At 44.6% G+C, this 112,500-nt stretch overlaps 5 protein-coding genes across 5 annotated transcripts in view; all 5 read left to right on the forward strand.

The window, feature by feature from the left end:
* Positions 1-14,467: 14,467 nt before the first annotated feature.
* LOC117447384 (odorant receptor 131-2-like) lies at positions 14,468-23,069 on the forward strand. The gene is made up of 5 exons (XM_071203252.1): positions 14,468-14,502; positions 15,577-15,735; positions 16,844-16,984; positions 19,896-20,160; positions 22,665-23,069. Exons 1-5 carry the CDS (start codon positions 14,468-14,470, stop codon positions 23,067-23,069), a joined length of 1,005 nt encoding a protein of 334 aa, XP_071059353.1.
* A 533-nt stretch (positions 23,070-23,602) lies between these two features.
* LOC117447388 (odorant receptor 131-2-like) lies at positions 23,603-34,710 on the forward strand. Its single transcript, XM_071203253.1, has 5 exons — positions 23,603-23,703; positions 28,264-28,422; positions 29,858-29,998; positions 32,817-33,081; positions 34,183-34,710. The coding sequence occupies exons 1-5, from the start codon at positions 23,603-23,605 to the stop codon at positions 34,585-34,587; spliced, it is 1,071 nt and encodes a 356-aa protein (XP_071059354.1). The 3' UTR covers positions 34,588-34,710.
* A 12,975-nt stretch (positions 34,711-47,685) lies between these two features.
* Positions 47,686-56,825, forward strand: LOC117447395 (odorant receptor 131-2-like). Its single transcript, XM_071203254.1, has 6 exons — positions 47,686-47,734; positions 48,441-48,575; positions 48,645-48,732; positions 51,965-52,105; positions 54,936-55,200; positions 56,298-56,825. Exons 1-6 carry the CDS (start codon positions 47,686-47,688, stop codon positions 56,700-56,702), a joined length of 1,083 nt encoding a protein of 360 aa, XP_071059355.1. The 3' UTR covers positions 56,703-56,825.
* Positions 56,826-73,017: 16,192 nt separating this feature from the next.
* On the forward strand, positions 73,018-74,942 carry LOC139433833 (odorant receptor 131-2-like; the record flags this gene model as incomplete). Its single annotated transcript, XM_071203255.1, has 3 exons — positions 73,018-73,092; positions 73,204-73,272; positions 74,541-74,942. Coding segments are annotated over 3 exons (546 nt in total), but the record flags the coding sequence as incomplete, so codon positions are not given.
* A 19,107-nt stretch (positions 74,943-94,049) lies between these two features.
* LOC117447233 (delayed-rectifier potassium channel regulatory subunit KCNS2) overlaps positions 94,050-112,500 on the forward strand; it is a 22,884-nt gene continuing 4,433 nt past the window's right edge. The window contains exons 1-7 of the mRNA XM_071203269.1: positions 94,050-94,220; positions 94,637-94,770; positions 96,512-96,676; positions 96,987-97,151; positions 99,498-99,588; positions 102,424-102,585; positions 107,661-107,744. Of these exons, the coding sequence (XP_071059370.1) occupies positions 94,050-94,220; positions 94,637-94,770; positions 96,512-96,676; positions 96,987-97,151; positions 99,498-99,588; positions 102,424-102,585; positions 107,661-107,744 (972 nt within the window). The remainder of the gene's footprint in view (positions 94,221-94,636; positions 94,771-96,511; positions 96,677-96,986; positions 97,152-99,497; positions 99,589-102,423; positions 102,586-107,660; positions 107,745-112,500) is intronic.

Below are 112,500 nucleotides of genomic sequence, written 5' to 3' on the forward strand. Positions count from 1 at the left end.
AACAAAGTTTAATTTAAGGCTTTTTTGAAAAGAAAGGTTTTTAGGCCTTTCTCCACAGTGGAATTCCACAGGTGAGGAGCAGCTGCACAGAAAGCCCAATCCCCCATTGTGCAGAGTTTGGTCCTCGGGGGGGCGAAGCAGATGCTTTGTTGTGGAGCGGAGGTTGCGTGTGGAGGTTTGCAATGTGAGAAGTTCCTTCAAGTGTGGAGGAGCATTCCCGTGGATGCATTGATGGGTCAGTGATGCGATCTTGTATTCTATCCTGAATGAGACAGGAAGCCAGTGGAGGGAATGAAGAACGGGTGTGATGTGTTTGTATTTTCTCACCCTCATCAGGGTCTTAGCGGCACTGTTCTGTACGTATTGGAGCTTCTGAAGGCTCCTGCTAGGAGAAGGAGGTTTTACACAGATGTTTGATGTGGGTGTCAAAGGTCAGATGTCTGTCAAATCGTACATCCAGGTTGGTAACTGCTGTGGAGAGGGGTATGTTTTGGCCAGAAAAGGTCATGTGGGTTATGTTACCTGGTTTGGTGTGCCAACTAAAATAGCTTCTGTTTTGGAGCTATTAAGCTGCAGGAAGTGTTGTTGCATCCACGCCTTTATCTCCTCAATGCAGGTGTTAAGGGATGTTGATGGGAACGGTGATGAGGCCACCAGAGAGTACTACAGCTTCTTAGCTGCGGCTCCACAGCTGCTTGCATGTCCCCTAAACACAGTTTTATGGGGAATGGAAGCTCAGCTGTGTACTGACAAAGTGGATGGACAGGACACTGAGACTGGGCTACTCACGCCAGTTGTGCAGCATCCCTCCTCCATTCAGGGGCATAAGAGAGGCAAATCTATCATCCCAGGAGGAGATAGGTTTCCTTTCAACAGAAATGCAGGCCCTGTTGCAAAAACAGGCTGTGTCTGTTGTGCACTCTCAGGACAGAGATGGGCTTTACTATGTACTTCCTGGTTTCCAAGAAGAGTCGTGCGTCCAGAGTTCAGACCCATTCTGGATCTTCGCAGCCTAAATCAGCACATTGCCTGCAAAAAGTTCCATATGTAAAACAATTACTGGAACTAGTGCAGCCGGGAGATTGGTTCACAACCATCGACCTGAAGGACGCTTACTTTCGAAATTACGCACAGAAAGTATTTGTGTATTGCCTTCCAGGGGTGAGCCTACGAGTACAACAGACTACCGTTTGGCTACTCCCTATCCCCACGCGCGTTCAGCAAATGTGTGGCCACAGCGCTTCAGCCGCTTCGCGACCATGGCATGAGGGTTTTCTTTTACGACCTCATAGTCATGGCCAGGTCCAGGGAAGGGGCAAACACAGCCCAATTGATCCAAGTGGGGATTGCGGTCAATTGGAAGAAGAGCAGTCCCACCAGCAGGGGGAGTATCTGGGGATTCTGCTCGATGCAGGCAGACTACGTGCCACCCTGTCTGAGAGAAGACAGGTATCCCTGCTTCAGGCAGTTTGCAGACTGCGACAGGGGACAACAGTGACAGCTTTGACCATCATGCAGACTCTGGGTCTCATGGCGGCTGCTCTCCTCGTGGTACCGCTGGGGTTACTGCACAAATACCTGTACTTTCTACTTCTTACATGTTGAACCCAAATACCTGTACTTTCTACTTCTTACATGTTGAACACAAATACCTGTACTGTCTACTTCTCACATTTTCCAAACAGCTGGTTCCTTTAGTTTGAATGTGTGTCTGGTGGCGTGATCATTATTATTTAGAGTTATCGCGTGCCTATTGATTTGAACACGATACGTGTATCCATCATTTCCTGGTCTTCTCTAAAGAAGAAGGACCAATGAAAATGTTGTCATGTTGCCGTTGTTCAGCTTGGAAACATTCATTAGCTAACAATGACATTATTGTTCTATTAATATAAAAGGGAGGTCAGGTACTATTTAAAGGTCACATATCATGCTTTTGCGGTTAGTACCCGTCCCCTTGTGTGTTATGAAGGTTTTTATGCATGTAAACAGTCTGCAGAGTCAAAACCCTCAAAGTACACCCTGTAGCACAGAAAATTCCTCCCCAAAACGCCTCGTTGGAGATACGTCATTGTCCATTTGATTCTTCCGGGTACGCATGATGCCATCTAACCCGGGACGAAATGGACCAATCCGTGGAGCCGTTACGTTACGTCCGCGGAGCCGTTACGTTAAGCCCCCCCTTGATTGGTCCAAATTGACCAATCCACAGACTTCCTCACACACTCAGTGCATGCAGCTCTGCTGATCTCTCCTCCCTGGCTGCAGGCTGATAACAGACAGTTGGGATCGCGCCGAAATCCTCTCTGCAGACCCATTCTCACAGCGTTTCTCAACCTTTTTCTTTCTCAATATCAAGCCACACTTATTGTTTTTACTTCGGCTGTGACTTTGTGTGTGCTCAGGATGAGTTTTGATGTGTTTCGATATGTATCGCTAAACAAGGAAATCACACCTCCACGGAGCTCAGCGCGATTCACAACGTCCCGACTGGTCCCGACCAATCGGAGCACACTGGGCTCACAGGGAGGGGGGGGCAAGAGCTGCAACGAGCCGTTTAGTGGAGAGAGTGAATACACATACTTTACAGAGATGCTGTATGCGAAACAAATGTGAGTTTGGAAAATTGCACGGTATAAATCTATTCTAGTAGACCTCAACAATGGAATTATGATCAGTGGAAATGGCCATGACATGGGACCTTTAAAACAGCTGCTAGTTATGGTTACTTTTTACTGAAGTACATTTCAAAGCCCATACTTCTTTACTTTTAATTGAGTAAATAAGTTTAGTCAGTACTTCTACTTTTACCAGAGTATTTTTAAACATGAGTATCTGTACTTCTACTTGAGTAAAGGATATGTGTACTTTTGCCATCTCTGTTAATAAGTATTCCCCTCTTCCTCCTCAGGTACTCCTGTTCTCCTTCGTCTTCCTCACGGTGGTCCTCACCTATCTGAACGTGCTCCTCGCAGCTCGTGGGGTTTCAGGTGTGAGTCGAGCCTCGATGAGAAACGCCCGAAACACCATCCTGCTCCACGGGGTCCAGCTGCTCCTCTGCCTGCTGTCCTTCATCGCGCCCTTCATCAACCTCTTCCTCGTCACCAATTGGCCCCACAAGAGAACAGACATCTTCTTCAGCACCTTCGTCTTCACCAACATCCTTCCTCGTCTTCTCAGCCCTCTCATCTACGGCCTCAGAGACAAGAAGTTCCGCGCAAACATCCGGATGCATTTCTGCTTTAAAGGATGCAGGACAGTGGAGGAGAGGATGAAAGTACGACGAGGAGAATGAACCAAACAGGCGATACACTGAGAGAGACTGCACATTCAAAGATTCAAAGCTTTATTGTCAGATGCACAGCTACAGTGGAGATGTGGCAATGAAAAACTCATGTCCCAAGCTCCTCCAACAATGCAGCATAATATATAATCAGACATAAAACAATAAAACAAATGTAAAAGTACAAATAGTGCAAGAAGTCAATCAAGACCTGGGATTTGCATGTTTAACCTGTTAAGCCAGGGAGACCCCGGTACCGGGGCCCTCCCGCAACATCTTGCAGGAAACAGTGTCTGAGGGAATGTTCATTTAATAAACTATGAATGTTTTATATCCATGTAACGGGAAGAAACTCATCTAACTGATAATTTTAATGTTTTTTCCAACAAAAAAAAACACAATGCTAACGCTGAGCCTCTGAATTAGCAACAAGCGAAAAATGCTAACAGATTACTGCACCGACATTCACTCACAAAACCTTAATATTTATCTTTTCTGCACATCCAACCCATCGTTTCACATCGTGAGATGACACAGAATCGATAGGTACATACATTATCCCTCAATGATACGAACTTGCGACTTTATAAACAAAAATAGATATCAAAACATGTAGCGCTAGGTAGCTAAAAACGCTAACATGGCTCACCTGTGTCATAGTCTAGTGAAAAGTGGTCTTCAATGGCATTAAAACGATAAAAACGATGCTGAAGTTAATCCATAGGTTAATCCAATGTGTCACTTTGAAATTATTTCTGATAATCCATAAGCAATAAACCTGCTTTTCCGTTTCTAGATGTCAGAGCTAGAGACAGCTTCACTCTGATGCAAAACTGGGTGCGCGAAGCCCCCACCTTTTGTTTTTACCATGTGTGTAAGTGGGGAGATTCCCCATCAAAAAGTGTAATGTCATCCACGTTTTTAAGTCCTTAAGGAAGTCTTGAATTTTATTTAGATGATTGATTTCATCAAGCTTGATTGATAAATATAGTTGAGTATCATCCACATAACAATGAAAGTTTACAGAATTATTCCTTATAATATTGCCTAACGGAAGCATATATAATGTGAACAAAATAGGTCCGAGCACTGAGCCCTGTGGCACTCCATGGCTAACTTTGGTTTGCGTGGAAGATTCATCATTGACACATACAAACTGAGAGCGTTCAGATAGATAGGACCTAAACCAGCCTAAAGCAGTTCCCTGTATGCCAACTAAGTGCTCTAGTCTTTGCAATAGGATGTCATGATCAATAGTATCAAATGCAGCACTGAGATCGAGAAAAACAAGAATAGAGACAAGTCCCTGGTCAGAGGTTATTAGAATGTCATTTGTGAATTTAACCAGAGCTGTCTCTGTGCTATGATGTGTTCTAAAGCCAGACTGAAAATCTTCAAATAAATCATTGTTTTTTAAGTAATCACACAACTGTTTTGCGACCGCTTTCTCAATAATCTTTGAGAGGAACGGAAGATTAGAAATAGGTCTATCGTTGGCTAAAACCTCTGGATCGAGGTTGTGCTTTTTAAGAAGCGGTTTTATCACTGCTACTTTGAATGATTGTGGAACATAGCCTGATAATAAAGACATATTCATAATATTTAATAAAGAAGTGCTAATTCATGGAAAATGTTCCTTCAACAGCTTAGTTGGAATTGGGTCTAACATGCACGTTGATGGTTTAGAAGAGAGAATCACTGAATTTAATTGTTCAAGGTTTATGGCTGAAAAGCATTCTAGTTTACTATCTAGTGTAATATTCGAACTTACGTTTCCGGGAGCTGTACTGGTCAAAGGCAAGAGGTCATTAATTTTGTTTCTAAGAGTAACAATTTTATCGTTAAAAAAGTACATACAATCATTACTACTGAGTGCTATGGGAATAGAAGGCTCAATCGAGCTAGGGCTCTCTGTCAGCCTTGCATTATTCTTATTCTCATCTATTAATGAAGAGTAGTAAGCTGCTCTCGTTTTACGCAGTGCTTTCTTATATTCATTGAGAGTAATATGCCAAATTAAACGAGATTCTTCAAGTTTAGTGGAACGCCATATCCTTTCAAGTTGTCTCAACTTTTGCTTTATTTTGCGGGTTTTGGCATTATGCCATGGAGCTAATCTATGTTGTTTTATTTTCTTCTTTTTCAAAGTTGCAACAGAGTCTAATTGTATTCGCAGCGCATCTATAGCACTATCAACAACATGATCAATTTGGGGTGGTGTACAGTTTGTATAAGTTTCCTCTCCTACATGCAGACATGCTATCGAGTTAAGTATTGGTGGAATCTCTTCCTTAAATTTGGCTTTAGCACTAACAGATAGGTTTCTGCTGCAGGAGCTTTTGACTAATGCTTTGTAGTCTAGTAACAGTACTTCAAAAGTTACTAAGAAATGGTCGGATAAAGCAGGATTATGCGGTTCGACTAATAGTTGCTCAATTTCAATACCATAAGTCAGAACAAGGTCGAGAGTGTGATTATAGCAGTGGGTTGGTTTATTTACACTCTGAAAAAAACCAACAGAATCTAATATAGAGTTAAATGCAACAGTAAGGCTATTTTTATCATCGTCAACATGAATATTAAAGTCACCTACGATAATTACTTTATCTGTTTTAAGTACCAAAGTTGATAAAAACTCAGAGAATTCTGATAAGAATTCTGAATAAGGACCTGGTGCACGGTACACTGTAACAAATAAGATTGGCTGCAAAGTTTTCCAGGTCGGATGCGTAAGACTAAAAACGAGACTTTCAAAGGAGGTATAATTTAATTTTGTTTAGTATTGATAAGTAAACTTGAGTCAAAGATTGCTGCAACTCCATCTCCTCGGCCCGTTTCTCGGGCAATATGAGTGTTGATATGGCTGGGTGGAGTGGCCTCATTTATGCTGACATATTCATCATGTCTCAACCAAGTTTCAGTGAGACAGCATATATCAATATTATAATCTGATATTAAATCATTTACCAATATTGCTTTAGATGCTAGAGATCTTATGTTTAAGAGACCGAAATTCATATTCCTGTTTTGTTGCATTGTAGTAGTTGTTACATTTACTTTTATTAGGTTATTATGTATGACAACTCTATTAGGTTCTACCTTAAATTGTCCTTGGGCAGACACCAGGGTGGGAATTTCACGACGGCCACGACGGCCATGGCCGTCGTTGCCCCGCACTTTGGCCGTGATGCCCTGTTAAAAAAAATGCAATTCACGGCCAAAGTGGCCTTTGTGCCCCTGTCAAAAGTAAAAAGAAATGTCCTGTGGTATTGGTATTTTGACTAGCAATTTAGTTAAATTGTTTCGTTTATCAACGCTACAACATAGCGTTTCGTGAGTCGGTTGTCGTTGTTGGGGGGAAAAGCAAACAGCTGTTTGCTGCTCGATGTGCTCAGCACAGCGCGAGCAGGCTCCGGTGAGCGGGGGGGGGGGGGGGGGGGGGGGCTCCTTCTTCACTACAGACTATCGCGCCACCTAACCATTCGCCAAAAATGTTTTTAATACGAGCGGTAACCGGCCAAGCGCCGTGCAAAAAACAATCTTCAAATAAAAGAAAGTCACCGGAGGAGTTAAAGGAGTGACAGGGAATTGGCTGCAGTGCCGCGTCCTAAAACCCTTTTATAATCTATCGATTAGATTTATGATTAGAAAATTATAAAAGTAGGGTTGACATGTGGAGATTATCCGGCTGAACAAAACGTGCATTTATCAAACAGGTTTGTTTTCCACAGACCTTATTTCCAGCTATTTTCCAAAACCCTGTGGAGATATCCCATTGCTTTTTGTCGAGGGAACCAGCAGCTTACTTCCTGGTTTCAGGACGCGTCACTGCACCTCTCAATATGATGCCAGTATAAACAAGGTCTTCTGTCGGCTCTGTACATCAATGCCGACCTATGCTGACAAGTAAGTGAAAAGTAGACAATATAAAGGTATTGGCGAAATGTCCCACCAGTTTAGGATAATGAAGGTTCTAATCAAATCAATTACATATAGGTATTACATGTCTAACTCCTAATGACAGGAAGGCAGAAAGTGCATTATACAAATAATAATACTCATAATAGCAGACATTTTTTAACAATGACCACAATATCATTATTTTAATAAACCAAATATGAACAATTGAGGAAAATGAGGAAGAACTGATGATTAAAATGTTGTAGTAATGTAGTTAGTGCATAAATTATTGCAACAAATGTGTTAATTTTCTTCATTATTAGTCGATTTTTTTTTTGGTGGACGAATGCTCCGGGCCAGTGGTTACAATGGTGGGGCCAGTGACAATACAATGTTACCCTTACTGTCTATCCCTCACTGACTTATGTGGTTTATGGCTGAACTTAACGTATACGTTTAAGAAACACTATTGCTATTCAGCCGTTTGTAAAACGACTGGTGTTGACCAAACAAACCAAAACAGCCTTTGTGCCCTGTCATGTGGCCTTTGTGCCCTGTCATGTGGCCTTTGTGCCCTTAAAAAAAATGTGAACGGGAAGGCCAAATGGCCTTGCCCCTAAAATGACGAAATTCCAAGCCTGGCAGACACACACACCGCTAATATTGGGTATTTTATTGGGTTTGGGATTCCTATGGATGACTGCCTAGGAGAGAGCGCAGAGAAGCGTGTAAGACTGTGACTCCGCCTCCTGGTGTCAACTCCAGTTAGTCATGGATTAAGTCCACAAAGCCCTGAAATGTTTGCCGAAATGAGATTTGCACCTTCCAAAGTAGGATGAATGCCGTCTTTCTTAATCAGATCAGGTTTTCTCCAGAAGGCTGTCCAATTATTTACGAAGCCCACATTGTTTGCTGGGCACCACCAAGACAACCAGCGCTGAAATGATGACATGCGGCTATACATGTCATCATTGATCAGATTGGGGAGGGGACCAGAGAAGATTACGGTGTCCGACATTGTTTTAGCATAACTACACACCGACTCCACATTAAGTTTGGTGCATTCTGATTGGCGTAAACGAACATCATTACCACCGACGTGAATAACAATCCTACTGTATTTACGTTTATTTTTAGCCAGCAGTTTAAGATGCGCCTCAACGTCTCCCGCTCTGGCCCCCGGAATGCATGTGACTGTGGAGGCTTCGGTCTCTAAATTCACGTGTCTCATAATAGAGCTACCAATAACCAGAGTTGGCTTCTCAGCGGGTGTCTCGCTGAGTGGGGAATATCTGTTAGATACGTGAACGGGTTGGTGGGGACCTGCGGGTTTCGCGTTATGCCCCTTCTGAACAATCACCCAGTCTCCCTGCTGCTCGGGAGTTGCCGGGGGACGGCTAATAGGAGCTACCTTTTGCCGGTCCGCGAAAGAGTTACTTTCTAAGATGCGGAGCCGGGTTTCTATGGCTATGATTCCTGCCTCCAACCTAACAACTATACTAAATGTAATACATGTATCAGTACCAGTAAAGGAGGTAGGGAAGTAACCAAACATGAGACAGGAAGAGCAGGAAATAACACCCGAGGGTGGGGAAAGAGACATGGCTAGCTATCCAGATAAAGTAGCTACCGTTAGCAAACCCGAAAAGAGTGTAGGCAACTGTGGAGTTACAGTCGCTAAGAGAAGGAGAGTTGTGAGTGCTTAAGCTGTAGTAAAGTGTGATTACAACGTCAGGCAGTTGCCGTGATCAAGCGTTTTAAAACGATCGATTAAAGGGGACCTAGATAATAAGCTATCAGCAAGAGAACAGGCACACAGGATACCCGGAGATGACAATGACAACAACAACCGGAAGTTACAACATGCTTACCGCAATAGTGGTCCGTGTATAAACCGGTGAAAGACCGACTTGGCTGGGCAGATAGCCGCACTGCCTCATGGGTCCACGCACAGTCCTCCATTGATGGCTCAGTTAGTTCAGAGTGTCCACTATCTCCCTCTCTGGCAATTTCCCTTGCTTTGGATGTTCCTGCCCCAATCCCAATGTTTTTGGTTAACTCTGCTGCTGTATGTCACACTGTCTTTTGTGTATCCACATGGTTTGGCCGTATGTGTGATGTATAAAGCATCTCACTTTGTCTAGAGGGTGTCATGTGTTATTGCTAGGCGCCGGGTAATGCTCTGATTCTCTTATCCTTTCAGTAGGAAGTTTATATAGCTGATTCCATACACTTTGTTTGTGTATTTCATGGCCGATGTTTTATATGTGTGGATTGTTTTGGTGCTCAGAATTATGTGTAATTCTAGGGGGGAGAGTGTTACAGATGTTAATGTTTTATGCAGTGGGGTTTATTTTATTTTATTTTGTATAATCACACAAATTCTGTGTTTAATATTTATATTATTTTGTGTTCTTCATTTTATTGAATGTTAAATACCTGGCAAGGTCGGAGATCCAACCTGATCTCACCAGAATGCGTGACTCCACCACGACTCCTTAACACCGCATTGCGTGGTGGACTCACGAACTTTGTTACATTTACGTGTCGGCACCACGCAAACAACCTCAATGTAAAGTGAATGAGGCTCCTTTGTCGTGGTGTACACACGCATTTCTACAACGTCCTGCAGTGAGCTTGTATTCTATAAAACGCTTTTAAAATCTACTTTATAGCTTTTAATAACTCACGGGAGGCTTCTTTTATTTTATTTGTATTCATAATCATTTGCATTTTTCGTCAGAATGTATTATGGTGCATTAGTTACGAATTTTTGTTCTCAAAAAACAGTGCATTGTGTGTAATACAACTGTGATTTTTATTAAATTAGTTAGTTTTTAAGGAAGGCGAGAGCTTCAGCTGTGTCAAATAGATTGTTCCCTTTAGTTAACGTTTTTAAAAGAACATTATATTCCGATTTGATCATGTCCCCTTTATTGTATTACGGAGAGTAATGTGAGCATCCATTCCCATTGGATAACGGAGGATTTTATCCCGGAAGTAAGTATTCTCCTTACTGTCGATTGATGTCACAGTGCTATCTGCACTACTCATCAACTCAAAAACACCAGATTATCCTTGTTGATTACACAACATTGATTGGTTTAAGTTGTGTGCAATGCTTTGATTCGGAGAAACAAATATTTGTTCAGTTTAGGATGGCCGAAGACACTACACTACCCAGAATCCTCAGCTATTGTTCCGCGTTGCCTCCAGCTCTGTGATTGGTTGACCTCCAACTGCATTCCATATGAAAAAAACGTTTCGTAAAAGATAAATCATACTTTATTCAGCAGTGCTTGCTTTACTCTTTGAAAGTCATCACATGAATGCATTGTAAATAGTACACATCTGTCGTAGTTCTTTATTTATCTACAGAGATCTGGCTCAAAATAGACCGGAAACTATTCTTTTACCGTTCTGTTTTAATTTCACAATAAAGTTAGTAGTAATAATTTGTTTTGATATTATTGTTTTTTATTAACTACTAGACCGCTGGGTCATGTTAAGACCATCTTTTCTGTGTTGCTGTGGGGTTTTTCCATCGCTTTTGTGTTACAAATATCAAAACAATAACAGAATATATCCGTCGTAAACTAAACCAGAAACAGCAGTATATTTTATTTTGTTAACACTGTAAACTTGACAGCTTTTTAACCTATGTTTTTAACCCATACCTAATAATAATAATTCCTTACATTTATTATAGCGCTTTTTCAATTACTCAAAGCGCATATACACACATTACACATATATCATACATGCAATGGTCAGATACTGTGGACAATACCCACGGGAGCAAGTTCAGGTGAAGTGTCTTTACAGACGCAGCAGCGGCGGGTTTCACCCCTTGATCTGATGATCATTGCACAGCGCACTGCGCCACACCGTCCATCTTCACGCCTCGAGGTCATCGAGGCGCTTTTACAAGTACACATTGGTATTATACATGTACTGTGGACAATACCCACAGGAGCAAATCCGGGTGAAGTGTCTTGCCCAAGGACACAACGGCCTGACGCAGTGGCGGCAGGAGCGGGTTTCGAACTGGAGTTCCCCAGCACTCCCCCTTGATCTGATGCACAGACCACTGCGCCACCCGTCCCAGCACCTGGTTAAAGCACGTTATTATACGTTTAGAGTAATATTGAAATGTTGAAAAGGGATGTCCAAAATAGCAATTAAATACAGTTTTTAATTAACTATTTGTAGAGAATTACGAGTAATGTATATATATATATATATATATATATATAGGGATCAGCAGATACATATTTAGTCTTCTCAAGCACCAACAATCATTACATTACATTACATTGCATTTAGCTGACGCTTTTATCCAAAGCGACTAAGTGCGTTCGACCAACAAAATACAAGCTTGAAGAAAACAGAATCATATAAGCACATCAGGTTTCATAGAGCCAACACATTTCAAGTGCTACTTAACTGGCTTTAGATAAGCCAGTCCTCCAATCAAATATCTCTCCTGATTGTTGGCACTTGACAATCACCTTCCCTGAATTGTACTGAGTCTGCTTTAAGGGTTGTTTATATTTCACATCATTAATCAGAATCTGTAAAGTAACTAAAATAAATGTAGTGGAGTAAAAATACCTGGTTAACCTTAAAGAAAGCCCTCAGGATTATAAAAGACCCCCATCACCCCAGCCACAAACTGTTCTGTCTGCTGCCGTCTGGCACAACAGCCGCATTCTAGGAGAGGATGTGGCTGTTGTGGAGTACTACAAGTACCTGGGAGTGCACTTATGGGCTGAACTGGAGGATCAACACTGACGCTGTGTACAAGAAGGGGATGAGCAGACTCTATTTTCTGAGGAAGCTGAGATCCTTCCACGTGTGCAGCAAGATGCTGGAGATCTTCTAGTCTGTTGTGGCCAGTGCACTCTTCTTTGCTGCGGTCTGCTGGGGGGGCAGCATCAGAGCCGGTGACACCAGCAGGATGAACAAACTGATCAGGAAAGCTGGGTCTGTCATCGGCATCAAGCTGGACCCCTTTGAAGCTGTGGTGGAGAGGAGGACACTGAACAGGCTGTTGTCCATGATGGATAACCCACCCATCCTCTCCACCTGCAGCTGGACAGACAACGGAGCTCCTTCTCCAACAGACTGCTGCAGCTCCGCTGTCACAAGGACCGATATAGGAACACATTCCTGCCCACTGCAATAACTCTGTACAGTAAATCACCTCTGGCTGGAAGATAACTCTCTGCTCCATAGTTTCTCTTGTAATACAACCTTGCTGTACATTTTACACATATATAATCTGTTCAATATTTGATATTCCATTGTCATATATTTTTGAATATGTATATTTGCATATATAATATCTACATGTATATTTTCTATTTCAACACGTATATTTTCTACTTTCTTTTTTCTATTCTTGTTTATTTGTAGTTCTGTTTTATTGTAAAATGCCTTGTCTTTTATGCTGCTGCAACAAAAACTATTTCCCAAATTGGCATCAATAAAGTACCATCTTATCTTATCTTATCTTATCTTACATCCGGACCAAAACCACCAGACTCAGGGACAGTTTCATCCCACAGGCCATAAGACTATTAAACACCTGAACTTTGAAATAACATCCATAGCATTAATCTGGCTGCTAATTAGGAATGATTTGTCTAATATATCATATTCCAATCACCAAGACTCTTATTGCACTATTTCACTTTTTACTATTTTACTATTTTTCTTTTTGTATTGACTTGCACTATTTTTTCTGTGTATCTGTTTTATTGTGTTGCACTGTTGGAGGAGCCTGTGACCTAAGGAGGGGGGGCGGGGGTAGGAGACGTTCGATTCCTGTTTTGAATAGTGTGGCGTCGATGGGTTTCATTCCATTCCAAAATGCTGTTTGTCACTCAGCGTAAACTTCGCACACTGCCACTCCAACATCCAATCACAGAGCTTGAGGACAAATCACGAGGGTTTGTCAAGAAAAGCACATGGTGTAGTCCCAAACGATAGCTGAGGATTCTGGGTAGTGTAGTGTCTTCGGCCATCCTAAACTGAACACATAGTTGTTTCTCCGAATCGAAGAGAAAAATTACAAAAGCATTGTACACAATTTAAACCAATCAATGTTGTGTAATCAACAAGGATAATCTGGTGTTTTTGAGTTGATGAGTAGTGCAGATAGCACTGTAAAATCAATCGACAGTAAAGAGAATACTTACTTCCGGGTGTAAAATCCTCCGTTATCCAATGGGAATGGACGCTCACATTGCTCTCCATAATACAATAAAGGGGACAGGATCAAATCAGAATATAATGTTCTCTTAAAAAAACGTTAACTAAAGGGAACAATCTATTTTACACAGCTGAAGCTCTGGCCTTCCTTAAAAACTAACTAATTTAATAAAAATCACAGTTGTATTACACACAATGCACTGTTTTTTGAGAACAAAAATTCGTAACTAATGCACCATAATACATTCTGACGAAAAATAAAAATGATTATGAATACAAATAAAATAAAAGAAGCGTCCCGCGAGTTACTACAAGCTATAAAGTAGATTTTAAAAGCGTTTTATAGAATAAAAGCTCACTGCAGGACGTTGTAGAAATGCGTGTGTGCACCACGACAAAGGAGCCTCATTCACTTTACATTGGGGTTGTTTGCGTGGTGCAGACACGTAAATGTAACAAAGTTTGTGAGTCCACCACGCAATGCGGTGTTAAGGAGTCGTGGTGGAGTCAAGCATTCTGGTGAGATCAGGTTGCGGAGATGAGTGGGCGGAACCTCTGAAGTGTGGTCGCTGTGCTCAGGAGTTTTTTGTTGTGAGGACTTTCCCCCCTATATACTGTGTCACTCACGTTTCCTCTGCCCTTTTCATAAAATGTTCCATGTGAGAGGAGTCATTGTGAGGAATTTATGTAAAACTGATCGTTTTATCTGTTGTCAGTTCTGCTAGCTGCTCCGCCCTTTGAGACTCGAGGATCCGACAGTGTGAGCTGTATTACTGGTGTCGTTTCCTGGTTGCTGCATGGGGTCTGCGAGACACCACAAAACTCAGCCTGAGCAGACACACGTGATTGGTCAACGCAGCTGCGGCTGAGAAAAGCTCTATGCAAGTCAATGGGACTCCCTGATACTTGAAAATCGACGCTAAAGGTCCCCTCACTGCGTTTGATAGTGACGCCAAGGGATCCTGGTTTGTGTGAGGAGCTCCACGGATTGGTCCATTTGGACCAGTTGGTCCATTTGGTCGTCGTTACGTCACTTGGTTCCCGGAAGAAAAAATTTGAAAAAGAACAATGTCCAACGAGGCGTTCTGGGGCAGCATAGACAGGTATTGTCTGTGTTAGAGTTGTACTCGCTACAGGGTGTACTTTGAGGGTTTGTGACTCTGTAGACCGTTTACAAAGCTACATAACACACAGGGGGTGGTTTATCATACTTACACTTTTTTGTTCAGCAGGATCATCCCTACATTATATTGTGGAAGAAATAAAAGGAAATGTTATTCAGGTTCTTTGCAAGTCTGGAAGTGGAAGAAGTGCTCTGTTTAATTCAATGTTAAGTGCAATACAAATATTGTGTTGCCAAAACCTTAACAACAGCCCAAGCCCAGACACACACGCGCACACACACACACACACACACACACACACACACTTTAAATCAAATGTAAATATAATCCTGAATGCATCAAAACATTTTAATTTCAAAGTCGGTAAATTAATGCAAATTAATACAGGGGAACATCCTCACTAAATTTAATGATCAAAAGTTCACAATGCTCCTCACACACACACTCACTCACACACACACACACACACACGCACGCACGCACACACACACACACACACACACGCACACATTATAAAGGAGTTGACTGGCAGCTGGAGGATTCAGAGAGTCAGCAGGTGAGAATCTGTCACTGCAGCTGATAGTAAGTGGTTCTTGTGAAACGATTTAATATTGCAATGTTTAAAAAACGTTCTTACTGTATTTATATTGTGGATAGTTTAAATGTAATGTGTATGACTCTAGGTGAACAAATAGTGAAATTAATTCATTTTAAAATGTCATTTAAAGCAATATTCTGAATTTATGCATTTATCATTTTAATTACAGACTACAGTGAACATTTATAAACTGCTGATTGATGTAAATTGGTATAAAATGTATAAATATAATGTTATTTTTATAATACTATAGTGTAAAAATAAATCCCAGAAAACCACTAAATTAACATTCATTAGTTTACATATTGTTATATTTGTATTATTGTTATATAATGAACTGCTGCTCTTCCTGTTCCTCGTACAGCAGGCATGTTTAGAGCTAAGCTAAGGAGTTTGATTCACTAAAGAACAACGAAGGCTCTTATTCTCATTTAATCTGTGTTTTGTGTCTCCAGCTCTGAGGACAATATGAACTCCAGCAGACGTTTCGACAGCTATAACGAAGCTTTCACAAAGAACTTCATCACCTTTGTCCTGGTATTCACCATCATCTGCATCAATGGAGCTTTTGTCTACACATACTTCAAGAGCAAGGACTTCCAGCAAGACCCCAGGTGATAAACAGAGATGTGAACATACTCACAGTAAAACAGATTGTACTTGATATTCAGATCTGCTTACATGTGGAGGTAAAGGTTGGAATAAGCTGTTGTATTAATGCTTTGCTCTAAAACAAGTATATTAAAATAGATTGAAACTTTGTTTAGGTGACAGCAAATGTCCTTTTAACATATGGAAAGGTTGTCGCCCTAAAATAAGAAATACTAAATGATTGAAATGAGGGCTGCACAATTTGGAAAAAATAAGTATCTAAGATGAGTTGACTGATATCGCAACTGCGACATTATTCACAGTAATTGGAGGGATTTATTATTTTTGCAGGATATGAATGGCTCTGATATCTCTGCAGCTCCAAGGTTCTTCGTTAAACTTTGTATTTGTATGTTGCATGTAAAGCACTTTGAGCACCAGGAAAAGCGCTTTGTAAATAACATGTATTATTATTATTGAGACATGAAGCTGCTCCGGTTTAAATCTGCACTAATTTTGATTTGTAGCTTTGCCTTCTCTTACCAGTGACTGCTGACTTATTTTACTCTCACTCTTTAACTGTGACTCTCTGCGCTCAACAGTGTCAGTAAAGCATTGCACATAATGTTGCTCCATGTAAAATACAAACATGTTGTATAAAATAACACCTAATTGTACAGAGGACTTTCTTAGGACTAGACTGTAGTTCAAAGCTGTTGTTTTACTTATGTTTTGCTTGATTGTTGATCCTGTTTTAACCTGCTATTTCATCACAATTATAGATATAGATTAGACCTTAGACCTTACTAATGTGTTAGTATTTGTATTTGATTGTAGACTATTTGAGGAATTGGGTGGTACATAGGAGTGTTTCAAATGTCCCAATAACTCCAGTAGTGTGCTAGAAGTACAAAAGTCAAATCTGATGGAAAAAACAAAAAGATAGGTATTATTGCTTCCGAAACATCGCTATATTCATGTTTTTATTATTATGACCGAATCAGTGATTTTAACCAGGTTTTGAGGACATCTTCAACATGACGCTCCCATCTCTTTCCTGTTTACATATGTTTCTTGTTTTTCTTGTTGTCTTCCTCATGTTCTCCTCCTCTTCCTCTTCCTCTCCTGCAGGTATGTGCTGTACATCCACCTGGTGATTAATGACATGATCATGCTGACACTTTCTCTGGGGCTAGTGATCGCCACCTACACCGGCAACCCAGGATTCATCCCCTGCTGGATCATGCTGGTCGTCTTAATGACCACCAACAGGTAGGGTTTCATCCTGGAATAATCACATGGGAGGGAGTCAGATCTTGTACTTGAGTAAAAGTAGAAGTACTCAGATATTGTACTTGAGTAAAAGTAGTAGTCAGATCTTGTACTTGAGTAAAAGTAGAAGTACTCAGTGTCACGATCTGTCTGTGTTGTGTTTTGTCTTGTCTTTTTCTGTCTTTGGTTTCCTGTGTTATTTTTTAAAAGTCTTCACCTCCTCCCTCCTCACCTGTCTCTTGTTTGTTTGATTAGTCATGTGTGCATTTAGGTTCTGTGTTTTCTGTTAGTCTTTGTTAGTTCCTTGTTGTAGTTTGACGTTGTTCACGGGGAAGAGTTCTGTTTTGCTCTGTCTTTAAGCCTTGAAATAAAGGTATTTTCTGTTTATCTGCATTTGGGTCCTGCCTGCTTCGCTCTCAACCCTGACAGAAGGAACTAACCAAGGATGGGCCCAGCAGATCCTTTTGAGTTGGAATTACTTCGTTTTTACTTTTCTTTGGCTGGCTGTTCTGATAAGTGGATGGGAGCGTCTGGAGTTCAGCAGCGAGAGGCTGCTCTGGCTAAGGAACAACAGATGGCTATGGAGAAGCCAGAGTTAGTGAAATTGTTACCTGGCTGGATTTTGGATTTCCTCTCGGTGTGTTATCCCCTGCCTGCTAGCCCCAGCCATGCTGGCTCCCTGCCTCCCAATTCCCATTATGACACCACACGCATCGGTGTGTTCCGTCTGGAGTCAACCCTTGCTTCTGCTCCAGTTCCTGCTCCTCTCCAAGAGTCGTTCTCTGGAACTCGTCTGGCTTTTGGAGGTCCACAGAGCCTCCAAACGGCTCCTAAGAGAAGGAGTTGCAGGTTCAGGCTAGCAGCCCTAGCCACAGAAGCCATGCTTTGGGCTCCAGTACAGGCCCCAGCAGCCATGGTTCCAGCCCCAGTCCTGGCCCCAGCAGCCATGGTTCCGGCCCCAGCAGCCATGGTTCCAGCCCCAGTTCTGGTCCCAGCAGCCATGGTTCCGGCTCCAGTACAGGCCCCAACAGCCATGGTTCCGGCCCCAGTCCTGGCCCCAGCAGCCATGGTTTCAGCCCCAGTTCTGGCCCCTGCAGCCATGGTTACAGCCCCGTTCTGGCCCCAGCAGCCATGGTTCCGGCCCCAGTTCTGGCCCCAGCAGCCATGGTTCCAGCCTCAGTCCTTGCCCCAGCAGCCATGGTTTCGACTCCAGCCCCTCGTCTCCGGCCGACGCAAGCTCCCCGTGTCCTGTCGGCTTACCGGCCGACGCCAGCTCCCCGTGCCCTGTTGGCATTCCGGCCGACTCCAGCCCCCCGTGTTCTGTTGGCGAACCGACCGTCTCAAGTCTCCTCTCAAGTTCCTTCTCAAGTCCCCTCTCAAGTCCCCCCTCAAGTCCCCTCTCAAGTCCCCCCTCGAGTCCCCTCTCAAGTCACCCCTCGAGTTCCCTCTCAAGTCTCCTCTCGAGTTCCCTCTCAAGCCTCCTTTCAAGTCACCTCTCAAGTCACCTCTCGAGTTCCCTCTCGAGTCCACTCTCAAGTAACCTCTCGAGTCCACTCTCAAGTCACCTCTCGAGTCCCCTCTCAAGCCTCCTTTCAAGTCACCTCTCGAGTTCCCTCTCAAGTTACCTCTCGAGTTCCCTCTCAAGTCTCCTCTCGAGTGTCCTCCTCTAGTCACTTCTCCAGTCCCCTCTCTGGTCCCTTCCCGAGAGCCCCCTCTAGTACCTTTCCAAGTCCCTTCCCAAGTCCCTTCTCTAGTCCCTTCTCTAGTCCCATCTCTAGTCCCTGTCTCAAGTCTCTCCTCTAGTCAATTCCCTAGTCCCATCTCTGGTCCCAACTCTAGTCATTTCTCTAGTCCCATCTCAAGTTCCCTCTCGAGTCCCCTCTCCAGTTCCCTCTCCAGTTCCCTCTCCAGTTCCCTCTCAAGTAACTTCTCGAGTTCCCTCCTCTAGTCCCCTCTCTAGTCCCTCCTCGAGTCCCCTCTCTAGTTCCCCTTGATTCCCCTCTCAAGTCTCCTCTCAAGTCCCCTCTCGAGTCACGTCTCAAGTCCCTACCCAATGTCCTGGTCCGTTGGAGGTTCCGCTGGGGGTCCTGCCAACTCCATGTCCTGTGCCGTTGGAGGCCCCGCCGACTACTTCTCTGCCGGGGGTCCTGCCAATCCTATGTCCGTGCCGTTGGAGTTTCCGTTGGAGGTTCGGCTGGGGGTCCTGCCAACTCTATGTCCTGTCCCGTTGGGGGTCCCGCCGACTACTCTTCTGCCGGGGGTCCTGCCAAACCTATGTCCTGTGCCGTTGGAGGTCCCGCCGACTACTCTCCTGCCGGGGGTCCTGCCAACCCTGTGTCCTGTCCCGTTGGGGGTCCCGCCGACTACTCTTCTGCCGGGGGTCCTGCCAATCCCATGTCTTGTTCCGTTGGAGGTCCCGCCGTCACCTGTCTCGCCGGGGGTCCTGCCAACTCCTGGTCCTCTTCCATGGGGGATCCTGCCGAAGCCTGTCCCACCGGCTCCGGTTCCTGTCCGGCCGACACCGGGTCCTGCCCGGCCTCCGGAGCTGTCCCGTCAGCGCTTTCCTGCCCGACCTCCGGAGCTGTCCGGTCTTCGCCCTCGAGCCCGGCCCCCAGAGAGCCCGGCCCCCAGAGAGCCGCGGTCTTCGCCCTCGGGCCCGGCCCCCTGACTCTTCCTTGGATTCTGCCTTGCCCCCGGGCCGTCCGCCCGAGGTCCCCTTTTTGAACTCTGCCTTGCCCCCGGGCCGTCCGCCCGAGTCCCCATCCTTGAACTCTGCCTTGCCCCCGTGCCATCCGCCCGAGACCCCTTCCGGGTCATCCGCTGTGCCCCTGGGCTGTCAGCCCAAACCCGTCCTCCAGACCCCCTCCACCCACCCTGTTGACCTTAGTTTTGTGTTTCTCTCTCCCTCCAGGAACAGCCCTCTGAATCTGGCTGGCATGGCGTTGGAGCGTTACATCGCCGTGTGTCTTCCTCTTCATCACGTCCAGATCTGCACGGTGCAGAGAGCCCACCTCCTCATTGCTCTCATCTGGCTCGTGTCCTTCATCCCTGCCTTCAGTGACATCATCATCATCCTCATCACTCAGCCTCTGTCTGTCTTCTCAAAGACGGTCTTCTGTAACGCCTCCTTGGTCTACAACACACCGTACCACGAGACCCTCAGTCTAGTGGTGGAGGTATTTGTTATCTCGTTGAATTTCTCTCTGATATTTGTGTTTGTCACGCCTTTCCCTGGGGCAGTGGTGTAAAGTAACTGAGTACATTCAGTCAAGTATTTAATCACACTTTTGAGGTACTTCACTTGAGTATTTGTTCTACTTTGTACTTCTACTCAACTACATGTAGGAGGTATATGGTGTACTTTTACTCCACTACATTTATTGAATAGCTTTAGTTACTTTGTAGACTTTTTACTTTTACTTCTTAAATTTTTTATACAAATACCTGTACTTTCTTCTTCTTACATTTCCAAAACAGGCTGGTTACTTTAGTTTTAATCTGTGTTTGGTGGCGTGATCATTATTATTTAGAGTCATTGCGTGCCTATTGTGTCACAAACTTGGAAACACAAGGTAAAGGACTCAAATGCACGACCCGGGAGACAGAGGTAAAGTATGAGTAAAATACTTTATTCCAAATAGGTTTACAAAAAAGATCGACACTCTTAATGAGATGAAAAAAGGGCTCAAAAAAGGCACAAAGAAAATCGCTCACTAAGGTAGGAAAAAAAATTGGTACCGCTACTTCTCCTTCGTTGACTAAAAACAGCGGAGGCTGGTAGCCAACTGATCCTACCAGGATCAGTTGGTGCATTAACAGCTCGTGAATGTTTACATCTATTAATACAATCCTCCCCCCACTCCTTAATTTTCCCGGAGCGCCAGTCAATGTGTGGGTTGTGGATCTTTAGCCATGGGAAACCAAAAGTAATCGGGTGCTGAGCAGATTCGAAAATGTGAAACTGCATAGTTTCTGTATGGTCCTTATTTACAGTGATCTGAATAGGCTCTGTGCAGTGGGTAACTGTGAACAAAAGATGACCGTCGTAAGGCCCTGACACACCAAGCAGTCACCAGAGAACTCGCCGATGCCGACGCCGACTGTTGCGTCGGCATGTTCTCCTGCGTCTTGGCCATGTGTCGCACTGGAACACACCGCAAAGACTTCAGCCGAGTATGTACGAACTGCGCATGCGTGAGTGGCAATAACTCTCCTTACCAACAGGCGGCGGTAGTGTGTATTTGTCATTCAAAAGAGGCAACAACTGGAAGACAGAGAAGAAGAACAGACGTGATATAAACAAACAACAAATACCGTGTGCGTTCCATTTTCACTCTCGTCAACATGTTTAATCGGCCGTGCGTCGGCCATGAAAGGCCAAATAAGGCGTGTCACGGCCAACGGTGACGGGACACACCACATTTGAGTTTGGGCGACAGGACACGCTTCGTCGTCCGACTAACGAAAATGGCCGATTTCGGCCTGGTGTGTGAGGGCCTTAAGGCACTGGCGTTAATAGGGCGGGATAGCGGAACAGTTTTTATCTTTAGCTGTTTGACTATGCCCCGGTCCATAAGACCTTCGTCAGCCCCTGAGTCTATTAGCACCCCTTAGTCAATGGCCTGATTGTTTATGAAAATGTTTACCTGGGTAACGGGATGAGGAGAAAAGTCTGTGGAAAGCTTGCTCACCAGCTCCCTCCTCTTGGCTTGTAAGCTCGGTCTTTTCCCGGACATGAGGCGAGTTGGTGATCCAGCTGGCCACAGTAGAAACAGAAGCCCTCCCGCAGACAGCGCTGACTCTCATCCAGAGAAAGCCTGGTCCTGACCAGCTGCATGGGTTCGTCTGAGTCAAGCAGAGGCGCTCTCCTCCGGTGGTCCGAAGTCGTGGGCTGGAAAGTCCTTCCTGGTGGAAGGTTTCTCTGAGGGAAGCCCTAGAAACTGGGATATCTGTCACCGGTGCGCAGGCGCTCTCTCTCCCTTTACCGAAGTTGGTTGTCGATGCAGATTGACACAGCGATGAGAGACTCCAGGTCCCGTTGCACCTCCAGAGGAGCCAGCTGGTCCTTTATCGGATCTGAAAGTCCAGTCATAAAAGCGTCACGAAGAGCCGGAATATTCCACCCGCTGTCCGCTGCCACTGTGCGAAACTCGATGGCATAATCAACCACCTGACGGTTGTGCTGGCGCATCTGAAGAAGTCTTCTGCTGTCCTCTGTAGCAGGCGACGAGTGGTCAAATATGCAACTCATAGTGTCTATGAAGTCGGGTAAAGAATAGCAAAGCTCTGAGTCTCTGGACCATTCTGCAGTAGCCCAGGCTGCAGCTCTTCCCGTTAAATGGGACACGATAAACGCCACTTTAGCATGGTCTGATGAAAAAGCCCCTGGGTTGTGTTGGAAATGCAGATTGCATTGCATGAGGAAGGCTCTGCAGTTCATGAAGTCTCCGGAGAATCTCTCCGGAAGAGTCGGCCGTAATGAGGAAGAAACAGCCTGGATCGGGTTGACAGCGTCAACAGGATCCTCATGGGTACTTTTTACTTAAGTACATTTCAAAGCCCATAGTTCTTTACTTTTACTTGAGTATTTTTAAACATGAGTATCTGTACTTCTACTTGAGTAAAGGCCATGTGTACTTTTGCCATCTCTGTTAATAAGTACTCCCCTCTTTCTCCTCAGGTGCTCATGTTCTCCTTCGTCTTCCTCACGGTGGTCCTCACCTATCTGAACGTGCTCCTCGCAGCTCGGGGGGTTTCAGGTGTGAATCGAGCCTCGATGAGAAATGCCCGAAACACCATCCTGCTCCATGGGGTCCAGCTGCTCCTCTGCCTGCTGTCCTTCATCGCGCCCTTCATCAACCTCTTCCTCGTCACCAATTGGCCCCACAAGAGAACAGACATCTTCTTCAGCACCTTCGTCTTCACCAACGTTCTTCCTCGTCTTCTCAGCCCTCTCATCTACGGCCTCAGAGATAAGAAGTTCCGCGGAAACATCCGGAAGCAATTCTGCTTTAAAGGATGCAGGACAGTGGAGGAGAGGATGAAAGTACGACCGAGAAGAACGTCCAAACCGGCGATACAATGAGAGAGACTGTACATTCAAATATTCAAAGCTTTATTGTCAGAGGCACAGCTACAGTGGAGATGTGGCAATGAAAAAGTCCCAAGCTCCTCCAACAATGCAAAATAATATATAATAAGACATAAAACAATAAAACAAATGTAAAAAAAAAAAGAGTGCAAGAAGTCAATCAAGACCTGGGATTTGCATGTTTAAATCAAGGCTGCAATTAACCATTAAAGGTCCCATGTCATGGCCATTTCTACTGATCATAATTCCATTGTTGAGGTTTACTAGAATAGATTTACATTGTTACATTTTCCAAACTCACATTGGTTTCTCAAACAGCATCTCTGTATAGTATGTGTATTCACTCTCTGTCCTAAACGGCTTGTTGGAGCTCCTACCCCCCCCCCCCCCCCCTCCCTATGAGCCCACTGTGCTCTGATTGGTCAGCTCGCCCACTCTGTTCTGATGAGTCCACCACCGTTACAGTGGAACATCAGTGATTATGTTTTACAATGGCGTTTGTTAGCAACCAGAAAATGACACCAGTAATGACAAACAGATGGGAATTCTGCGTGGGGTCTGGGGGCCGTGTTGGTGGGACGTTGCGGGGCTCGCTGCTCCGCCCTTTGAGGCTCGAGGAGCGGACAGTGTGAGCTGTATTACTGGTGTCCTTTCCTGGTTGCTGCGTGGGGTCTGCGAGACAGCGAGACACCGCGAAACTCAGCCTGAGCACACACACGTGAGTGTGTGGCAAACTGTGAGTGGAGATCCACGCAGTTGCGGCTGAGAAAAGCTCTATGCAAGTCAATGGGACTCCCTGATAGTTGAAGATCGACGCTAAAGGTCCCCTCACTGCGTTTGATAGTGACGCCAAGGGATCCTGGTTTGTGTGAGGAGCTCCACGGATTGGTCAATTTGGACCAACTGGTCCATTTGGTCGTCGTTACGTCACTTGGTTCCCGGAAGAAAAAAATGGAAAAAGAACAATCTCCAACGAGGCGTTCTGGGGCAGCATAAACAGGTATTGTCTGTGTTAGAGTTGTACTCGCTATAGGGTGTACTTTGAGGGTTTGTGACTCTGCGGACCGTTTACAAAGCTACATAACACACAGGGGGTGGTTTATCATACTTACACTTTTTGTTCAGCAGGATCAGCTCTACATTATATTGTGGAAGAAATAAAAGGAAATGTTATTCAGGTTCTTTGCAAGTCTGGAAGTGGAAGAAGTTCTCTGTTTAATTCAATGTTAAGTGCAATACAAATATTGTGTTGCCAAAACCTTAACAACAGCCCAAGCCCAGACACACACACACACACACACACACGCACACACACACACACAGCCACTGTCACGATTCTCATGTTATGTCACGTTTGTAGTTTTGTCTGTGTTGGTGTTTTTCTTGTCTTTGGGTTTCCTGTTTTATTGTGTAAAGTGTTCACCCCCGTTTCCTGCCTGTCTGCTTTCTGTCTGTTTCCCTCCCTGATTACCCGATTGTGTTCACCTGTTGTCCTTGTGTTTCTCCTCCCCTGCCCAGCTGTGTCTTGTTCTGTGATTACCCTTCTGTGTATTTAGTCTAGTCTTCCCCTGTGCTCCATGTCGGTTCATTGTTTCCCCTCCATGTCATTCCAAGGTCTGTGTTCCTTGTGCTGCTCGTTGGTGTTGGATATTTTGGATTCTGCCTTGTTTTGCCACAGCTTTAATTTATTTAATAAAGCTCGCTTTTCGTTATTCTGCATTTGAGTCCTACCTGCTTCACCCATTCGTAACAGAATGAACCGACCAAAAATGGACCCAGCGGATATGGAAGATTTTGAGTTAGATCTGTTCGATCTAGACTTTTCCCTTCAATGTTATCATGCCGAGTGGAAAGGAACTTCTTCTAGAAGGGACAAAGAGGCTATTCTCGAGAGGGCACGAATGGAGGTGGCCGAAATGCCTTGGTTGAGGAGTTCGTTGCCGGAGTGGTTACAGCTTTTCACAAGTTGTCCTGAGGACTGGTCCGACGCATCTAACCCTTTCCTCGGATCCGACTACGGTCCTGTTGGAGGTCCACGGAGTCTCCAAAGAGCCTCTAGGAGACGCAGGGCCAGGATTCCAGCCCGTGCTCCAACAGCCATGATCTCGGCTTCAGTTCCGGTTTCCACAGCCATGGATCCATGCACCAGTACCGGCCCGCAGAGCTATCTTTCCTTGCTCGATTACCTGGCCCACACAGCCATGGTCCAGGCCTCGGTTCCGGTTCCAGCGGCTCCAGTTCCAACCTCAGACCTTTTCTCAGGAACCCGTCTGGCGTTTGGAGGTCCACGGAGCCTCCAAAAGATCTCTGGAAGATGCAAGGCCAGGATTCCAGCCCGTACTCCAGCGGCTCCGGCTCCAGTGCCGGTCCCAGCAGCCATGGTTCTGGCCCCAGCGGCCATGGTTCCGGCCATGGTTCCGGCCCTGGTTCCGGCCTCAGCAACCATGGTTACAGCCCCAGTTCTGGCCCCAGCAGCCATGGTTCCGGCCCCAGTCCTGGTCCCAGCTTCCCTAGTCCCTCCTCAGGTCACTTTCCTAGTCCCTTCTCTAGTCCCTTCTCTAGTCCCTTCCCTAGTCCCTCCTCAGGTCACTTTCCTAGTCCCTTCTCCAGTCCCACCTCTAGTCACTTCTCTAGTCCCTACTCAAGTCCCTTCCCAAGTCCCTTCCCGAGTCCCTTCTCTAGTCCCTTCTCTCGTCCCTTCTCTAGTCCCATCTCCAGTTCCCTCTCGAGTCCCCTCTCCAGTCCCCTCTCGAGTTCCATCTCTAGTCCCTACTCAAGTCCCGCCTCTAGTCAATTCCCTAGTCCCATCTCTAGTCCCTCCTCTAGTCACTTCTCGAGTTCCCTCTCGAGGTCCCTCCTCTAGTCCCTCCTCGAGTTCCCTCTCTAGTTCCCCTCTCGAGTTCCTCCTCTAGTCCCTCCTCTTGTTGCTCCTCTAGTCCCCTCTGGAGTTCCGTCTCTAGTTCCCCTCTCGAGTCACGTCTCAAGTCCCTACCCAATGTCCTGGTCTGTTGGAGGTTCCACTGGGGGTCCTGCCAACTCCATGTCCTGTCCCGTTGGAGGCCCCGTCGACTACTCCTCTGCCGGGGGTCCTACCAATCGTATGTCTGTCCCGTTGGAGGTCCCGCCGTCTACTCTCCTGCCGCGGGTCCTGCCAACCCTTTGTCCTGTGCCGTTGGAGGCCCCGCCGACTGCTCTTCTGCCGGGGGTCCTGCCAGCTCCTTGTCCTGTCCCGTTGGAGGTCCCGCCGACTACTCTCCTGCCGGGGGTCCCGCAGACAACTCTTCTGCCGGGGGTCCTGCCAACCCCTTGTCCTGTTCCGTTGGAGGCCCCACCATCACCTGTCTCACCGGGGGTCCTGCCAACTCCTGGTCCTCTTCCGTGGGGGATCCTGCCGAAGCCTGTCCCACTGGCTCCGGTTCCTGTTCGGCCGACACCGGGTCCTGCCCGGCCTCCGGAGCTGTCTGGTCTTCGCCCTCGAGCCCGGCCCCCTGAGAGCCTCGTTCTTCGCCCTCGAGCCCGGCCCCCTGAGAGTCGCGGTCTTAGCCCTCGAGCCCGGCCCCCTGAGTGCCGCGGTCTTCGTCCTCGGGCCCGGCCCCCTGACTCTTCCTGCCGCTGCTTTCGCCCTTATGCTCGGCCCCCTGAGTGCTGTGGCCTTCGCCCCTTTTTGAACTTTGCCTTGCCCCCAGGCCGTCCACCCGAGACCCCCTCCTTGGTCTCTGCCTTGCCCCCGGGCCTTCCGCCCGAGACCCCGTCCTTGGTCTCTGCCTTGCCCCTGGGCCTTCCGCCCGAGACCCCCTCCTTGGTCTCTGCCTTTCCCCCGGGCCGTCCGCCCGAGACCCATCCTCCAGACCCCCTCCACCCACCCTTTCTTGGCCCTAGTTATGTGTCCTCCCTCCGGTCCCCCTCCACCCACCCTGCTGGACTTTTTTTTTTTTTTGGGACGTCTGGGATCCGTCCCTTGAGGGGGGGGTTCTGTCACAATTCTCATGTTATGTCACGTTTGTAGTTTTGTCGGTGTTGGTGTTTTTCTTGTCTTTGGGTTTTATTGTGTAAAGTGTTCACCCCCGTTTCCTGCCTGTCTGCTTTCTGTCTGTTTCCCTCCCTGATTACCCGATTGTGTTCACCTGTTGTCCTTGTGTTTCTCCTCCCCTGCCCAGCTGTGTCTTGTTCTGTGATTACCCTTCTGTGTATTTAGTCTAGTCTTCCCCTGTGCTCCATGTCGGTTCATTGTTTCCCCTCCATGTCATTCCACGGTCTGTGTTCCTTGTGCTGCTCGTTGGTGTTGGATATTTTGGATTCTGCCTTGTTTTGCCACAGCTTTAATTTATTTAATAAAGCTCGCGTTTCGTTATTCTGCATTTGAGTCCTACCTGCTTCACCCATTCGTAACAATTGTGTTGCCAAAACCTTAACAACAGCCCAAGCCCAGACACACACACACACACACTCTCACACACACACACACACACACACTTTAAATCAAATGTAAATATAATCCTGAATGCATCAAAACATTTTAATTTCAAAGTCGGTAAATTAATGCAAATTAATACAGGGGAACATCCTCACTAACTTTAATGATCAAAAGTTCACAATGCTCCTCACACACGCACTCACGCACGCACACACACACACACACACACACATTATAAAGGCGCTGACTGGCTGCTGGAGGATTCTGAGAGTCAGCAGGTGAGAATCTGTCGCTGCAGCTGATAGTAAGTGGTTCTTGTGAAACGATTTAATATTGCAATGTTTTAAAAAACGTTCTTACTGTATTTATATTGGGGATAGTTTAAATGTAATGTGTTTGACTCTAGGTGCACAAATAGTGAAATTAATTCATTTTAAAATGTCATTTAAAGCAATATTCTGAATGTATGCATTTATCATTTTAATTACAGACTACAGTGAACATTTATAAACTGCTGATTGATGTAAATTGGTATAAAATGTATAAATATAATGTTATTTTTATAATACTATAGTGTACAAATAAATCCAAGAAAACCACTATGTTAACATTCATTAGTTTACATTTTTTTATATTTGTATGTATTGTTATATAATGAACTGCTGCTCTTCCTGTTCCTCGTACAGCAGGCATGTTTAGAGCTAAGCTAAGGAGTTTGATTCACTAAAGAACAACGAAGGCTCTTCTCATTTAATCTGTGTTTTGTGTCTCCAGCTCTGAGGACAATATGAACTCCAGCAGACGTTTCGACAGCTATAACGAAGCTTTCACAAAGAACTTCATCACCTTTGTCCTGGTATTCACCATCATCTGCATCAATGGAGCTTTTGTCTACACATACTTCAAGAGCAAGGACTTCCAGCGAGACCCCAGGTGATAAACAGAGATGTGAACATAGTCACAGTAAAACAGATTGTACTTGATATCCAGATCTGCTTAAATGTCTAAATGCAGAGTGTGGTACTTACACGTTTGTAAACAAGATTGGAATCAGCTGTTGTATTAATGCTTTGCTCTAAAACAAGTATATTAAAATAGATTGAAACTTTGTTTAGGTGACAGCAAAAATTCCTTTAACATATCTTGCTTGTCGCCCTAAAACAAGAAATATGAAATGATTAATACGTGTGGTGCACAGTTTGGAAAAAATGACTATCTGCGATTATTTGACTGATATTTCAACTTATTATTATTCACAATAATTGGATAGATTTATCATTTCTGCAGGATACGATAGGCTCTGATATCTCTGCAGCTCCTTTGTTAAACATCGATATATTATAAAACATATTTAGCCTTTCACAAATATGTTGCATCCTGAGATTTGAGTATTGCACTTGTCCATATAGTGCATAACATATATATTAATTGTGCAGCCCTTATCACATGTCTTTTTAGTCACAGTGATCCATGAGAGTAGATCATTCAGATTTAATTTGGATTTAATTTCCAGAAAAGTGTTTTTTGGGCACTCTGTAATCTCAGCAGGGGTTCAAATGAAGAGGTTTAAATTGTGAATTATCAGTCCATGGTATGTTCAGCTAATATTCTAACAGTGATAACCTTAGACTACAGTATTTATATTGTGAAATCTCTAAAGCTTTACTAAATCAACACATTGCATGTTGATTACAATTTATCGGAGGCATTATAGACACTGAGACATGAAGCTGCTCCGGTTTAAATCTGCTCTCATTTTGATTTGTAGCTTTGCCTTCTCTTACCAGTGACTGCTGACTTATTTTACTCTCACTCTTTAACTGTGACTCTCTGCGCTCAACAGTGTCAGTAAAGCATTGCACATAATGTTGCTCCATGTAAAATACAAACCTGTTGTATAAAATAACATCTAATTGTACAGAGGACTTTCTTAGGACTAGACTGTAGTTCAAAGCTGTTGTTTTACTTATGTTTTGCTTGATTGTTGATCCTGCTTTAACCTGCTATTTCATCACAATTATAGATATAGATTAGACCTTAGACCTTACCAATGTGTTAGTATTTGTATTTGATTGTATAGACTATTTGAGGAATTGGGTGGTACATAGGAGTGTTTCAAATGTCCCAATAACTCCAGTAGTGTGCTAGAAGTACAAAAGTAAAATCTGATGGAAAAAACAAAAAGATAGGTATTATTGTTTCCGAAACATCGCTATATTCATGTTTTTGTTATTATGACCGAATCAGTGATTTTAACCAGGTTTTGAGGACATCTTCAACATGACGCTCCCATCTCTTTCCTGTTTACATATGTTTCTTGTTTTTCTTGTTGTCTTCCTCATGTTCTCCTCCTCTTCCTCTCCTGCAGGTATGTGCTGTACATCCACCTGGTGATTAATGACATGATCATGCTGACACTTTCTCTGGGGCTAGTGATCGCCACCTACACCGGCAACCCAGGATTCATCCCCTGCTGGATCATGCTGGTCGTCTTAATCACCACCAACAGGTAGGGTTTCATCCTGGAATAATCACATGGGAGGGAGTCAGATCTTGTACTTGAGCAAAAGTAGAAGTACTCAGATATTGTACTTGAGTAAAAGTAGAAGTACTCAGATATTGTACTTGAGTAAAAGTAGAAGTAGTTAGATATTGTACTTGTGTAAAAATAGAAGTACTTAGATATTGTACTTGAGTAGAAGTAGTTAGATATTTCACTTGTGTAAAAGTAGTAGTCAGATCTTGTACTTGAGTAAAAGTAGAAGTACTCAGATATTGCACTTGAGTAAAAGTAGTAGTCAGATCTTGTACTTGAGTAAAAGTAGAAGTACTCAGTGTCAAGATCTGTCTGTGTTGTGTTTTGTCTTGTCTTTTTCTGTCTTTGGTTTCCTGTGTTATTTTTTAAAAGTCTTCACCTCCTCCCGCCTCACCTGTCTCTTGTTTGTTTGATTAGTCATGTGTGCATGTAGGTTCTGTGTTTTCTGTTAGTCTTTGTTAGTTCCTTGTTGTAGTTTGACGTTGTTCACGTGGAAGAGTTCTGTTTTGCTCTGTCTTTAAGCCTCGAAATAAAGGTATTTTCTGTTTATCTGCATTTGGGTCCTGCCTGCTTCGCTCTCAACCCTGACAGAAGGAACTAACCAATGATGGGCCCAGCAGATCCTTTTGAGTTGGAATTACTTCGTTTTTACTTTTCTTTGGCTGGCTGTTCTGATAAGTGGAGGGGAGCGTCTGGAGTTCAGCAGCGAGAGGCTGCTCTGGCTAAGGCACACCAGATGGCTATGGAGAAGCCAGATTTAGTGAAATTCTTACCTGGTTGGATTTTGGATTTCCTCTCGGTGTGTTATCCCCTGCCTGCTAGCCCCAGCCATGCTGGCTCCCTGCCTCCCAATTCCCAATATGACACCACACGCATCGGTGTGTTCCGTCTGGAGTCAACCCTTGCTTCTGCCCCAGTTCCTGCTCCTGTCCGTTCTCTGGAACTCTTCTGGCTTTTGGAGGTCCACGGAGCCTCCAAAAGGCTCCTAAGAGAAGGAGTTGCAGGTCCAGACTAGCAGCCCTAGCCACAGAAGCCATACTTTGGGCTCCAGTACAGGCCCCAGCAGCCATGGTTCCAGCCCCAGTTCTGGCCCCATCAGCCATGGTTCCGGCCCCAGCAGCCATGGTTCCAGCCACAGTTCTGGCCCCATCAGCAATGGTTCCGGCGCCAGCAGCCATGGTTCCAGCCCCAGTTCTGGCCCCAGCAGCCATGGTTCCGGCTCCAGTACAGGCCCCAGCAGCCATGGTTCCGGCCCCAGAAGCCATGGTTCCAGCCCCTGTACAGGCCCCAGCAGCCATGGTTTCAGCCCCAGTTCTGGCCCCAGCAGCCATGGTTCCGGCCCCAGTTCTGGCCCCAGCAGCCATGGTTCCGGCCCCAGTTCTGGCCCCAGGTGCCATGGTTCCAGCCTCAGTCCTGGCCCCAGCAGCCATGGTTTCGACTCCAGCCCCTCGTCTCCGGCCGACGCCAGCTCCCTGTGTCCTGTCGGCGAACCGACCGTCTCAAGTCTCCTCTCAAGTTCCTTCTCAAGTCCCCTCTCAAGCCACATCTCGAGCTCCCTCTCGAGTCCCCTCTCAAGTTCCCTCTCGAGTCTCCTTTCAAGTCCCCCCTCAAGTCCCCTCTCAAGTCCCCCCTCGAGTCCCCTCTCAAGTCACCCCTCGAGTTCCCTCTCAAGTCTCCTCTCGAGTTCCCTCTCAAGCCTCCTTTCAAGTCACCTCTCAAGTCACCCCTCGAGTTCTCTCTTAGGTCCACTCTCAAGTCACTTCTCGAGTCCCCTCTCAAGCCTCCATTCAAGTCACCTCTCGAGTTCCCTCTCAAGTCTCCTCTCGAGTGTCCTCTCGAGTTCCCTCTCGAGTCCCCTCTCAAGTCACCCCTCCAGCTCCCTCTCGAGTCCCCTCTCGAGTCCCCTCTCGAGTCACCTCTCTAGTTCCCTCTCGAGTCACCTCTCGAATTCCATCTCTAGTCCCTTTTCAAGTCCCTCCTCTAGTCACTTCTCTAGTCCCCTCTCTGGTCCCTTCCTGAGTACCCCCCTAGTCCCTTCCCAAGTCCCTTCCCAAGTTCCTTCTCTAGTCCCATCTCTAGTCCCTACTCAAGTCCCTCCTCTAGTCAATTCCCTAGTCCCATCTCTAGTCCCACCTCTAGTCACTTCTCTAGTCCCATCTCAAGTTCCCTTTCAAGTCCCCTCTCCAGTTCCCTCTCGAGTCCCCTCTCGAGTTCCCTCTCCAGTTCCCTCTCAAGTCACCTCTCGAGTTCCCTTCTCGAGTCCCTCCTTTAGTCCCTCCTCTAGTCCCCTCTCTAGTCCCTCCTCGAGTCCCCTCTCTAGTTCCCCCTTGGTTCCCCTCTCGAGTCTCCTCTCAAGTCTCCTCTCGAGTCACGTCTCAAGTCCCTACCCAATGTCCTGGTCCGTTGGAGGTTCCGCTGGGGGTCCTGCCAACTCCATGTCCTGTCCCGTTGGAGGCCCCGCCGACTACTCCTCTCCCGGTTCTTGTCCGGCCGACACCGGGTCCTGCCTGGCCTCCGGAGCTGTCCCGTCAGCGCTTTCCTGCCCGGCCTCCGGAGCTGTCCGGTCTTCGCCCTCGAGCCCGGCCCCCTGAGAGCCGCGGTCTTCGCCCTCGGGCCCGGCCCCCTGACTCTTCCTTTGATTCTGCCTGAACTCTGCCTTGCCCCCGGGCCGTCCGCCCAAGACCCCTTCCGGGTCCTCCGCTGTGCCCCTGGGCTGTCAGCCAAAACCCGTCCTCCAGACCCCCTCCACCCACCCTGTTGACCCTAGTTTTGTGTTTCTCTCTCCCTCCAGGAACAGCCCTCTGAATCTGGCTGGCATGGCGTTGGAGCGTTACATCGCCGTGTGTCTTCCTCTTCATCACGTCCAGATCTGCACGGTGCAGAGAGCCCACCTCCTTATTGCTCTCATCTGGCTCGTGTCCTTCATCCCTGCCTTCACTGACATCATTATCATCCTCATCACTCAGACTCTGTCTGTCTTCTCAAAGATGGTCTTCTGTAACCCCGCCTTCGTCTACAACACACCGTACCACGTGACCCTCAGTCTAGTGGTGGAGGTATTTGTTATCTCGTTGAATCTCTCTCTGATATTTGTGTTTGTCACGCCTTTCCCTCCGGCAGTGGTGTAAAGTAACTAAGTACATTCAATCAAGTATTTAAGCACACTTTTGAGGTACTTCACTTGAGTATTTGTTCTACTTTGTACTTCTACTCGACTTCAGTCAGGAGGTATATGTTATACTTTTACTCCATTACATTTATTGAATAGCGTTAGTTACTTGGTAGACTTTTTACTTTGACTTCTTACATTTTGAACACAAATACTTGTACTTTCTACTTCTTACATGTTGAACACAATTACCTGTACTTTCTACTTCTTACATTTTGAATACAAATACCTGTACTTTCTACTTCTTACATTTTGAACACAAATACCTGTACTTTCTACTTCTTACATTTTGAACACAAATACCTGTACTTTCTACTTCTTAAATGTTGAACACAAATACCTGTACTTTCTACTTCTCACATGTTGAACACAAATACCTGTACTTTCTACTTCTTACATTTTGAACACAAATGCCTGTACTTTATACTTCTCACATGTTGAACTCAAATACCTGTACTTTCTACTTCTTACATGTTGAACACAAATACCTGTACTTTCTACTTCTTACATGTTGAACACAAATACCTGTACTTTCTTCTTCTCACATTTCCCAAACAGCTGGTTCCTTTAGTCTGAATGTACGTTTGGTGCGTGATCATTATTCTTTAGAGTCATTGCGTGCCTATTGATTTGAACACGATCCGTGTATCCATCATTTCCTGGTCTTCTCTAAAGAAGAGGGACCAATGAAAACGTTGTCATGTTGCCGTTGTTCAGCATGGAAACATTCATTAGCTAACAATGACAATATTGTTCTATTAATATAAAGGGAGGTCAGGTACTCTTTAAAGCAGCTGCTAGCTATGGGTACTGTTTACTGAAGTCCATTTAGAAGCCCTCTTTACTTTTACTTGAGTAAAGAACTTTAGTCAGTACTTCTACTTTTACCTGAGTATTTTTAAACACGAGTGTCTGTACTTCTACTTGAGTAAAGGATATTTGTACTTTTGCCATCTCTGTTAATAAGTACTCCCCTCTTCCTCCTCAGGTACTCCTGTTCTCCTTCGTCTTCCTCACGGTGGTCCTCACCTATCTGAACGTGCTCCTCGCAGCTCGGGGGGTTTCAGGTGTGAGTCGAGCCTCGATGAGAAACGCCCGAAACACCATCCTCCTCCATGGGGTCCAGCTGCTCCTCTGCCTGCTGTCCTTCATCGCGCCCTTCATCAACCTCTTCCTCATCACCAATTGGCCCCACAAGACAACAGACATCTTCTTCAGTACCTTCGTCTTCACCAACATTCTTCCTCGTCTTCTCAGCCCTCTCATCTACGGCCTCAGAGATAAGAAGTTCCGCGCAAACATCTGGATGCATTTCTGCTTTAAAGGATGCAGGACAGTGGAGGAGAGGATGAAAGTACGACCGAGGAGAACGTCCAAACATGCGATACACTGAGAGAGACTGTACATTCAAAGATTCAAAGCTTTATTGTCAGAGGCACAGCTACAGTGGAGATGTGGCAATGAAAAACTCAAGTCCCAAGCTCCTCCAACAATGCAACATAATATATAATAAGACATAAAACAAATGTAAAACAACAAATAGTGCAAGAAGTCAATCAAGACCTGGGATTTGACCCTGTTTAAATCAAGTCAAAATCAAAGTCAACTTTATTGTCAATCTTTCAGTTTGTGTGTACAGACAGAGAGATTGAAATACAGTTTCCCACAATCCTGAATACAAAAAACCAATATATATAAAAATATGTATAAAAATATGTACATACCTGTATACACACAATCAACAGACACAGGCTGCTATTAACCATTAATGTCATTATGGATTAATATTCCGATTATTTTTGTCTACTGAATGTGAGAAAAGGTTTGTATAATCCCTTGCATCAAGACACCTATTTTTTGTATTACAAGTTGTCTGAAATGGTATGTTTAAATATGCAAATGTATGTTTTGATATGAAAAGAAACATATATAAAACGTATTTTCCATTTTCTGCTCGTTTACTTTCCAGTCAACACAGAGACATATTTTAATTCTGCATTTATTCAATAAAAAAAGATGCAAGCTACTTTTCAGGTTCAAATAATGATACTAAAATCAACTTGTAAACAATGCTGCCTTTTGAATAGATTAAACTTGCCAGCAGTGAATTAACAAGTTAATATTAACTGCATCAGCTGTATAATATATACTTATATATTGTTTTATATAATAGGGTCATTTAAAGTTGTTATACATGTACAATGAGAGAAAGAAATGCGTCTCCCTTTCAAACGGTGCCATCAAAACAAAAAACATCACAACATAAGACAACAAATATACGCAGCATACATACTTAGGAATAAGGAATACAATGCAGTAATTATTTCCAGGGGTATAACAAATTAAATCTAAAAAGTAATAAATAATAATAGTATGTATTTATAATAATAATAATTACATATATATAGAGTCACATTTATTTCACATGCAGGATGATTAAGAGGTATGACTTTCAGGTGTTAAGAGCAATGATGGCTCTTGGGAAAAAACTGTCTTTGAGTCTGTTTGAGAGCAGCAGCAGGCTGTGACCCAGAGAGCTCCTTCCAGCACCTCGCTCTCCCACCCAGAGGACAGGCTGCTTCACAGCACTATGTAACCCAGGAAAGAAGCTTGAAACCTGTCCATTTCATCCACATTTGACTCATGAAATGTACAAGAACATAAGTACAGCAGAGTCACTGCTGTAAGCAGGGTCCCACACTCACAGGCAGAGATCCAGGGTGATGCACATGGCTTTCTTACCCAGGAATAAGTGTGTGAAAGCTGGGTAAACGTTATGTGAATACAGGGTGAGAGCAGCAGCAACAGCAGCAGGCTGTGATCCAGAAGAGCTCCTTACAGCAACCTCGCTCTCCCACCCAGAGGACAGGCTGCTTCACAGCACTATGTAACCCAGGTAAGAAGCTTGAAACCTGTCCATTTCATCCACATTTGACTCATGAAATGTACAAGAACATAAGTACAGCAGGGTCACTGCTGTAAGCAGGGTCCCACACTCACAGGCAGAGATCCAGGGTGATGCACATGGCTTTCTTACCCAGGAATAAGTGTGTGTGTGTTACGTGCAGTAGTGTGTGTGTGGTCGTGTGTGTGTGTCAGAGATGGGGACTCGAGTCTGCGACTCGGACTCGAGTCGCACTTAAGTCGCACACACAGAGACTTGAGACTTGACTTGGACTCGTGACCAAAAGACTTCAGACTCGACTTGGACTCTTGTGTTGGGACTCGTGAACAATCATTGTGTTTTCTATTGTTGGCGTATTAAAGGTGGGGTAGGTAAATTTGAGAGAAACCGGCTCGAGATCGCTAGAATTTGAAAATACACAACCGGAGATAATCTGCTAGAGGCTGCTACTTCCTTATAGAGCCCGCCTCCTCCAACACACACGAACCGCACGAACGTGCACATGACCAATGAGGGCACGAGATAAGTTTGTGCCCAGATGGAAGGCTGACAGGCAGGTAGGCCATCCAGTTATTTTAGCTGGGCTCATTACGCAGACGTGCGCGCCTCTGTTACTACCTCGTAGTAACACCATGGCCACCGGCGGCACACCTGCGGCTGTACCGCTTGTAATTAGGTTCAACTACAACAACTTCGAACAAAACGCTGGCGGCACCAACAAAAGGAGCGCACACTGCAAAGTCTGCAATATCAAAATCAAGGATGCTGGCGCAACAACGTCGGATTTCATCAGGCACTTGAAAACTCACCCGGAGAGGTCAGTCACATTAACGCATATGGACGGTTAGCAAACATGTTTAGCTCAGCATCAGCTATGTAATGTTAGCTTAGCTTGCTGCTAGCTTTGTAACTGCATATTTGAAAAGATGAGTGAATGTTTGCTTGTTACACTTGTTTGAGTTGAGTGGCGTTGACATCCAACTCTTGACATGACATAAAAAAGGTCGGTAACGTTAATCATTACGTTCCGCTGCCACCATCTACTGGCTAACGTTAAACGTAGAAAAATACATAGTTACATACATAAATACATCTGTGGGTTTATAGGCAGGTTACAGGTTTATTGTTGACCACGTAACGTTAATGTTACAGGTTTATCAGGTTACCATGACACTGGCTTTGAGTGAGAGGATAGAGAAATATGTTTATTAATAGTAGACGTCATTAGAGACCCAGTGTATAATAACACAGTAAATGCTTTGAATTTCTTAGATATAGCTGTGCAGTATTCTTAACAGACTGGATAGCAGCAGACAATAGAAGGCTTATTACAACCAGAAGAGACATGAGACTTTTATTTTTTTAGAGACTTGAGACTTGACTTGGACTCGTGACCAAAGACTTGAGACTTGATCAAGTCTCAACCCACAAAGACTTGAGACTTGACTTGGACTCGTGACCAAAGACTTGAGACTTGACTTGGACTTGCAAAAAAAGACTTGTGAACATCTCTGGTGTGTGTTTTCCTCTCTCTCCCTCTGATTGTCCCCAGGTGCAGCCTCTCCCCAGGTGCTCCTAATCGACAATCAAGGCTTCCATATAGGACCGGAGGAGGACGGCAGTGAGGCCCCTTCTTTCTCTCCTTCTCGTCTGGCTGCATGTGTGCAGCATGTCTCTGTGTGCGACACAGCCTAGTTGTGTGCTGTCTATTGTAAACTTGTGTTGTAATTTGGCTGGTGAGCCGCCTCACTTATGTTCTTATTAAAACCTCACTTAAACTCCTTCAGCATTGAGTTTCCTCTCCTTTTTCTCTCTTCCAGCTATCTTTTGTGTCGCTACTTCCCTTGGTACCCCTAGATCTACAAGGGAACGTAACATGGGGGCTCGTCCAATCTTTGAGACAAAGAGTGAGTATTTGGTTGTTGGTTAGTGTTGATATTGTGTTTGGTGGTGAGCAGTAGGGTGTATATAGGTGTAGGATTGGCTGTGAAATTATTTACTGTTGAACAGCTTCCTCAGTTTAGACAAGGGAGTGTCTAGCTGGACTGAATCAGTCCTTCCTTCAGGCACTCATTTTTTATTTTGCCTTTTTTATTTTCGGGGTAATCCTGGGTGGGGATTCATTCCCTGTTGGGGGCAGGCGATTCAGGGTTTCGGCCGCTGATGTTTGCCTTTAAAATCGCCTCGAGCCCGGCACGCTCCAGAAGATAGTTAGGTACAGTTTGGTAGGCAGGATCTGGGGAAGTTTGTAAATAAATAAATAATAATATTTGTAAGTAGCCGTTGCTATGGGGTCTAAATTAGATGCCAGGGTAAAAGTGCGTATGGCTCGTCTCCAGTGTGAGAGGGAGGAGCGTGAGCGAGAGTTTCAGCTCAGGAGGGAGCTGGAGATCAGGAAGCAGGAGCTGGAGATCAGGAAGCATGAGCTGGAGATCAGGAAGTTGGAGGCAGACACTGCTGTCCGGATGCGTCAGCTAGAGCTCCAAGCAGCTGTGGTGGGTGATTCTGCCGTTACACCTTCAGGTTCTGCTGCTGCTTTTGATGTTGGTAGCAACATTCAGCTGGTCCCTGTCTTTCTTGAGTCGGAAGTGGAGATGTTCTTTGGTGCATTTGAGCGCATTGCTGCTGCTCTGCACTGGCCAGACGACGTGTGGGCCATACTTGTACAGTGCAAGCTAGTCGGCAAGGCTCAAGCGGCTTGCTCTTCTCTTTCTGTCGAGGATAGTTTGGAGTATGACAAGGTGAAAGGTGCTATTCTCAGGGCATACGAGCTTGTGCCTGAGGCCTACAGGCAGCGTTTTCGCGGCATGAAGAAAGCTGCTGGCCAAACATACGTGGACTTCGCGAGGGAGAAGAAAGTCCTCTTTGACAGGTGGTGTAGAGCATGTAAAGCGGATGACATCGCTTCAGTATGTGAGCTGATGCTGTTGGAGGAGTTCAAAAACTGTGTACCGGAGCGTACGGTAGTCTACCTGAATGAGCAGAGAGTGACTACCCTTCAGCAGGCTACCACTCTGGCAGACGAGTCTGCGCTGATACACAGTAGCGTTTTTTTCCAGCGGGATCCTCCTCAGCGGGACACTTATCGAAGAGCTCCTGATAATGATGTTCCCTGTGCCAGTGTTCCATTGTTAGGTCCCAGGATAGACAGAGCTTGTTTTTTTTGTCTTGACCCAGGTCATATGATAGCAGACTGTGCAGCTTGGAAGCGAAAGCAGGCCACCACTATGGCGGATGAGGAAGGGCTTGAGCTATCATACAGTGGTGTTTTGGCTCAGAGCGATTCTCCTCATCGTTTTGGTTTCCGGAAAGCTCGTAACAGGCGTGCCACACATGCTCATTCTGCTTCTCTTCCAGGACCCAAGAAAAAGAGATTGTGTTTCTTTTGTCTTGATCCTGGTCATGTAGAGGCAGAGTGTGTAGCTCGGAAGGAGCAGGTGGCAGCTGCTCTGGAAAAGCCAAAAGACCGGCACCCGGTTGCGATGCGACAGAGTGGTGAGTTGCAGTTAAGTTCTAATAATAATTCCTTACATTTTATTATAGCGCATTATCAATGACTCAAAGCGCTTTACATATACACACATTGCACATCATACATGCAATGGTCAGAAACTGTGGACAATACCCACAGGAGCAAGTTCAGGTGAAGGGTCTTGCCCAAGGACCCACCGGCTTTACAGACGCAGCAGCGGCGGGTTTCACCCCTTGATCTGATGATCATTGCACAGCGCACTGCGCCACACCGTCCATCTTCACGCCTCGAGGTCATCGAGGCGCTTTTACAAGTATACATTGGTGTGATACATGTACTGTGGACAATACCCACAGGAGCAAATCCAGGTGAAGTGTCTTGCCCAAGGACACAACGGCCTGACGCAGTGACGGCGGGAGCGGGTTTCGAACTGGAGTTCCCCAGCACTCCCCCTTGATCTGATGATCGGATGCACAGACCACTGCGCCACCCGTCCCTCCAAGTTCTGCATCCGTCTGTGACAGTACTGTGGGTGTGGGTGTTTCCGTCTCTGAAGCGGTGGGTGTGGACCTAGCTCAGAGCGATGTGGATCTGTGTTCAGTGAGTGGTGTGTGTGTTGTGTGTGTTCCATGTGTTGCTCCGGTGTTGGCTGCTGGTGAGCAGTATAAGGTGTGTTTTATGGGGGGAAGTGTTACGTGCTGTAGTGTGTGTGTGGTCGTGTGTGTGTGTTTTCCTCTCTCTCCCTCTGATTGTCCCCAGGTGCAGCCTCTCCCCAGGTGCTCCTAATCGACAATCAAGGCTTCCATATAGGACCGGAGGAGGACGGCAGTGAGGCCCCTTCTTTCTGTCCTTCTCGTCTGGCTGCATGTGTGCAGCATGTCTCTGTGTGAGACCCAGCCTAGTTGTGTGCTGTCTATTGTAAACTTGTGTTGTAATTTGGCTGGTGAGCCGCCTCACTTATGTTCTTATTAAAACCTCACTTAAACTCCTTCAGCATTGAGTTTCCTCTCCTTTTTCTCTCTTCCAGCTATCTTTTGTGTCGCTACTTCCCTTGGTACCCCTAGATCTACAAGGGAACGTAACAGGGCTGAGAATAGCACCTTTCACCTTGTCATACTCCAAACTATCCTCGACAGAAAGAGAAGAGCAAGCCGCTTGAGCCTTGCCGACTAGCTTGCACTGTACAAGTATGGCCCACACATCGTCTGGCCAGTGCAGAGCAGCAGCAATGCGCTCAAATGCACCAAAGAACATCTCCACTTCCGACTCAAGAAAGACAGGGACCAGCTGAATGTTGTTACCAACATCAAAAGCAGCAGCAGAACCTGAAGGTGTAACGGCAGAATCACCCACCACAGCTGCTTGGAGCTCTAGCTGACGCATCCGGACAGCAGTGTCTGCCTCCAACTTCCTGATCTCCAGCTCATGCTTCCTGATCTCCAGCTCCTGCTTCCTGATCTCCAGCTCCCTCCTGAGCTGAAACTCTCGCTCACGCTCCTCCCTCTCACACTGGAGACGAGCCATACGCACTTTTACCCTGGCATCTAATTTAGACCCCATAGCAACGGCTACTTACAAATATTATTATTCATCCGCCATCCCTTGTAGATCTAGGGGTACCAAGGGAAGTAGCGACACAAAAGATAGCTGGAAGAGAGAAAAAGGAGAGGAAACTCAATGCTGAAGGAGTTTAAGTGAGGTTTTAATAAGAACATAAGTGAGGCGGCTCACCAGCCAAATTACAACACAAGTTTACAATAGACAGCACACAACTAGGCTGGGTCTCACACAGAGACATGCTGCACACATGTAGCTAGACGAGAAGGAGAGAAAGAAGGGGCCACACTGCCGTCCTCCTCCGGTCCTATATGGAAGCCTTGATTGTCGATTAGGAGCATCTGGGGAGAGGCTGCACCTGGGGACAATCAGAGGGAGAGAGAGGAAAACACACACACACACACACACACACTACGGCACGTAACAGTGTGAAAGCTGGGTAAAAGTTATGTGAATACAGGGTGAGAGCAGCAGCAGCAGCAGGCTGTGACCCAGAGAGCTCCTTACAGCACCTCGCTCTCCCACCCAGAGGACAGGCTGCTTCACAGCACTATGTAACCCAGGAAAGAAGCTTGAAACCTGTCCATTTCATCCACAGTTGACTCATGAAATGTACAAGAACATAAGTACAGCAGAGTCACTGCTGTAAGCAGGGTCCCACACTCACAGGCAGAGATCCAGGGTGATGCACATGGGTCAGAAAAAGTCTAAGTTAACTTTTGGAAGAACCAGAGAAAAGGGTGAAAATGGATCAAATGTATCCAAATATAGTGCCTCATATGCGGGTAGACTCCCAAGACAACTCCCCTCACATTCCTCCAAAATCAGAAAAAGTCCAAGTTAACTTTTGGAAGAACCATAGAAAAGGGGTGAAAATGAATAGAAATGTATCCGAAAATAGTGCCTCATATGCGGGTAGAGTCCCCTGACAACTCCCCTTACATTCCTCCAGAGTCAGAAAAAGTCTAAGTTTACTTTTGGAAGAACCAGAGAAAAGGGTGAAAATGGATAAAAATGTATCCGAAAATAGTGTCTCTTAAGGCGGATAGAGTCCCCTGACTGTTACGGTTATCTGAGAGAACCCAAACGCAGGACACGGCAGTGTGTTATAAAGGTTTTATTTGGAGGAGATAATCTGGCTGGAGAGTATCCACTGGAGCGTAATCCATTGAAGAGTATCCTCCGGAGTTTTAATCCACTGGAACGTAATCCACTGAAGCGTAATCCACTGGGGTTTAACAACGATCTGGCGCTGACAGGTTGTGGAGCCTCCGCTGATATACCATCCGTAATGGCTGATGGGAATCAGGTGTGTTGCAGAGGAGAGTGCTCAACTGTTTGCAACTGGTGGAGATTTGAGCCGGGAGCCAGGAGTGACAGGCACCACGCCCACACAGACAGGGAAAGGGAAAACACACACACAAGGAAGGTGGCTGGAGAATGCAACCACCACACTGACAAATCCCCTTATATTCCTCCAGAGTCAGAAAAAGTCTAAGTTAACTTTTGGAAGAACCAGAGAAAAGGGTGAAAATGGTTAAAATGTATCCGAAAATAGTGTCTCATAATTCCCTGACAACTCCCCTTGAATTCCTCCAGAGACCAGTTCAAAAACATAAAGTTTGGTAAGAACCATGATTGGGGTCCTCCAGGCAACAATTGTATCCGAGCCAAAGCACTCATGTAGCGGACACATTCCTCCATGATGTGAAACAGCCGGTTTTGTTCTAAGTGCTCTCAAAAAGTGGGTTTCCGAGCCAGGAGTGACAGGCACCACGCCCACACAGACAGGGAAAGGGAAAACACAAACACAAGGAAGGTGGCTGGAGAATGCAACCACCACAGTACCCCCCCCTTAAGGGACGCCTCCAGGCGGTCTACCAGGTTTACCAGGTCTTCCAGGGTTATCCCGGTGGAAGTCCCGTATCAGAGATGCGCCCACGATGTCTCGCCGGGGAACCCAACACCTCTCCTCTAGACCATAGCCCTCCCAATCCACCAGATATTGGAATCCCCTTCCACGGCGACGAACGTCCAACAATCGCCTGACGGTGTACGTTGGATGATTATTGATGATGCGGGGGGGTGGGGGAACACTCACTGGAGGAGACAAAGGACTGCTGGCAACAGGTTTCAACAGAGATACATGAAATGTTGGATGAACCTTCATGTGTGAGGGAAGTTTGAGTTTGACTGCAGATGGATTAATAATGGAATCGATGATGAAGGGGCCGACATACCGTGGGGTAAGTTTCTTTGACTCTGTCTTGAGTGGGAGATCTTTGGACGAAAGCCAAACACTCTGACCTGGTAATTAGTTGGGGGCCTGTGTCCTGTGGCGGTCTGCGATGAGGCGGTTGCGGGCAGCGGAGCGGAGCAGGGCTGCTCGGGTGTCCCTCCACACCTTACGACAGCGACGAAGGTGGGTCTGAACGGAGGGAACAGCAACTTCCTCTTCATGGGCTGGAAACAGAGGTGGTTGGAAACCCATGGCACAATGAAAAGGTGAAATACCTGTGGCTGCACTTGGCAGGGAGTTGTGGGCATACTCGATCCATGGCAGATGTGGGACCCATGACGAAGGGTTCTTGAAAGCCACACAACGAAGGGCCGACCCCAGATCCTGGTTGGTCCGTTCTGTTTGCCCGTTCGTCTGAGGATGATAGCCAGATGACAGGCTCACCGATGCTCCCAGAGCCTGACAGAAGGCCTTCCAAACGTGGGAAATGAACTGGGGGTCCCGGTCAGAGACGATGTCGGTGGGGATCCCATGAAGTCGAACTACATGGTTGACCAGAAGATCTGCAGTCTCTCGGGCAGTGGGAAGTTTGGAAAGAGCCACAAAGTGTACCATCTTTAAGAATCTGTCCACAATAGTTAGGATGATGGTATTTCCTTGTGAAAGTGGAAGTCCAGTAACAAAATCCAATGCCACATGCGACCAAGGGCGACTAGGTACTGGCAGTGGGCGAAGCAGGCCAGCGGGAGGCTGGTGGGAGGACTTGGCGCGGGTACACACACTGTACAGGCAGCAACAAAGGCCCTGGTGTCTTGAGCCATGTAAGGCCACCAGAAGCGTTGTTTGAGAACGAACAGTGTGCGATGGACACCAGGATGACATGAGAAACGAGAGGTGTGTGCCCACTGCAGGACCTTGGAGCGAACAGGGGTAGGCACAAAAAGACAATTAGCTGGGCAGTTACCTGGGCTAGGCTGCGCTCGCTGGGCCTCCCTGACCAATGACTCAATCTCCAAGGTAACAGCCCCCACCACGCAGGAGGCAGGCAGGATAGTGTCTGGACTGGCAGCTGGTCCATCGGAAGCAAACTGGCGAGAGAGGGCGTCAGGCTTGAGGTTCCGTGACCCTGGACGGTAGGTGAGGGTGAATGAGAAGCGGCCGAAATACAGGGCCCATCGAGCCTGACGGGAGTTAAGGCGCTTGGCAGATTGGATGTACGCCAGGTTCTTGTGGTCCGTCCATACAATAAAAGGGAGTTCAGCTCCCTCCAGCCAGTGCCTCCACTTCTCTAGGGCAAGTTTGACAGCCAGCAGCTCTCTGTTACCCACGTCATAGTTCTTCTCAGCTGGGGTGAGGCGGCGAGAGAAAAATGCACAAGGATGCAATTTTTGGTCTCGTTCCGAGCGCTGGGAAAGAACTGCTCCTACCCCGGTGTTGGAGGCATCGACCTCCACAACGAACTGGCGAGAGGAATCAGGGTGGATGAGCACAGGGGCAGTGGTGAAGAGTCTCTTTAGCTCTGAAAAGGCTGCATCGCACTCTGGGGTCCAGGAAAAGCCAGTTGTGGGGGAAGTGAGTCTGGTTAAAGGACCCGCCACTCTGCTGTAGTCCCTGATGAAGCGCCGATAGAAATTGGCGAAACCAAGAAACTGTTGAAGCAGTTTGACTGAGGTTGGTTTGGGCCACCCCACCACCGCTTGGATCTTCTCAGGGTCGGACCTAAGCTTTCCTTCCTCAACAATATAGCCCAGGAATGAGACTGTGTTGACATGGAATTCGCATTTCTCCGCCTTTACAAAGAGTCTGTTCTCCCGGAGTCTCTGCAGCACCTGCCTGACATGGATAATGTGCTCCTCCTTGTTACGAGAGAATATGAGGATGTCATCCAGGTAGACAAAGACTGATCGGTTGAGGAGGTCACGGAGCACATCGTTCACCATTGACTGAAAGACTGCAGGGGCATTCGTCAGTCCAAAAGGCATCACCAGATACTCGAAGTGACCGAGTGGTGTGTTAAAGGCCGTCTTCCACTCGTCCCCTTCTCGGATTCTGACGAGGTGGTAGGCATTGCGGAGGTCCAGTTTGGAAAAAAATGTGGCTTCCTGGAGGGGTTCAAAGGCGGAGTTAATGAGGGGTAGTGGGTATTTGTTTTTTACAGTAATGGCATTGAGAGCCCTGTAATCAATGCAGGGCCGCAGTGAGCGGTCCTTCTTGGAGACGAAGAAAAACCCAGCACCGACCGGGGAGGAGGATGGCCGAATGACACCAGCAGCCAGGGAGTCATGGATGTAATTCTCCATGGATTTTCTCTCAGGGCGAGATAGGTTGAACAGACGTGAGGAAGGCAGAGGGGCCCCGGGAAGGAGGTCAATGGGACAGTCGTAGGGTCGATGAGGAGGAAGAGAAAGAGCTCGCTGTTTACTGAACACCTCTCCTAGGTTATGATATTCAGTGGGAACAGATGACAGGTCAGGCGGCTCGATCTTGAGTGGTGGAGAGGCGGCCTCTGCTGGTGGTAGGGCAGACTGCAGGCATGAGGATAAGCAAAAAGAACTCCAACTAATGATCTTGCCAGTTACCCAATCAATCTGGGGGTTGTGAGTTCTTAACCAGGGATGGCCCAACACTATGGGGGCCTGAGGTGAGGAAATTAGGTGAAACTGAATAAACTCACGATGGTTTCCAGACAGAATGAGGTTTACTGGCTTGGTGCGGTGAGTGACTTGGGCCAGGAATTTTCCATTTAGAGCATTAGCACTAAGAGGTGAATCTAACACTTCACAGGAAATTCCTGCCTGAGCTGCAATGTCAATGTCCAAAAAATTCTCATTCGCCCCCGAGTCCACTAAGGTGAGCAGGGGTAGGGACTGTTGGTTGCAGCAAAGCATGGCTTCTAGCTGCGTTCTGGGTCGGGGGTTGAGAGAGGAGGAAGGGCTCGCCAGAATCCCCACAGCTACTGATGAGCCTGACCTTTTGGCAGACTAGGACAGGAGGAAACGAGATGACTGGTTTGGCTGCAATAAACACATTCCCCAGCATGGATCCTTCTAGCACGCTCAGATGGTGAGAGGCGGGCCCTTCCCACTTGCATGGGCTCATCTCCATGGGATGAGGCTGAGTAAGGAGTAGGGAAAGATCGGGGAATAGGGGTAGTGGCGGTTCCAATTTGGGGATCAAGTGAGAAGTCGGTGGGATTGGAGTGACGGCTAGTCCTATCCCTACGTCTCTCTCTGAGGCGATTATCAATCTTAATGGCTGTGGCTATTACATTATCCAAGCTACCTGGATCATCCCTAGCCGCTAGCTCGTCTTTAATTGCTTCGTTCAGCCCCTGAAGAAAAGCATCCTGTAGTGACTCGTTATTCCAGCGTGAGTCGGAAGCCACTGTTCTAAACGTACACTGGAACAAAAAGGCTCTACAATTACCCAAATCTCCAGCGTATCATTCAGGTGTGGGAATGACAGCCTCTCGTAGCTGATGGAGGAGTGCGGCAGGAGGGGGGGGGAGGGGCTGTCGGCTGTGCAGTGTGCTGCGGAGGAAAAGCCTGTGAAGTGAGCAGTTCTACCTGCGTGCCGATTCTTTGCACATTAACGGAGAGGTTCCGGAGAGTCTCCAATGCCTCACGGAGAACTGTATCATGATGCCCCACGAGAGCGCCTTGACTGGCCAGGGCTTGGCAGAGTTCGTCCGTAGTTTTGGCCTGGTAGCCGGTGTCCGCTGGGTCCATACTGGCCAGATCGTTCTGTTACGGTTATCTGAGAGAACCCAAACGCAGGACACGGCAGTGTGTTATAAAGGTTTTATTTGGAGGAGATAATCTGGCTGGAGAGTATCCACTGGAGCGTAATCCATTGAAGAGTATCCTCCGGAGTTTTAATCCACTGGAACGTAATCCACTGAAGCGTAATCCACTGGGGTTTAACAACGATCTGGCGCTGACAGGTTGTGGAGCCTCCGCTGATATACCATCCGTAATGGCTGATGGGAATCAGGTGTGTCGCAGAGGAGAGTGCTCAACTGTTTGCAGCTGGTGGAGATTTGAGCCGGGAGCCAGGAGTGACAGGCACCACGCCCACACAGACAGGGAAAGGGAAAACACACACACAAGGAAGGTGGCTGGAGAATGCAACCACCACACTGACAAATCCCCTTATATTCCTCCAGAGTCAGAAAAAGTCTAAGTTAACTTTTGGAAGAACCAGAGAAAAGGGTGAAAATGGTTAAAATGTATCCGAAAATAGTGTCTCATAATTCCCTGACAACTCCCCTTGAATTCCTCCAGAGACCAGTTCAAAAACTTAAAGTTTGGTAAGAACCATGATTGGGGTCCTCCAGGCAACAATTGTATCCGAGCCAAAGCACTCATGTAACGGACACATTCCTCCATGATGTGAAACAACCGGTTTTGTTCTAAGTGCTCTCAAAAAGTGCGTTTCTGATTTCGTGCGGATGGTAGCTTGGAAAAGATGAAGGGAGGTCTCGATTCCCCTCTCCGTTGTATAATGCAACGGGGGAGTGGAAATGTGTCCGGGGCTTCCGCCCGAAGCGCCGAAGACTTGCGCTTTTTTGAGCCCCTCCTCCGTTGGCACTTAGCCGTTTTTTCGAGAATTGTTTTAAACTTCATTTTTGATTATTTTAAAATATAATTGACCGTTTTCTTTACTTTTTTTTGCTTTCCACAGGTGGGAGCTGGCAGGCCGCCTATGAACTCCCAAATTCGGCCTGGAACCTCCGGAAATTGTGGGCTAAGCTCCATAAACTGACAAAGTCATCCAGAAATGTCATTTTAATAGCCCAAAAATATATAATACAAATACATTTAAATAGTAAAAGGTACAATTGTGCTCCTAATTACCCGGAATTTGATTTATATAGCCCCATGATAGTGAATAAAAATCATTTTCATGGGGAAAAGTGTTAAAATGCCTGATTAATATGTTTATACTGCTGGCAGCAGGTTCACTGCTGTAAGCAGGGTCCCACACTCACAGGCAGAGTTCCAGGGTGATGCACATGGCTTTCTTACCCAGGAATAAGTGTGTGAAAACTGGGTAAAAGTTATGTGAATACAGGGAGAGAGCAGCAGCAGCAGGCTGTGACCCAGAGAGCCCCTTCCAGCACCTCACTCTCCCACCCAGAGGACAGGCTGCTTCACAGCAGAGTCACTTCTGTAAGCAGGGTCCCACACTCACAGGCACAGATCCAGGGTGATGCACATGGCTTTCTTACCCAGGAATAAGTGTGTGAAAGCTGAGTGAACAGTGCTGTGAATACAGGGAGAGAGCAGCAGCAGGCTGTGACCCAGAGAGCTCCTTACAGCACCTCCGTCTCCCACCCAGAGGACAAGCTGCTTCACAGCACTATGTAACCCAGGAAAGAAGCTTGAAACCTGTCCATTTCATCCATATTTGACTCATGAAATGTACAAGAACATAAGTACAGCAGAGTCACTGCTGTACGCAGGGTCCCACACTCACAGGCAGAGATCCAGGGTGATGCACATGGCTTTCTTACCCAGGAATAAGTGTGTGAAAGCTGGGTAAAAGTTATGTGAATACAGGGTGAGAGCAGCAGCAGCAGCAGGCTGTGACCCAGCGAGCTCCTTACAGCACCTCGCTCTCCCACCCAGAGGACAAGCTGCTTCACAGCACTATGTAACCCAGGAAAGAAGCTTGAAACCTGTCCATTTCATCCACATTTGACTCATGAAATGTACAAGAACATAAGTACAGCAGAGTCACTGCTGTAAGCAGGGTCCCACACTCACAGGCAGAGATCCAGGTGATGCACATGGCTTTCGTACCCAGGAATAAGTGTGTGAAAGCTGGGTGAATAGTGCTGTGAATACAGGTAGAGAGCAGCAGCAGGCTGTGACCCAGAGAGCTCCTTACAGCACCTCGCTCTCCCACCCAGAGGACAGGCTGCTTCACAGCACTATGTAACCCAGGAAAGAAGCTTGAAACCTGTCCATTTCATCCACATTTGACTCATGAAATGTACAAAAACATAAGTACAGCAGAGTCACTGCTGTAAGCAGGGTCCCACACTCACAGGCAGAGATCCAGGGTGATGCACATGGGTCAGAAAATGTCTAACTTATCTTTTGGAAGAACCAGAGAAAAGGGTGAAAATGGAGAAATTGTATCCCAAAATAGTGTCTCTTAAGGCGGGTAGAGTCCCCTGACAACTCTCCTTACATTCCTCCAGAGTCAGAAAAAGTCTAAGTTAACTTTTGGAAGAACCAGAGAAAAGGGTGAAAATGGAAAAATTGTATCCCAAAATAGTGTCTCTTAAGGCAGGTAGAGTATGGGGTGACGTATATGCACACTTGAGCACCAGCAAGACCCCCACCTCCATAACCTTGTGCACCAGGTGAACCTGTGTACCCACACTTAAGCACTCCCCCACAGACTAAACCAAGAGGGAACACCGGTCAGAAGTTTGTGCCCCTGGTAACACTGAATAAAAAAAATAAAAATGTTTCAAGTTAACCAGGGGCATGCCATTAAAACTGCTATGCATTGAGGATTTTAGTCCGAGATGAGTGCTTGTCTGCGGGTATCTTGTGTCAGCTTCGTGGACCCCCAATTTAAAAGGAAATGTCCATTATATTGACAAACATATTTATATACAGAATGATGATTATTTTACCCTCAGACACATGCATAGAGCACCCCGAAGTGTTGAATGTGTGTAGGCACAGTTGGTCAAATTTGGACTTTGCATTTGAAGTTGACGTCACATTTCCATTGTGCGGACATGTGTACATTTTGAAGGACAAGTCCCATGTTAACTCTGTCCATAAGGCAGACCTTTTCCTTTTCCAGCATTTTTGAATCAGCTTGAAGCGACTTGATTGACTTCTTGGTACACCCTGATAATAAAGAGTTACAATAATACAGCCTAGAAGTAACACATGCATGGACTAGTTTCTCTGCATCGTTTTGAGGCAAGACTATGCCTGATTTTTGCAATGTTACGTAGATGCAGTAGGCGGTCCTTGAAATTGATTTTATGTGGCCGTTAAGGATAGATCCTGATCAAATATAACACCAAGATTCCTTACAGTCTCACTGGAGGCCAAATTAATGCCATCCATAGTTAATATATATTTAGATAATTTGTTTCGTAGATTTTCGGGCCAAGTACAATAAGTTTTGGTCGTGTTTAACATCAAAAGTTTAAGGTTATCCAGTAAAAGTCCTGTATTCAAAATGTTATCCAAATCTGTAAGGTAATTAAAGGTATCACAAAATGTACTGGAGTTTGTTTGTTCAGCTGGGGGTTAAAACTCTGCAGATTCTAGTTTGGATTTAACAGATCAAAGTGTGTGTGTGTGTGTGTGTGTGTGTGTGTGTGTGGGTGTGTGTGTGTGTGTGTGTGGTGTGTGTGTGTGTGTGGGTGTGGTGTGTGTGTGTGTGTGTGTGTGTGTGTGTGTGTGTGATTATTATATTATTTGACTGATATTTCAACTTATTATTATTCACAATAATTGGATAGATTTATCATTTCTGCAGGATACGATAGGCTCTGATATCTCTGCAGCTCCTTTGTTAAACATCGATATATTATAAAACATATTTAGCCTTTCACAAATATGTTGCATCCTGAGATTTGAGTATTGCACTTGTCCATATAGTGCATAACATATATATTAATTGTGCAGCCCTTATCACATGTCTTTTTAGTCACAGTGATCCATGAGAGTAGATCATTCAGATTTAATTTGGATTTAATTTCCAGAAAAGTGTTTTTTGGGCACTCTGTAATCTCAGCAGGGGTTCAAATGAAGAGGTTTAAATTGTGAATTATCAGTCCATGGTATGTTCAGCTAATATTCTAACAGTGATAACCTTAGACTACAGTATTTATATTGTGAAATCTCTAAAGCTTTACTAAATCAACACATTGCATGTTGATTACAATTTATCGGAGGCATTATAGACACTGAGACATGAAGCTGCTCCGGTTTAAATCTGCTCTCATTTTGATTTGTAGCTTTGCCTTCTCTTACCAGTGACTGCTGACTTATTTTACTCTCACTCTTTAACTGTGACTCTCTGCGCTCAACAGTGTCAGTAAAGCATTGCACATAATGTTGCTCCATGTAAAATACAAACCTGTTGTATAAAATAACATCTAATTGTACAGAGGACTTTCTTAGGACTAGACTGTAGTTCAAAGCTGTTGTTTTACTTATGTTTTGCTTGATTGTTGATCCTGCTTTAACCTGCTATTTCATCACAATTATAGATATAGATTAGACCTTAGACCTTACCAATGTGTTAGTATTTGTATTTGATTGTATAGACTATTTGAGGAATTGGGTGGTACATAGGAGTGTTTCAAATGTCCCAATAACTCCAGTAGTGTGCTAGAAGTACAAAAGTAAAATCTGATGGAAAAAACAAAAAGATAGGTATTATTGTTTCCGAAACATCGCTATATTCATGTTTTTGTTATTATGACCGAATCAGTGATTTTAACCAGGTTTTGAGGACATCTTCAACATGACGCTCCCATCTCTTTCCTGTTTACATAGTTTCTTGTTTTCTTGTTGTCTTCCTCATGTTCTCCTCCTCTTCCTCTCCTGCAGGTATGTGCTGTACATCCACCTGGTGATTAATGACATGATCATGCTGACACTTTCTCTGGGGCTAGTGATCGCCACCTACACCGGCAACCCAGGATTCATCCCCTGCTGGATCATGCTGGTCGTCTTAATCACCACCAACAGGTAGGGTTTCATCCTGGAATAATCACATGGGAGGGAGTCAGATCTTGTACTTGAGCAAAAGTAGAAGTACTCAGATATTGTACTTGAGTAAAAGTAGAAGTACTCAGATATTGTACTTGAGTAAAAGTAGAAGTAGTTAGATATTGTACTTGTGTAAAAATAGAAGTACTTAGATATTGTACTTGAGTAGAAGTAGTTAGATATTTCACTTGTGTAAAAGTAGTAGTCAGATCTTGTACTTGAGTAAAAGTAGAAGTACTCAGATATTGCACTTGAGTAAAAGTAGTAGTCAGATCTTGTACTTGAGTAAAAGTAGAAGTACTCAGTGTCAAGATCTGTCTGTGTTGTGTTTTGTCTTGTCTTTTTCTGTCTTTGGTTTCCTGTGTTATTTTTTAAAAGTCTTCACCTCCTCCCGCCTCACCTGTCTCTTGTTTGTTTGATTAGTCATGTGTGCATGTAGGTTCTGTGTTTTCTGTTAGTCTTTGTTAGTTCCTTGTTGTAGTTTGACGTTGTTCACGTGGAAGAGTTCTGTTTTGCTCTGTCTTTAAGCCTCGAAATAAAGGTATTTTCTGTTTATCTGCATTTGGGTCCTGCCTGCTTCGCTCTCAACCCTGACAGAAGGAACTAACCAATGATGGGCCCAGCAGATCCTTTTGAGTTGGAATTACTTCGTTTTTACTTTTCTTTGGCTGGCTGTTCTGATAAGTGGAGGGGAGCGTCTGGAGTTCAGCAGCGAGAGGCTGCTCTGGCTAAGGCACACCAGATGGCTATGGAGAAGCCAGATTTAGTGAAATTCTTACCTGGTTGGATTTTGGATTTCCTCTCGGTGTGTTATCCCCTGCCTGCTAGCCCCAGCCATGCTGGCTCCCTGCCTCCCAATTCCCAATATGACACCACACGCATCGGTGTGTTCCGTCTGGAGTCAACCCTTGCTTCTGCCCCAGTTCCTGCTCCTGTCCGTTCTCTGGAACTCTTCTGGCTTTTGGAGGTCCACGGAGCCTCCAAAAGGCTCCTAAGAGAAGGAGTTGCAGGTCCAGACTAGCAGCCCTAGCCACAGAAGCCATACTTTGGGCTCCAGTACAGGCCCCAGCAGCCATGGTTCCAGCCCCAGTTCTGGCCCCATCAGCCATGGTTCCGGCCCCAGCAGCCATGGTTCCAGCCACAGTTCTGGCCCCATCAGCAATGGTTCCGGCGCCAGCAGCCATGGTTCCAGCCCCAGTTCTGGCCCCAGCAGCCATGGTTCCGGCTCCAGTACAGGCCCCAGCAGTCATGGTTCCGGCCCCAGTTCTGGCCCCAGCAGCCATGGTTCCAGCCCCAGTACAGGCCCCAGCAGCCATGGTTTCAGCCCCAGTTCTGGCCCCAGCAGCCATGGTTCCAGCCCCCGTTCTGGCCCCAGCAGCCATGGTTCCGGCCCCAGTTCTGGCCCCAGGTGCCATGGTTCCAGCCTCAGTCCTGGCCCCAGCAGCCATGGTTTCGACTCCAGCCCCTCGTCTCCGGCCGACGCCAGCTCCCTGTGTCCTGTCGGCGAACCGACCGTCTCAAGTCTCCTCTCAAGTTCCTTCTCAAGTCCCCTCTCAAGCCACATCTCGAGCTCCCTCTCGAGTCCCCTCTCAAGTTCCCTCTCGAGTCTCCTTTCAAGTCCCCCCTCAAGTCCCCTCTCAAGTCCCCCCTCGAGTCCCCTCTCAAGTCACCCCTCGAGTTCCCTCTCAAGTCTCCTCTCGAGTTCCCTCTCAAGCCTCCTTTCAAGTCACCTCTCAAGTCACCCCTCGAGTTCTCTCTTAGGTCCACTCTCAAGTCACTTCTCGAGTCCCCTCTCAAGCCTCCATTCAAGTCACCTCTCGAGTTCCCTCTCAAGTCTCCTCTCGAGTGTCCTCTCGAGTTCCCTCTCGAGTCCCCTCTCAAGTCACCCCTCCAGCTCCCTCTCGAGTCCCCTCTCGAGTCCCCTCTCGAGTCACCTCTCTAGTTCCCTCTCGAGTCACCTCTCGAATTCCATCTCTAGTCCCTTTTCAAGTCCCTCCTCTAGTCACTTCTCTAGTCCCCTCTCTGGTCCCTTCCTGAGTACCCCCCTAGTCCCTTCCCAAGTCCCTTCCCAAGTTCCTTCTCTAGTCCCATCTCTAGTCCCTACTCAAGTCCCTCCTCTAGTCAATTCCCTAGTCCCATCTCTAGTCCCACCTCTAGTCACTTCTCTAGTCCCATCTCAAGTTCCCTTTCAAGTCCCCTCTCCAGTTCCCTCTCGAGTCCCCTCTCGAGTTCCCTCTCCAGTTCCCTCTCAAGTCACCTCTCGAGTTCCCTTCTCGAGTCCCTCCTCTAGTCCCTCCTCTAGTCCCCTCTCTAGTCCCTCCTCGAGTCCCCTCTCTAGTTCCCCCTTGGTTCCCCTCTCGAGTCTCCTCTCAAGTCTCCTCTCGAGTCACGTCTCAAGTCCCTACCCAATGTCCTGGTCCGTTGGAGGTTCCGCTGGGGATCCTTCCAACTCCATGTCCTGTCCCGTTGGAGGCCCCGCCGACTACTCCTCTCCCGGTTCTTGTCCGGCCGACACCGGGTCCTGCCTGGCCTCCGGAGCTGTCCCGTCAGCGCTTTCCTGCCCGGCCTCCGGAGCTGTCCGGTCTTCGCCCTCGAGCCCGGCCCCCTGAGAGCCGCGGTCTTCGCCCTCGGGCCCGGCCCCCTGACTCTTCCTTTGATTCTGCCTGAACTCTGCCTTGCCCCCGGGCCGTCCGCCCAAGACCCCTTCCGGGTCCTCCGCTGTGCCCCTGGGCTGTCAGCCAAAACCCGTCCTCCAGACCCCCTCCACCCACCCTGTTGACCCTAGTTTTGTGTTTCTCTCTCCCTCCAGGAACAGCCCTCTGAATCTGGCTGGCATGGCGTTGGAGCGTTACATCGCCGTGTGTCTTCCTCTTCATCACGTCCAGATCTGCACGGTGCAGAGAGCCCACCTCCTTATTGCTCTCATCTGGCTCGTGTCCTTCATCCCTGCCTTCACTGACATCATTATCATCCTCATCACTCAGACTCTGTCTGTCTTCTCAAAGATGGTCTTCTGTAACCCCGCCTTCGTCTACAACACACCGTACCACGTGACCCTCAGTCTAGTGGTGGAGGTATTTGTTATCTCGTTGAATCTCTCTCTGATATTTGTGTTTGTCACGCCTTTCCCTCCGGCAGTGGTGTAAAGTAACTAAGTACATTCAATCAAGTATTTAAGCACACTTTTGAGGTACTTCACTTGAGTATTTGTTCTACTTTGTACTTCTACTCGACTTCAGTCAGGAGGTATATGTTATACTTTTACTCCATTACATTTATTGAATAGCGTTAGTTACTTGGTAGACTTTTTACTTTGACTTCTTACATTTTGAACACAAATACTTGTACTTTCTACTTCTTACATGTTGAAACAATTACCTGTACTTTCTACTTCTTACATTTTGAATACAAATACCTGTACTTTCTACTTCTTACATTTTGAACACAAATACCTGTACTTTCTACTTCTTACATTTGAACAAAATACCTGTACTTTCTACTTCTTAAATGTTGAACACAAATACCTGTACTTTCTACTTCTCACATGTTGAACACAAATACCTGTACTTTCTACTTTTACATTTTGAACACAAATGCCTGTACTTTATACTTCTCACATGTTGAACTCAAATACCTGTACTTTCTACTTCTTACATGTTGAACACAAATACCTGTACTTTCTACTTCTTACATGTTGAACACAAATACCTGTACTTTCTTCTTCTCACATTTCCCAAACAGCTGGTTCCTTTAGTCTGAATGTACGTTTGGTGCGTGATCATTATTCTTTAGAGTCATTGCGTGCCTATTGATTTGAACACGATCCGTGTATCCATCATTTCCTGGTCTTCTCTAAAGAAGAGGGACCAATGAAAACGTTGTCATGTTGCCGTTGTTCAGCATGGAAACATTCATTAGCTAACAATGACAATATTGTTCTATTAATATAAAGGGAGGTCAGGTACTCTTTAAAGCAGCTGCTAGCTATGGGTACTGTTTACTGAAGTCCATTTAGAAGCCCTCTTTACTTTTACTTGAGTAAAGAACTTTAGTCAGTACTTCTACTTTTACCTGAGTATTTTTAAACACGAGTGTCTGTACTTCTACTTGAGTAAAGGATATTTGTACTTTTGCCATCTCTGTTAATAAGTACTCCCCTCTTCCTCCTCAGGTACTCCTGTTCTCCTTCGTCTTCCTCACGGTGGTCCTCACCTATCTGAACGTGCTCCTCGCAGCTCGGGGGGTTTCAGGTGTGAGTCGAGCCTCGATGAGAAACGCCCGAAACACCATCCTCCTCCATGGGGTCCAGCTGCTCCTCTGCCTGCTGTCCTTCATCGCGCCCTTCATCAACCTCTTCCTCATCACCAATTGGCCCCACAAGACAACAGACATCTTCTTCAGTACCTTCGTCTTCACCAACATTCTTCCTCGTCTTCTCAGCCCTCTCATCTACGGCCTCAGAGATAAGAAGTTCCGCGCAAACATCTGGATGCATTTCTGCTTTAAAGGATGCAGGACAGTGGAGGAGAGGATGAAAGTACGACCGAGGAGAACGTCCAAACATGCGATACACTGAGAGAGACTGTACATTCAAAGATTCAAAGCTTTATTGTCAGAGGCACAGCTACAGTGGAGATGTGGCAATGAAAAACTCAAGTCCCAAGCTCCTCCAACAATGCAACATAATATATAATAAGACATAAAACAAATGTAAAACAACAAATAGTGCAAGAAGTCAATCAAGACCTGGGATTTGACCCTGTTTAAATCAAGTCAAAATCAAAGTCAACTTTATTGTCAATCTTTCAGTTTGTGTGTACAGACAGAGAGATTGAAATACAGTTTCCCACAATCCTGAATACAAAAAACCAATATATATAAAAATATGTATAAAAATATGTACATACCTGTATACACACAATCAACAGACACGGCTGCTATTAACCATTAATGTCATTATGGATTAATATTCCGATTATTTTTGTCTACTGAATGTGAGAAAAGGTTTGTATAATCCCTTGCATCAAGACACCTATTTTTTGTATTACAAGTTGTCTGAAATGGTATGTTTAAATATGCAAATGTATGTTTTGATATGAAAAGAAACATATATAAAACGTATTTTCCATTTTCTGCTCGTTTACTTTCCAGTCAACACAGAGACATATTTTAATTCTGCATTTATTCAATAAAAAAAGATGCAAGCTACTTTTCAGGTTCAAATAATGATACTAAAATCAACTTGTAAACAATGCTGCCTTTTGAATAGATTAAACTTGCCAGCAGTGAATTAACAAGTTAATATTAACTGCATCAGCTGTATAATATACTTATATATGTTTTATATAATAGGGTCATTTAAAGTTGTTATACATGTACAATGAGAGAAAGAAATGCGTCTCCCTTTCAAAGGTGCCATCAAACAAAAAACATCACAACATAAGACAACAAATATACGCAGCATACATACTTAGGAATAAGGAATACAATGCAGTAATTATTTCCAGGGGTATAACAAATTAAATCTAAAAAGTAATAAATAATAATAGTATGTATTTATAATAATAATAATTACATATATAGAGTCACATTTATTTCACATGCAGGATGATTAAGAGGTATGACTTTCAGGTGTTAAGAGCAATGATGGCTCTTGGGAAAAAACTGTCTTTGAGTCTGTTTGAGAGCAGCAGCAGGCTGTGACCCAGAGAGCTCCTTCCAGCACCTCGCTCTCCCACCCAGAGGACAGGCTGCTTCACAGCACTATGTAACCCAGGAAAGAAGCTTGAAACCTGTCCATTTCATCCACATTTGACTCATGAAATGTACAAGAACATAAGTACAGCAGAGTCACTGCTGTAAGCAGGGTCCCACACTCACAGGCAGAGATCCAGGGTGATGCACATGGCTTTCTTACCCAGGAATAAGTGTGTGAAAGCTGGGTAAACGTTATGTGAATACAGGGTGAGAGCAGCAGCAACAGCAGCAGGCTGTGATCCAGAAAGCTCCTTACAGCACCTCGCTCTCCCACCCAGAGGACAGGCTGCTTCACAGCACTATGTAACCCAGGTAAGAAGCTTGAAACCTGTCCATTTCATCCACATTTGACTCATGAAATGTACAAGAACATAAGTACAGCAGGGTCACTGCTGTAAGCAGGGTCCCACACTCACAGGCAGAGATCCAGGGTGATGCACATGGCTTTCTTACCCAGGAATAAGTGTGTGTGTGTTACGTGCAGTAGTGTGTGTGTGGTCGTGTGTGTGTGTCAGAGATGGGGACTCGAGTCTGCGACTCGGACTCGAGTCGCACTTAAGTCGCACACACAGAGACTTGAGACTTGACTTGGACTCGTGACCAAAAGACTTCAGACTCGACTTGGACTCTTGTGTTGGGACTCGTGAACAATCATTGTGTTTTCTATTGTTGGCGTATTAAAGGTGGGGTAGGTAAATTTGAGAGAAACCGGCTCGAGATCGCTAGAATTTGAAAATACACAACCGGAGATAATCTGCTAGAGGCTGCTACTTCCTTATAGAGCCCGCCTCCTCCAACACACACGAACCGCACGAACGCGCACATGACCAATGAGGGCACGAGATAAGTTTGTGCCCAGATGGAAGGCTGACAGGCAGGTAGGCCATCCAGTTATTTTAGCTGGGCTCATTACGCAGACGTGCGCGCCTCTGTTACTACCTCGTAGTAACACCATGGCCACCGGCGGCACACCTGCGGCTGTACCGCTTGTAATTAGGTTCAACTACAACAACTTCGAACAAAACGCTGGCGGCACCAACAAAAGGAGCGCACACTGCAAAGTCTGCAATATCAAAATCAAGGATGCTGGCGCAACAACGTCGGATTTCATCAGGCACTTGAAAACTCACCCGGAGAGGTCAGTCACATTAACGCATATGGACGGTTAGCAAACATGTTTAGCTCAGCATCAGCTATGTAATGTTAGCTTAGCTTGCTGCTAGCTTTGTAACTGCATATTTGAAAAGATGAGTGAATGTTTGCTTGTTACACTTGTTTGAGTTGAGTGGCGTTGACATCCAACTCTTGACATGACATAAAAAAGGTCGGTAACGTTAATCATTACGTTCCGCTGCCACCATCTACTGGCTAACGTTAAACGTAGAAAAATACATAGTTACATACATAAATACATCTGTGGGTTTATAGGCAGGTTACAGGTTTATTGTTGACCACGTAACGTTAATGTTACAGGTTTATCAGGTTACCATGACACTGGCTTTGAGTGAGAGGATAGAGAAATATGTTTATTAATAGTAGACGTCATTAGAGACCCAGTGTATAATAAACACAGTAAATGCTTTGAATTTCTTAGATATAGCTGTGCAGTATTCTTAACAGACTGGATAGCAGCAGACAATAGAAGGCTTATTACAACCAGAAGAGACATGAGACTTTTATTTTTTTAGAGACTTGAGACTTGACTTGGACTCGTGACCAAAGACTTGAGACTTGATCAAGTCTCAAGCACAAAGACTTGAGACTTGACTTGGACTCGTGACCAAAGACTTGAGACTTGACTTGGACTTGCAAAAAAAGACTTGTGAACATCTCTGGTGTGTGTTTCCTCTCTCTCTCCCTCTGATTGTCCCCAGGTGCAGCCTCTTCCCAGGTGCTCCTAATTAGCAATCACGACTTCCATATAGGACCGGAGGAGGACGGCAGTGAGGGCCTTCTTTCTCTCCTTCTCGTCTGGCTGCATGTGTGCAGCATGTCTCTGTGTGAGACCCAGCCATAGTTGTGTGCTGTTATTGTAAGCTTGTGTTGTAATTTGGCTGGTGAGCCGCCTCACTTATGTTCTTATTAAAACCTCACTTAAACTTTCAGCATTGAGTTTCCTCTCCTTTTTCTCTCGTCCAGCTATCTTTTGTGTCGCTACTTCCCTTGGTACCCCTAGATCTACCAGGGAACGTAACATGGGGGCTCGTCCAATCTTTGAGACAAAGAGTGAGTATTTGGTTGTTGGTTAGTGTTGATATTGTGTGTGGTGGTGAGCAGTAGTGTATATAAGTGTAGCATTGGCTGTGAAATTATTTACTGTTGAACAGCTTCCTCAGTTTAGACAGGGGAGTGTCTAGCTGGACTGAATCAGTCCTTCCTTCAGGCACTCATTTTTTATTTTGCCTTTTTTATTTTCGGGGTAATCCTGGGTGGGGATTCATTCCCTGTTGGGGGCAGGCGATTCAGGGTTTCGGCCGCTGATGTTTGCCTTTAAAGTCGCCTCGAGCCCGGCACGCTCCAGAAGATAGTTAGGTAAAGTTTGGTAGGCAGGATCTGGGGAAGTTTGTAAATAAATAAATAATAATATTTGTAAGTAGCCGTTGCTATGGGGTCTAAATTAGATGCCAGGGTAAAAGTGCGTATGGCTCGTCTCCAGTGTGAGAGGGAGGAGCGTGAGTGTGAGCGAGAGTTTCAGCTCAGGCAGGAGCTGGAGATCAGGAAGTTGGAGGCAGACACTGCTGTCCGGATGCGTCAGCTAGAGCTCCAAGCAGCTGTGGTGGGTGATTCTGCCGTTACACCTTCAGGTTCTGCTGCTGCTTTGATGCTTGGTAGCAACATTCAGCTGGTCCCTGTCTTTCTTGAGTCGGAAGTGGAGATGTTCTTTAGTGCATTTGAGCGCATTGCTGCTGCTCTGCGCTGGCCAGAAGACGTGTGGGCCATACTTGTACAGTGCAAGCTAGTCGGCAAGGCTCAGGAGGCTTGCTCTTCTCTTTCTGTTGAGGATAGTTTGGAGTATGACAAGGTGAAAGGTGCTATTCTCAGGCGCATACAAGCTTGTGCCTGAGGCCTACAGGCAGCGTTTTCGCGGCATGAAGAAAGCTGCTGGCCAAACATACGTGGACTTCGCAAGGGAGAAGAAAGTCCTCTTTGACAGGTGGTGTAGAGCATGTAAAGCGGATGACATCGCTTCAGTATGTGAGCTGATGCTGTTAGAGGAGTTCAAAAACTGTGTACCGGAGCGTACGGTAGTCTACCTGAATGAGCAGAGAGTGACTACCCTTCAGCAGGCTGCCACTCTGGCAGACGAGTCTGCGCTGATACACAAGAGCGGTTTTTTTCAGCGGGACCCTCCTCAGCGGGACACTTATCGGAGAGCTCCTGATAATGATGTTCCCTGTGCCAGTGTTCCAGTGTTAGGTCCCAGGCTAGACAGAGCGTGTTTTTTTTGTCTTGACCCAGGTCATATGATAGCAGACTGTGCAGCTTGGAAGAGGAAGCAGGCCACCACTATGGCGGATGAGGAAGGGCTTGAGCTATCACACAGTGGTGTTTTGGCTCAGAGCGATTCTCCTCATCGTTTTGGTTTCCGGAAAGCTCGTAACAGGCGTGCCACACATGCTCATTCTGCTTCTCTTCCAGGACCCAAGAAAAAGAGATTGTGTTTCTTTTGTCTTGATCCTGGTCATCTAGAGGCAGAGTGTGTAGCTCGGAAGGAGCAGGTGGCAGCTGCTCTGGAAAAGCCAAAAGACCGGCACCCGGTTGCGATGCGACAGAGTGGTGAGTTGCAGTTAAGTTCTAATAATAATTCCTTACATTTTATTATAGCGCATTATCAATGACTCAAAGCGCTTTACATATACACACATTGCACATCATACATGCAATGGTCAGAAACTGTGGACAATACCCACAGGAGCAAGTTCAGGTGAAGGGTCTTGCCCAAGGACCCACCGGCTTTACAGACGCAGCAGCGGCGGGTTTCACCCCTTGATCTGATGATCATTGCACAGCGCACTGCGCCACACCGTCCATCTTCACGCCTCGAGGTCATCGAGGCGCTTTTACAAGTATACATTGGTGTGATACATGTACTGTGGACAATACCCACAGGAGCAAATCCAGGTGAAGTGTCTTGCCCAAGGACACAACGGCCTGACGCAGTGACGGGGGAGCGGGTTTCGAACTGGAGTTCCCCAGCACTCCCCCTTGATCTGATGATCGGATGCACAGACCACTGCGCCACCCGTCCCTCCAAGTTCTGCATCCGTCTGTGACAGTACTGTGGGTGTGGGTGTTTCCGTCTCTGAAGCGGTGGGTGTGGACCTAGCTCAGAGCGATGTGGATCTGTGTTCAGTGAGTGGTGTGTGTGTGTGTGTGTTCCATGTGTTGCTCCGGTGTTGGCTGCTGGTGAGCAGTATAAGGTGTGTTTTATGGGGGGAAGTGTTACGTGCTGTAGTGTGTGTGTGGTCGTGTGTGTGTGTTTTCCTCTCTCTCCCTCTGATTGTCCCCAGGTGCAGCCTCTCCCCAGGTGCTCCTAATCGACAATCAAGGCTTCCATATAGGACCGGAGGAGGACGGCAGTGAGGCCCCTTCTTTCTGTCCTTCTCGTCTGGCTGCATGTGTGCAGCATGTCTCTGTGTGAGACCCAGCCTAGTTGTGTGGTCTATTGTAAACTTGTGTTGTAATTTGGCTGGTGAGCCGCCTCACTTATGTTCTTATTAAAACCTCACTTAAACTCCTTCAGCATTGAGTTTCCTCTCCTTTTTCTCTCTTCCAGCTATCTTTTGTGTCGCTACTTCCCTTGGTACCCCTAGATCTACAAGGGAACGTAACAGGGCTGAGAATAGCACCTTTCACCTTGTCATACTCCAAACTATCCTCGACAGAAAGAGAAGAGCAAGCCGCTTGAGCCTTGCCGACTAGCTTGCACTGTACAAGTATGGCCCACACGTCGTCTGGCCAGTGCAGAGCAGCAGCAATGCGCTCAAATGCACCAAAGAACATCTCCACTTCCGACTCAAGAAAGACAGGGACCAGCTGAATGTTGTTACCAACATCAAAAGCAGCAGCAGAACCTGAAGGTGTAACGGCAGAATCACCCACCACAGCTGCTTGGAGCTCTAGCTGACGCATCCGGACAGCAGTGTCTGCCTCCAACTTCCTGATCTCCAGCTCATGCTTCCTGATCTCCAGCTCCTGCTTCCTGATCTCCAGCTCCCTCCTGAGCTGAAACTCTCGCTCACGCTCCTCCCTCTCACACTGGAGACGAGCCATACGCACTTTTACCCTGGCATCTAATTTAGACCCCATAGCAACGGCTACTTACAAATATTATTATTCATCCGCCATCCCTTGTAGATCTAGGGGTACCAAGGGGAAGTAGCGACACAAAAGATAGCTGGAAGAGAGAAAAAGGAAGAGGAAACTCAATGCTGAAGGAGTTTAGTGAGGTTTTAATAGAACATATAAGTGAGGCGGCTCACCAGCCAAATTACAACAGCAATGTTTACAATAGACAGCACACAACTAGGCTGGGTCTCACACAGAGACATGCTGCACACATGTAGCTAGACGAGAAGAGAGAAAGAAGGGGGCCACACTGCCGTCCTCCTCCGGTCCTATATGAAGCCTTGATGTGTCGATTAGGAGCATCTGGGGAGAGGCTGCACCTGGGGCACAATCAGAGGGAGAGAGAGGAAAACACACACACACACACACACTACCGGCACGTAACCAGTGTGAAAGCTGGGTAAAAGTTATTGTGAATACAGGGTGAGAGCAGCAGCAGCAGCAGGCTGTGACCCAGACGAGCTCCTTACAGCACCTCGCTCTCCCACAGAGGACAGGCTGCTTCACAGCACTATGTAACCCAGGAAAGAAGCTTGAAACCTGTCCATTTCAATCCCAGTTGACTCATGAAATGTACAAGAACATAAGTACAGCAGAGTCACTGCTGTAAGCAGGGTCCCACACTCACAGCAGAGATCCAGGGTGATGCACATGGGTCAGAAAAAAGTCTAAGTTAACTTTTGAAGAACCAGAGAAAAGGGTGAAAAGTGGATCAAATGTATCCAAATATAGTGCCTCATATGCGGGTAGACTCCCAAGACAACTCCCCTCACTATTCCTCCAAAATCAGAAAAAGTCCAAGTTAACTTTTGGAAGAACCATAGAAAAGGGGTGAAAATGAATAGAAATGTATCCGAAAATAGTGCCTCATATGCGGGTAGAGTCCCCCTGACAACTCCCCTTACATTCCTCCAGAGTCAGAAAAGTCTAAGTTTACTTTTGGAAGAACCAGAGAAAAGGGTGAAAATGGATAAAAATGTATCCGAAAATAGTGTCTCTTAAGGCGGATAGAGTCCCCTGACTGTTACGGTTATCTGAGAGAACCCAAACGCAGGACACGGCAGTGTGTTATAAAGGTTTATTTGGAGGAGATAATCTGGCTGGAGAGTATCCACTGGAGCGTAATCCATTGAAGAGTATCCTCCGGAGTTTTAATCCACTGGAACTTACTCCACTGAAGCGTAATCCACTGGGGTTTAACAACGATCTGGCGCTGACAGGTTGTGGAGCCTCCGCTGATATACCATCCGTAATGGCTGATGGGAAATCAGGTGTGTTGCAGAGGAGAGGGCTCAACTGTTTGCAACTGGTGGAGATTTGAGCCGGGAGCCAGGAGTGACAGGCACCACGCCCACACAGACAGGGAAAGGGAAAACACACACACAAGGAAGGTGGCTGGAGAATGCAACCACCACACTGACAAATCCCCTTATATTCCTCCAGAGTCAGAAAAAGTCTAAGTTAACTTTTGGAAGAACCAGAGAAAAAGGGTGGAAAATGGTTAAAATGTATCCGAAAATAGGTGTCTCATAATTCCCTGACAACTCCCCTTGAATTCCTCCAGAGACCAGTTCAAAACATAAAGTTTGGTAAGAACCATGATTGGGGTCCTCCAGGCAACAATTGTATCCGAGCCAAAGCACTCATGTAGCGGACCACATTCCTCCATTATGTGAAACAGCCGGTTTTGTTCTAAGTGCTCTCAAAAAGTGGGTTTCCGAGCCAGGAGTGACAGGCACCACGCCCACACAGACAGGGAAAGGGAAACACAAACACAAGGAAGGTGGCTGGAGAATGCAACCACCACAGTACCCCCCCCTTAAGGGACGCCTCCAGGCGGTCTACCAGGTTTACCAGGTCTTCCAGGGTTATCACCGGTGGAAGTCCCGTATCAGAGATGCGCCCACGATGTCTAGCCGGGGAACCCAACACCTCTCCTCTAGACCATAGCCCTCCCAATCCACCAGATATTGGAATCCCCTTCCACGGCGACGAACGTCCAACAATCGCCTGACGGTGTACGTTGGATGATTATTGATGATGCGGGGGGGGTGGGGGAACACTCACTGGAGGAGACAAAGGACTGCTGGCAACAGGTTTCAACAGAGATACATGAAATGTTGGATGAACCTTCATGTGTGAGGGAAGTTGAGTTTGACTGCAGATGGATTAATAATGGAATCGATGATGAAGGGGCCGACATACCGTGGGGTAAAGTTTCTTTGACTCTGTCTTGAGTGGGAGATCTTTGGACGAAAGCCAAACACTCTGACCCTGGTAATTAGTTGGGGGCCTGTGTCCTGTGGCGGTCTGCGATGAGGCGGGTTGCGGGCAGCGGAGCGGAGCAGGGCTGCTCGGGTGTCCCCTCCACACCTTACGACAGCGACGAAGGTGGGTCTGAACGGAGGGAACAGCAGACTTTCCCTTCCTGGGCTGGAAACAGAGGTGGTTGGAAACCCATGGCACAATGAAACGGTGAATACCTGTGGCTGCACTTGGCAGGGAGTTGTGGGCATACTCGATCCATGGCAGATGTGGGACCCATGACGAAGGGTTCTTGAAAGCCACACAACGAAGGGGGCCGACCCCAGATCCTGGTTGGTCCGTTCTGTTGCCCGTTCGTCTGAGGATGATAGCCAGATGACAGGCTCACCGATGCTCCCAGAGCCTGACAGAAGGCCTTCCAAACGTGGGAAATGAACTGGGGGTCCCGGTCAGAGACGATGTCGGTGGGGATCCCATGAAGTCGAACTACATGGTTGACCAGAAGATCTGCAGTCTCTCGGGCAGTGGGAAGTTTGGAAAGAGCCACAAAGTGTACCATCTTTAAGAATCTGTCCACAATAGTTAGGATGATGGTATTTCCTTGTGAAAGTGGAAGTCCAGTAACAAAATCCAATGCCACATGCGACCAAGGGCGACTAGGTACTGGCAGTGGGCGAAGCAGGCCAGCGGGAGGCTGGTGGGGAGGACTTGGCGCGGGTACACACACTGTACAGGCAGCAACAAAGGCCCTGGTGTCTTGAGCCATGTAAGGCCACCAGAAGCGTTGTTTGAGAACGAACAGTGTGCGATGGACACCAGGATGACATGAGAAACGAGAGGTGTGTGCCCACTGCAGGACCTTGGAGCGAACAGGGGTAGGCACAAAAAGACAATTAGCTGGGCAGTTACCTGGGCTAGGCCTGCGCTCGCTGGGCCTCCCTGACCAATGACTCAATCTCCAAGGGTAACAGCCCCCACCACGCAGGAGGCAGCAGGATAGTGTCTGGACTGGCAGCTGGTCCATCGGAAGCAAACTGGCGAGAGAGGGCGTCAGGCTTGAGGTTCCGTGACCCTGGACGGTAGGTGAGGGTGAATGAGAAGCGGCCGAAATACAGGGCCCATCGAGCCTGACGGGAGTTAAGGCGCTTGGCAGATTGGATGTACGCCAGGTTTCTTGTGGTCCGTCCATACAATAAAAGGGAGTTCAGCTCCCTCCAGCCAGTGCCTCCACTTCTCTAGGGCAAGTTTGACAGCCAGCAGCTCTCTGTTACCCACGTCATAGTTCTTCTCAGCTGGGGTGAGGCGGCGAGAGAAAAATGCACAAGGATGCAATTTTTGGTCTCGTTCCGAGCGCTGGGAAAGAACTGCTCCTACCCCCGGTGTTGGAGGCATCGACCTCCACAACGAACTGGCGAGAGGAATCAGGGTGGATGAGCACAGGGGCAGTGGTGAAGAGTCTCTTTAGCTCTGAAAAGGCTGCATCGCACTCTGGGGTCCAGGAAAAGCCAGTTGTGGGGGAAGTGAGTCTGGTTAAAGGACCCGCCACTCTGCTGTAGTCCCTGATGAAGCGCCGATAGAAATTGGCGAAACCAAGAAACTGTTGAAGCAGTTTGACTGAGGTTGGTTTGGGCCACCCCACCACCGCTTGGATCTTCTCAGGGTCGGACCTAAGCTTTCCTTCCTCAACAATATAGCCCAGGAATGAGACTGTGTTGACATGGAATTCGCATTTCTCCGCCTTTACAAAGAGTCTGTTCTCCCGGAGTCTCTGCAGCACCTGCCTGACATGGATAATGTGCTCCTCCTTGTTACGAGAGAATATGAGGATGTCATCCAGGTAGACAAAGACTGATCGGTTGAGGAGGTCACGGAGCACATCGTTCACCATTGACTGAAAGACTGCAGGGGCATTCGTCAGTCCAAAAGGCATCACCAGATACTCGAAGTGACCGAGTGGTGTGTAAAGGCCGTCTTCCACTCGTCCCCTTCTCGGATTCTGACGAGGTGGTAGGCATTGCGGAGGTCCAGTTTGGAAAAAAATGTGGCTTCCTGGAGGGGTTCAAAGGCGGAGTTAATGAGGGGGTAGTGGGGTATTTGTTTTTTACAGTAATGGCATTGAGAGCCCTGTAATCAATGCAGGGCCGCAGTGAGCGGTCCTTCTTGGAGACGAAGAAAAACCCAGCACCGACCGGGGAGGAGGATGGCCGAATGACACCAGCAGCCAGGGAGTCATGGATGTAATTCTCCATGGATTTTCTCTCAGGGCGAGATAGGTTGAACAGACGTGAGGAAGGCAGAGGGGCCCCGGGAAGGAGGTCAATGGGACAGTCGTAGGGTCGATGAGGAGGAAGAGAAAGAGCTCGCTGTTTACTGAACACCTCTCCTAGGTTATGATATTCAGTGGGAACAGATGACAGGTCAGGCGGCTCGATCTTGAGTGGTGGAGAGGCGGCCTCTGCTGGTGGTAGGGCAGACTGCAGGCATGAGGATAAGCAAAAAGAACTCCAACTAATGATCTTGCCAGTTACCCAATCAATCTGGGGGTTGTGAGTTCTTAACCAGGGATGGCCCAACACTATGGGGGCCTGAGGTGAGGAAATTAGGTGAAACTGAATAAACTCACGATGGTTTCCAGACAGAATGAGGTTTACTGGCTTGGTGCGGTGAGTGACTTGGGCCAGGAATTTTCCATTTAGAGCATTAGCACTAAGAGGTGAATCTAACACTTCACAGGAAATTCCTGCCTGAGCTGCAATGTCAATGTCCAAAAAATTCTCATTCGCCCCCCGAGTCCACTAAGGTGAGCAGGGGTAGGGGCTGTTGGTTGCAGCAAAGCATGGCTTCTAGCTGCGTTCTGGGTCGGGGGTTGAGAGAGGAGGAAGGGCTCGCCAGAATCCCCACAGCTACTGATGAGCCTGACCTTTTGGCAGACTAGGACAGGAGGAAACGAGATGACTGGTTTGGCTGCAATAAACACATTCCCCAGCATGGATCCTTCTAGCACGCTCAGATGGTGAGAGGCGGGCCCTTCCCACTTGCATGGGCTCATCTCCATGGGATGAGGCTGAGTAAGGAGTAGGGAAAGATCGGGGAATAGGGGTAGTGGCGGTTCCAATTTGGGGATCAAGTGAGAAGTCGGTGGGATTGGAGTGACGGCTAGTCCTATCCCTACGTCTCTCTCTGAGGCGATTATCAATCTTAATGGCTGTGGCTATTACATTATCCAAGCTACCTGGATCATCCCTAGCCGCTAGCTCGTCTTTAATTGCTTCGTTCAGCCCCTGAAGAAAAGCATCCTGTAGTGACTCGTTATTCCAGCGTGAGTCGGAAGCCACTGTTCTAAACGTACACTGGAACAAAAAGGCTCTACAATTACCCAAATCTCCAGCGTATCATTCAGGTGTGGGAATGACAGCCTCTCGTAGCTGATGGAGGAGTGCGGCAGGAGGGGGGGGAGGGGCTGTCGGCTGTGCAGTGTGCTGCGGAGGAAAAGCCTGTGAAGTGAGCAGTTCTACCTGCGTGCCGATTCTTTGCACATTAACGGAGAGGTTCCGGAGAGTCTCCAATGCCTCACGGAGAACTGTATCATGATGCCCCACGAGAGCGCCTTGACTGGCCAGGGCTTGGCAGAGTTCGTCCGTAGTTTTGGCCTGGTAGCCGGTGTCCGCTGGGTCCATACTGGCCAGATCGTTCTGTTACGGTTATCTGAGAGAACCCAAACGCAGGACACGGCAGTGTGTTATAAAGGTTTTATTTGGAGGAGATAATCTGGCTGGAGAGTATCCACTGGAGCGTAATCCATTGAAGAGTATCCTCCGGAGTTTTAATCCACTGGAACGTAATCCACTGAAGCGTAATCCACTGGGGTTTAACAACGATCTGGCGCTGACAGGTTGTGGAGCCTCCGCTGATATACCATCCGTAATGGCTGATGGGAATCAGGTGTGTCGCAGAGGAGAGTGCTCAACTGTTTGCAGCTGGTGGAGATTTGAGCCGGGAGCCAGGAGTGACAGGCACCACGCCCACACAGACAGGGAAAGGGAAAACACACACACAAGGAAGGTGGCTGGAGAATGCAACCACCACACTGACAAATCCCCTTATATTCCTCCAGAGTCAGAAAAAGTCTAAGTTAACTTTTGGAAGAACCAGAGAAAAGGGTGAAAATGGTTAAATGTATCCGAAAATAGTGTCTCATAATTCCCTGACAACTCCCCTTGAATTCCTCCAGAGACCAGTTCAAAAACTTAAAGTTTGGTAAGAACCATGATTGGGGTCCTCCAGGCAACAATTGTATCCGAGCCAAAGCACTCATGTAACGGACACATTCCTCCATGATGTGAAACAACCGGTTTTGTTCTAAGTGCTCTCAAAAAGTGCGTTTCTGATTTCGTGCGGATGGTAGCTTGGAAAAGATGAAGGGAGGTCTCGATTCCCCTCTCCGTTGTATAATGCAACGGGGGAGTGGAAATGTGTCCGGGGCTTCCGCCCGAAGCGCCGAAGACTTGCGCTTTTTTGAGCCCCTCCTCCGTTGGCACTTAGCCGTTTTTTCGAGAATTGTTTTAAACTTCATTTTTGATTATTTTAAAATATAATTGACCGTTTTCTTTACTTTTTTTTGCTTTCCACAGGTGGGAGCTGGCAGGCCGCCTATGAACTCCCAAATTCGGCCTGGAACCTCCGGAAATTGTGGGCTAAGCTCCATAAACTGACAAAGTCATCCAGAAATGTCATTTTAATAGCCCAAAAATATATAATACAAATACATTTAAATAGTAAAAGGTACAATTGTGCTCCTAATTACCCGGAATTTGATTTATATAGCCCCATGATAGTGAATAAAAATCATTTTCATGGGGAAAAGTGTTAAAATGCCTGATTAATATGTTTATACTGCTGGCAGCAGGTTCACTGCTGTAAGCAGGGTCCCACACTCACAGGCAGAGTTCCAGGGTGATGCACATGGCTTTCTTACCCAGGAATAAGTGTGTGAAAACTGGGTAAAAGTTATGTGAATACAGGGAGAGAGCAGCAGCAGCAGGCTGTGACCCAGAGAGCCCCTTCCAGCACCTCACTCTCCCACCCAGAGGACAGGCTGCTTCACAGCAGAGTCACTTCTGTAAGCAGGGTCCCACACTCACAGGCACAGATCCAGGGTGATGCACATGGCTTTCTTACCCAGGAATAAGTGTGTGAAAGCTGAGTGAACAGTGCTGTGAATACAGGGAGAGAGCAGCAGCAGGCTGTGACCCAGAGAGCTCCTTACAGCACCTCCGTCTCCCACCCAGAGGACAAGCTGCTTCACAGCACTATGTAACCCAGGAAAGAAGCTTGAAACCTGTCCATTTCATCCATATTTGACTCATGAAATGTACAAGAACATAAGTACAGCAGAGTCACTGCTGTACGCAGGGTCCCACACTCACAGGCAGAGATCCAGGGTGATGCACATGGCTTTCTTACCCAGGAATAAGTGTGTGAAAGCTGGGTAAAAGTTATGTGAATACAGGGTGAGAGCAGCAGCAGCAGCAGGCTGTGACCCAGCGAGCTCCTTACAGCACCTCGCTCTCCCACCCAGAGGACAAGCTGCTTCACAGCACTATGTAACCCAGGAAAGAAGCTTGAAACCTGTCCATTTCATCCACATTTGACTCATGAAATGTACAAGAACATAAGTACAGCAGAGTCACTGCTGTAAGCAGGGTCCCACACTCACAGGCAGAGATCCAGGGTGATGCACATGGCTTTCGTACCCAGGAATAAGTGTGTGAAAGCTGGGTGAATAGTGCTGTGAATACAGGTAGAGAGCAGCAGCAGGCTGTGACCCAGAGAGCTCCTTACAGCACCTCGCTCTCCCACCCAGAGGACAGGCTGCTTCACAGCACTATGTAACCCAGGAAAGAAGCTTGAAACCTGTCCATTTCATCCACATTTGACTCATGAAATGTACAAAAACATAAGTACAGCAGAGTCACTGCTGTAAGCAGGGTCCCACACTCACAGGCAGAGATCCAGGGTGATGCACATGGGTCAGAAAATGTCTAACTTATCTTTTGGAAGAACCAGAGAAAAGGGTGAAAATGGAGAAATTGTATCCCAAAATAGTGTCTCTTAAGGCGGGTAGAGTCCCCTGACAACTCTCCTTACATTCCTCCAGAGTCAGAAAAAGTCTAAGTTAACTTTTGGAAGAACCAGAGAAAAGGGGTGAAAATGGAAAAATTGTATCCCAAAATAGTGTCTCTTAAGGCAGGTAGAGTATGGGGTGACGTATATGCACACTTGAGCACCAGCAAGACCCCCACCTCCATAACCTTGTGCACCAGGTGAACCTGTGTACCCACACTTAAGCACTCCCCCACAGACTAAACCAAGAGGGAACACCGGTCAGAAGTTTGTGCCCCTGGTAACACTGAATAAAAAAAATAAAAATGTTTCAAGTTAACCAGGGGCATGCCATTAAAACTGCTATGCATTGAGGATTTTAGTCCGAGATGAGTGCTTGTCTGCGGGTATCTTGTGTCAGCTTCGTGGACCCCAATTTAAAAGGAAATGTCCATTATATTGACAAACATATTTATATACAGAATGATGATTATTTTACCCTCAGACACATGCATAGAGCACCCCGAAGTGTTGAATGTGTGTAGGCACAGTTGGTCAAATTTGGACTTTGCATTTGAAGTTGACGTCACATTTCCATTGTGCGGACATGTGTACATTTGAAGGACAAGTCCCATGTTAACTCTGTCCATAAGGCAGACCTTTTCCTTTTCCAGCATTTTGAATCAGCTGAAGCGACTTGATTGACTTCTTGGTACACCCTGATAATAAAGAGTTACAATAATACAGCCTAGAAGTAACACATGCATGGACTAGTTTCTCTGCATCGTTTTGAGGCAAGATATGCCTGATTTTTGCAATGTTACGTAGATGGAAGTAGGCGGTCCTTGAAATTGATTTTATGTGGCCGTTAAAGGATAGATCCTGATCAAATATAACACCAAGATTCCTTACAGTCTCACTGGAGGCCAAATTAATGCCATCCATAGTTAATATATATTTAGATAATTTGTTTCGTAGATTCTTCGGGCCAAGTACAATAAGTTTTGGTCGTGTTTAACATCAAAAAGTTTAAGGTTATCCAGTAAAAGTCCTGTATTCAAAATGTTATCCAAATCTGTAAGGTAATTAAAGGTATCACAAAATGTACTGGAGTTCTTTGTTTGTTCAGCTGGGGGTTATAAACTCTGCAGATTCTAGTTTGGATTTAACAGATCAAAGTGTGTGTGTGTGTGTGTGTGTGTGTGTGTGTGTGTGTGTGTGTGTGTGTGTGTGTGTGTGTGTGTGTGTGTGTGTGTGTGTGTGTGTGTGTGTGTGTGTGTGTGTGTGTGTGTGTGTGTGTGTGTGTGTGTGTGTGTGTGTGTGTGTTGTGTGTGTGTGTGTGTGTGTGTGTGTGTGTGTGTGTGTGTGTGTGTGTGTGTGTGTGTGTGTGTGTGTGTGTGTGTGTGTGTGTTTCTCTCTCCAGGAACAGCCCTCTGAATCTGACTGGCATGGCGTTGGAGCGTTACATCGCCGTGTGTCTTCCTCTTCATCACGTGCAGAGAGCCCACCTCCTCATCGCTCTCATCTGACTCGTGTCCTTCATCCCTGCCTTCACTGACATCATCATCATCCTCATCACTCAGCCTCTGTCTGTCTTCTCAAAGACGGTCTTCTGTAACCCCTCCTTAGTCTACAACACACCGTACCGCGTGACCCTCAGTCTAGTGGTGGAGGTATTTGTTATCTCTTTGAATTTCTCTCTGATATTTGTGTTTGTCACGCCTTTCCCTCCGGCAGTGGTGTAAAGTAACTAAGTACATTCAGTCAAGTATTTAGGTACACTTTTGAGGTACTTCACTTGAGTATTTGTTCTACTTTGTACTTCTACTCGACTACAGTCAGGAGGTATATGTTGTACTTTTACTCCATTACATTTATTGAATAGCTTTAGTTACTTTGTAGACTTTTTACTTTGACTTCTTACATGTTGAACCCAAACACCTGTACTTTCTACTTCTTACATGTTGAACCCAAACACCTGTACTTTCTACTTCTTACATGTTGAACCCAAACACCTGTACTTTCTACTTCTTACATGTTGAACCCAAATACCTGTACTTTCTACTTCTTACATGTTGAACACAAATACCTGTACTTTCTACTTCTTACATGTTGAACACAAATACCTGTACTTTCTACTTCTTACATGTTGAACACAAATACCTGTACTTTCTACTTCTCACATGTTGAACCCAAATATCTGTACTTTCTACTTCTTACATGTTGAACTCAAATACCTGTACTTTCTACTTCTCACATGTTGAACTCAAATACCTGTACTTTCTACTTCTTACATGTTGAACTCAAATACCTGTACTTTCTACTTCTCACACGTTGAACTCAAATACCTGTACTTTCTACTTCTCACATGTTGAACTCAAATACCTGTACTTTCTACTTCTTACATGTTGAACTCAAATACCTGTACTTTCTACTTCTTACATGTTGAACTCAAATACCTGTACTTTCTACTTCTCACACGTTGAACTCAAATACCTGTACTTTCTACTTCTCACATTTCCCAAACAGCTGGTTCCTTTAGTCTGAATGTGTGTTTGGTGCGTGGTCATTATTCTTTAGAGTCATTGTGTGCCTATTGATTGGAACACGATCCGTGTATCCATCACTTCCTGCTCTTCTCTAAAGAAGAGGGACCAATGGAAACGTTGTCATGTTGCCGTTGTTCAGCATGGAAACATTCATTAGCTAACAATGATATTATTGTTCTATTAATATAAAGGGAGGTCAGGTACTCTTTAAAGCAGCTGCTAGTTATGGGTACTTTTTTACTGAAGTACATTTCAAAGCTTCTTTACTTTTACTTGAGTAAAGAACTTTAGTCAGTACTTGTACTTTTACCAGAGTATTTACTTCTACTTGAGTAAAGGATGTGTGTACTTTTGCCATCTCTGTTAATAAGTACTCCCCTCTTCCTCCTCAGGTACTCCTGTTCTCCTTCGTCTTCCTCACGGTGGTCCTCACCTATCTGAACGTGCTCCTCGCAGCTCGGGGGGTTTCAGGTGTGAGTCGAGCCTCGATGAGAAACGCCCGAAACACCATCCTGCTCCATGGGGTCCAGCTGCTCCTCTGCCTGCTGTCCTTCATCGCGCCCTTCATCAACCTCTTCCTCGTCACCAATTGGCCCCACAAGACAACAGACATCTTCTTCAGTACCTTCGTCTTCACCAACATTCTTCCTCGTCTTCTCAGCCCTCTCATCTACGGCCTCAGAGATAAGAAGTTCCGCGGAAACATCCGGATGCATTTCTGCTTTAAAGGATTCACAGTGGAGGAGAGGATGAAAGTACAACCGAGGAGAACGTCCAAACCGGCGATACACTGAGAGAGACTGTACATTCAAAGATGCAAAGCTTTATTGTCTGAGGCACAGCTGGAGATGTGGCAATGAAAAAGTCCCAAGCTCCTCCAACAATGCAACATAATATATAATAAGACATAAAACAAATGTAAAAGTACAAATAGTGCAATAAGTCAATCAAGACCTGGGATTTTAAATCAAGTCAAAATTAAAGTCAACTTTATTGTCAATCTTTCAGTTTGTGTGTACAGACAGAGAGATCGAAATACAGTTTCCCACAATCCCGAATACAAAATACCAATATATATAAAAATATGTATAAAAATATGTACATACCTGTATACACACAATCAACGGGCTGCTATTAACCATTAATGTCATTATGGATTAATATTCCGATTATTTTTGTCTACTGAATGTGAGAAAGGGTTTGTATAATCCCTTGCATCAAGACACTTATTTTTTGTATTACAAGTTGTCTGAAATTGTATGTTTAAATATGCAAATGTAGTTTTGATATGAAAATAAACATATATAAAACGTATTTTCCATTTTCTGCTCGTTTACTTTCCAGTCAACACAGAGACATATTTTAATTCTGCATTTATTCAATAACAAAAGATGCAAGCTACTTTTCAGGTTCAAATAATGATACTAAAGATTCATCAACTTGTAAACAATGCTGCCTTTTGAATAGATTAAACTTGCCAGCAGTGAATTAACAAGTTAATATTAACTGCATCATCTGTATAATATATACTTATATATATTGTATTATAGAATAGAATATAATAGGGTCATTTAAAGTTGTTATACATGTACAATGAGAGAAAGAAATGCATCTCCCTTTCAAAAGGTGCCATCAAAACAAAAAACATCACAACATAAGACAACAAATACACGCAGCATACACACTTAGGAATAAGGAATACAATGCAGTAATTATTTCCAGGGGTATAACAAATTAAATCTAAAATGTAATAAATAATAATAGTATGTATTTATAATAGTGCTGTCAAAATTATCGCGTTAACGGCGGTAATTAATTTTTTGAATTAATTGCGTTAAAATATTTAACGCATTTAACGCATGTGCAGAATGGCCCGCCCCATACGTGCCACCAGTGGCAGCGCCAGGGTATGGCTGGGGTAGGCTACACCCATACCAAGAAATGGCTTAGCCCCACCATGAACAATGATGTTAAAGTAAGCAAAATAAAGTCTGCCAACTCGCGCGGAGTAAATTGCACAGACAGCAGTTAGTAAGATTGATTTCAGTAGCCACGGTTTTGAAAACTTTTGTCACGTAGTGATCGTCTTCTCAATAGAACATCTTTGATAACGGCGTGGTGTTGTTGCAGGAAGTCCCGACGCAGAATACTCTTGCTGTAGTACAGGGCAGAGCCATATAATAGTAATAATATGGCTCTGGTACAGGGGTGCACATAACTGGTTATGTAATCTGAAATGCGTACCGTCACTTGTGTCACAAAGCGCATTTGCGTACCGACGTACTTGTGAAGCTTTTCCAGAAGGCGGTTAGATCACCGGACGACAGAGTCGGTCTCCGTGGAGGCCAAATTAATGCCATCCATAGTTAATATATATTTAGATAATTTGTTTCGTAGATTCTTCGGGCCAAGTACAATAAGTTTTGGTCGTGTTTAACATCAAAAAGTTTAAGGTTATCCAGTAAAAGTCCTGTATTCAAAATGTTATCCAAATCTGTAAGGTAATTAAAGGTATCACAAAATGTACTGGAGTTCTTTGTTTGTTCAGCTGGGGGTTATAAACTCTGCAGATTCTAGTTTGGATTTAACAGATCAAAGTGTGTGTGTGTGTGTGTGTGTGTGTGTGTGTGTGTGTGTGTGTGTGTGTGTGTGTGTGTGTGTGTGTGTGTGTGTGTGTGTGTGTGTGTGTGTGTGTGTGTGTGTGTGTGTGTGTGTGTGTGTGTGTGTGTGTGTGTGTGGTGTGTGTGTGTGTGTGTGTGTGTGTGTGTGTGTGTGTGTGTGTGTGTGTGTGTGTGTGTGTGTGTGTGTGTGTGTGTGTGTGTGTGTGTGTGTGTGTGTGTGTGTGTGTGTGTGTGTGTGTGTGTGTGTGTGTGTGTGTGTGTGTGTGTGTGTGTTTCTCTCTCCAGGAACAGCCCTCTGAATCTGACTGGCATGGCGTTGGAGCGTTACATCGCCGTGTGTCTTCCTCTTCATCACGTGCAGAGAGCCCACCTCCTCATCGCTCTCATCTGACTCGTGTCCTTCATCCCTGCCTTCACTGACATCATCATCATCCTCATCACTCAGCCTCTGTCTGTCTTCTCAAAGACGGTCTTCTGTAACCCCTCCTTAGTCTACAACACACCGTACCGCGTGACCCTCAGTCTAGTGGTGGAGGTATTTGTTATCTCTTTGAATTTCTCTCTGATATTTGTGTTTGTCACGCCTTTCCCTCCGGCAGTGGTGTAAAGTAACTAAGTACATTCAGTCAAGTATTTAGGTACACTTTTGAGGTACTTCACTTGAGTATTTGTTCTACTTTGTACTTCTACTCGACTACAGTCAGGAGGTATATGTTGTACTTTTACTCCATTACATTTATTGAATAGCTTTAGTTACTTTGTAGACTTTTTACTTTGACTTCTTACATGTTGAACCCAAACACCTGTACTTTCTACTTCTTACATGTTGAACCCAAACACCTGTACTTTCTACTTCTTACATGTTGAACCCAAACACCTGTACTTTCTACTTCTTACATGTTGAACCCAAATACCTGTACTTTCTACTTCTTACATGTTGAACACAAATACCTGTACTTTCTACTTCTTACATGTTGAACACAAATACCTGTACTTTCTACTTCTTACATGTTGAACACAAATACCTGTACTTTCTACTTCTCACATGTTGAACCCAAATATCTGTACTTTCTACTTCTTACATGTTGAACTCAAATACCTGTACTTTCTACTTCTCACATGTTGAACTCAAATACCTGTACTTTCTACTTCTTACATGTTGAACTCAAATACCTGTACTTTCTACTTCTCACACGTTGAACTCAAATACCTGTACTTTCTACTTCTCACATGTTGAACTCAAATACCTGTACTTTCTACTTCTTACATGTTGAACTCAAATACCTGTACTTTCTACTTCTTACATGTTGAACTCAAATACCTGTACTTTCTACTTCTCACACGTTGAACTCAAATACCTGTACTTTCTACTTCTCACATTTCCCAAACAGCTGGTTCCTTTAGTCTGAATGTGTGTTTGGTGCGTGGTCATTATTCTTTAGAGTCATTGTGTGCCTATTGATTGGAACACGATCCGTGTATCCATCACTTCCTGCTCTTCTCTAAAGAAGAGGGACCAATGGAAACGTTGTCATGTTGCCGTTGTTCAGCATGGAAACATTCATTAGCTAACAATGATATTATTGTTCTATTAATATAAAGGGAGGTCAGGTACTCTTTAAAGCAGCTGCTAGTTATGGGTACTTTTTTACTGAAGTACATTTCAAAGCTTCTTTACTTTTACTTGAGTAAAGAACTTTAGTCAGTACTTGTACTTTTACCAGAGTATTTACTTCTACTTGAGTAAAGGATGTGTGTACTTTTGCCATCTCTGTTAATAAGTACTCCCCTCTTCCTCCTCAGGTACTCCTGTTCTCCTTCGTCTTCCTCACGGTGGTCCTCACCTATCTGAACGTGCTCCTCGCAGCTCGGGGGGTTTCAGGTGTGAGTCGAGCCTCGATGAGAAACGCCCGAAACACCATCCTGCTCCATGGGGTCCAGCTGCTCCTCTGCCTGCTGTCCTTCATCGCGCCCTTCATCAACCTCTTCCTCGTCACCAATTGGCCCCACAAGACAACAGACATCTTCTTCAGTACCTTCGTCTTCACCAACATTCTTCCTCGTCTTCTCAGCCCTCTCATCTACGGCCTCAGAGATAAGAAGTTCCGCGGAAACATCCGGATGCATTTCTGCTTTAAAGGATTCACAGTGGAGGAGAGGATGAAAGTACAACCGAGGAGAACGTCCAAACCGGCGATACACTGAGAGAGACTGTACATTCAAAGATGCAAAGCTTTATTGTCTGAGGCACAGCTGGAGATGTGGCAATGAAAAAGTCCCAAGCTCCTCCAACAATGCAACATAATATATAATAAGACATAAAACAAATGTAAAAGTACAAATAGTGCAATAAGTCAATCAAGACCTGGGATTTTAAATCAAGTCAAAATTAAAGTCAACTTTATTGTCAATCTTTCAGTTTGTGTGTACAGACAGAGAGATCGAAATACAGTTTCCCACAATCCCGAATACAAAATACCAATATATATAAAAATATGTATAAAAATATGTACATACCTGTATACACACAATCAACGGGCTGCTATTAACCATTAATGTCATTATGGATTAATATTCCGATTATTTTTGTCTACTGAATGTGAGAAAGGGTTTGTATAATCCCTTGCATCAAGACACTTATTTTTTGTATTACAAGTTGTCTGAAATTGTATGTTTAAATATGCAAATGTAGTTTTGATATGAAAATAAACATATATAAAACGTATTTTCCATTTTCTGCTCGTTTACTTTCCAGTCAACACAGAGACATATTTTAATTCTGCATTTATTCAATAACAAAAGATGCAAGCTACTTTTCAGGTTCAAATAATGATACTAAAGATTCATCAACTTGTAAACAATGCTGCCTTTTGAATAGATTAAACTTGCCAGCAGTGAATTAACAAGTTAATATTAACTGCATCATCTGTATAATATATACTTATATATATTGTATTATAGAATAGAATATAATAGGGTCATTTAAAGTTGTTATACATGTACAATGAGAGAAAGAAATGCATCTCCCTTTCAAAAGGTGCCATCAAAACAAAAAACATCACAACATAAGACAACAAATACACGCAGCATACACACTTAGGAATAAGGAATACAATGCAGTAATTATTTCCAGGGGTATAACAAATTAAATCTAAAATGTAATAAATAATAATAGTATGTATTTATAATAGTGCTGTCAAAATTATCGCGTTAACGGCGGTAATTAATTTTTTGAATTAATTGCGTTAAAATATTTAACGCATTTAACGCATGTGCAGAATGGCCCGCCCCATACGTGCCACCAGTGGCAGCGCCAGGGTATGGCTGGGGTAGGCTACACCCATACCAAGAAATGGCTTAGCCCCACCATGAACAATGATGTTAAAGTAAGCAAAATAAAGTCTGCCAACTCGCGCGGAGTAAATTGCACAGACAGCAGTTAGTAAGATTGATTTCAGTAGCCACGGTTTTGAAAACTTTTGTCACGTAGTGATCGTCTTCTCAATAGAACATCTTTGATAACGGCGTGGTGTTGTTGCAGGAAGTCCCGACGCAGAATACTCTTGCTGTAGTACAGGGCAGAGCCATATAATAGTAATAATATGGCTCTGGTACAGGGGTGCACATAACTGGTTATGTAATCTGAAATGCGTACCGTCACTTGTGTCACAAAGCGCATTTGCGTACCGACGTACTTGTGAAGCTTTTCCAGAAGGCGGTTAGATCACCGGACGACAGAGTCGGTCTCCGTGTGCACAGACAGGCTGCTGTTAACGTCGGTCTGTACAACGGAACTGTGCCAAAACTACGCCAACCGGCTGCGGAGGGAGACTCCCCCCTTCACTGGAGAACTGCGCTAAAACAGCTGATCACAACGTTCACACTCTGTGGTCACGAAGTACTCCACTAGCCGCGCCCCCCCCCCCTGTCGACTTTCCTGAAGTACTCCCCGTTGATAGAAGTCAACACGTAATGAATTAAGGCTGCGGCCCCACGAGGACGAAAACGGCTAAACGCATAGGATTAACGCAAACGCAATCGCAAACGGCTTCCGTCCACATGCAATAATTATCCGGATAGTGTCTGCCCACACGAGACCGCTCCGTTTAGCTCCAACCGCTGGAGAAGCTGCAGTACATATGCAGGAGCCTGTACGTGGCGCTGTAACTTCCTCCACAAAAGCAGCGAAGAAGCATGGTTGTCATGGTTGCCCTTCTGTTTATTCTCCGCGGTGGGGGCCGAGGGAACCGGGCAGAGTTTTTCGCCAGTCAGCGTGTATTAAAGTTGAAATCTTCCGGACAAAATTATAAAAGTGCCGGTCAAAGGTCTTCTTTGTTATTTATTGAGCTTTAAAACAAATGAATAACGACTCTATATAATATAATGATAAAATACACGGAGCCTCTCTTTTTCCTCCCTCTCTTCGGACAGCGTCAGTGTCTGTCTCATGCAGCAGCTGATCCAGTAATCAGTGACCCGGCCGACTGTACAAATAAACATATTTATAACTAGTTTAGGGAGTTTGAGAGGTAATTAAAATAGCTAAGGGTGATGATCTGACTTGAAGTGTGTGTTTTGCTGCAGAGGGAGGAGCTGCAGGTGAGCAGAGCTGCGTGTCTCCGTCCTGTCAGATTAGACTTCACTCGCGAGAGAAAGATAAATAATCTGAATTCAGGGTGCAGTTTACTTTGACGTGGGGGTGAGCAGCAGAGGTGGGGAGAGGCGGGGCTATTGCCTCATCATTATTGCTGTAGATGTTGCACAAACAACTGTAGCATGGTCAATTGCGTCCGGAGCACGATAGCAACTCTGCGATCCGCCATTGTTGTTGTTGTTGGTGGCGAAACACTTCAGCACTGGCGCGGGGTAAGCGGAGGTGAGCAGAAGAGGTGGGGAGAGGCGGGGCTATTGCGCAATCACTATCAGTGATCTGAAAATGTCCGTATAGGGCGCACACACGGAGCTGTTTGACCCCCCAGAGAGTGGCGTATGCATTTCTATCCACCTTGGGACCCGTTGTCGTTTCCTCAGTCGTTTAGTGCCATATTCGGTCGTCCTCGTGTGGCCGAACGGTCTATATGACACTAAACAGTAACGCAAACGACCGAATTCGTCCTCGTGGGGCCGCAGCCTAAGACCCCACGGTTTGACGATTGATAGGTGTGTGGGTTGTCTTTCATTTTGACACGCAGAAAAATGTTATAATAAACATAGATACCGTATGTTAAATGGATATATCCGCCTTCTTTCGTTTTTCTTTCCATTCCCAACAATATACATAAATAAATGGCATATTTTGGACATAGTTCGAATGGTGATTAATCATGATTAATTAATTTTTAAGCTGTGATTAATCTGATTAAAATGTTTAATCGTTTGACAGCCCTAATTTATAATAATAATAATAATTACATATATATAGAGTCAAATGTATTTCACATGCAGGATGATTAAGAGGTATGACTTTCAGGTGTTAAGAGCAATGATGGCTCTTGGGAAAAAACTGTCTTTGAGTCTGTTTGTTTTGGATGTGATACACCTGTAGCGCCTGCCGGAGGGCAGCAGGTTGAACAGGTGAAAACCGGGGTGTGAACTGTCCTTAACAATGTGTTTGACTCCACTGAGGCAGCGGGAGGTGAAAATGTCCATCAGGGAGGGGAGGGGGCAGCCGATGATCCTCTGTGCTGCTTTTACGACTCTCTGGAGCCTCATCCTGTCGGCCTCAGTGCAGCTGGCGTACCACACTGTGATGCAATATGTCAATAGGCTCTAGATGGTAGAGCGGTAGAAGGTTAGTGGCCAAGTTAGGGCGGTGGTGGCGAAGTCCATAGGGACTTGGCTTGGCAACTGGAAGGTCACCAGTTCAAGTCCCGGAAAGACCAAGTGCTACCGAGGTGTCCGTGAGCAAGGCACCGTTCCCTACACTGCTCCCCGGGCGATGTACATAATGGCAGCCTACTGCTCCTAACACTAGGATGGGTCAAATGCAGAGAAACCGTTTTGTTACATAGTACCTGTACTACGTAATGACAATAACTTCAATCTTCTTCAAGTTGTTCTTCCTGAGCACCCTCAGGAAGTGCAGACGCTGCTGGGCCTTCTTGATGACAGCTGTGGTGTTTATTCCATATGTAATATCTGTATTTCTTCTCATTCTGTTGATGCCATCACACGTGAACTTCCCTACTTACGATAAATAGAGGTCCATCTAATCTTATATCTCTTGCTTATTTTTACTTGAATAGCCTATATTTTGTAACTAAAACGTTTGTACATAAGCAATATTTTTGAATGTTTACTTTTTTGTTTACTTTTTTTTTACAGAATATTAAACATTGTGGTATTACTACTTTAACTCAAATGAAATATCAGAATACTTTGTCCAACCCCCCTGTGACTCAAAATGAAAGAGAGGATGTAATACTATGTTTTGGCCACTAGATGGATCCACCTTCACACACATCCGAAAGTAAACCCTTTCATGCATGAATTATGAAAGCCTCAGTCAGGATTGTTTTACTAAATGTTATTATTGCTCTTGGGGCATGAAACACAAGATTTGAACTTTTTTTTTTTTTAAATCTAGTTTTTTCAAAGAGATTTGTATATGTCCACTCACGTGCGTTCAGGGTTTGAACTGAAGAGATGTACATTTTGAAAAAATGATAAATAAAGATGTGCAAACTTAAAATTACATTATAATAACATAAGTATATTGATTTACGGCCCAAAAAGATATTGCAGATGAAGTATGTTCAAGAATAACCAGGGCCAGGGGCCAATTTGAGGCCCCACACACAGTTATTTGATGAGTGCTATTGGAGCCTCGCAGCGGCGAAACCGTGCCGCGCCACCCTAATTGCGCCACATAAGCGCATAGGTGCGCCTCAGATGAGGCCCCCCTCCGCAAGGTGTGGCCCCCTCCGAAAGGTGTGGCCCCCTCCACAAGGTGAGGCCCCACACAGTCTGCATGATCTGCCTGCAGGGAGGGACGGCCCTGGGAACAACAGCAGCAGTACCAGTATGAATTGTAATTGAAATATAGCCAGTGATGCATGACGTCCACTGTATAGTGGACATGTGGTTAATCATGATTTCCTGCAAACATAACATCAATACTTTGATAATTTATTAATTCTATGATTCCTTAGTTGTTACTTGATGTCACCACATGGTTTATACCTGCAGGGGACGCTTTCCATAAAAGGATTGGCAAGATATAGATGGGTGACTTGGTCCATGTGGCTTTCTGTCGTCCATCTTGGTTTAGAGACATGTATCATGCACTTACACTGACTTGGCACTGAGTGGCAGTGTATGGGAAGATGCAATGTCTGGCTGATGGTGCATCTATGCAAAAAAAAACGTGCATATACAAGAAAACACCTTTTGAATAGCTGTCCACTGTAGTGACCTCTATGCATGAAAGGGTTAAATGCAGCATCCAAAGAGGAAATATGAATAAAAAAACAGACAAAGGCATTTCTGGAGGTACGAGTTCAGAAAAAGGTGTTTTCTCTAAAAAATCTCAAATACAAAATAATCTAAGCTTTTCTGCACTTTGTATAACATCAAGTGTTGGAAAGAAAGTGTTTATTCTCTGATGAGTAACTGAGGAGAATGTAAAGTCAGCTGCTGTTAGTGAGTGGGAAATGAAATCCCTTGGTTGCAATACAGCATGTCTCTATAGATGGTTGAGGCATAATGCTATGCTTTAAACACTGAGGTCCATTTAATCACACCTATAGGAGCTCACTCATTAAGTTATAAACACACACCTGAGATAGCAGGTATATTGATCAGGAAATAAACTCCCATTAAGAAACACAGTTTATTATTGTCTATGGAGATCTTACAATAAAGAAATATAATTAAACCTGATCTAAATTAACCACTGAGCATCGCAAAGGCTCCATAAAGAGAGTGTTGGTGCATGTTTAGCGCAGAGGTGTAAAGTACATTTACTCAAGTTCTGTACATAAGTACAATTTTGAGGTACTACTACTTCCATTTAATGCTAATGTGTACTTCTACTCCACTACAGTTCGGAGGTAAATGGTGTTCTTCTACTCCACTACATGTATTTAATACCTTTAGTTACTTTACAGATGTGGATGAATGATGGTAAATCTAATCAAGTTAAATCAGACTTTAGTTCCACCTGGAGTAAATCCACAAGCTACCCTGCAGTCTACAAAGTACTTCAGACTAGCTGCACCTTCACCAGCTTTGAGAACACTTTCATGATCAATCATTATAAAACATATATATATATTATTCTGAAATGGACCAATCTGCACAACGACTACTTTTACTGCCTTTCACTATATTTAGATGAGAATACTTTTCTACTTTCACTTGAGGAACATTTTGAATGCAGGACTTTTACTGTGACGGAGTATTCCTACACTCTGATACTTCTACTTTTAATCAAGTACAAGATCTGAGTACTTCTACTGTTACTCAAGTACAAGACCTGAGTACTTCTACTTTTACTCAAGTACAAGATCTGAGTACTTCTACTGTTACTCAAGTACAAGATCTGAGTACTTCTACTTTTACTCAACTACAAGATCTGAGTACTTCTACTGTTACTCAAGTACAAGATCTGAGTACTTCTACTGTTACTCAAGTACAAGACCTGAGTACTTCTACTTTTACTCAAGTACAAGATCTGAGTACTTCTACTGTTACTCAAGTACAAGATCTGAGTACTTCTACTTTTACTCAACTACAAGATCTGAGTACTTCTACTGTTACTCAAGTACAAGATCTGAGTACTTCTACTTTTACTCAAGTACAAGACCTGAGTACTTCTACTTTTACTCAGGTACAAGATCTGAGTACTTTTACTCAGGTACAAGATCTGAGTTCTTCTACTTTTACTCAGGTACAAGATCTTAGTACTTCTACTGTTACTCAAGTACAAGATCTGAGTACTTCTACTGTTACTCAAGTACAAGATCTGAGTACTTCTACTGTTACTCAAGTACAAGATCTGAGTACTTCTACTTTTACTCAACTACAAGATCTGAGTACTTCTACTGTTACTCAAGTACAAGATCTGAGTACTTCTACTGTTACTCTAGTACAAGATCTGAGTACTTCTACTTTTACTCAAGTACAAGATCTGAGTACTTCTACTTTTACTCAAGTACAATCAGAATCAGAATACCTTTATTAGTCCCCCAGAGGGGAAATTCACGTAGTTACAGCAACAACAAAAAAGAGCCACCGCAGCTTAATGTTACATATGTTACATGCATTAAAAAGTATTTCTGATCTAAGATCTAAGTATTTCTGCTTTAACTCAAGTACAAGATCTGAGTACTTCTACTTTTAGTCAAGTACAAGATCTGAGTACTGCTACTTTTACTCGAGTACAATATCTGAATACTTCTACTTTTACTCAAGTACAAGATCTGAGTACTTCTCCCTCCTCTGGTTTAGTGTAATAAAGGTATTTCTTGATCGGAGAAGCGACCGTCTTCCGGAATTATCCGGAAACACCCGAAGATTTCCTCGGAGCGAAGACAGAGGAGCCGATCTTCAGATGGAGGAAACTCGAAACACAGCGGACTGTTTTCTCTTCTCTTCATTTTCACGGGAAGACTTAACGTTGTCATTGTACGTTCTTTAGCGGAAGAAGCTCGCTGTTTTCTGTCGGTTTTTGTCGATTCTTGAGTGACATGTTGCCTGTTTTTAAGGAGTGAAAGTAAGAAACTTATAAACGCATCATGGGGTGAATGTGACTTCTGAGGAGGATGATCATCCGGTGACCAAACCACAGCAGGTAAGTGATAATAAATACTATTAATATTTCACAAACCTGTTGTTATAGTGCAGACTAATAGATATATATGTACTGTATTTATCTAAAATTGTGATTTCTGATGTAACAGCAGCAGCAGGTTATCAAGGCATTGCCCAGGGGTAACACAAACACAGGAAGCATATCAACACTAAACACACATTAACAACAGGATTAACATAAAACACGTGTTCAAAGAAGTGAAATTGATCATCAGAATATAGTGGTATCGTAATAATAATTGGCGTTTAATTATGTATTTGTGTCTGTTTTGGAAAGAACTATTACAATGAAGGACTCTGTCCTTGTGAGAGATGTAATTAAGATGTAGAATTCTGAGTATTTCAGTTGTCTTCATGTTGTCTCCATGTTATCTTCATGTTGTCTTCATGTTGTCTCCATGTTGTCTTCATGTTGTCTCCATGTTGTCTTCATGTTGTCTTCATGTTGTATTCATGTTGTCTCCATGTTGTCTTCATGTCGTCTTCATGTTGTCTTCATGTTGTCTTCATGTTGTCTCTATGTTGTCTCCATGTTGTCTTCATGTCGTCTTCATGTTGTCTTCATGTTGTCTTCATGTTGTCTCTATGTTGTCTCCATGTTGTCTTCATGTTGTCTCCATGTTGTCTCCATGTTGTCTCCATGTTGTCTCCATGTTGTCTTCATGTTGTCTCCATGTTGTCTTCATGTTGTCTCCATGCTGTCTCCATGTTGTCTCCATGTTGTCTCCATGTTGTCTTCATGTTGTCTCCATGTTGTCTCCATGTTGTCTCCATGTTGTCTTCATGTTGTCTCAATGCTGTCTTCATGTTGTCTCCATGTTGTCTCCATGTTGTCTTCATGTCGTCTTCATATCATCTCCATGTTGTCTCCATGTTGTCTTCATGTTGTATTCATGTTGTCTCCATGTTGTCTTCATGTTGTCTCCATGTTGTCTTCATGTCGTCTTCATGTCGTCTTCATGTTGTCTTCATGTTGTCTCTATGTTGTCTCCATGTTGTATTCATGTCGTCTTCATGTTGTCTTCATGCTGTCTCCATGTTGTCTCTATGTTGTCTCCATGTTGTCTTCATGTTGTCTCCATGTTGTCTCCATGTTGTCTCCATGTTGTCTTCATGTTGTCTCCATGTTGTCTTCATGTTGTCTCCATGCTGTCTCCATGTTGTCTTCATGTTGTCTCCATGTTGTCTCCATGTTGTCTTCATGTTGTCTCCATGTTGTCTTCATGTTGTCTCCATGCTGTCTTCATGTTGTCTCCATGTTGTCTCCATGTTGTCTTCATGTCGTCTTCATATCATCTCCATGTTGTCTCCATGTTGTCTCCATGTTGTCTTCATGTTGTCTCCATGTTGTCTCCATGTTGTCTCCATGTTGTCTTCATGTTGTCTCCATGTTGTCTTCATGTTGTCTCCATGTTGTCTCCATGTTGTCTTCATGTTGTCTCCATGTTGTCTTCATGTTGTCTCCATGCTGTCTTCATGTTGTCTCCATGTTGTCTCCATGTTGTCTTCATGTTGTCTCCATGTTGTCTCCATGTTGTCTCCATGTTGTCTTCATGCTGTCTCCATGTTGTCTTCATGTTGTCTCCATGTTGTCTCCATGTTGTCTTCATGTTGTCTCCATGTTGTCTTCATGTTGTCTCCATGCTGTCTTCATGTTGTCTCCATGTTGTCTCCATGTTGTCTCCATGTTGTCTCCATGTTGTCTTCATGTCGTCTTCATATCATCTCCATGTTGTCTCCATGTTGTCTTCATGTTGTCTCCATGTTGTCTCCATGTTGTCTTCATGTTGTCTCCATGTTGTCTTCATGTTGTCTCCATGTTGTCTCCATGTTGTCTCCATGTTGTCTTCATGTTGTCTCCATGCTGTCTTCATGTTGTCTCCATGTTGTCTTCATGTTGTCTCCATGTTGTCTTCATGTTGTCTCCATGTTGTCTTCATGTTGTCTCCATGTTGTCTTCATGTTGTCTCCATGTTGTCTCCATGTTGTCTCCATGTTGTCTTCATGTTGTCTCCATGCTGTCTTCATGTTGTCTCCATGTTGTCTTCATGTTGTCTCCATGTTGTCTTCATGTTGTCTCCATGTTGTCTTCATGTTGTCTTCATATCATCCCCATGTTGTCTTCATTGTGTTTGTTGATGCGTTTTCACACCGCTGGGATTTGAAGCTGCAGTGCTTCCTTCGTGCTGAATTATAGATCAACTTTATTTCTGTATGTGCAGCATGGACCCTCCCCCGAGAGCTCAGCATGGACCCTCATGTAATTATAGACAGAGAAAGAGAGGGGGGAGATGGAGAGAGAGTCAAAGTGTCCCACTACTCTCTTTACCTTTGGTTGATGCTTGCAAGATGTTCAAGGATCCTAGGATCATTTTTTGCTGCAAAGCGTGCTGCAGTTGTAGCTTAGCTCATCACGCTCGTACTGTTTATTCGGCAACAGGAGGAATGTAAACAAACAACAACAATGGGGAATTTCCTGTAAAGACATTAATGGTGGTATTTTTAACATTGACAGGATTCTTATTCCCCCCCCCAAAAAAAAGAGTCAGAAAGTGTTGAGTTAGTTAGATAATTAGCCTCAAGCCTGTGTTAGCATTTCTTGTTGGAAAGTCAATCAGACGAGCACAAAAGGATGCAAAGACAAATATACAAAACACAAACAACCACAATGGACAAAAAGTTCTACAAATGGAAATAAAACAACAAAATAGACAATTAACTGAACGACAAAACAACTACACGAATTAGACCAAAAAGAAGTTTATGAAATGTTGGATCTGCAGACCTTATTCTAGATTGTTATCAAAGGTTAAACAGACAATATAGGGATCTTCAAAGTATGGCTATAAAAAAACAATATAACAGAACATGGAATAAATCTACTACCTTAAATCTGCTCTCATCAAACACAGCTTGAGTTATTAGTTACTTCCAGCATGGGCTTTATAAAGCTAACATGCTTCCCACATGCCCTCCACTCCTCCTGCATGAAGACACATGTCTGCTGCCTCAGTGAACTGTGAGCACTTGACGGATTACATCTGATCCAGAGACAGACGGTTATAACACCGTTAGATCCACATTAGGTCAACACCTGTCTGTGAGGCCATTTCCTACACTCTGCATTTAGACAATATAACATTATATCTGCACTTTACTGCAGCCTCTCCCTCTGTGAGCTGCAGATATTAAGATATATGTACACCAGGAAACAAGGGGTTTCAGTTAAAGGGGTCCTATACTGCAGGAGAGGACTCTTTAAAGTAGAGACACTACATACTGATATACACCTGACCATCAGCAGGAGAGGACTCTTTAAAGTAGAGACACTACATACTGATATACACCTGAACATCAGGAGGAGAGGACTCTTTAAAGTAGAGACACTACATACTGATATACACCTGACCATCAGCAGGAGAGGACTCTTTAAAGTAGAGACACTACATACTGATATACACCTGAACATCAGCAGGAGAGGACTCTTTAAAGTAGAGACACTACATACTGATATACACCTGAACATCAGCAGGAGAGGACTCTTTAAAGTAGATACACTACATACTGATATACACCTGAACATCAGCAGGAGAGGACTCTTTAAAGTAGAGACACTACATACTGATATACACCTGAACATCAGCAGGAGAGGACTCTTTAAAGTAGAGACACTACATACTGATATACACCTGAACATCAGCAGGAGAGGACTCTTTAAAGTAGATACACTACATACTGATATACACCTGAACATCAGCAGGAGAGGACTCTTTAAAGTAGATACACTACATACTGATATACACCTGAACATCAGCAGGAGAGGACTCTTTAAAGTAGAGACACTACATACTGATATACACCTGACCATCAGCAGGAGAGGACTCTTTAAAGTAGAGACACTACATACTGATATACACCTGAACATCAGCAGGAGATGACTCTTTAAAGTAGAGACACTACATACTGATATGAACCTGAACATCAGCAGGAGAGGACTCTTTAAAGTAGATAAACTACATACTGATATACACCTGAACATCAGCAGGAGAGGACTCTTTAAAGTAGAGACACTACATACTGATATACACCTGAACATCAGGAGGAGAGGACTCTTTAAAGTAGAGACACTACATACTGATATACACCTGAACATCAGCAGGAGAGGACTCTTTAAAGTAGAGACACTACATACTGATATACACCTGAACATCAGCAGGAGAGGACTCTTTAAAGTAGAGACACTACATACTGATATACACCTGAACATCAGCAGGAGAGGACTCTTTAAAGTAGAGACACTACATACTGATATACACCTGAACATCAGCAGGAGAGGACTCTTTAAAGTAGAGACACTACATACTGATATACACCTGAACATCAGCAGGAGAGGACTCTTTAAAGTAGAGACACTACATACTGATATACACCTGAACATCAGGAGGAGAGGACTCTTTAAAGTAGAGACACTACATACTGATATACACCTGAACATCAGCAGGAGAGGACTCTTTAAAGTAGAGACACTACATACTGATATGAACCTGAACATCAGCAGGAGAGGACTCTTTAAAGTAGATAAACTACATACTGATATACACCTGAACATCAGCAGGAGAGGACTCTTTAAAGTAGAGACACTACATACTGATATACACCTGAACATCAGGAGGAGAGGACTCTTTAAAGTAGAGACACTACATACTGATATACACCTGAACATCAGCAGGAGAGGACTCTTTAAAGTAGAGACACTACATACTGATATACACCTGAACATCAGGAGGAGAGGACTCTTTAAAGTAGAGACACTACATACTGATATACACCTGAACGTCAGCAGGAGAGGACTCTTTAAAGTAGAGACACTACATACTGATATACACCTGAACATCAGCAGGAGAGGACTCTTTAAAGTAGAGACACTACATACTGATATACACCTGAACATCAGCAGGAGAGGACTCTTTAAAGTAGAGACACTACACACTGATATACACCTGAACATCAGCAGGAGAGGACTCTTTAAAGTAGAGACACTACATACTGATATACACCTGAACATCAGCAGGAGAGGACTCTTTGAAGTAGAGACACTACATACTGATATACACCTGAACGTCAGCAGGAGAGGACTCTTTAAAGTAGAGACACTACATACTGATATACACCTGAACATCAGCAGGAGAGGACTCTTTAAAGTAGAGACACTACATACTGATATACACCTGAACATCAGCAGGAGAGGACTCTTTAAAGTAGAGACACTACATACTGATATACACCTGAACATCAGCAGGAGAGGACTCTTTAAAGTAGAGACACTATACACCTGAACATGTGGATAATGATGCCCCTTTAAACACGTTTTTAAAAAATATGATGATCCACATTTCATCTTTATTCCATAAAACTCCACTTGTTGCTAAGCAATATTAAAAAATAACAAATAGGCCAAATACATTTTGTTTCTTGGCACTATTACTAACATGTTACTGTAATACAAATATATTTTAGGAACACTTTGCGGCAGGAGAGCGACTTAAAAACTTCACAACACTTTTCACAGTTTGAGTTTGATATAAAGTTTGTCATTAATCATCTGTGGAGTGATTTCATTATTGTGTGTGTGCAGAGTGGGTGTTCAGAGGAGAGGAGAGAGAGTGGGAGTTTTGGCTGCTTCTATGTGTGCTTTTATAAACCTGATCACATGAGGACAAGATGCTTTTAGCCATGATAATGTTGATATGAAAGCAATCCTCACAGAAGCACAACTCTCTATCATTTGTGTTGTGGCTCATTGTACAGAAAAACACCCAAACTTCAAAGATCTGAAATCCAGTAAAAGCTTTTTGGCTCTCGACCAACACCGGCATGTTTTTGTTTTAACTTCAGAACGCCCCGGAGATTAAATTAGTGTCCGGAGTGCATTTAGCAGAGTAGCTGAAATGAGAGTGGCTGCATCTGAAAGCAGGGGCGGAAACATTGGGAACAGAACATTAAATCTGCCTCTTCGTTGCCAAAAGGACGTCAGTTGCTTTTGGGAGATTTGCTGATTCAGCTTTAGATAGAGAAAAACTGGAACACTTTCATTTCATAAACCTTGTCCCAAAACTGCTTTGTATTTATTATTGTCAACAAATCCAAGGGAAAGATCAAAACAAGCAATATTTTCTGTCGGTGCCCCAGATGCATCTGATCTTTCTGAAGATGTGAATAATTGAAAGAGGCCCTATCATGCTTTTTTGGGGTGTTACTTTCCCCGTAGTGTGTTGTATAGGTTTTTAGTGCATGTAAATGGTTATAGACTATAATCCCAATGTTTCCTCCAGAGGGAGTTCATGATACTATGAAGTTGAATTATGCGATGCTTTTCCAAAATGCCTCCCAAATGAAATCTATATATTTTGAAGTCTCAGTATTTCCTTAAACAGTTTCTCATTTGGTTTTGTATTATTATCTTTCAATTGTTATCAAAGTACACGTTTTTTTTGTCTGAGCAATTCCAAAAGAAGCCCACAAGATGAAGCCCATTGTGTCCTCTTGAAAATATATATATATCTCTAAAAATCTAAACATACGTCCTCTGTAACTTCCCATCAAAACTGACCCACAAAAGGAGAAAATAGTGCCTTTGGTAGGGACTATTTTCACCGGTGGATTAATTCCAATGTAGGCGCTGTAGACAGTATTTGTGTCGGCAGGACGGTGTGTGTGGGAGTCAATATAAACTACAGTGTGTGTGTTCATGGTTATGAACAGTGGCTCATTGATGTGTTTTAACATCACTGGAGCTCTGTGGCAAACATGATACATCAGTCTGTCCGTCCCGGGAGAAGGATCCGTCTCTGTTGCTCTCCCCCGGGATTTATAACATTTTCCAGAATCAGAATCCCTTCATTAGTCCCACAGCAGGACATTGACAGTGCTACAGCAAAAAGTGCATAGCAGGTAAACAAGGCAAGCTATAATAAAGACTTAGCTAACTTATTAAATATAGAGAAGTGTAGCATACATGAGAAATAGAATCAAAATGAAGACAAATAAATACACATCCATGGCTAAAAACGAGTAGCGGCTATCTAAAAAGCAACAGCAAGTGACATAAGTAGCATATAAAGTGTATTTATATAGCACCTTCAAGGCAATTCAAAGTACTTTACAAGAATGAAAGACATTAAGAAACATATTATAAAATGGCATTTAAAAACACTCATTTAAAAGCAAAGATAAAAAACTTGAATAACAAATGTACATGAATGAAAGTTATTATGAAGACATTTAAAAAATAAATGTAATTGTGGGGTTTCTTTGGGAGTTTTCCCGTATTACTTTGATGGTTTAAGGACAGAGGGTGTTGTATTACATATTCTGTAAAGCCCCCTGAGACAAGTGTGTAATTGTTGGCTTCCTAAATGACATTTGAATGAGTGATTGACAACACGTTCTGCCCGTGTCAGCAGCACCATGGTGAAGGAGCGGCTGCCCAGCTGGGTCCTGCAGGACTCGGACGAGGCTCTGGTCCACGTGAACGTCGGGGGTCTGAAGAGGAGCCTCTGCTGCGACACTCTGAAGAAATTCCCCGACACCAGACTGGGAAAACTGCTGGCCTGTGACTCCGAGGAGGACATCCTGAAGGTGGGTCCATTACTGGGATCTGTCTTATCAACAATAGATCTGTGATAAAAGTGACTGTTATTTTGTGCATATGTATAAATGTGTCTTGATTGTGTATATATAGGATATACATATTTTGTATTCGGGATGGTGGGAAACGGTAGTTCGATCTCTCTCTCTGTACACACAGACTGAAAGATTGACAATAAAGTTGACTTTGACTTTAATGTCCCAAATCAAGTCAAAGTGAATGGAGTTGAATTAACTGGACTCTGAACTGGAATCTCTCTCTCTCTCTCTCTCTCTCTCTCTCTCTCTCTCTCTCTCTCTCTCTCTCTCTCTCTCTCTCTCTCTCTCTCTCTCTCTCTCTCTCTCTCTCTCTCTCTCTCTCTCTCTCTCTCTCTCTCTCTCTCTCTCTCTCTCTCTCTCTCCTGCAGGTGTGTGACGACTATGACGTGCAGCAGAAGGAGTTTTATTTCGACAGGAACCCCGGTCTGTTTCCTTACGTTCTGCACTTCTACCAGACGGGGAAACTTCACATCATGGAGGAGCTGTGTGTGTTCTCCTTCAGGTCAATTACACCAATTTCAGAAGTAGACAAATCAACTTTAATGAATACTTATCCCACAAAATGACTATTTCTATAGCAGGTCCTTTACTAACCTTGAACACTCTGTAAACCTGAATGCCTTACTGTACATGCATGATGAAGGATAACTGAGTAATGTCTGGATGAGTTAAAGGCTTTTTACAACAGCAAATCTATATCAAAACGTTCATTTAAAATCACAATTCTTGCACATCATCGTGTGTTCTCCTTCGGGTCTGCATCAGGTGCACATCTGCAAGAAAACTTTACAGCCATTTCAGAAGCAGACAAATCAACTTAACAGGGTCTTAATGAATACTTATCGCACAAAATGTGTACATTATGTCATTTAATACTTTAAGAAAACTTTCTTCAATGCCTTACATGCATGGTGAAATGTCTTGATGAGTCGAAGGGTTTTTACACAGTGTCACGGGGTGAACTCAGAGGCATGATTTACTTGCCATTGCAACCATCCCGATTTTCGCGGGAGACTCCCGATTTCATTGCCCTCTCCCGGTTTCCTCCCGGGATCACATTTCTCCCGATTTCTGACAAAATCAGATTTACTCACGACTGTTTCCACTCTGACTTTAATACAGCTACACCATTGTTTGGTTTCCATGGTAGCACGTCTCTTTAGTAGCGCGCGCAACTGAAAGTCTGAGAGGGGGAGGCAGATAGTCACAGAAAACTGAACAAGAATCGACAACTCGACCCCCCCCCCCCCCCCCGCGGTGGTTTTGAAATGCTCCCGATCTCTGAGGTCTCAAGGTTGGCAGGGATGGGCATGAACTCAAATGCACAACTCAGACTCAGACTCGGGTGGTATTCAAAAATAAAGACTTTACTGGAATTAACACAGTAACAAAACCAAGAAACACAAAATCACTCTTCCGAGGAAAATCTAAATGCAAAAATCGTGATCATGAGAAAACAGGATACGACCATAGAGCAGGCTTGAACGTGGTCATGAATAAGAAACGAACTGGCACTGGACCGGTGGGGACTAACACAATATATACACAAGGTGAGGGGAACAGGTGGAAACAATCAGGGCGGGGAAACCAATCACGAACACAGGAGACACATAGGGGCGGGGAGTTCTGAAACGAGAGGAGGAATACTTTTCACAATAAGACAGCGGGAACAAAGGGACATGACAAAACTAATATAAAGAATAGACTTTCATGATAAGTTTCCGAGACATGACACACAGCAAATCTATGGCAACACTTATATTTAAAATCACAACTCTTGTCGTGTAATCCAAGTTATATACCCAGCCCAGTACTCTCATACTTCACAAACACATGCATTTCACAAATACCTAATGACTTGAAACGTGTGTGCGAGCTCAAACTGTTTATGCAGAAGTGTTTTAAACAGTAAGTGTAGTGACCACGATATCCATTTGTTTTACTCTTTTGTCTGTGATTCCCTCGATGAATAGACGCTTGTTGTTGAGAGAAGAAATCAAATAAACATCCAGATGCGATTGAAAAGTAAAATATGCTTCTTTATTCACAAAAAAGCAGTGGAAAAAATGAATAAACGTTTTCAAACAAACTATTTCTCATTTAAACTGATATTTCAAATATTAAGGGCAAAATAATTTTTTTTAAAGGGATGTTTTTACATGTTTTTTTTATATTATTTGTCACGATTTAAAGACTCTAACCGGTGCTCACACTACCCTGATGTGTCTCGTGTTTCCCGGTAGTCAGGAGATCGAGTATTGGGGCATCAACGAGTTCTTCCTGGACTCCTGCTGCAGTTACCGTTTCCACGACAGGAAGCTGGAGAGCTCGCGGCACCACAGCTGGGACGAGGACAGCGACGTGAGCAGCGTGGACACGTCCGTGGACGAGATATCGGACCTCAACAGGTAGAAAGACTTCTTCAAACCTGTGAGTAGAGGATTAATCATGCAGACAGACTGTTAGAGAAATCTCACTGGTCCCCGGCTTGAGCTTCATTCTCAGGATCCATGTATTTGTGATCCTCTCCAGAATGGAAGTAGTCACATAGCTATCATATGCCTAAAACAGTCCTGATGGTCTTCTAGGTCATCACACATCCTGTCATGTACACAGCTACAGTTGGGATACCTTTGTTATCATGTTACTCTGATATTGGAAGAGTACATTCAGTATTTTCCCAACACAGACTCACATCCACCTCCTCCGTCCTCTCAGAGACATGAAGCGCTTCCAGGAGTTTCGGCACGGGAACATCAGGAAGTGTTTGTGGCTGACGTTGGAGAACCCGGGGTATTCGATCCCCAGCAAGATGTTCAGCCTGGTGTCCATCAGCGTGTTGCTCAGCTCCATCGCCATCATGTGCATCAACAGCATCCCCGAGGTGACACACTCTCAGTTTCCATCGGAGGGTTTAGGACTGTGTATTTTCAGAGGTGGGAAGTAGTGGAGTACAAATACTTCGTTACTGTACTAAAGTACATTTTTCTGGTATCAGTACCTTACTCCACTACATATTTTTCTGACAACCTTTTACTTTGACTTCTTACATTTTGAACCCAAATACCTGTACTTTCTACTTCTCACATGTTGAACACAAATACCTGTACTTTCTACTTCTTACATGTTGAACACAAATACCTGTACTTTCTACTTCTCACATGTTGAACTCAAATACCTGAACTTTCTACTTCTTACATGTTGAACTCAAATACCTGTACTTTCTACTTCTTACATGTTGAACACAAATACCTGTACTTTCTACTTCTTACATGTTGAACTCAAATACCTGTACTTTCTACTTCTTACATGTTGAACTCAAATACCTGTACTTTCTACTTCTTACATGTTGAACTCAAATACCTGTACTTTCTACTTCTCACATGTTGAACTCAAATACCTGAACTTTCTACTTCTTACATGTTGAACTCAAATACCTGTACTTTCTACTTCTTACATGTTGAACACAAATACCTGTACTTTCTACTTCTTACATGTTGAACTCAAATACCTGTACTTTCTACTTCTTACATGTTGAACTCAAATACCTGTACTTTCTACTTCTTACATGTTGAACTCAAATACCTGTACTTTCTACTTCTTACATGTTGAACTCAAATACCTGTACTTTCTACTTCTCACATGTTGAACTCAAATACCTGTACTTTCTACTTCTTACATGTTGAACACAAATACCTGTACTTTCTACTTCTCTCATTTCCCAAACAGCTGGTTCCTTTAGTCTGAATGTGTGTTGGTGCGTGCTCATTATTATTTAGAGTCATTGCGGGCCTATTGATTTGAACACGATCCGTGTATCCATCATTTCCTGGTCTTCTCTAAAGCCCCTGTCACACTGTCCCGAAATTGACACCCGATGGACACACGATAAAGGAAATGTTCAAATTCTCCTCTGATCGTAGCAACATCGGGCCATTCGTGAGGGCATCTTAAGCCATCGTATGACCGCCGGTGGAGTTTCTCAGGCTCCGGCAGCAACTTCGTGAGCGGCAACTTCGTAAGGCACTCGTGAGGGCATCTTGTCAAGTCGTGTCATCTTCGTGTTATCATCAGTGCATTCACACTCACTCTGATCGGGGCGAATGCCCGATGGCACCGAGGATAACAAGATGCCCTCACGATGGCCTTACGAAGGGCAAAATTGACACACGAATTCAACACGAAAATGAACCTTCGCAAGGTCCTTCGGCTGTTTTTTGGCATGCCAAAGATTTTGCCACCGCTCACGAAGTTGCTGCCGGAGCCCGAGAAACTCCGCCAGCGGTCATACGATGGCTTAAGATGCCCTCACGAATGGCCCGATGTTGCTACGATCACAGCCGAATTTGAACATTTCCTTTATCGTGTGTCCATCGGGTTGTTTTATTGCATAACAAAATCATGTAAACATATTATGTAAATAACCCAATTTGTGTTCTGTGAATCTAAAAAGGATATAATATATTATTTTGAAGGAGAGTTGACAGGAAGTTGTTGTTGCTATGGAAACAACAACATTACGGAGAAAACGTAATATCTTCTACATATAAAGACGGAGAAAGTAAAGAACAAAGTCTGAAGATATCAGTACAGTATCATAGTACTTCAACATAATTGTTTGTGTTACTTTCGTTGCAGTTGTATGTCTTAAATGTAATGTAAATGTTGCCTTTGTGTGTGGTTCGGGGCCATCTTCGTGTGAAATTCACAATTCAATATTCGTGTGTCCATCAGGTGTACATTTCGGGACAGTGTGACAAGGGCTTAAAGAAGAGGGACCAATGGAAACGTTGTCATGTTGCCGTTGTTCAGCATGGAAACATTCATTAGCTAACAATGACATTATTGTTCTATTAATATAAAGGGAGGTCAGGTACTCTTTAAAGCAGCTGCTAGCTATGGGTACTTTTTACTGAAGTACATTTTGAAGCCCATACTTCTTTACTTTTACTTTAACTTCACGTTTTTTTAATCAGTGTAACGTGTGCTTTCTGAGGATATATTATATCTGGGGTTCATCAATATGCAACGTCCATTTATCGGCTTAGAGGTCATTGAAAAAGACTCTTCTTCATTCTGCAGAACTTGCTTGAGAAACATCATGGATTTGAAAGTTTAAAGAGTTTAAAAGTTACCCATTAATAAAGGAGGACTCTGCTGGTATTTGGTGAAAAATAAGGTTATAAAAAGTAGAATTGTCATCTTAATAAATAACCTCCCACCTGTTATCTTCCAGACGTTTGAAGGTGAAGGGAAGTTGATCGACGACCCGACCTCACAGGCTCTGGAGGTTTTCTGCACCTGCTGGTTCACATTCGAGGTGAGGAGATTATAGAAATAAACAATGGTGCATACTGATACGATACAATTCCAAATAATACCATATGATACGATATATTACAAAGTGGTATTTGCATTCATCTGATTTTAAATAATATGATATGTTACTGTATGACACAATATGATATGTTCCTTAACCCTTCTCTTGCGTTAGGTCATACCCCCCTTCCCATGCTATTTTTGGTCAAAATTGACCGGTGTGTTTTGCACAGTGATATCTCTGGAACCCCTTATCCAATGTTGATGGTTGACATCTCATTTGAACAGTCAACGCAAGTAGAATCAAGGGATGACAGACAGAATGACACCAGGGGCCTATACTGCGAACCTGGTTCAACCTAACCTGGATATGTTTGAGTTAGCAGGTTGGCCTAATCCAAAACATACGCGCTCTCGCTAAACTGTACTACGACGCTGGTTATCAAGTGGATCGCTCAAGCCAGCCGTGTCCTATCTAGTTAGGTGCGCGTTCACATGAAAGGGGTGGTATCTGGAGCATTCGACCAATCACAAACATGGAGAAGCATACTGACAGCGCAGCGTCATACTTCCTGAATGAAAAGTGAACTTTAATACTAGTCAAAAATGAAGAAGTTAAACTTTAAACATCCATGACTTAAACACTTTATCCAGAATCAAAGCCTCAGAGCTGCACCTGCAAGGTGAATACAGCTGGTAACAGAAAAAGTGTTTGAATGCGTACATTAACAGGTTTATGATATCACTGCCCGTCTAAAACACGATCTGACTTCAATTACATTTGTCTCGAGTGTTTCGTCAACTTATGTGTTGCTTAAAATAATACTTCTGCATACAGTATGTGACACAGTGAGTGTTGCACGGCCAGATACGGCTCAGCTGACTCAGATAATAAAATATATGATACATTATGAAGTGATATGCCGCGGACTGTACTTAATGTACTCTGATCCGGTTACTTGTGTTGTGGCCGATATTTAAGTAAGCTTTCTTAACGCTAATGTTATAATAGTCAGATTGCTCTGAAGATGGGAGGTGATATTCTATTAATGTTCACGTTCACACAGTCGGTGATTCTTGCCGGCCGTCTTTCCTGCAACGGCAGCTTTTCTGTATTTCCTTTCTCCTGTAATATGACTTGATCGCTTTAAACTCCGCACACTGAGCTCTGATTGGTCAGCAGGCGGTGCTTTCACTGAGTTGAGCTCTTAGCCTGCAACCTAACCTGGTCCCGACCAGGTTAGCTGCTTAGCATATATTACCATGGAGATCTAGCCTGCTAAAAAGAGAACCAGCTTCGTAGGACCGGAAAGCCGGAGTTTTCCCTGAATTTAGCCGGCTAAGCGAAAATCCTGCTTCGCAGTATACCCCCCAGGGGTGAATTTCATATTATTTTTGGCAGTAAGTTCAAAGATAGTGCTTATTTTACATGACTGTATATTATAAAAATGCTTGCCATGTAGGCTGTGTTTACTGGAGATGGAAATGCTTTAGTTAGTGTTGTAGCTGAGATTCTTCCCGTTCCAATGATGTATGGATGTATTGATTTGATACAAGCAAGCCAGTGTTTCATGTCATGGTCCGGACCCACCGGTGGGCCCATCAAGTTCAGCATTCACTGTGATGAATATAAAATAAGACACTGATACTGTTTTCTTCAACTAACATTTGTTGAAAGAGAAATATACCATAACAGAACGTGTGTGTGTGTGTGTGTGTGTGTGTGTGTGTGTGTGTGTTCACGCACATAGTTGGCAATGCAAAATTGTGGAATGTCACCTCAGGCTCCTCTCCCTCAGGGGCCTCTATCTCAGGTGCCTCTCCCTCAGGGGCCTCTATCTCAGGTGCCTCTTCCTGGTCTGTTGTAGGCTCATAGTCTGGATAAGATAAGATACGATAGACTTTTATTAATCCCTCGTGGGCAAATTGTTTCTCTGCATTTGACCCATCCTAGTGTTAAGAGCAGTGTGCTGCCATTTTGAACGGCACCCGGGGAGCGTGTGGGGAACGGTGCCTTGCTCAGGGACACCTCGGTAGCACTTGGTTTTGCCAGGACTTGAACTGGTGACCTTCCAGTTGCCAGGCCAAGTCCCTATCTACTTCGCCACGACCACCCCTTATCGCTGTTGTCTTCCATTTCTGAGACATCTTCCTCTATCTCCTCTTCATCTGGTTCAATCTCCTCTTCATCTGGTTCAAAAATGTGTCCAGAGCCTCTCGTACAGAAAATCGCCTAATCGGTCGCCTGCTCATTGTGTCAATGAGTCAAATGTGAGCAAGGCACAAATATAACTGCTTGAGAGCCAGTAAGGGAGGCGCATTTAGCACGAGAAAGTGAGAGGTTTTTCTTTCTCGAGGGGCACAGAGCTCGCACCTGTGAGAAGGTATGATACATTGTATCATACAGTGTGAGAAAGGGAGAGGTTCCCGTAACGTGTGTGTGTGTGTATAGATGTTTTCCATCTGCAGGATGAACATAATAAACTCATACCCATTCATTTTCTATGGCAGTCAAATCTGACCGAAAACGTCAAGGGTGTTTCACTGTTGAATAAATCACTCAAAATGCAATGCAAGTGGTGATCATCAAGTGTGTGTTCAGAGGCCTAGTGTGGAGGATAACATACGGTATTGAGGCAATTGGATGAAAAACACAATATTTATGATTAAAATAAAAGTAATTCGGTCACTTTTGACCCGAAACGCAAGAGAAGGGTTAACGATATGATGAGATACGATACAACAAGATACGTTAGGATATTATATGCATAGTAATATCAGGTTATTATCGTATCAATGAAAGTAGAAAATCAGATCTGTTGTCTCCGTGTTTGAGGTGGTGATGCGGCTGCTGCTCGCTCCCAACAAGAGGAAGTTCTTCCACCAGCCTCTGAACATTATTGATCTGGTATCCGTGGCTCCGATCTACATCACGCTGCCTCTGGAGCTCCTGATGGGAGACGCGTCTGAGCAGGGAGACCTGGGGAGACTCATTCAGGTACACCTTATCATACTTTATAATGTACAAATAGTGTATGGATGTAACCTTTTAATGGGGAGACTCATACAGGTTTCTTTGTTTCTTTGTAATGCATGTAAACAAATTCAAAATTCAATTAATTGCTAAGCCGTTTTTCCCATACAAGAAAAGTGCAGATTTGCACATTCATAGACTTTGATATGAAACAAATGCAGGTAAAAGTACAGGATTGAATTAAGTGGAAGTATTATTAGCATGAAATGGAAATACTAAAGTACCTCGAATGTAATTCATTTGTGGTAATTCGTGCCCGATCAGTGATGTGCAACTAACTCATCATAGATGGAAGCTTAATGGCTCACTTCTGTGCTTCATGTAGCTAAGACTTACTATATTTCTTAACACTTTTTTCCCCCAAAATTACATTTGAACAAATCGTTAGACTCTGGCCCTAGACATCTCATCCTTTTGTATTTTCCCGAAAGAAATGTCTCATGTCCTTCACATAGAAATCAGTCCAAAGGTGGACAGAGAAAGCTGAGGAAGGTCCGAGTGTTTCTTACAAACAAACTTGAACAAATATTTCATTTCATTTCAAACCTTTATTTAGACAGATAGGTCCCTTGAGATCATGGATCTCTTTTACAAGGGAGACCTGCATCCATTTATTTCCACATGAAACATAAAAACAAACAATAGAGGACATCATATTTACATATTCACCAACACTTACAAACACCCATAGTGTCAGAAAGCATCTTGTGCAGACGTGCCTTAAAAACATTCAGAGAAATAAAATTGCTCAATTTCAATTTGGACTGTAGGCTGTTCCAAGCCACTGGGGCTGCGCACATAAAAGCCGTCTTACCTAAGACAGTCCTCACTCTTGGCACATCTAACAAGACTACATCATGCGATCTCAGACAATAGCTGCCCGCAACTTTCTGCTTTACCAGAGAACAGATGTAATACGGGAGTTTGCCCAACATAGCTTTATAAATAAAAGTGTACCAGTGACTGAGCCTCCGTACAGAGAGTGAGGGTAAACCTGCCTTGGTATACAGTGTACAGTGATGTGTAAGCGCTTTACAATTTGTGAAAAATCTCAGAGCACTGTGATACGCAGCATCTAACTTGACCAGGCAATTGGCAGGTGCATTCATATACAACAAATCCCCATAGTCCAGCACAGGTAAAAAGGTCACAGTGACTAGCCTTTTCCTGGCCTCAAGCGAGAAGCAGGACTTGTTCCTGTAGAAGAAACCTAGCCTAACCCTCAGTTTTTTAAGCAGGTTATTGACATGAAGTTTAAAAGAGAGACAATCATCAAGCCAGATACCCAGGTATTTGTAACAGGCAACAACTTCAAGTTTTGTTCCTTGCGTAGTTACAATATCTAAAACAGGCTCTGGTGTCTTTTTTGCTTTTAAAAGAGCATTACCTTGGTTTTATCCACATTTAAAATAAGCTTTAATTCAGAGAGCTGAGTCTGAATAGTGTTAAAAACAGCCTGTAATTTAACAACAGCCTCTTTAATGGAGGGACCTGCACAGTACATCACAGTATCATCTGCATAAAAATGTAAAGTAGCTTCATCCACATTTTCACCTACGCTGTTAATATATATGGAGAATAAAAGTGGTCCTAAAACAGAACCTTGTGGTACACCATTAGCAATGTTTAACCACTCAGAAGACAGTCCATCAAAATGAATACATTGGGACCTTTCAGAGAGGTAGTTCACAAACCACCCACTGCAAGGCTGGATAGGCCAATACTGAGTAGCCTCTGCTTTAAAATGCGATGATCAACGGTGTCAAACGCTTTGGAAAGGTCAATAAACAGAGCTGCACAACTCTGCTTATTATCTGAAATAGTAGTAATATCATTTACCACTTTCATTGTCGCAGTGATGGTGCTGTGTTTCCTTCTGAAGCCTGACTGATGTTTAGACAGGATATCATTTGTACATAAAAACTCCTTTACTTGTTCACTCACTAAGCGTTCGAGCACCTTAGCCAGAACTGACAATTTAGAGATTGGCCTATAGTTATTTAAAATAGTTGCCTCCCCTCCTTTCAGTAAAGGCAAGACATAAGCAGACTTCCATACTTTTGGAATTGTATTTGCGCTGAGGGAGAGGCTAAAAAGAGAAGTAAGAGGTGGAGCAATACAATCTTCAGCTATCTTTAAAAAGAAACAGTGACACGGAGGTAGCTCATTTGGGATATCACCAGTGGAAATCGATGTTATGGCTTTCCAACATTTCCTAGGATTATTCAAGTTTTCTGTGGTAACTGACAAATAGTACTTTGATTTAGCACTTTTTACTTGAGATGTGAAGCTATTTCTTAGCTGCCTAAAACGTAGCCATTCTACCTCTGAGCCTGATTTCCTAGCCTTAGCCCAAGCATTATTTCTCTCATGAAGGAGACTGGACAGCTCAGCAGAAAACCAGGGATTGTTTCGTCCCTTCACTCTAAATGTACGCAGAGGTGCATGTCTATCTATAATTTTCATAAAACCAAGATAAAAATAAGACCATGCAGTTTCTACATCAGCACACAAATTGATTTTACCCCAATCAAAATCAAACAGATCATGTAAAAAACCCTGCTCCACAAAGTGTTTTTTGTCTCTCTTTGTGATGATACGTGGTCTAACCTTTTGGACCTTAGTGTCCCTAATTGTGGCTACAACACAGTGGTCACTCACATCATTAGCAAATACTCCCACAGATGAGTATTTATGTGGAACATTTGTTAAAATTAGATCAATTAAGGAGGATTTATTTGGGGACTTAATATTTGGGCGAGTAGGACTGTCTATAATCTGGGTAAAATTCAATGAGGTACACAGGTTTTTAAAATCCTCTGACACAGACGTTAACCAGTCCCAATTAAAATCACCAAGCAGCACTATTTCCTTGTAGGAAAGTTGTGATAACAGTTTTGCCAATCACGATAAAGAGTCCTTGACAGCCGAGGGGGCCCTGTAGCAGCCCATCACCATGACCCGTTGACCCTTTGTTACCTCAATATTCACGGCTAAAAATTCTAGCTGTTTACTAACAGATTTGGAAACCATATTAGTTACACAAAACCTATTTTTCACATAAATGGCAACGCCACCACCTTTTTTAGGCGGTCAGTACGATATACACTGTAACCATTTATGTAAGTGTCAGAGGCCAAAATGGATTTATCTAGCCACGTTTCTGATAAGACAATGACATCAGCATCAGTCGAACTCGCCCAAATACGGACACAATCTAATTTAGGTAACAGACTACGCACATTTAAATGAATTAAACCTAGCCCAGATCTAGATAGAAAATCAGCAGGAGTAGCTATTTGACTAATACTGCTAGGTGGACCTGGATTTGGCTGTACATTTCCTGATAGTAACAACAATAAAAATACCAAGCACCTTTTCCTCTTAATCAACACACATACATTGTCAGCTGTTCTAGAGTCACCAGCAAACTTCGCGAAAATTAGATTAGAGTTTAAAAAACAATTCTGAAGGACCATCGTGGCAGGCATGTGAGAAAGACAAACATTTTCCGAAATGAATGTCCGCGACAGTGCAACCAGCAATTGTTTGTGCAACACCTCCGAAACTGTACAGGGGATGTCCACTGCGGGCGGCAGAACATACCCGAATCCAGTAGATCTTTCAGGATGACTAGCGATCTTCTCCTTGTCCAGCACAGCCAAGAAAAGGCACAGCAGAAACACGACACCCGCCATTCTCCCAGTCCAGCACAACAGTATCCACGCTGTTCCCGGAGCAAGAACCACGCCAGGACAGCAGCAAGAATCAGGCAGGGAGGCAGCAGCGTAGCAACTCTCCAGGTTTCTCCGCAGTATCTCAGATCAGGCCTTCGCACCCATAGAAGCAGAAACAGGCAGGAGCAGGCCTTCACACCGGAACCATGACAGGTGGATGGCACCAGAGCAGGCCTCCGATCCAGCAGAAAACGGGCCCACCTCCGTGACAATCCTCCTCCGCTCCCAGCACACGACAAGCGAACACGAGCGATGTCACACAGTCTGTCAGTGTGTGTCTCGTGTGACAATGTTGTGTGTGCACCCGCCTGAATATAATTCAATCAGGAGAGACTTAGTTGAAGTTGATAACATTTGTATTGCCGTGCGCAATAGTGTTTTCGGAGATTAGACCCCATTATACTGTGATGAATTATGGGGGAGGGGAAGCCGACTAAAAAGAGAAACCCCCCCAGGGTCTAGAGACACTGGTGGTGGTGAATACTAAGGGGAAATAAAATCCGGAGTGATGAGGGTTCTTCTGGGCTGTCCTGCCTTGGATCTGAACAGCTGGAGCTGGAGGAGGGTTGCATCAATTCTCCTGAACGATGCTGACGGGGAGAGAAGAGCGGATTTAAACGTTTTACCTGGTGTGCTGATTGGCTGTGGGAAATAAGACGCAGCCGATTGGTTTAGCTGGGTGAGTTGCGCCTTTTGCTAATTGAGAAGGGGGCGAGTGAGTGAGGGAGAATTGTGAATGAGAGCGTGGGAACCAGTCTTCCTGAAAGGATTTACGCTGAGCTTCATTTTAATTAAGTAGAAGTATTATTAGCAAGAAAGGGAAATACTCAAGTACCTCGAATGTGTACTTACTGTAAGTAGAGTTATTGACGTGCATTGCACCACTGTATATGTTCCACATTTAAAGATGTCACTATCATTCAAAAATAATATCATGTTTGCTCTTTTATTTACGGCACACGTACGTTCTTCTATATCACATATTTACTGTATTGCTCCTCTCAAAGGTTGATATGTGATGTAACTGTAACACACTGTGCTTGGTCTGATGTTAGCAAGTCATCTGAGCTGCTGAGGTTGTTGCATGTCCAGTTTTTAATTAATAAAGCCCAAAAAAAGATTAAATGGGCAATTTATATCTTGTAAATTTCAGAAATGCACGTAACGTAAGAGGAAATTCAGTGTCCATTATCTAGTAACCACCACCTGGGCTGCTGTTGTTTTTAAGGGTTTTTTGATGGTTAGAAAATGTAATAGAAAGCATGAATCTTGTCTCATCTCTTCCCTCGTGTCTCCTCTCAGGTGTTGAAGTTGATGACGGTCTTCAGGGTTTTGAAGTTGGCTCGACACTCGACAGGACTTCGGTCTCTGGGAGAGACACTCAGGGTGAGACGGACTGAATTATTTAACGTTTGACTTTCTGACTCGCAGCAGACCGACATGCAGTGACATTAAACCTCAGAGACCCTCAAGGAAGACAAAACATGATGCCATTGATTTTTTATTTTCTGTGTGACACTCTGGTCTGTTGACCTTTTCTGCAGACGCTTCAGATAAAGGGTGATGGAACGATGTAGGAGCGAGCTGGAAAACATTGTTGTTGGTTTTGGATTTATGAACACACTACAGGAAGTTGGAGAGTGAAATATAAACAAGCCAAATAGAAGTTTTACAAATGCGATTTGTTTTAAGTTGAAACATAGGAACACTAGTTCCTACGGCAACAAATGTTGATATTTAAGTTTGTATCACTGACTTTTTTTAACTATTGAATTCCTTTTTTGAGAAGGCACCTGAAATCTATACAAAACTGGACCAGAGTGCAGCATTCCCAAAAAAAACAAGCATCTTTCCCGGTCCAATCTTAAGACCATCATTGTGAAAATAATATTCACTTTTCAGCACTAGAAAATAAAAACAAGTACTGGTTTAAAGTACTTGGTAGAACTTCCAAAAAATCCTTCTTATTTGAGACACTTGTGAGTCCAGGGGCGGACTTGGACTAAAAATCAGCCCGGGAAACTTGACCGGCAGACCGGCCCACTTCGGTACCGGCCAGTCCGCCCCTGCTTGTGTACAGCTAGCAGCTAACCTCGGCTTAACCTAGGTTAGAGTTAGCCAAACGTAGGCTCAGCAGCTGGCTAAATGTAGCTTAATTTAGGTTATAGCTAGCTAGCTAAATGTAGCTTAATTTAGGTTACAGCTAGCTGGCTAAATGTAGCTTAATTTAGGTTACAGCTAGCTGGCTAAATGTAGCTTAATTTAGGTTACAGCTAGCTAGCTAAATGTAGCTTAATTTAGGTTACAGCTAGCTGGCTAAATGTAGCTTAATTTAGGTTACAGCTAGCTGGCTAAATGTAGCTTAATTTAGGTTACAGCTAGCTGGCTAAATGTAGCTTAATTTAGGTTACAGCTAGCTGGCTAAATGTAGCTTAATTTAGGTTACAGCTAGCTAGCTAGCTAAATGTAGCTTAATTTAGGTTACAGCTAGCTGGCTAAATGTAGCTTAATTTAGGTTACAGCTAGCTGGCTAAATGTAGCTTAATTTAGGTTACAGCTAGCTGGCTAACCTTAGCTTTACTCAGTTTCCAGTTGCTAGTTGTCAACCCCTGCCTTCCTGTTTAATAGAAAGTGATTTGTTGTAATTGTAGCCTACACGATAACATCAGTGATTGTACGATACAGATTTAAATGTTACATTCAATTTCTTCTTGCTCTTTCTTTTGCGGTTATTACCGATCAGTGCAACCCAACAGACATTGAAGTGTAATCGCTCCACTTCTTTGCTTTATGTTTGCATGTAGCTAAGAATCTTGCACTTTTCAACATTACATTTGAACTTACCGCTGTACCTAAATATCTCATCCATCTCCTCACAGCAAATTGAGAAAGATGGCTTGTGTTTAAGTGGCAATCATAGACTCTAAATACTTTTGAAAATGCGTTTACAAATGAACATGTTTTTACATACTGCTACGTATAGTACCTTTTGAAGAATACATTTTGCTTTCTTGGACAAATCGAAACTAAAAAGATGTCCCAATGTTTGCTCATCAGTACAGCAGAATGTTTTATGTTCAAGTCAAGCTTTTTAGACTATCTCTAACTGTACCTTTAAATATGGTTATCCAATCTTTATTTCAGACTCAAGGTCCATATCACAAAAAGACAAAACACTCATCAATAAATAAGATAAAAAGCTAAACACAAAACAGATAAAAACATAAAATCAGTCCAATCACAGCGAGCCACACATGCTCACCGTCTCGAGAGGCTGTTGCGCCAACGTCTCCAGATCATGGAAGAGAACCGGGTACAACTCTTCAGAGGGTTAATTAAAATCGAGATAACATGATTGTCCGAGTCTTCTAGGCGACACGTGAATCTGTACATTAACTTTCTTAAAAGTGCTTGACAAGTTGGTACCCCCAAGTTAACAAGCAGCTGGCTGGCACTGTGCCATCTCGGGACCCTCAGCAGCAACCGGAAAGCATCGTTGTATGCAACCTTTAGTTTGTGTATCCTTCTAGCCTTGTAGTTACTCCACAGGTGAGTCTTGTAGTTACTCCACAGGTGAGCCGTGTAGTTACTCCACAGGTGAGCCGTGTAGTTACTCCACAGGTGAGCCGTGTAGTTACTCCTCAGGTGAGCCTTTACTCCACAGGTGAGCCGTGTAGTTACTCCTCAGGTGAGCCTTTACTCCACAGGTGAGCCGTGTAGTTACTCCTCAGGTGAGCCGTGTAGTTACTCCTCAGGTGAGCCTTTACTCCACAGGTGAGCCTCGTAGTTACTCCACAGGTGAGCCTCGTAGTTACTCCACAGGTGAGCCGTGTAGTTACTCCACAGGTGAGCCTTGTAGTTACTCCACAGGTGAGCCTTTACTCCACAGGTGAGCCGTGTAGTTACTCCACAGGTGAGCCTTGTAGTTACTCCACAGGTGAGCCTTGTAGTTACTCCACAGGTGAGCCTTTACTCCACAGGTGAGTCTTGTAGTTTCTCCACAGGTGAGCCGTGTAGCATGGTGTACAGAAAGCTTTAAAAAGTGATACCTTGGCATCTACAGAGCACTTGTGAAACTTCCGCATTAACATGTTTGCCTTGGCGTACAGTTTGCAGCGTTGTCTATGGATGTCTTTGTCATCTGTGAGATCATCAGAGATATAATGACCAAGTTTCTTCATCTCACTGCACACAAGAAGAATGTTGCTACTGAGAATAAAATTAGGAAATACAGCCTTTTTATCCTCTTTACTTCTCACGAACATGATACTACTCTTCTTGGCGTTATACTTAATATTAAAATCAACGCCATACTGGGAACAAGTCCTCAGGAGCTGTTGTAAGCCAGCACTGCACGGGGAGAAGAGGATTAAGTCATCTGCGTACATGAGGTGGTTGACAACAGTAGCTCCGATGACGCAGCCAGTTTTACACAAGTTCAGGTTCCAGACAGATCATCCACAGATGAAACAACAAAGGAGATCAAACCCACCTTGCTTGACCCCATTACCAACATCAACATGTTCAGACACAGTATTGCCCCACTTCACCTCACAGTCTGATGTGCATACCAGAAGGCTAAGATCCTACTTGGGTTCCCCTCAACATAACTAAGTCATGTGTTGCTCCTCAGTTCTGAAAACAGGGATTGTCTGGAACAGGACTTTTCCTTTTGAGCATTAATTATTGATGGAAATCTTCCAGGACTGAACCGGTGGAGTTTTGTTGTGTGATGTTATTATCGTGTACGATGGGAAGCGTATCCGTTACAGCAGCAGAGGCTCACAGAGCAGCGTCTCCATTACATCCCAACGAGTCTCTCAGGAGCTCGTGTGTCCCTCTTCACCTCTCAACATGAGCTCCACTCGCATGAGCTGTCATGTGAAAAGATGAATTATGATTTTAGATCATTTGTTTTATGTTTCACTGGATTTGGATGCATTTATATTTACATTAAGATCCAAGCAGAACTTTAATAAAAGCTCCTGGTTCGTGAGCGGCATCAAAAGTGACACACTGAGGAATTATCGGTTTTCTTTACTGCATGTCAACTTCATTTTGTCAAAGGAGGTTTTTAAACACGATATTCAAAGTGTTCTCCTCCTCACAAACAAACACAGATTTACTCTGGAGGCAATTTAGGATTTAATACCGCCACTTCAGTCAGGAGAGATTTCCTTTGTTGTTTAAAGAACCTTTATTTACGCCTGCTCCATACGATGGAAATGTTAACAGTATTTCCCGATTAGACCCCGATCCTGGTATCGTATATCTTAAGGGGTGAGCATGATAGAACATTTGATGAGGAGGCGGGATGAAGAGGATGATGAAGATCTGGATTTGATGAGGAGGTGGGATGAAGAGGATGATGAAGATCTGGATTTGATGAGGAGGTGGGATGAAGAGGATGATGAAGATCTGGATTTGATGAGGAGGTGGGATGAAGAGGATGATGAAGATCTGGATTTGATGAGGAGGTGGGATGAAGAGGATGATGAAGATCTGGATTTGATGAGGAGGTGGGATGAAGAGGATGATGAAGATCTGGATTTGATGAGGAGAAGGGATGAAGAGGATGATGAAGATCTGGATTTGATGAGGAGGTGGGATGAAGACGATGATGAAGATCTGGATTTGATGAGGAGGTGGGATGAAGAGGATGATGAAGATCTGGATTTGATGAGGAGGTGGGATGAAGACGATGATGAAGATCTGGATTTGATGAGGAGGTGGGATGAAGATCTGGATTTGATGAGGAGGTGGGATGAAGAGGATGATGAAGATCTGGATTTGATGAGGAGAAGGGATGAAGATCTGGAATTGATGAGGAGGTGGGATGAAGAGGATGATGAAGATCTGGATTTGATGAGGAGGTGGGATAAAGAGGATGATGAAGATCTGGATTTGATGAGGAGGTGGGATGAAGAGGATGATGAAGATCTGGAATTGATGAGGAGGTGGGATGAAGAGGATGATGAAGATCTGGATTTGATGAGGAGGTGGGATAAAGAGGATGATGAAGATCTGGATTTGATGAGGAGGTGGGATGAAGAGGATGATGAAGATCTGGATTTGATGAGGAGGTGGGATGAAGAGGAGGATGATGAAGATCTGGATTTGATGAGGAGGTGGGAATGAAGAG

This window comes from Pseudochaenichthys georgianus, chromosome 5, assembly GCF_902827115.2.
Source record: "Pseudochaenichthys georgianus chromosome 5, fPseGeo1.2, whole genome shotgun sequence".
Lineage (NCBI taxonomy): Eukaryota > Metazoa > Chordata > Actinopteri > Perciformes > Channichthyidae > Pseudochaenichthys > Pseudochaenichthys georgianus.

Excerpts from the sequence above, each read along its gene's own strand:
- LOC117447395 (XM_071203254.1), top strand. The coding sequence starts at position 47,686 with ATGATTGGGGTCCTCCAGGCAACAATTGTATCCGAGCCAAAGCACTCA. Across the intron at positions 48,576-48,644 it reads CTCACAGGCACAGATCCAGG|GGAGAGAGCAGCAGCAGGCT; the intron begins GTGATGCACATG and ends CTGTGAATACAG. Across the intron at positions 52,106-54,935 it reads GTCTTAATCACCACCAACAG|GAACAGCCCTCTGAATCTGG; the intron begins GTAGGGTTTCAT and ends CTCTCCCTCCAG.
- LOC117447384 (XM_071203252.1), top strand. The coding sequence starts at position 14,468 with ATGTCCAACGAGGCGTTCTGGGGCAGCATAGACAG. Across the intron at positions 15,736-16,843 it reads GACTTCCAGCAAGACCCCAG|GTATGTGCTGTACATCCACC; the intron begins GTGATAAACAGA and ends CCTCTCCTGCAG. Across the intron at positions 20,161-22,664 it reads CCCTCAGTCTAGTGGTGGAG|GTGCTCATGTTCTCCTTCGT; the intron begins GTATTTGTTATC and ends CTTTCTCCTCAG.
- LOC117447388 (XM_071203253.1), top strand. The coding sequence starts at position 23,603 with ATGACAAACAGATGGGAATTCTGCGTGGGGTCTGGGGGCCGTGTTGGT. Across the intron at positions 29,999-32,816 it reads GTCTTAATCACCACCAACAG|GAACAGCCCTCTGAATCTGG; the intron begins GTAGGGTTTCAT and ends CTCTCCCTCCAG. Across the intron at positions 33,082-34,182 it reads CCCTCAGTCTAGTGGTGGAG|GTACTCCTGTTCTCCTTCGT; the intron begins GTATTTGTTATC and ends CTTCCTCCTCAG.